This window comes from Carassius carassius, chromosome 36, assembly GCF_963082965.1.
Source record: "Carassius carassius chromosome 36, fCarCar2.1, whole genome shotgun sequence".
NCBI lineage: Eukaryota > Metazoa > Chordata > Actinopteri > Cypriniformes > Cyprinidae > Carassius > Carassius carassius.
The window spans coordinates 25,801,287-25,945,465 of record NC_081790.1 but is presented as its reverse complement, the minus strand read 5'-3'; the positions used below and the strand labels follow the sequence as shown (position 1 = coordinate 25,945,465).

Genomic DNA, 144,179 nt, shown 5'->3' with positions numbered 1-144,179 from the left:
TTCTAGCAGTTGCATGAATACACTGGAGATACATTAGTCAAACAGATGACAGGAGCAAATTTCTGATGATAAATAATGTTTGAAATCAAATTTTAAGATGTTTGTTAGCAAATCGAATGTAAAAACCCATTTTAAAACCATACAAATGACAAGTAACCCCTCTAACGACACATTGGTGAGTCTCATACAGTGGTTTAAAAAAACAGTCAAGTCAAATTTAAAATTTGTGTTATTAAAATTCATTGCATAAATATGATCAAACCAAATTACATCTTTTCTCGAAACTAATTTCTGAAGCAGTTTTATATTACCTGAACAAATTCTTTAAATGAACTTAAAATGAACTTAACAACTAGGTTTGATTTTTTTTTATATATTATCTAAAGCTATCATAAGTTTTAATATTCAAATTGAGCTGGAAAAATAATGTTAATATCTCTGATTGACATTTTTTAATGCCCTAAAATAGATAAATAGTTTTATAAATAAATAAAATTAACCCAACATCTGTTTTTCACTTCCTGAGGTTAAACAACTATATAGTGGTAATGGTTAAAGGAGACGTGTGTGGACACTGCAGTGCTGGACAAAAGGTCAAGAAGCCACTACATCAGTGGAGCCACTGTCCTGCAGAGTTCATCTCCAGTCCTAATTAAACACTCCTGAACCAGCTAATCAAGCTCTTGAGGATTACTAGAAACTTCCAGACAGGTGTTTTGGAGTTAAACTCTGCAGGACAGAGGTTTGACGCGCGCTACATGCATCATGGGGTTCTCTCTAAAAATGCATAGTGTATTTGTGCGCCCTCACCGCTTCATTGAAAATACTACACAAAATGAGTACTGTAAAACATCAGACCATATTTAAGATAGAAAATATATTTTTGTGCAAATTTATTTAAGGTACAAATTGATATACTGCTACAGACAATGTAAAAAGAAAAAAAAAATTAAAAGACAACAAAAATTAATTTGATCCTTCATAAATTAATTTTACTTGGGTTTTCTATATGCATTCTTAGCACATGTCAAGAGATTTTTCAAGAAATCATGCAGAAGGATTTCTTGGTCTTCATGAGCAGGTTTGCAGGTTTTCTGAAATAAAGTAAATGTTATGGTTATTCTACTCAAATAAGACAGTGGTATCATATAGAGAAAACATCAAGTTCCAGAGTTCAACTTACCACATGGTGCTGGTTATACATGTGTAAATTCCTCATTAGTTTCTTGTCAGTACGGAAATGTTCAAATTTGGCACCAGACCGTCCAGAAACCTCCTTTATCAGTTCTTGCTCAGCCTGGCAGAAAAACTCACTCTGCAAAGATATTGAAATCACATGTAAGACCAGGGGGCTTGAGTCAAAAGGTGCTTTACAAAAGCTGACAGAAATTTAAAATTCACAGCAGGAAAATATTTTGTGCTTCAGCTTTAAATGTTACCACATATGAGAGTAACGAAGTGAAGAACCCAATAAAGCACTTAAAAAACAATGAGACAATGAAAATCTGTGTGTATAATCTCACCTCACAGTTATCCATTTGCACTTCTCTCAGGTAGATTCCATTTTCCTAGAATAAAAGGTAAATTAAATATTGTAATCACATTCTACTTTGTATATTAAAGTATAGAGCGTTTTGGATTACTACAGTTACTATAGTTACTACACTTGTTTAACTTTACCTCGTCATCCTTTGAAAATCTTTTCACTTCTCTTTCCAGCTCATCAATAAGCTCTCCCAATAAGTCCTTATCGCTGTTTTCCAAAGGAACGCTGGAGACCATGACAGTGAAAGCGAGCAGTAGTATAGTCTTCATTTTATCTGTCTGCTTGGGTTTCTCAAGGCTTTGGTTGTCTGAATCCAGAGGGACCTGATTCCTCCACTGCAGAAAGCTGTGTATATATACTCTCAGAAAGACAAGACTTGGCAACCAAGCTTCCTTTTTGCAAGGTAAGCTAAGCTTCGTTCATTGGCTGGTAACGGTGCACTCACTAAATATCTTGATTGAAGATGAGGTTGATGATTTGTCATATTGTCCTGATTTCCTGGGACTGACACTGACAAACTGCCAAGAAAGATCATAATGATTTGGTATCAGACCTCCAGATGGGGTGCTAAAGGCTAAATCTTCACTATGTTTATTTGTTTTTGCAAATATGTTTAAATACTGCAAAATCAAACGATTAATACTGATAGCTTTTGCAGCAAATCTGCATGTGTTTGTACTTGCAGTAGCATCGATTCACTGGAGATGCATTAGTCATACAGATGACGGCAGCAAATGTTCATTGATTAAAAATGTTTGAGGATGTTGGTTTAAGATGTTGGTTGATTTACCTTAAATGTTAAAGCTAATTTTAGATGCATATGTGTGGCAAGCAATTCCCCTAATGACACATTGGTGAGTCATAAATTCACACTTAATGTACAGTATGTGTGGATTTCATTGCATAATGATCAAACTAAATAACATATTTAGATTACCTAAAATATATTTTTTTATTTTCCCCCCCTCATGTCCAAGCAGAATAACCACATATGTATTTAATCTCTTTAACTATGGACATGTTCCATGAATATCTGACACTAAGCATTAATTGAAAAAAGACTATATCTAAATAATTCCTTACATTATATGTATAATTTTATCATTCAAAACCTATTACAAAACAAAAAAAAATTATTTCTTTAAAATAAATGTAATTTGGGTTGATCTTTTGATATATTATGTGAAGATAATATTTGTAAAGTATCTAATTTAGGGTTGGGTTTAATTTTTATATAATGTGTTTGGTGCCAGGGCTGAGCAGATTTAAATATGGTTTGGATTTTTGTGAATATCATTTTACATTAATTAAAAATGGAATGTGATTAATATGTTTAATTATGATTAATTATTGTTTTAAATCGATCAGCAGCACTATTCCAAATACTTTTTGATGACAACATAACAGATCATGAAATAAAATAAATTAGAATCTGATCTTTTTTTATGTATTTATTTCTGAAAGAAGTCAACTAAGTGTACAAGAAGGCCAACATACACTTTTAGTAGGTAGATGCAGGGAGGCTGATAAGCCTTGTTTAAATCAAACTTAACAACCGTCCAAGAACTGAACTGATTCCGTCATCTCTGTAGACTAACAGTCTTTCTTCCCTCATCTGATCTGATGCATCAGTGCAGGTAGGAGTTCAGAGTGTTAATGTTACACTTTGTGATCTCTGAGCACTGGTCCTGGTTCTTCCTGATCCTGTAGAAATGCTCAACATAGTTGGATCATCCCAGGAGCTCAACAAAATCCTCATCCATGACCCAAAGGAAGAAGGTATAATGAGATCAACAACAGGCCTAAAATAGGACCTTGTAGCACATCACAGTTTAACGGAACAGAAAAAAATAATTTTCCCATCTCCACCGAAAATGATCTATCAAAAGGGTAAGATTTAAACCACTCTAGTGCACGGCCTTACCTAAACAATTATTTTTTCGTTCAACTAGGTTTACATGACAAGATAAAAAAGAAAGTTTTGAAATGGGGCGGTATCTATCAAGGCGATAAGGATCAAGGCTGGCTTTTTTTCGAAGAGGATTTACAACTGCATGCTTTAAAATTGATGGAACAGTGCCTTGGGATAAACTACTATTTAATATGATTACAATAAAAGGTTCAACCATCCTTAAAACCTCCAGCAGCAACTGAAGAGGTACAACATTAAGAGAACAGGCGGAGCTATCCAGCTGTAAATAGACTTAAGTTTCCTGTTTGAAGGCAGGCTGTATTTTCTTCTTCTTTTAAAAATACTTACTTTGTAAGTGCATGTGTCAAATACTCTATATTCTCTCTGTCTAGGCGCCACAGTTCAGGCAAAAGGTCTCAGCCAGAGCCAACCATATTATGAGAGAGACAAGAACCTGCAGACAACCATTCAGTAAACCAAAGATTATAAACATTTTATAGGAATTAATAAAAATAAGCAACTTTCATTTTGCAGTTACACACTCCGAATCTACTAACAGATTGATCTATCAACCAATAAAACCACAAGCAGGTGTGGTTTGACTGAAAGAAGTGTCAGCATCCTCTTCTTATCTCCAAAATCTAACGACAGCCTTGTCAACAGATAATGTGTGTGTATTGCATAGATTATGATTTTCATTAAATATGCATTCATTATTTTGTGCGCATTACATTTAATGGGAACCCAGGGGCGATTCTAAGAGTGACCTTAAAAAATAATGTTTCAATGGAGTGGTAAGAGCGCATTGCTTTGCATATGCATTGTTCTAGAGAAACCCATGATGCATGTAGTGGCTTTTTGACCTTTTGTCCAGCACTGCAACGTCCATGCATGTCCAAAGCAGTGTCTCCTTTGACCATTACAACTCTATAGTTATAGGTCTTTCTTTTCAGGCCAGCGGAGGTGTTCTCATCCACATCAGAGCGTATCTCCACATACTCAATGTCTGTGAGAGATCAGGAGACATGCAAACAATAATTTCATCATCATCATCAATCGGCTGCGAACAAGGTAGGTTGACAGTCGGTCACTAATTTTGTCCATTCTTTGCGATTACTGGCAGCTTCTCGTAGTTCGCTCACTGTTGCTGGTACGTCCTGATGAGTTCGCCAATATATTGGTGGTATAGCTTTCGCGCTCTGCCTCGACTTCTTTTGCCATGCCACTGTTGTGGCGCATACAAGACATACTTGTTGATCAAGTTGCTCTCATGTCTTCTTAGGCAGTGTCCTACAAATCTTAGCTGCCTCTGTTGTACTTGAAGAACGAGTTGGTTGCGGCCGACTATTTCATAAATCTCTTTATTGCTCTTCTTGTCCAGACGCTTTATGCCAAGCATGATTCTGTAGCAGTTGGTGGCAAAATTGTTGAGTTGGTCTCTGAGTTTGCTGCTAAGGATCCAGCTCTCGCAACCATAGAGCAGTATTGAGACACATGCAGATTCGAATATGTTGATCTTGAGTGTAATTGGAAGACTTCTTGACTGAAACATGTTCTTCATCTTCCAGAAGACCCCCGATTCTTGGCCTTTTCGTATTTTGATGTCGGATTCGCTAGAAGCGATGTGGGAACCAGGATATTTGAAGTTCTTGGTCCATTCGATGGTCTGTCCATCTAGCTCTATGTGCTGATGATTGTGTATTGCCATGTCCAGACCGGCATATTCTTGGTTACTCAGTGCTTCTGTTTTACCTATATTGACTTGAAGGCCTACTCTCCTGGCCCACTTTGCTGTTGTTCTGAGTTGTTCCTGTGCTCTGTCCAGGGTGTTTTCAAATAGGGCGATGTCATCAGCGAAATCCAGGTCAAATAGTGATACTTCTGGATTTCTGCTGGATTCTTTTAAGTGTGTTACGATTCCGCACAATAATGTGTTCTTTGCATGCTCTTTTTCGGCTCGAGTTAATACATAGTCTATGACGATTATGAATAGGAAGGGAGCTAGGGTATCGCCTTGTAGGACGCCTGTTGTAATGTCGAAGTGGTCTGATAGCTTCCCTTCAACTAGTACGTGACTCTTTGACTTGTTGTAGATTGTGCAGATCGCTCTTACTGTTTTGTCTGGGATTCCATAATGTCTTAGTATGTCGAACATGGTTGATCTCTTGATGGAATCGAATGCCTTCTTGAAATCCACAAAGGTGATATACTAATCGAGTTTCTTGTCTTGAAAGCCTTCGATTATTCTACGCAGGATGTGGACTTGTTCTGTACATCCTCTCCCTCTTCTAAAGCCAGCTTGATTGGCGCGTAGAATCTTGTCGATCGGGTCTCTTATTCGGTAAAGAAGCACCTTGTTGTATACTTTGGCGATGACCGACATCAAGCTGATCCCTCTGTAGTTGTTCATTAGGGTGAGGTCTCCTCTCTTTGGCAGTGGTACTATCAGGTTCGTGGTGAACTGTTCTGGTGCTTTTTCTTGACACTATACATCGTTGCAGATGTTGCAGAAGAGATCGGCAACATAGTCTCTTCCGTATATCAGTGCCTCTGGTGTGATTGCATAAATCGCAGCCAGGTGATTTGCCATTCTTCAGTTCTTCAATTGCGCACTTTTATCTCTATGACAGTGAATGGACTTGTGTTGATGTCAAGATCCTGGGCAGCTGGTTCGATTGGCAAATCGTCAGTGATTATGTTGTTGTTTAACAATGTTTTAAAGTATTGTTGCCACTCCTTTAGCAGTTCTTGTGATGATCTGATGTCTCTTCCGTCTGCTCTTTTCATCTTGTGTTTGTTTGTTGACTTAGCCTTACCGCTGATCTCTTTGACTATCTCCCAAGTTTTTCTTAGTTTATTTGCTTTTGCTGCTTCTTTAAGTCGCTTTAGTTTTTCCTCCAAGTAGTTGATACTGTCCTGCTCATATGAATCAAGCAGATCTTGACTGAGTTGTTTCATGTTCACACACGTTTCTCTTAGATTTATTCCGTGCTTTGAGAAGTTCGATCTTTTCGCTCGAAAGCCAGTTCTTTGGTGCTTTTTTCCTGACTAGGCCGACCATGCTCTTTGCAGCTTCTTCGATGGCTGTTACGAATCTATCATATTTTGGCTGCATATAATCATGGTCGTCTTCTCTCCTAAATGCGTTGTAATGATTTTGGATAGTGACGGTATATTGTTCTTGTAGCTCTTCGTTGTCTTTGAGCTTTCTCCAGTCGAACTTGAGGCGTTTGTTCTTGGTTTCTCTTGATGCTCTCAGGCTGATCTTGATCTCTGCGCTTACTATTCTGTGGTCTGACCCAAGACCGATTGAGTTGTACGCTCTCACGTTCTTGACCGAATTGAAACAATAATATATATTTATTTTAAAGAAACAATCATGGGATACATGAAGTCAAGCACCGATCATGGCAGACCTTGTCCTCTGTACATGCTCCGCCATAAATCTCTGATGATTTTATTAATCACCTCCATCTTCATGCTGTGAAACTTCATCATTGTTGTGTAAAAAAACAAATTTTTTTCCAATACATAAATCTTCAAAAACTGTAATCTTCAGCAAATCTCAAAATGGGATTTTTTAAAGCTATAATAACGCTAAAATGACTTAATTGACTTAAAATAATTAAGTAATTTAATCTGACTGATAAGAGTTTCTAGTTTTATAATTATTAATAAGAATCAAGGCTCGCATTTGCAAATATTTTGGTCGCAAATGCTCCCAAAATGTAATTTGGTAGCATTTGTGCACATGCATATAATTGATGTTGTGCGACCTGTTTTAATTTCTTCAAAAACATTCAGAGTATGTGCCTTCTGAGTGTTGATACAGTGACCTGTCTGCTGCTCTATGAATCGTTAGGCTACATAACCAATTAATTCAAGTTATTTGTATAGCGCTTTTTACAATACATTGCAAAGCAACTTTACAGAAAATTAAGTTTCTACAATATTTAGTAGTATCTTATAAGTGGCGACTGTCAGTTTATGTGCATATGATGCAATATATGTTAATGCATGGCTAAATAATGTTTATGCATGGTTAATGAAAAACTAAAAAATTTTAATCACTTGAATAAGGCCATAAAACACATACAGAACATTGGTTCATGGGACTTTTGAGAACTGGATCCTGTAGCCTAGAATCTAAATTATGGTCAAATCATCTTGTTTACTCACTCACAGAAAACAATATATATTGATTAACATTTTCTAAGACACGTTTTGTGTAGAAAGTTTCTATGCGAGAGGGCGTGAACTGTCATGCATTATATTGTGATTTACACCTGAGAAGACAAAGGCCCGCATAATGAGCTGCATAATGAGCCTTTCAGTCATCTGTGCCACTGAGAGGGAAGAGTTACAAGAAAGAATGTGAGGACAAAAAAAGTATATATTTTTATGTTTTTAGTTTATTTAGAATATATTTAATTATCTCACAAAATAATGTAACATTCACTTGCGATTGCAGTTAAACAGTTTATTAGGAACAATCAAAGCTGAATTTTTAGCATCATTACTTCCAGTATTGGGAAGGTTACTTTGGAAGTGTAATAGGTTACAGATTACAAGTTACCCTGTTTAAAATGTAATAGTAGTGTAACTTTTTCAATTACTTTATTAAAGTAATGTAACTAATTACTTTTGAGTACTTTTTGATTACTTTTCTAAATTTGTGAAAATGAAAGAATAATAAATAAAGGCATATACATCAACTTAAATACAGTTATCTAATAAGCATGTGACGTATTCTGTGTACTAAACTCCTGAAACATTGATGTTTTTTTTCAACTGCTGTCTCTGTATATGATGATAGTTTTCTCAAAATAAGCAAAATGCACATGAAGTGACACAGAGCAGTTCTAGAAATTATGTTTATGTGCTCGTGTACTCCTATATTGAGGCGGCTGAGGTTGAAAACACTGCGAGCTTCAGTAGGCCTATGTGTAGTAAATGAAACCATGTCTTTGCCATTAATTTACAGGAGGGGCGGACTGGCAAATTCAAACTCATACAAACAAATTCATGGACAACACTATTTTTTTGTATGGACCTGACATAAAAAAAAGGTTTAAATCTTTAATTTGGGGACATGCAAAATAATTAAAAGTTCTCTCCTGAACTGCACCTTCACTTCCAATTTTCTCTTCAGTTTCTTTATTTTGCCCTGTTATCCATCTCTCTCATGACTTTAATACTCAAGATTGAACAAAACTATACTTTACAATACAATACTCTACAATACAATATCTTTATAGAAAAATCCTAATACTGTACACGAGTCATGTTTTTCCCTTACAAAAATTAACCATGCTTTTATTAGCCTATATAAAAGTAAAATAACCTTGTTTTGTTTTTGTTTTTTTGCAAATGGATTTGTATTTAATTTAAATAAATACATTTGTAAAATAATTTTACATTTTTGGTTACCACATTTAAACAATAGTAACCATTTTCTCTGGATTCATAGTTAAATATTAAAATGTTAATTTTCGTAAGGGTTGTGTTGTTGTCTGTCGTAGCTCCCCCTAAACCAATAAAAAAAATCGGAAAGTTTTTTAAGATAAATTCCTACTGTAACATTACAACAGATAATAATGATGTCCTTTATATAGTATTTTGAGTGATGACTGATGAGCAACGTGCTGCTGCTTGATTAAAAAAATAAAAAAACAAAGACAAAAAAGCATCTTTACAGATGAAACTGACCTAAAACCCTGAACAGTAGTTCTGCTTCTCTGCTCCAGCTGTGCGCTTCCACACTCCACTCTATTCTCTCTCTCTCTCTCTCTCTCTCTCTCTCTCTCTCGCATTGATTACTCTGAGTCTGATCCAAACCGTTTGGCGGAGGCGCGGAGAGCGCGCGAGTCATGACTAACAATTCATGACTTATTAGAGATTTAATTATCAAATGGTGGATTCGCAAATGATCGCTTTAGTACATTCGGCAGGCAATTATACAATAACTTAACTTCCGGTAGACTTCCAAATAGAATTAATAACAACAGCCAAGTCCCTCTGTGGTAGATATTTTTTTGATAACAAAATATGTTTGCTGCATAAATCAGACAGACTTAATGAAAAAGCAAATTCATTCTTTGCCGGCAGGAGATGCTTTAAAGTGAGAGAAATAGAGGTTTCCCCAGTAACAGCTGTAAACAAAGCAGAGCTACGCTCACAAACGCTTCTTTATCAGGCATATAACATGCACTTCCTTCAGAAATACAGTGATATAAAAAAACCCGCGCCTCTTTTTGATATTTAAACATATAAATGTAATGAATTCTTCTTCTTATTATTATTAAATGTGCAGTACGTGCTCACGTTTATTCAACGAAGCCTTTCGGAAAATCGATCAGTTTTAAAATCGTGGCGAGCCTCCACAAATAAATAAATGTATGGGAAACACATCCCACAGCACAACCACCAGAGTCCAACTTCAGTGTACTCATCACCTTAATGTTAACTGCGTTTGTAGACCGCTAGCCAGACCGATGTACACAACACAGACCGGAAATTAACTTAGGGCCAGGTGCGTGCGCCCGATGAAACTGTCTATATTGCCTGTTTTTGCTTTATTTCACCAACAAAAACAATTCCAAACACAGTCACAGTGCTGTTTTACATCTCTGAGCAACATGAGGGCATTTGGCCCCGAAATTAATCATTTGTTAAATTATTCAGTTCAATCGCAATAACTCACTTATTAACAGTGACTTGCTGCCACCCTCTGTTGGTTTTAATTTCCATTTTAAGTATCAAATATTTCATATATCAGTGTTCAATGTTTTATGTTAACAATATTAAAATATTATTTTTGCATGCATGAGTAACTGCAGGTTAAATGCATTCATGTCCAGTGTTGGTCATCTTACTTGAAAAAAGTAATTAGTTACAGTTACAAATTACTTCTCCCAAAATGTAATTGAGTTAGTAACTCAGTTACCACATTGTAAAAGTAATTACTTACTCAGCAAAGTAACTGCGACATTATTTTTTATGCTCTATAACGCTATTACGTCCTATACAAGATGTTTATATTAACTGATTGAAGAATAAAAACACTATAAGTATTTTAGAAGATGTTGTTTTTATTTGAACTCAATAGATTGCAGCCTGCCATATGATATGCATAGAAATAAAAACATATAAAAAAAATAAATATTGAAAATAAAATTCAAGTATAAAATTAAGACAAACAAATTTAAACTTGCGTAAATGTCACAGTGTTTGGTCTGTGTTTCCCTGGGTGTCCACTAGTGGTCTCACTTCCCCATAGGCACTTCAACGCAGGCACTACATTTCCCACATAGCTTTGTCCCTTCACCACAGTTAATTGCACATCTGTTATTGCACTCAGCTGTCTCCACTTCCTTCGTTATCCTGTCTATAAATATCCGTCTTTCTCTTTCTGTTTTCATGGAGTCCTTATTTTCCATCACCTGGTTTTCTCGCGTTCCTCGTGTTTTCTAGTTTCTTGTTCTTGTTTGTTTTGTTTCTGGACTAATTTCTTGGTTATGACCTCTTGCCTGTTTGGATACTGTATTTTGGATTACCCATTAAACACACTGCTGCTGGATCTCTCGTTTCCTGTGATCAATCGTTACAGAAGGACTGCATCATGTCCAGATCCAGCGGTGTGGGACTTCATATCCGTTCCCCAGCCAGTATGGAGGAGCGGAGGGGGAGATTCCTAAAATTAACCACCCTCCGTCAAAAGGGGAATGAGGTGGGTGGTGTGGCACAAGAATTCTGGACCCTGGTGGTAGGATTGGGGTATAATGATGCGGCCTTGAAAGACTTTTTTAACGCCTGCCTAGACAACCCTGTGCCTGAGCGGGAGATGGAGGAGCTGGAGATCTTTGATTTTTGGGGGTTCATACTGTACCTGCAACATCGGTCTCAGTGGGATACCCCAGCCACACCTGTTTCTCCAGGTGGGATGGCCGACTCTAGACCGGTGTCTCCAGACAGGAGGACCGCCAGCCCAGCACCACTGCACAATATGGCCGCTAGCCCAGCACCACTGCACAATATGGCCACCAGTCCAGCGCCACAGCACAATATGGCCGCCAGTCCAACGCCACAGCACAAGGTGGTCGCCAGCCCAGCACCACTGCACAAGATGGCCGCCAGCCCAGCGCCACAGCACAAGGTGGTTGCCAGCCCAGCGGCACTGCACAAGATGGTCACCAGCCCTGAGCCATTGCACAAGATGGCAGCCGGTCCAGCGCCTTCGCGCAAGATGACAGCCACCGTTGACCCTCCAGAGTCGAGTCAGGTTCCCGGTGACCTTCCAGAGTCGAGTCAGCTTCCCGGTGACCCTCCAGAGTCGAGTCAGCTTCCCGGTGACCCTCCAGAGTCGAGTCAGATTCCCGGTGACCCTCCAGAGTGGAGTCAGGTTCCCGGTGACCCTCCAGAGTCGAGTCAGGTTCCGGTGACCCTCCAGAGTCGAGTCAGGTTCCCGGTGACCCTCCAGAGTCAGGTCAAGTCCCCGTTGACCCTCCAGAGTCAGGTCAAGTCACCATTAACACTCCAGAGCCAGGTCAAGTCACCATTAACACTCATGAGTTAAGCACTACCTCAGTTAGACCTCAGGAGTCAAGTCAAGTCACCGTTGATCTTCCTGGGCAAGGTCAAGTCCCCAGTGTTCTTCATGGGCAAGGTCAAGTCCCCAGGGTTCTTCGTGGGCAAAGTCAAGTCCCCAGTGTTCTTCATGGACAAAGGCAAGTCACCGTTGATCTTCATGGGCAAAGGCAAGTCACCAGTGTTCTTCATGAGCAAGGGCAAGTCATCGTTGATCTTCATGAGCAAAGGCAAGTCACCGTTGATCTTCATGAGCAAAGGCAAGTCACCATTGATCTTCATGAGCAAAGGCAAGTCACCATTGATCTTCATGAGCAAAGTCAAGGCACCATTGATCTTCATGAGCAAAGTCAAGTCACCAATGATCTTCATGAGCAAAGTCAAGTCACGGTTAATCTTCATGAGCAAAGTCAAGTCACCGTTGATCTTCATGAGCAGAGTCAAGTCACCGTTGATCTTCATGAGCAGAGTCAAGTCACCGTTGATCTTCCTTAATCGAGTCAAAACACCACGGATCTAGCAGTCTCTTCACCTCTCTGCTGAACTACCAGAGTCTCTCCACTTCTCTGCTGAACTACCACAGTCTCTCCACGTCTCAGCTGAACTACCAGAGTCTCTCCACGTCTCTGCTGAACTACCAGAGCCTCTCCACGTCTCTGCGGAACTACCAGAGCCTCTCCACATCTCTGCGGAAATACCAGAGCCTCTCCACGTCTCTGCGGAACTACCAGAGCCTCTCCACGTCTCTGCTGAACTACCAGAGCCTTTCCAAGTCTCTGCGGAACTACCAGAGCCTCTCCACATCTCTGCTGAACTACCAGAGCCTCTCCACGTTTCTGCGGAACTTCCAGAGCCTCTTCACATCTCAGCCAAACTCCCTGAGTGCTCGATTTATCCTGTCGTGGCCACGGAGGCCATCCAGGAACTCACCGCCTGCCCTGTCATGGCCATGGAGACCATCTACTTTCTCTTCAGGGCCACAGAGGCCACCCTTAACCTGTTCATGTTCTCTATTTCAGACTTACCTAACCAGACTTGCTCTCCTGTGCCCTCGATCCCACTGTGGTGGTCTTCGTCGCTGCCCTGGTGGGCTCCTGTCTCGACCGCACGGCTGTGGTGGTCTATTAGTGCTGTGGTGGTATATTAGGCCTAAAGTTACTGCACAATAAACAGAACTCTATCCAACTCTTATGGTATGTTCACAACCAGACGCAAATAGAGTGTCTGGCACGAGTGATTTCAATATTAAGTCAATGCAAAGACGCGAATAGACAACCTCCGAAAAACTACATTCTCGCATGAAATTAAAAACTGCATTTCATGACACGATAACAGTAATATTTAGAAAATTATCTGAATAAAAATGGTGGTTGAAAATGCTGCATGAACTCAACTGGCAGAAGCCCCCCCCATGATGCGAATTCGCGTCTGTTGTGAAGTTAATTTCACATGCGAATGAAGCGTATGAACTCAAAATGTTCAATCATCCAACTACTCGCGAATAGCGTGATTTTTTCGCATAAGTCGCGTCTGGTTTGAACACAGCATTAAATATTCAGTACAGTAACATGTTAGCATGTGTTGATGTGAGGTGGTTCATAAGATTTGAGTTGCTTGAGGCAGACGTAGATAAAGTCTTTTTACTGGGCATACCGTGCATGCAAACATTCTCGCCTTTAATTTCCGGTACTTCCAGTTCGAGAACGCCATTATCGCTGATGCTGTCTTGTGTTTAGTGGTTGTCAGAGCGAGACCGCGTGAGCAGGGCACCGCCCACCCAGCCAATCATCATCGGATTTGCAACGGTGTCAGGCAGCTGATGTGTAGCCACTAGCCAAAGCATGACACCTCGTTCTTTATTCAACCAAATTGTAGTAAAGCGACACTTTACATTCTCAGTAAAGATAACGGCGTTTCAACAGTGGGAAAAGTAATTAATTAGATTACTCCGTTACTGAATATTAAACTCTACTTAAATGCCGTTACTCCCAACACTGTTCATGTCCTACATTACACAGTGTGTAAATGCTTCTAAATGTCATTTCAGATACAGCATCCGTGTTTCCTCTGCATTTGCAAAGATAAATTTTGTTTATTGATACTTTCCTTTGCTTGATAATAGCCCAAATATCTTATTATAATTGACTGATTAAATATAAGAATTTGACTCATATGATAATGCACACTTTTAGAAAAAATGGCTTTACGTTAAAGATGACCATAAAAGGTAAAAATAATGTAAATTTCTAGTCCTCAAGATATCAGCACAGTAAAACTAAAAACTAAAATTATTGTTATCGATAAAATCCCAGAAACTATCGATATAGATTTTTAGCCAATATCACACATCCCTAGTTGCCTAAAATTTAACACCACATACACCATCCTAACCCTCGCCAAAGAAGAGCGTAACTTCAGGTTGTTTACAAAAGAAATCTGTCAGTGTTCTTTTAATTTTTTCCCTTCTTCGGCCCGTTCTTTTTCTAGCAGTAGTTAGTGGAAAGAAGTGACTGAGTGATTGACAGCTAATATTAACCAATCTGAAATCTGCATTAAATTTAAGAATGTAAGGATAAAATCTGTTAATATATGATTTGTAGTTGTGATGCTGCTAAATTTTTGCTGGTGCTTCTAACTTTTTTACGTTGGGATCATTAGTGCTACCATGTAAAAAAAAAATATTTTGATCCCTGAAAATTAATATTAATTAATACAAATTATTATTATTTAGACAAAATCGTATTTTGAAATAATTGAGATATTAGTCTAATGCATTTAGCATTATGAACTAAAAGATACATTTATAAAATTTATAAATCTTGATGTTGTGTACTTGTATAATAATATTTAATAACCGGGAAACTTGAGGCTTTCCTTCAAAGGTGAATTTTGGGTGTGTCTTAAACGGACTCCATTGTGTTATTATTTATTTGTAGAATATTTTAATGTCTTACACTGTCTTATGACAATGCGTAACTAACTATTTTACATTTTGTCGTAAGCCCTATTGGTGGCTAATTTTTCGTAGCTATGTTTTATGGTCTGCTTTTGCTACACTGTCCGTTAGACAAGCAGGTCAATAAATAAATAAATAAATACAAATAATGTATACAAACAGAATGAAAAACTAAATAAAATAAAAGAAATCTACAAAATGCTCTGAAGTACAAGAAGTGATAAAGAGAAACTCTTTTCAGTACAGTTGTAATCTTTATTGCACATGCAATCCTGAATCCCTTAAAATCATACTTTACTGGTGAGGAGTCGGGGAAACTGCATTAAAATACCCAGTGTCCAAGGACACTCATTTTTAACCAGAGAAGAGTAAGTTGAGGCTATGTGACACCAGAAAACTGTAATAGAATTGACCCTGTGGCTGATAGGCATCTGATCATTCTCACCCCTTTAAAATCGTGCAGGATTGTGGGACATATGCACACTTGGCTCTTGAATTGCCTTTGAATATTGCATGCATCAATGCAGTGTGGTTTATATCACTCTCACATCTTCTATGTATAATATAAATAATAAAATTACAACACTAAAGGAGTCAATAAAAAAATGTAGTAATATAAAATTAGTAATATAAAAGAGGAAAATATTGCCAAAAAATTGACCCTGTCCAAATACAAACACTTGCAGTCTTGGCCACTTGAGTGTGTGTGTACGTGATAGTGAGTGCACAAGACTGTCCCCGGTCTTAATAATGCAAAAAGCGCAGTGTCCTTAACACACACTAAACCTCTCCAATACCACTCCAGAGCCCTATACAATGCTCAGTGTATCCCATCATGCATCATGTTTTGGAATAAATCGTCAGACTTTTTGTCGAGATCTCACAAGAGGTCACGGAAAGCTTTCTAATGTACAGTATGTGAAATATTGATAATAATAATTTGATATTAAAAATCTCTGTAAACACTTAAGTGTGTCCCATAAGGCAGTGGCTCCCAGTCCTGGTCCTGTAGCCCCAACACTGCACATTTGAGGTGTCTCCCTATTCAAACTCATCAGCTCATCTGTGAAGACTCCAAGACCTCAAAAGTGTGTGTCCAATAAGAGAGAGACCAAACCTGTTAGTGCTGGGGGCTCTCCAGGACCAGGATTGGGAACCACAGTCATCAGGTCATGAGAAGTTCGACACACACTTGTGGTCATCATGCTCACTCGAACACTTGGCCAAAAACAGAAAATACGTCAAATAAGTAATCAAATGGTCATTTGGTCAATGGTCAAGTGCAAAGATGGCAAGTGTGGGTATTTAGACAGTGCAACAGTTTAAGAAACACAAATGCTGTACAAATGATAACAGCAGGAATGTTTGATAAAAGGGGTCAAACTATCACAGACTTACTGCTGTAAATGTCTGCCTCCGCAGCTTTCTGTCTTCTCCATTCCTGAAGGAATACCCCTCCACAAACACCACTGGGCAGACTGCTTCCTTTATGTGATTTCAGCTAAAAATAAAAATAAAAATAATAAAAAAGGGGAGAGAAAATAAAATATACAGAATGTTAATAATGATCTGTGAGCAAAATCTTTAAGATATAAACTGATATGAATGAACAGAGATGGAAAAATATTTTTGTATTAATATTTATTTATTTTTAATTTGTTTACATTTTTTGGATGTACATTAGTACATTAGGTACTAAAAGCATGGTACAGTACATATGATTACTGTGATATCTGTCATATAAAAGCACATAAAACACTTACATTACAGTGATACAGACATAGTTTGGTGATTATTGTACCATTAATATACCATAGTAAAACTACTATGTTACAGTTACAGTTACTGTGGTCAAAACATCTTAAATGTCCCGTTTACTGTGTCTTAACTTCAAATTTAATTTGTTACTATTGTAAGCATTGTGATTACCATGATTTTTCTACAAATACAACTTACATCTTTGAACCTGAAATTAATATAAAACGGATCGAAGGTATATTGCATGTCACATGACCGATAGAGTTTAATCACACTAGTTAGCAGCTGGTCAGCCTTGGATGACTGATATAATACAGCGATTAAACATACGACGCTAATCTGATTAATAAAGAAGACAGAATAGATTTTATAACAGGCGTTAAAAGAGCGTATTTACGACTACTCACCCAATCTGTGGAACTGATGGCAAGTATCGCGATGTGTGCTGAATGAGACTTCTTGAACGTGATTTCATAGCAATAAACATCTCATGCCCTCACGCCCAAATATTGATGCCAAAAGTTTCCCACTGAAAGCAATGAAGGTCATAGTGCGTCGATATTGTGACGCCAAGAGGCACATTTGGCGTCTTCATAGTGACGCTAGAGGCGCTTGACCATGCTTCAGTTTTTGACGCCTTGGGAGTGAGAATGGGTTGTTTGTTGGGTGATGTGATTTTTAGGAATGTGTTTTGTCATTTTTGGGGAAATTTTCTAAAGTAGGATTTTTTTTTATTGATTTAAGACAGTGGTGGGATTGGGGGAAAGCGGAAATTAAAGCATTATGTCAACAGTATGCTATCAATGTCTCTAGGGATATTATGCGCTCAATGAGAAAACTTGAATCCGAGATTATGGACTTGCAAAAGTTGGTTGAAGTTACTGGGAAATAAATGCTCTTTTTCTTGATGCTCTTAAATTCAAGAAGTCATTTCTTACAGACCTGGTAGGTATAAAGACACAAGGGGCTCTGGTTAGATCACATTATTAGATGCTCACACAAATGGATGCCCCATCAAATTTCTTTTTTTTTTTACCTAGAATGGAAAAATGGGTCGATCGATTCACTCTGTTCATACAGAGAATGGACAGGAAATGAAAGAGACTGCGAGTATCAGGAAAAGGTCTGTACAATTCTGTGCGGAGTAATATAGTAGTGAATATAAAGGGAATGAGGAATTATCTGCCAAGTTTTATGATTTATGGCTTGACAAAAATAAATAGTAAAACTTGAGAAGCCTCTCACAGAGCAGGAGCTTTTAAATGCTTTGAAAGATATGAAGACCAGGTATTGATGGCCTCTCCATTGAGTTTTATAAGGCTTTTTGGGGAGTGATGGGCAAAGACCTTTTGGATGTTTTAAATGAAAGTTTAGCTGTGGGTTCACTCCCTCTAAGTTGTAGAAGGGTAGTGGTCACCTTACTGCCAAAGAAAGGTGATTTGCAGGAATTTAAGAATTGGCAGCCTGTAAGTTTACTTTGTAAAGATGAAGCTTTTTTTCTAAGACCTTAGCTAAAAGATTAAAAGATGTGATGGGGCAAGTGGTTAATTCTGACCAGACCTATTGAATACCCGGAAGGTCGATTATGGATAACATTAGTCTTATCAGAGATATTTTGGACGTCTCTTGCTATCTTGATCTTGATAAAGGCTTTATTATATATATATGTGTGTGTATGTATGTATATAATAAAGCCTTTATCAAGATCAAGATAGCAAGAGACGTCCAAAATATCCCTTATTTTCAATGTTCAATGTTGACTTAAGCTATATAAATGAATATTCAGATGTTATGGTCTCCGTGGTCGCGCGTCCAAGCAGGAAAGCGGTAGAAAGTTAATCCATTCTCATTTTATTTTCCCCATGGCGATTATATGTTGGGCTGTTACACCCAACAATACAGCAATGGTTTACCATGGTTGAAATATATTTTTAATTAATCAAATTAAGACACACGGATGAGAGGGAGTACGTCTAAACACTGCGCAATAGTCCGAGTAGCAGTAAAGGAGGCCATCAACATGGCGGCCACGCAAATAATGACATCACGACGCCCAATGCCTAGAAATTACCGCGTCAAACATGACGTGCTAACATGGATGCAGCTGAAGCCGCTGGGTTTGTTTCAGGGAATTTTTTTTAATAAGCTTCCCAATGGAAACCATTTTGGAAACAGGAAACAGCCCCTGGTTTAATGCACCACCTGGCTTTAGAAACCCTAAAAGACTTACATTAAGTCATTATTTTATTTGGGTAGCACACATATTCTGAATGCCTTTGGCAGAATTAAAATGAGCCATTTTAATCTAGATTAATCTAGATTAATTCCAAGATTACAGTAAAATTAATCTAGATAAAAAAAATTAATATATGCCCACTTCTAATATATATACTATTATTGTTATTATTTTTATATATTATTTTAATTTATTTCAATTGACCAAGAAAAAGCCTTTGATCGAAAAGAGCATCAATGTCTTTGGAATACGGTTGATGCATTTGGCCTTTTTAGTGGAATGATTAAAGTATTGTGCAATGACATTGAGAGCGTACTGAAGATCAATGGTGGTTTGAGTGCCCCTTTTAAAATTGGGAGAGGTATAAGGCAGGGATGTGCTCTTTCTGGAATGTTGTATTCCTTGGCAATAGAACAAATGTTAAATAAGTTGCATTCTTGAATTCAAGGTTTTAAGTTAAGGAATCACAGTGTTAAACATCAAATATCTGCCTATGCAGTTGATGTCAAGATTTTAATCAATGGAAAAAAGATTGTTAATTTGGCATCAACTGTTGAATTTGGTGTATTTTTTGCTGCAAGAGTGAAACGGGAAAAGAGTGATGCACTGATAAAAGGTAAATGGAAGAATGGTTTACCAATTTTACCTGGTGTGTTGGAAAAAAAGGGGGGTCTTAAGTTTTGTGCATCTTGGAGATGAATCAGTGCAGCAAAAAAAATAATAAAATAAAATAAAACTGGGATGGGCTTATAGAATAAAAGGAGGGCAGACTAAATAAATGGAAATGGATTCACGCCCAGCTATCTTTTAGAGGGAAAGTACTAATACTGAACAACTTAGCCTCAAATATGTGGCAAAAGATCTCTTGTGTGGAACCTCCCGCAGGATTGTTATCACGTTTACTAACAATATTAGTGGAGAACTTCAGGGACAGGCTTCACTGGGTCCCCCAAAGTGTGTTTTTTTACCAGTGGAGGAGGAAGGACAAGGTTTGGTGTCTCTATCAAGCAGATAGGCAACATTCCGGTTACAGTTCATTCAGAAGTTTTTAACAGGCTCTGTGGATGTGATATGGAGAGAAGTTGTGAAAACATTCTTCACAGAGTGGATGGACCTTTGATACTGCTTTGTTCCTCACCGATACCAAAAAGCTACATTTAAGTGGGCTATCTTAATTCTACCATGGATTGTTTAAAGTGTGGGGATCTTTCATTATTAAAAGACCAGAAACTGCTACTTCTCTGTTCTGGTTGTCAGAGGAGCCTCTAGTTAAGGGGGCTCGTTTGTACATTAAGGATCAAGTATCAAATCTGTTTCAGAGATTGTGTGAGACTCAGACTGTAAAGCTTTGTCACATGATTACAGTGGTCGGATCTGAATTAAAGAACATTGTGGCTGTGGCTTCTTTATTGGGAGAAAAATCTATGAGACAATCCTCAACAATCATGGAGTTATGGAGAAATAAACTGACAGCAGAGGAATTGTCATTTCTTAAAAGTTTTGAGGAAGGAAATCTGCTTCCTGATATGAGAGATCCTTTTCCCGAGCACTGGATTACACCAGATTTAATGGAGATGTCTGGTATTTTGTTAAATTTGAATGGGCTCCAGGACTCATTATCAGAAGAATTAAGCAGAAAAATGATTTACAAATGTTTTTGTTAAAATATTGTAGTCCACACTGTGTTAGAAAAGTGATATGTCTAGAGAGAGATATTTGACATTGGAAATGAAGTTTTATACAAACCACCATTGATGAAAAAATCAGGCGATCTACAGTGGAGAATCCTGAAGGGGGCTGTTGCTGTTAATGCTTTTGTTTCAGTGATGAACTCTGATGTTAATGAAGGTTTTTTTTTTGTGGGTTAAGATAAATCATTTATCATTGTTTTCTCGAATGTAGTAGGCTCAAATCACTTTTTGTGTTATTAAGATTTAAATGGCAGTTGATTAACTTTATGGTTGGCCAGGCAAAAATGGCCATGTATATTTCAAGAAGAATTAGGATTAATAATATACATGGCCAAGATGGTGTACTGTTGTTTAAGGCATTTATTAGGTTTAGGATCTCTGTTGAGTTTAAATATTATAAAGAGATGTAGGATCCGGATACCTTTGTATTGCAGTGGTGTTTTAATTAGTTTTTTTTTGTTTTTTGTATGTGTTCGAGGGGGGGGGGGGGGTGTTATTGTTTAACTTTTTGTTGTGTTAATCAGCTGTGTGATAATGGTTAGATTTTTTTTGTTTGTTATTGATTTAATAAAAGTGTGGGTTAAAATCAAATCTATCTCTCTCTCATGCATTCAACATACATTCAATCTTCCCAAGTCTTATTGTCTTCTTTTGAAAGAAATGAAAATATATGAATTATGCAATCCATACAGTAGTTTTAGTCATCAATAAAAATATAAAAATGTACATATTACCAGGATCTGGAAAAAATATATAATTTAACAGGCCGAATGATGTCCGGACATTTCATTGACATGTTTTATGCAGACTTTCCATAGGCACAATTAAATTCAATTCACATTAATTGTCTGAAAACATTTTCTACATTATATTTAAAATCTTTTATATTCATATTTACATCATATTAATGATTTTTATACAGTATAATTCCCTAAGTAAACTTTGTACATTTTTTATATTTCCATAAAGATCATGTAGTATATTGATAATTTTAAAAAGCTGTATAATTATTTATTTTTTATTGTACACCTCCCATCACACAATACAATTCTTCTGCATGTGCTAACATTTTTAATAAATATTTGTTTATATGCAATCTGAAATTTCATACTAAATACATATGCATTGTCATATCAGTGTAATATCCATGCCAGTATACAAATTTGAGTTCTTATAAATCAGATAAACAAGCACGCACATAAACATTCCAGGCTAAAAGAGACGTATCCCATTTTAAAGAATATGACAACATGTTACTGAAGCAAATCATTCATTTTAAACAAGTATTCAACATTTAAGTATATTGAACTTATAAAACATATCGCAGTAACAAACATGTTACTATAGCAAAGTATATAATTTATCATACATTTTAATCATGTATTCAACACTCTGAATTATTTGAAGCTTAAACTATCAACCTGCATTGTGTAAAAGACCATTGACACCTCATGAAACATAGTGCTAAGGTCAGGATGTAACAGGGATTGAGTTTTTAATGTCGTGACAGAATTGGCATCGCTGGACATATGCGATTGCATCTGTGCCATAGTTTTTCATCTAAATCTAACTGCCATTAATACGGTGACACCCTGTCATGCCATCAGTGCCTGTTGCTCAGTTTTCACACTTGTTTCACCCCTGTGAGAAGCTCTGTGATTTTCTAATTCAGTTAAAACTATTTGCAATATCATTTGAGGTTCTCTGAAAATGTAAGCCATTTTTTAGTAAGCTCTATGTTTATTCATTAAGCTAAAATTGTAATACTTTATTTTAATTTCATTATAATGATTTGAATACAAAAATCTGTGTCTGAGAGAGAGAGAGAGAGAGAGAGAGAGAGAGAGAGAGAGAGAGAAAGTAACCATAAAACTCAGGGATCCTCTCTCAGTCTGTCTGCTCTTCTCCTCTCATTTCACTGAGGAGGAGAAACTCTCTATATATATCCATACCAACCCCTGAAAAAATTGTTTCATTAAACTCAAAGTTTCTTATTTTTATTAACTTATTTATTTTTATTTATCAAGCTAAATGTTTTTATATCTTTATTTTCAATTCAGTATACGTTATGTATTTTATTTAACCCATTTTTTTTTTATATATTTCTAAAAATCAGAAAAACAACAATTAGGAAGTGTGTGTGTGTGTGTGTGTGTGTGTGTGTGTGTGTGTGTGTGTGTGTGTGTAATTTTATGGCACTTTTTTCCTCTTTTGTATTACTCATTTATTGTCTCCTTTAGTGTTGTCATTTTATTTTAAACATCAAAAATGCATTGACAACATGGTCAATGTCCATAACATTAAACCAGTGACTGCACAGAAATACTGCTCTAGATCTTTACTTCATAAAAAACTATATTTAAGAATGAAATAAACATTTTTGTGATAAAATTTAAATAAATAAATATATTAGCAAAATTCCACCAGGTAAAAAAATTATATACTGCAACGGTCAATGTAAATTAAATACATTCAGAAATACAAAAATCAGCAATCAAAAACAATAAAAGAGCAATGTACACAAGTGCTTTAACAAGTCTCAGCTAGCTTAAACAGTACACATAGCAAGGGCTTTTAAATAATATAATAAATACAAAGAAAACCGATAGAATAGAAAAAGAACAGAGCAAGCTAGTGTTAGAGGTCTTTTTTAATTATTTATAATTGTATAATAAAGTAAAAGAAAATAGATAGAATACAAAAAGTTTAGAAAGCTAGTTATTTTATTTATTTATTTTTACTAGTACTACAGCCTACTAGTTACACACTTTCGTTAATCTTACCTCAGACTCCTTTGAGACATTTTTCATTACTTTGTTCAGCTCAAGCTCTCCTGGGAAACTCTTATCGCACCTTTTCTTAAGATTTTTTCCTCAGAGAAATAACAAGTGAAATAAACATTGTAATCATATTCTGCACATTAAAGTATGCAGTTTATGATTACTATAGTTACTATACTAGTTACTACACTTTAGTTAAATCTTACCTCTGTTTCCTTTGAGACATTTTTCATGGACATGTCAAGCTCATCAAGTTCTTTCGGTAAAGTGATATTGCATTTTACATATTCTGGTAAGATTCTTTTCTTTGGAAATATCAGGTAAAATCACGTAACAATACAATCACATCCTGCTCTGTTTATTAAAGTATAGACAGTTTTAGCTTACTAGTTTCTATACTAGTTACTACACTTTAGTTAAATCTGACCTTGGGCTCCTTCATGACATTTTTCAAGGTCATGTTCAGCTTATCATCAAGCTCTGCCCGTGAAGTCGTTTCGCTGAGTTTCGCAGGAATCCTGGGGGGCGAATACAGTGAAAGTGAGCATCGACTTCCTCTTTTTGTCTGTCTGCTTGTGTTTCCCAAGACTTTGGTTGATTGAAGGCCACCTGATTCCTCTACTGTTGAATGCTGTGTATATAAACTCTCAGAAATATATTGTTCTTCAGCCTCAAATGTTACCACATATGAGAGCAACAAAAGTGAACCAACCAAATAAAGCACTTAAAAGACATCCAAATATTAATATACTATCTTATTATTCTAATGAGTAAATAAAAATCATCTCGGCTTACAGTTAATCATTTGCAGTTCTATCAGGTAGATTCCATTTTTTTGAAAATTTAATATTGCAATCACATTCTACTTTGTATATTAAAGTATAGAGTATTTTGGATTAGTACAGTTATTACTAGTTACTACACTTTGTTTAACTTTACCTTGTAATCCTTTGAAGAACTTTTCACTTCTCTTTCCAGTTCATCAATAAGCTCTCCCAATAATTTCTTAACGCTGTGTTCTCAAGGAGAGTTTCTACAGACATGAACAAGTAAAATTTTATACTTTTTAAGACCTTTTTAATAGCACCTTATATGAAATTCAAGACCTAAACCTGTAATGGAAATACACATTATTACACACATATATGTAATATTTAATTTGTTTAACGTAAAAAGAAAACCAAATATCATCACTGTTATAAATTATATTTATGATATACATCAATTGAAGTGAACTTTTCATATCATAACACAATATTTCTTGCAAAACATCCCCACAAAAGTACAGCATCACTGTGATTTTTTGGTGGTGCAAACAATTTTTTTCTGAAGCAATATTTTCATCAGTGTTCTATCAGCTTTTACATACTTAAATCTGCATATTTGTATTGACCTTGTATTAATGTGAAATTAAAACCGCCAGTAGGTTAATAAGTGAGTCACTGCGATTGAACCAAATCAGGAAAGAAATGCTGTCTTGTTGCTCAGAGACACAAAACAGCGCTGTGCCTGTGTTTGGAATTATTTTGTTGTCAAAATAGTGCAGAAACGGGCAATATGTTGTCTAAAACTTAAGTCTCTTAATTAACTTCTAGTTTATTGACCTGTTGTAAAAAATATCTAAATCACATTTGTAATCATAGTAATTTTCGGAGAAAAAAACTGACTCTTCATGTGAAATTTATTAACTATATAAGTGCTATAGATACATACATTTCTGCCCACGTCTTGAATTTGTGATCATTCTGAATGTATTTTAATAGACTGAATCATGCAGTAAAAGAGCGTACTTTAAATGTGCATGCGCACTAGACTTCACGAAAATCATTCTCGCATTTTGATGTTTGCTGGTTATTATTTTTATTATTTTTTTGTCACTTATGTTTTAAGCAGTCTATTTGTTCAGTCTGGCTAGTAAAAAAAAAAAGACATTTTAAACTAGCTAAAAGGCTGATCAGCTGTACCTTGACCTATATTATTATTATTGAGAACATTACGAAGGTGGATAGACTTGTATTCTGTTACTGCGATTCTCTCTGATGATGCAATAACTACCGTGGTGGAAGAAAATAATCTTCGGTCTGCCCAATGATTGTAAAAGGTCATTAGGTCCATCAGACCAGGGCAGGTTCCAGGATTATTATTATTTTTTAGTGGGGGCTCAGTGAGCTCAATGAGGTTATAATACAGTACTGTGCAATAGTCTTAGGCCATTAGTATTTAAAAAATAAAACTATTTAACTCCATTAATTGTTATAATCCAGTGAGATTTCTGTTAGAACAACAGCCAGTGCTGCACACAGAGATCTGATCTCATCATCATCCAGTCTGTCTATGAGTACATGAAGAAACTTTAACAGACTCAATCCAGAAGAACTGTGAAAATGTCTCCAAGATGCTTGCTTCCTGCAAAGCTGCCAGAAAAACTACCTGCAAATGCACAAGTCAAAAGCTGATAAAAATAAAAAGAGTGCTCATACTAACTTGTTCAACCAAGTCTCTACATTTCTCACACACAACAACCTCCTTGACAGCAACCAGTCTGGCTTCAGAAGTGGACATTCAACTGAGACTGCCTTGCTCTCAGTTGTTGAAGCTCTAAGACTGGCAAGAGCAGAATCCAAATCTTCAGTACTTATCCTGCTTGATATGTCCGCTGCTTTTGACACGGTTAACCACCAGATCCTCCTATCAACCCTACTGGCAAAAGGCATCTCAGGGACCACACTTCAATGGTTTGAGTCTTACCTATCAGATAGGTCCTTTAAAGTATCTTGGAGAGGTGAGGTGTCCAAGTCACAACATCTAACTAATGGGGTGCCTCAGGGCTCAGTTCTTGGACCACTTCTCTTCTCTGTCTACATGGCATCATTAGGTTCTGTCATTCATAAACATGGCTTTTCATACCACTGCTATGCTGATGACACTCAACTCTACCTCTCATTCCATCCTGATGATACGACGGTAGCTATTCGCATCTCAGCTTGTCTAACAGACATTTCTTGCTTTCTTGCGGGGGTGGTGTTGGCGCAGTGGATAAGACACATGGCTTTGGTGTGAGAGACCCGGGTTCGAATCCACTGTGAGACACCAATGTGTCCCTGAGCAAGACACTTAACCCCTAGTTGCTCCAGAGGCGTGTGACCTCTGACATATATAGCAATTGTAAGTCGCTTTGGATAAAAGTGTCAGCTAAATGAATAAATGTAATGTAAATGTAAATGTAATGTAATAAATGGATGATGGACCATAACCTTCAACTCAACCTTGCCAAGACAGAACTGCTTGTGATTCCAGCAAACCCATCGATTTATCACAATTTCACATTCCAATTAGGCACATCAACCATAAAAAACAGCTAGAAGCCTTTGGGTCTTCCAGCCAGTTCTATCAAACCTTTACAATTAATCCAGAACGTGGCAGCAAGATTAATTTTTTATGAGCCAAAAAGAATACATGTCACACCTCTGTTTATCAATTTGCACTGGCTTCCAATAGCTGCTCGCATAAAATTCAAGGCATTGATGTTTGCCTACAAAACTACACTACCACTGGCTCTGCATCGATTTAACTAAATTTGTTACTTCAGACTTATGTGCCCTCTAGAAGCTTGCATTCTGCAAGTGAACGTTGCTTGATTGTGCCATCCCAAAGAAGCACAAAGTCACTTTTACGGACTTTTAAACTAAATGTTCCCTCCTGGTGGAATGACCTGGAATGAGTCCTTAGCTTTCTTCAAGAATCGGCTTAAAACTCATCTCTTCCATCTTTATTTGACCCTCTAACTTTAACACTCACTATTCTAATTCTATTCTTAAAAAAAAAATCTAACCTTTCTAATATTTTTGTATTCTATATTATTTTCATTTATTATGCAGTTATTATGTGTGTGTGTGTGTGTGTGTGTGTGTGTAAAAATCTCTAACACTAGCATGCTCTATTCTTTTTTTTATTCTGTCTGTTTTCTTTTTTATTTATTATATTATTTAAAAGCCCATGCTACGTGTACTGTGTTAATCTAACTGAGACTTGTTATAGCACTTATATATCTTTGTTCTTTTTGTTGTTTTTGATTGCTTCCACTGTCCTCATTTGTAAGTCGCTTTGGATAAAAGCGTCTGCTAAATGAATAAATGTAAATGTATATTTAAGTGTTGTTTTGATTTATTTAAGTAATTGATAAAATAAGAATATTTCTGGAATTATTTTTGAAAGCATCCTCACTTTCCAGCATGTTTTAAACAATAAAAAAATTATTGTATTTTAATTATTTTAAAAAAAAAACTTTTAACAGTACTGTAGCTTTGCAGGGAGGTTTCTTCAAGTATCTTGGAGACCACTGTTGCCACAGCTCCTCTGGATTTAATCCATCTCAGTTTCTTCACATTATTGGTGATGGACTGGATGAGATCAGAGATCCGATCTCTGTGTGGACCACTGGCTGCTGTCAGACTCCTTGAGCAAACAAAAATCTCATTGGATTATTACAGTTAATGGCAAAGGGAGTGTTTGGAAATGTAAACAGTTAAATGTAAAGTTTCCTACTGACACACTAGCAAAAGATTGAAATAACTGGCTTATAACCATTTTTTTTGTGTGTGAAAATACTAATATCCTAATACTTCTGCATGGTATATATATATGTACCATGAATATAAGAACCAGACAAATTAAAGAGTCGATCAAGACTGTGGTTGAAACACGAGCCGAGTTCCTCAGAAAGGCAACAGGAGGTTGTAATTCATTTCTAGTGCCACAAGTCAGAAACAAGTTAACCAACCAACCCACTCTTTCACCGAACAGCTTTCGACATTAACACCATTAGAACAATTATTGACTATTTCAATTCGGAGAAGAGATTGTCAAATTTGGTGCAAGTAATTGAGATGCAATGCTGGCCAGCAAACCCATGAAAGTAATAAACAAGATCCTTGGATTGACTTCCCCCCACCTAGCAGAACCAGACTGAAATTCCTAAGGGGGCCTTTTAACCTCTGGTCTCCAGAGAACATCCTTATGTCAAAGAATCGTACAGTCTTTTAATGAACTCAAACAGACTTATAAATGAATATCAGTCCATCGCTTCACTCCATATTCAATTATATGTAACCCACACTTTTGACTATTATGTTTATAATCACTTATTGTGTATGTATTTTAATAACTATGGGATAGCTTAAGGATTCATATTCATGCTTAGTATGTTTGTGCTTCAATCTGCTTGCTTGAAACAGTCCTGACAATCAGTTATTTGTCAAATGTATCATATTCTTGTTATAGGAATCATGTCCAAAATTATACCCTGCAAGAGCAGGAAAATTCGGATCATGTGCTTGATAAGATAACATATGATTTATGATACCCAGAGCAAAGACGATATCTGATTGGTCAAGACAACATTAGAGGTGTGGCCAACAGGCCAGTTTAAATACTCAGGACACCATAAAATTCTGCTTTTAGCTTTTAGCCATGCTTTTAGTAATCACTAGCATTCTTTGAGCGCGGTTCCAGCGTGCCTCGGCCTGCAGGCCTGCTGCTACTTAGCCACGATGAGAAGAAACACCACCTAGTCTCGTCAAACTGTACTTCTGTCCTTTTACTTTAGTTTCTTTTCTTTTCCGTTTGAGAGTTTCGTGTACTAAATTAAGTTTTGTAACGGCGTGTCTCCGAGTCTGACCTCGAGTGCCAGTTTAACTTCAACCAGCCCACACAACTCTGCATCGTCAGCCAACGCCCAACCACAGGCTTCCCAAAACGTCACTTCAGCGACTACTGAACTTCCAGCCAATCAGCGACATCGGGAAACCCCCTTTCAACACAACAAAGGGAACCCCTTTACACAGGCAATGTACCTCCAGACTGATCTATACTGGTGTATCTAATATAATTTTAACCTCAATGAGAAACTCAATGCGAGGGTTAATTACGTGATTGATGGTTGTTCATGTCTATGCAATTTCACGTACTGCTGTAAACTTGGGATTCCACATTTTCGTTCTCTTAAACTCATCCTTTCCTAACTTTCTATCTTCCTGCAACTTGTATGAATGTGTGAGTGTGTGTGCTTATGTGTTAGATTAGTTTATATGTCTTAGATTTATCTAATAAAGCCTTATTCGTATTGAAAAGAGAACTATCTTGTGTTTTGTGCTTACAAGTTAATGACTTAAACTGCCGATCTTGTTACCGTGCTAACTGTTTTCTGTTTTTACTTTTTTCACTATAGTTTTTTTTTTATGTTAAACGGCTCGTTAAGTGAATCGCAGGGCGTCTCTGTGATCAGCCGTGAAACAGTGATTCTGTTCAAATTCCCTTTCAAATCTTAAATGATTCCCTTTGAGCTAAATTGACATGTTTCCCTTACATTATTATGGTGGAGAATGCGGGCAGTTTAATCTAAATTATGAGCATAAACCAAGTTATTTAATATTTTCTTTTGTTGCAGATGAAAGCTGAGTCAAGATGTGTGTGTGTATGTGACCCGTGACAGCGCGCGCCCGCTTAAATGAATGAACGCCGAGGAGACTGCAACTCGAGTCCGTCTCTCCATTGTTAACAGCAGTAAGTGAACTTAAAAGTAAACATCTGAGATCGTACAATAAGGTAGAAATTGAGTGTGTTCCTCATTTTTGGAATGCTTTGTTTATAGCTGATTTGATTTCACTGCGTGTTCTAGTGCCTCTCAAAAGCTATACAATCTCAGTCACCATTCGCTGAACGGAGCTAAACTGAAACGTTAGTGATTCAAAAGGGATATAAATCGGTGAATAAAGAATAGTTTTGAGCGTGTTCTTCAATCTATTTATCAAAGCCTCAGTATTCATAGTTTGATTGCCAGTGCGTGTTCCACTGCCGAATCAAATTTTATATTTGACTCCCCTAAGTTAAACATTAGAGAATAATGTTTGCATGTTTGTATCCATTCACAAAGTGAATGCAATCTTTAATGATTGAACTTCGCACCAGAAACGAATGCATCAGATGCAGATATGATGAATCGAACTGAATTGTGAACTGCCTGATGTGGTATATACAGTACATACAACTTGAGGAGCTGGGAATTGATTTATGGACACAAACTTGAGGATATAATTACTGATTCCATAGCATTACATATTATATTGATTTATCTAGTATGAAAGGTTAAATTCAGGAATTCGAGGAAAACAATTTATTTAAATATAAAGACCGTGAAACTAAAATACAGCTGTGCATTTTTATTAAGGAATGTTTATGTTTTGCCTAATTGGTTTAGTATTAAGTGTCAGAGAAAACATTCTGCAACTCATAGTAAGAAATTATACATAGTCTTTATTAATTAGGCTGAGAATTATGTTATGGAAGTCAAGTGGAGTTCAGCTCACTTACTGTAACCTTGACAACTGGTGGCAATGCAAAATTGTTTGTCTGAGTTTATGTGTATGAATGTGTATATGTGGGTTATTGTATATAGGTGGGTTAATTTAGTTGTTTTTTGTAAGTTGTTTTGCTCCAATATAGAATCTAATAGTATGTAGCCAAAGAAATATGATCTCTAACATGTTACATAAACTACCAAAGAAAGGTCTTAAACTTGCCCATATTAATATATGCAGTCTTAGAAATAAAGTGAGTGATTTAACAGAAATATTACAAACAAATAATGTGCATGTATTGGCAGTATCTGAAACTCATGTAGACTCTACATTCGATGATGCAACTTTAATGAATCGATGGATATAGCATTTTTAGGAATGATAGGAATACATATGGAGGAGGAGTTGCTATCTATATTCAACATCATATACCTGTCCAAATGATGCCAGATTTAATGTATTCTGGTATTGAAATCATTTGGTTAAAAGTTAGTCTGAAACATTAAGCCATTACTCATAGAATGTTGTTATAGACCTCCTAATGCTAATAGTGAATATTTAGACAAAATATGTGATATGTTAGATCATGCTAATAGTATGAATCTGGAAACTTACTTAATGGGTGACTTCAACATAGATTGGAATTCTTCTGACTGTCCTAAGAATATCAAATTAATGAGCACAGCAACAGCATGTGGATTATCACAGGTAATTAAAAAAACCGACTAGAATATGTTTGAAAAAGGATGATACTCGATCTGTTTCCTGTATTGACCACAGGTTTATAAATAGACTACAAGTTTACTCAAATTGTGTATCAGTGCCAGTTGGTTTTAGCGACCACAATCTTATTGCAGTTGTAAGGAAAACAAAAGTTCCTAAATCAGGTCCAAAAGTAATAATGAAAAGGTCATATAGAAGATTCAATCATTTACAATATGAAGATGATGTTAGAAATACAAATTGGCCAGAGGTAATTCTACAAAAAGATCCAGAGAAGGCAATTCAGCTTTTTGATAAAACCTTAATGACTATTGTAGAAAACCATGCACCAATAAAAATGTTTACTGTTCGAAATGTCAACACTCCGTGGTTGGATCAAGAATTAAAATCTTATGAAAGAGAGAGATTTAGCTAAACAAGCAGCAATTATATCCAAATTAAAATCGGACTGGCAAGTATATTGTAAACTTAGAAATTTTGTAACTAAGGTAAATAGGAAGAAAAAGAAATTGTACTATACTAAGAAAATTGTAGAAATAAAACATGATAGTAAACAATTATGGAATACACTAAATAATATATTAAGAGGAAATAATAAATCTTTTTTAGAATATGAGGGTGAATTTTTTACGAAACCAAGTGATATAGCGAATCATCTTAATGATTATTTCATAAATAAAATAAACTTAAAAATACTACACAGCCATACAAGACAGATTTATCAAATATATTGATAAATAAAATGATGGAAGGTAAAACATGCAGCTTTAAATTTAAGAGTGTCAGTGGTTCTAAAGTGGAACTACTTATGATGAATTGTAAAAACAAACCACCTGGCGTTGACTTCCTTGAACTGAAGTTGCTGAAGCCAATAGTCTCAATCATTGCTTCTATTATTGCTCATATAATTAATTTGTGTTTTACTGAGAATATATGTCTACAAGCATGGAAAATATTTAAAGTTGTGCCAATACCGGAAAATAAGAAAATGCCTTTCTCTGGGCCAAACAGTACACCAATAAGTTTATTAATGGTAAAATAATGGAAAGAATTGTTTATGAACAGATTCAGTCTTATTTTATGAATAATGATTTAATCACAACATTTCAGCATGCATGTAGAGGAAAACACTCAACAGCCACTGCTTTGACTCAGATGGTTGATGACTGGTACAAGGATATGGAGGAGAGGAAAATAATAGGTGTTGTAATGCTTGATTTCACTGCAGCATTTGATATAATTGACCACGACTTACTGTAAAAAAAAAAAAAAGGAATATTATGGTTTTTCACGAACCGCATTATTATGGATGGAAAGTTATTTGTCAGACAGAAGACAATTAGTTTACTTTAATGGAAGCTTTTCAAAGGTAAGGGTCGTGGAACAGGGCGTGCCTCAGGGAAGTTGTTGGGGCCGCTCCTATACACAATCTTTACCAATGATCTTCCAACTGTTTTAGATAAAGCAAGCATTTCAATGTTTGCTGATGATTCCACTGTATATTTAGCAGGAACTGATATTGGTGATTTAAATGTAAAACTAGAAAGAGAACTACAGTTAGTGGTGAGCTGGATAAGGAATAACAAATTGATTCTCAATGTATCTAAAACTACCTGTTTTTTGGTTGGAACTCCTTTTTGTTTACTTGCCAAACCAAAGCCTGAACTTAGCTTAGAGCAAAATTCAGTTGAGCAAAAAGAAGAGGCTAAGTTATTGGGAGTGATGATTGATAGTAGATTGTGTTGGGACAAACATGTTCAGAAACTATTAACTAAAATGGGCAACACCTTGGCTGTTATTAAAAGATGTGCAAAATATTTTACAGCACAGATTGTTAAACAAGTACTTTATGCATTGTTTTTTTCACACCTTGATCACACTGCTTTTTTTCACACTGCTCTGTGGTTTGGTCCAATACTTCATCAACTAATATAAAAAAAACTACAAGTGTCAGGAGAAAGCAGGCTGGATTCAGATGCGGGTAAACTCAAGGCTTTATTCGAAACAGAGGAGAAGAGTCACGGTTCACAGGTTACACTCGCAGTGACAGGATGAGTAGCAGATGAGTCACGTTTCACAGGTTTCACTCGCAGTGACAGGATGAGTAGCAGATGAGTCACGTTTCACTCGCAGTGACAGGATGAGTAGCAGATGAGTCACGTTTCACAGAAGTACGTATAACCGCCGGACCGGAGGGATGAACAGCTGGAAGCTACTAGGAGCTCAAGGCTTGTAAGAACAAGGGCAGAGGAATCAACTAAACACACTGGAGCCTGAGGACAAGACACGACAAGGTGAGTTCAAAGAGCTGCTAGATGATCGGAGCTATTGGTATGAATAACAACAGTCTGACAATAGACAGAGAAACACAGGGAATAATAAAGGGGAAAAATTAGAAGGACATAGAGAACAGGTGGCGAGCAATTAAGGTTAACAACGGGGAAACAAGGGAGGTGGGGAAAACACAAACAGGCATACGCGGTGAGCTGTCAAACCATCCCAACACACACACACCCACACCAAAAAGACAGGTGATTAGCCCCGAGACCCGACAGTACCCCCCCTCCCAGGAGCGTCACCTGGCGCTCTAGGAAGGGGCCTACCTCGATGCCGTCGGAAGTCCTCAATCAACGAGCGGTCCAGAATGTCCCGGGACGGCGCCCAACACCTCTCCTCTGGACCATACCCCTCCCAGTCCACAAGATACTGAAACCCCCTGCCGCGGCGCCGCTCATCGAGTAATCTCTTAACCGTATAGGTAGGAGATCCATCCACAAGACGAGGGGGTGGGGCGACTGCAAGCAGGATTAAGGGGGGAAGAGAACACAGGCTTGACCCTGGAAACATGAAACACCGGGTGAACCCGACCAAGAGTAGGAGGGAGCTTGAGCCTGATCGCCACCGGACTAACCACCTTGGTGATGCGGAAAGGCCCAATTAATCTGGGTGCCAGCTTACGAGAAGGCGCCCGGAGAGGCAGATCCTTGGTAGAGAGCCAAACCCATTGACCACACACATAGGTAGGAGGAGAGGACCGGCGACGATCAGCTGCAGCCTTGGTTCTGTCAGAGGTTTGGACCAAAATCCTCTTGACTCTCTCCCAGGTGCGACGGCAGCGCTGGACGAAAGCCAGGGCGGATGGAACCGCTGCGTCGAGTTCCTGTGATGGGAACAGAGGTGGATTATAACCAACAGCACACTCAAAAGGGGACATACCTGACGCGGCCGCAGGAAGGGTGTTATGGGCGTATTCCGCCCAGGAGAGCTGCTGACACCAGGAACTCGGATTGTTGGATGCTAGACAGCGGAGCATTCTTCCTAGATCCTGGTTGGCCCACTCACACTGCCCATTGGTCTGAGGATGAAAACCAGATGACAGACTAGCAGAGGCCCCAATCTGTCTACAAAATTCCCTCCAGAACCGGGAGACGAACTGGGGACCCCTATCTGAAACAACATCCACCGGTAACCCGTGGAGACGGAAGACGTGATCCACCACCAGTTGGGCGGTCTCCCGGGCGGAGGGTAGCTTGGGCAGGGGAATAAAATGAACCGCTTTGGAAAAGCGATCCACCACCGTGAGAACTACAGTGTTTCCCTTCGAAGGAGGAAGCCCAGAGACGAAATCAAGGGCAATGTGTGACCAAGGACGGGAAGGGATAGGGAGAGGATGCAGTAGACCATCAGGAGGGCGATTGACAGGCTTACTTTGGGCACATGTGGGGCAGGCCAACACAAACTGTCTAACATCCGCGGCCATAGTAGGCCACCAAAAACGCTGTCGGATGGCAGACAACGTTCTCCGAATACCTGGATGGCAGACTAACCTGGATGAGTGACCCCACTCAAGGACCTCAGAGCGCAGCGCAGCCGGCACCGGCAACCTGCCCGCCGGACACTCTCCCGGCACCTGCACCCCTCGACCGGCCTCCTCAACTCGCTGCTCGATACCCCACGAAAGAGCCCCGACCACCACCCCCTCAGGAAGGATGGCCTCGGCCGCAAACTCCCCTACTGGAGCACCGAACAGGCGAGAAAGGGCAACAGGCTTGGTGTTCTTTGATCCCGGCCGGTACGAGAGGGTGAAGTTGAATCTGGCAAAGAAGAGCGCCCAGCGGGCCTGACGCGAGCTCAGCCTCTTGGCCGAACGGACGTATTCAAGGTTCTTGTGATCCGTCCAGACCAAGAAGGGCTGCGCTGACCCCTCCAACCAATGACGCCACTCACCCAAGGCCAATTGTACCGCCAGCAGCTCTCTGTTGCCGATGTCATAGTTACGTTCTGCAGGGCTGAGACGACGAGAGAAGAATGCACAAGGATGAACCTTCCCATCATGGAGGGAACGCTGAGATAGAACTGCGCCAACCCCAACGTCCGAAGCATCAACCTCGACAATGAACTGGGCCTCCGGATCTGGAACCATCAGAACAGGTGCAGAGACAAAACGGGACTTTAAAATGTCAAAGGCTACCTGCGCTTCCCGGTTCCACCTGAAGGACACCTTAGTGGAGGTTAAGGCTGTCAGCGGTGCAGCGATCTGACCAAAATTCCGGATCTAACGCCGGTAGAAGTTGGCAAAACCCAGGAAACGCTGCAGAGCCTTCCGGGAGTCAGGGACCGGCCACTGGGCAACAGCTTCAATCTTAGCGGGATCAGGCTTGATCCCCTCCGTAGAAATAATATGGCCAAGGAACGTAACAGACTCAGCATGGAATTCGCACTTCTCCGCCTTGACAAACAACTGGTTCTCTAGTAACCGCTGGAGAACCCGTCTGACATGCTGGGTGTGTAATTGGAGAGAAGAAGAAAAAATCAAAATATCATCCAAATACACAAAGACAAATTGATTAATCATGTCACCCAACACGCTGTTGACGAGTCCCTGGAAAACGGCTGGAGCATTGGTCAGACCAAACGGAAGAACCAAGTACTCGTAGTGTCCCGAAGGGGTGTTAAATGCCGTCTTCCACTCATCCCCCTCCCGAATGCGCACCAAGTGGTAGGCGTTGCGCAGGTCTAACTTGGTGAAGACCCGAGCTCCCTGTAATAATTCAAAAGCAGAAGACATTAAAGGTAGGGGGTACCTGTTCTTGATAGTAATGTCATTCAAACCTCTGTAATCAATACAAGGCCGCAGGGAGCCGTCCTTCTTCTGAACAAAGAAAAACCCTGCACCAGCGGGAGAGGAGGAATGGCGGATGAGCCCAGCCTGAAGTGACTCACGTATGTACTTGTCCATGGCCTCTCTCTCAGGACCTGAAAGGGAATATAAACGACCCTTAGGCGGAGAAGAGCCCGGGAGGAGATCAATGGCACAGTCGTAAGGGCGATGCGGAGGTAGCGAGGTGGCCCGGGCCCTACTGAGGACCGCCCGAAGATCATGGTACTCCGCCGGAACACCAGTCAGGTCAGAGGGATCCTCCTGAGGAACACAAGACACAGAGACAGGACAAAAAGCAGCACCCAAACATGACACGTGACAAGACTGACTCCAGGCTAAAACAGAATTACTAACCCAATCAATGTGGGGATTGTGCTTGTGCAACCATGGGTGTCCCAGAATTAAAGGAGCCTTAGGGGAATCAATAATAAACAGTTCAATCCGCTCATGATGACTGCCAGCAATATGGAGGTCTATCTTAGGAGTGACGTGGGTGATGGTGGTAAGGGGACGGCCAGCTAATGACCATGCTGAAACGGGACTAACTAAAGGAACAAGCGGGATTCTCCAACGTTGAGCAGAGGCAGCATCAAGGAAGTTCCCCTCAGCCCCTGAGTCCACAAGGGCGAGTCCAGTGTGTAAACGACTCTGGAAGGAGAGTTGGAACGGCAGCTGAGTGCGTGCTGCAGGAGAGCTTGAGCTGAGAACTGTGCCCACCAGGACTCTCCGCCTCACTGGTGGGCCCTGGCTTTTAACGGACACTGAAGGGCGAAGTGGCCTCCCTTGCCGCAGTATAGACACGCCCCCGACGACAGACGCTCCTGCTTCTGCCGTGGTGTAAGCCGTAGACGACCCAACTGCATGGGCTCCTCTTCCGAGGGCTGTCGGCCGGCTGAACTGGCAGAGGAGGACTCTAGTTGGCGCCACGGGGCGGGTGTTTGCCGTTGTTGGCGGCGCCGGCTAAGACGACCCTCAATGCGGAGCGCGAGACTAATGAGCCTATCCAATTCCCGCGGGAGCTCTATGGCCGCGATTTCATCCGAAATGGCGAAATCCAACCCCTCAAGAAAACGAGCGCGCAGCGCGCTCTCATTCCAGCCGCATGCCGCAGCTAAAGTCTGGAACTGGATAGCATAGTCAGTGACGGAGCTCCTCCCCTGAGACAGTCGTGATAACTGGGCCGCCGCCTCGTCACCCTGAGCAGAGCGATCAAACAATTTGGCCATCTCTAGACTGAAATCCGCGAAGGTGGCACAACAGGGAGCCCGCGATCTCCATACGGCGATTCCCCATTCGCGGGCACGGCCCGAGAGGAGTGTAAGGACATAAGCCACCTTGGTCTCTTCATTTGCGTAACGCCGGGGCTGCAGAGAAAACACCAGCGAGCATTGGGAGAGAAACGCTTGACAGGCGTTAGGATCGCCATCGTAGACCGGCGGATTGTTGGCATGGGGTTCGGACTCGTGTGACATACTGGTGTGAGGAACGGGCCCCCGGCTCGTTGTCTCTCGCTGAAGATCGTCCACCCGTGTGAGGAGTTCGGAGACTCGGGCACTGAGAACGTCCACATCCTGCGCGGTGGTGTTGAGCTGGGTGGCATGCTGCCCTAACAACACTCCCTGTTGAACGAGAGCCGAGCGAAGCGGATCAGATCCCGCTGAATCCATAATCTGGTCAGACTGTTCTGTCAGGAGAAAGCAGGCTGGATTCAGATGCGGGTAAACTCAAGGCTTTATTCGAAACAGAGGAGAAGAGTCACGGTTCACAGGTTACACTCGCAGTGACAGGATGAGTAGCAGATGAGTCACGTTTCACAGGTTTGACTCGCAGTGACAGGATGAGTAGCAGATGAGTCACGTTTCACTCGCAGTGACAGGATGAGTAGCAGATGAGTCACGTTTCACAGAAGTACGTATAACCGCCGGACCGGAGGGATGAACAGCTGGAAGCTACTAGGAGCTCAAGGCTTGTAAGAACAAGGGCAGAGGAATCAACTAAACACACTGGAGCCTGAGGACAAGACACGACAAGGTGAGTTCAAAGAGCTGCTAGATGATCGGAGCTATTGGTATGAATAAAAACAGTCTGACAATAGACAGAGAAACACAGGGAATAATAAAGGGGAAAAAATTAGAAGGACATAGAGAACAGGTGGCGAGCAATTAAGGTTAACAACGGGGAAACAAGGGAGGCGGGGAAAACACAAACAGGCAGACGCGGTGAGCTGTCAAACCATCCCAACACACACACACCCACACCAAAAAGACAGGTGATTAGCCCCGAGACCCGACAACAAGTTATCCAGAATAAAGCTGCACGTCTGGCTCTCTCATGTGGGTTTAGATCAAATGTTGGCAAAATGCATGAAAGCCTCTCATGGAGGTAGTTTTATTTTACCAATAGTAAAAACCAAATCAATTAAACGTTCAGTAAGGTATAGAGCAATGTGTGAATGAAACCCTCTCCCAAATACTATTAAACAACAAAACACTTTGTATGGTTTCAAAAAAATCACTTAAGAAATATTACCTTCAAAGAAACATAAATAGTTAATATTATTTAATTTAAGGATATACTGTTATAGGGTTCTTAGTTACATTATTTTTGATATCGATCTATTCGGAGCGGCACAATTTTTTGTTTTGTTTTATTGTTTAACTGTTATTTTGAGATCAATGGTATTAAATGTATAATATGTATTTTCAATGTATTGTAATGTCTTGTACGTATGGTGTGTCATAAATTGTATTGTCACATGGTAGATTATAGGACCCCAGAAAGAATAACTTTTAGCTTATCCTGAAGCTAATGGGGATCCAAATAAAACAAACAAAAACCAACAGCGAAGAAAACCTTTTGTGTTCGTGTCCAGAGAAACTGGCACGGAGATTCAGACTTGCTGAGATCGCTATCACTGTGTTCCCTTAACTACAGCACGAAGCTGCTAACGTTATTTGAATTAAGATAAATTGAACTCTACACAGAGTTGAACAGAGTTTAAGTGCCACATCGCAAAACCAACTAAAAGTGGTGTTGTTACTTGTACAGTGTTGAAATGAGCCGACATTTCATGTAACATGCTTTAACTGTACTTGTAATGCAACGGTTCTAGTGCTAGTACACTAAAGTTTGTTTTGGTTGCCACAGTTACCGTGATACGGAAGTCTTAACCTACTTCTGGAGCAACTTAGAACTGTGCACTTGCAACGCATCGACGCTAGTGTAAACAAACTCTACGGTGTTGCTAAGCTAACGAAACAGTTGTTGTATTTACATTGAAGTCTATGCTAAGGCCACTAGCCACAAAGGTTAGCCAGTAGCATTACCATCTAGTGGTTGAATAGTGTCTGTTTGGGCAATGCTGAAGTGATTTAACCCTTTAAACATCTCAACTAACACTTTATGGTGTTTTTCTCTCTCTTATTGCTCTCTTTTCTCACTATACCACTTATTTTCATTTTACTAGAAAGGGAAATACTGACTGACAATTATTAATTGTGTCAAATTCAAATTTAATTGAAACATTACATTTATTTTGTATCATTAAAAATTTCCCTCTCAGGTCATTTCATATGATCATTATTTCTAGTATTCTCTTTGGGGCCTAATTATTTTAGGAATGAATAAGCATTGAACTTTGAAAGTTTAAGTAAACTTATTCTACCTAATTTATTTATTACCCATCTGAATATATGCTATTCAGACCTGTACTTATTTGATTGCGTTTTACCCCTCTTTCTTCCTGTTTTGGTTATACACTTAACCACTATTGTTTTATTTATTGATTTCCTCTATTTAATATAATTTTTGCTTTGTTGCCCATTTATTACTTTTTAATTTTACTTTTTCTTACCATTTCTTTCCTCTGTGCTTGGGAACGACAAACCTGAGCCCTAAAATGAGACATTGTTATCCCTCACTACGAGTTCAAATAAATGAATCTTGTCAATGAAGATGAATCATCCATATGAATTTGATTGTAATCAACCTTTCCTTTTTTCTTCCTAACCTCCCTACATTTGGAAATGCAATCCAAGTTTTAGTATCTCATCCTACGTTGAGATCCATTTAATAGAGATACGCGTTGAACAATTGTCGCCTTTGCAGCCTGCCTAGTGAGCAGTCTAACTGTAAGGTTTACGATGTCAATCCTGTCAGACTAAGGAAAGAGATATCAGCATTATTATTGTATTCTTTTGTCCACAACAAGAGATTTAATAATATTGTTTACCTTTTTGATAACATTTAATTGGGAAAAATTAATTTTCCTCTTTTGGAAACAGACATTTGTTTTTCACCTTTTTCTCTCTTTTCCTCTTCCTCATTAGAGTGACAAAGTCTTCGCGTCTCTAGTCTACTTAGACACCCTGAGACCAACACAGTCATCACCACACTTCACTAGTGGTTCACAATCACTGATACAACACTTAGCTGTCCCACCACATATAGGCTTTTACTCCACACAGATCTGTGTCAATCTCTCTTCTCCCTAGCGTGCCAACATGCCGCAGACTGCAGACCCCATTGCCCATGGGGATGATGGGAGGCATGACAGACAGCCTCACTCCAAAGACATTTGAACTGTTATTATTTTTAATAATAATCCTAATCCTGAGAAGATTCCTGACACAAGATTCAAGCCAGAACAACAACCAACTAGTCAAGATCACTAGCTTCCTAAACTATGCCTTCATAACCCAGCTGAAACTGAGCGACAAGCACATCACCCACCTTCAAGAGGAGCTGACACGTGCTCAACGTCTCATAGACAAGCTGGAAGTGAAAGTTCAAGATCAACTCAAAGCACCCAGCGAGAGGGAGCAGGAAACAACGGAACAAGTTAAGTAGCTCCAAACAGCCCTGGCAGCAGCTCAGCTCGAACAGCAACTGCTGTCCAGAAAGACCTGGTAAACAGACTCCAGTATGCCGAACAGCTACTAGAGAAAGCCAAGCTAGACATCAGAAACAAGAATTCTGAAATTAGTGCTTTGGAAGAACACCTTGAAAGGTACAGAACTGAAATGGACAATCTGACCCAACAACTAGATGAGACCAACGATGAGCTCTACATGGTCAGAAAAGAACTCCAATATGCTTACAAGCAGAAACAAGAGCCAAGAAAAGAGAAACCTCTCTTAGCCTCGTCACTGCTGAGCAGAGCAGAGTCCCACGTCCATGAGCTGGCATATGACGAAGGGAGCGAAGGGCCACAACCCAAAACCTTACATGTAGGGCTGGGATAAACGATTATTTTTTAAACGATTAATCTAGCGATTATTTTTTCGATGCATCGATTAATCTAACGAATCTAACTACCGATTTGATTTCGATTATCTCCCCATTAATTGATTACTAACAATTTATACATGTTGATTTACATATCTGAATGAAAAAAACATCAATTCCTTAACATTGCAATATATGTTTATTGCTCTTAAAATAACAAAATAAAAGACTGACTTAGAATGCATTACTTTGCACTTGTATAGAGATAGCATTCAATAAAACCTTGAAAACACATAGCTTACTGAAACAAGATTACTGAACACATAGGGCCTAGCTTACTGAAAAAAGTTCTTCTTTCAGATGAAAATAACAACAACTTGATGTCTAGCATTCAATAAAACAGTTCACCCAAAATACTTGTTTAGAGCAATTGAAAGAATACAGTATGTAAATGTAAACTTGAAAGCTTTAAGCTAATACAGAGAGTGCTTTTACAAAAAAAAAAAAAAGAAATTAACAGTGGGAGCCAGCAGCCTGTCATGGAGAAAAAAAAATCTGAATGCTCCACGTGAAACTTTGGCGTTCCGCCCTTTTTCTATCGTGTCTAATGATTTTGGTTAATATATGCACAAGGGAGGGACAGAGCAAGAAGCGCTCACCGATCAAATAAGGCTTTGACAGCCGCCAAAAATAAAAGATCAATGCAGAAAAACCCCTGGATTGGTTATATAACGTTGGACAGAATGTTGATCCGGCCATCGCGTATATTCAGCGCACATAAGGTAAACGTTTTGCAAACGTTTTTTAGAGAAATAAAAACAGGTCGACGAATCGATGCGCATATTTTGCATACTCATGTAAGTAGGGCTGGGACAACGTGTCGATGTCATCGATGACGTCGACGCAAAAAAAACCGTCGACGTCATCGATGACATTGACACGTTGTCCCAGCCCTACTTACATGCCTTCGCCACACAACCCTTTCTTGCCAAAGAAAGAAAACCTCCCATCTAAGACCTTGGAGCTGCATACGGGATGACCATCAAAGACCTCAACAAGCTGTCTGAAAACATCAGCAGGTTCAACCCAAACTCCACAGAGGGCCACAACATCCAGGCTTACCTGCAAGATATTAAATTTCATCTGGAAATGAGACCTCATGTGACTGACAGACCGGTTATACCTCCTTAGAGCCACATCCAGTCCTGAGGTACGAAACTCTCTAGATTGACAGCCCAGTCAAACAAAGTCAAACTACCAGCACCTTCGTGAGGTCCTGATTAAAGAGTTTACAGACCCAGAGTCTGAACATGGATTTTTAACTGCCTTGGAAACCAAACAAGGTTGACAAGAGACTCCACAAGCTTACTACAACCAACTCCAACAAGCCTACTTTGGTGCACACAACCAACACGACCTTGAAGAGGATGTGAACTTCAAAAGCCTCTACCTCGAGAATCTGCACCCTGGAGTCAGCCACCATCTAGGCGTCATGGCCTGTCCGCGCTCCATGACCATTCAACAATTGCATGACCTAACACAGAAGGCCTAGAACAAGCAGAAGATGGCCTCAAAGAAAGGTAACAGAACCTCCTCACTCTTGAACTCTGTCAACAAAGACTCAAGCCTTGCACTGGACAACCAGAGTCTTCCATCAAGAGCACATAGAACGTGACACCCATGTCCACAACCGTTTTCAGCCCAACTGCTGGAAAAATCCATGGGACCAGCCACGCTTATCAAGAAACCAAAAGGATAAGAACATCTGGAAACCAAACCAGACATCCAAAGGTAATCACCTGACTCATCCAAGAGCAACTCGGGTGGGTAAGCAACAACAAAACCCACCTCCGCACCACTCAGACATGCACAGTGCTGAGTATGCACAAGAACATGACAGTTTAGCGTCAGAAGACATGGAACAAGTCATGAGACAACTGAAAGAGTTTCTTCAAGACCAGTTACATGCATATGACCACAAAGTTGAGTCATGCTCGCTGTGACCAGCGACAGAACGGAAGGCCGGTGATCACATGGAGCACCACATCAGAGATGACAAGCACCTGTTCAACAACCACCCGGAACGCACATGTCTTTCAAGGCCAACCGTTGATGAAAAATCTGAGGTACTAAAGAACATCACCTCAGTCACCCAATGCTCACTAACAAACTGTCAAATGAACTCCAACTCCATGAACCACATTCCCTGTCTGTGCAACAGCAACCACCAGAGCACAGAAAGTCAAAAAGTCTGCTACAGCCAGAAGGCATTACAAGAAGAATGCAACATAGGAGACAAAGTTTTGCAACCCAGCTTCACACAGCCATGCCAAACTGCCTCCGATTGTCTGCTAAAGAACTTCCTGCCTTGCTGGACTGACCCCCATTAGACCATGGACACGCCCTCATCAAAGCCAAGGATGCAGAGAGCCAGTCTTCTGGGACATACTAGAAAAGGGGGGAGACAACACAGACTTGGACAGATCTGACCACACATGCACTACACCATTAACACACAAAAAATTACCTACATCCAAAGGGAACCACATCTACTGATAACACATTCAACAAATGTATTCTTCTCACAGGTAGAATATACATCTTTTAGCGTAACAAAGTTACATATACCCACCATGAAGAAACGTGCAGCCATCCTCAAAATAGGTAGAACACCTGACACAAAGGTACATGACACACTAGCTGCACATGACATCCTAGCTCAATAGTAGTTGTAAGCCATGCTAGGAAAACCTACAGCAGCTTTGTTTAGTTTCGTTCTTCTTTTACCTTTCCTTCTCCTTCCCCTCTTTCCTGAGTAGGTGAAACACCTAGACACCCTGCAAGGGTCGAAGGTCTGATATTAGGATTGACTCGTAACACCTAATATCCGCCAGCCACTCTAAACTGAATGGAAGCCAGAGAGCTCCATGCATGATAGGTCAATTCATTTAATTGGAAATTATGTTACTAAAAAACTAATGGTAAACATTTAAATTAAGACAACCTAGAATAACCAAACAAAGTTAACCACAAATTTGATTGACTACTCAAAATAAAACAATGATCTCCAGAACGATCAAAACTATCCTCAATGTGCTAAACTACATTGACTAATTAAACTTAACCTCATGTCCCTAAATAACCTAATGCCTGCACCATGACAGTAACTGTCATGGAGGTGTTTTTCTTGTTGTTTGCTGTGTTTGTCTGCTTCTTCTGCCTTTGTTTCTCCGGCGATCGACGATGTCTTCAGCTAAACACCTCGCCGATCGAAAGGGGGAGATGTAGCGTATCTGACCCGAACCAGACAAATTAAAGAGTCGATCAGGACTGTGGTTGAAACACAAGCCGAATTCCTCAGAAAGGCAACAGGAGGTCATAATTTATTTCTAGTGCCACAAGTCAGAAACAAGTTAACCAACCAACCAACCAACCAACAGCTTTCGACATTAACACCATTAGAACAATTATTGACAATTTCAATTCGTAGAAGAGATTGTCAAATTTGGGTCAAGTAATTGAGATGCAACGCCAACCAGCACATGTAAACCCATGAAATTAATAAACAAGATCCTTGGATTGACTTCCCCCCACCTAGCAGAACCAGACTGAAATTCCTAAGGGGGCCTTTTAACCTGTTAACTGTCACCCCGTCCCGTATACGGGACGCCTACGTTGATTATACTATATTACAATCAAATCTAATCTAATCTTGACAAACTAGAGGGATGTAGGGAAGTCGTGGCCTAGTGGTTAGAGAGTTTGACGCCTAACCCTAGGGTTTTGGGTTTGAATCTCGGGCCGGCAATACCACGACTGAGGTGCCCTTGAGCAAGGTACTGAACCCCCAAGGTAACATAAATGGCTGCCCACTGCTCCGGGTGGGAAGTCGTGGCCTAATGGTTAGAGAGTTGGACTTGCAATTGAAGGGTTGTGAATTCGAGTCTAGGGCCGGCAGGAATTGTAGGTGGGGGGATTGCATGTACAGTTCTCTCTCCACCTTCAATACCACGACTTAGGTGCCCTGGAGTAAGGCACCGAACCCCCAAGTGCTCCCCAGGCGCCGCAGCATAAATGGCTGCCCACTGCTCCGGGTGTGTGTTCACTGCTGTGTGTGTGCACTTTGGATGGGTTAAAAGCAGAGCATGAATTCCGAGTATGGGTCACCATACTTGGCTGTATGTCACGTTTTCACTTTCATTTTCACTGTCCAAAGGGGTCGTTTTTTGTAGGCGAATTCTGTTAAATAAAATATCTCGCTTGGCATTGAACTTTGAGGTTTGGAATTGTACAGATATTATTTATACTCTAACAACAACATTACACACTAACTAAAGTTTAAAACATGGGATCACGAAGAACGGGACCTTTAACCTCTGGTCTCCACAGAACATCCTTATGTCAGAGAATGGTATAGAAACTGTCTTTTAATGAACTCAAAAAGACTAATAAATGAATATCAGTCCATCGCTTCACTCCATATTCATTTATATGTGTGACGATGTCATAAGTCATCTTTAGTCTTTGGGCTATGCCCTGTGTTTTTGTTTAGTTTATATTCATTTGGTTTATATTAATGATTTGAATGTTTGTTTTTGGATTTATTTTTCTGGTCTAAGGTGCACATTAGGTCAAGAAAGAGATGCCAAAAGGGTTATTTTTGTAGTTATTTATTCAAAGTTTCAGTTTTATTTCCTTACCTTTTTTCCTCTGGGCACATGACTGCAGCATGGTTTGGGGATGAGGGTTTAAGAGGAAGTGCGGCCTTCCTGTTTCCTATTTTATATCATCAAATGGAATTCTGTGTAATGTAGGTATAGTCTACTGTCTAGTTAGAGCAGGGGGGTCATCGTTTATGGTTTATTTTGAATGTGTGTATATGTAAATGTATTGTTCAGTTTTTGAATGTATTTTTGTAATGTTGATTTTATGTTGTTTTGAACTTTATCTTCAATTGAGTTTATGTGGCTGTTTATGTGTGTATATCATTTCCCTTTTTGTGGGTTTCCCTATAATTTGGGATGGTTTGACCCTTGAGTTTAAAAAGGGCATACTTGGCCTCTCAGGGTTTAGTGTTGGTTGGGGCCTCCATGATGAGGGTCAACTTTAATGTTTTCAGTGTCTGATGTGAGTCAATAAACTTTTTTTTGACTGCAAGCGTCTCCCCGCCTTTGTTCTGGTCATGTCCCCACAATATGGTGGCAGCGGTGGGATATTCCAGAAGAGGAGCATTACTGTGTCAAATCTTCAGGTGTGATGGCACCAAAGCGGGCATGTGGTGAGAAACCAGCCCAGATGGACCCTGGAGAAGATGGCGAAGAACTGCAAGGGGCTTTTGGAGAAGCTGTCGAGCTGATTTCCTATGAAAGTTCTTCTAAGGATATTGCAGAGTTGAAGGATATGTTCCAGAAGTTCCTGGTGAATCAAAAAGTGACACAGGATCGTCAAGAGCAAGAAAATGCATGGCAAGAGACAAGATGGAGGTCTTTGCAGCATCAGTTTCGACTCCTTCAGGAGGAAGTGGGTCAGCATACTGCACAGGAAAACTTGCCAGCAGGGGGAGGTGAAGATCATGGCACTTCTTGCAAAATTTCTGATGGAGAGCAACATCCAACTGCTGGGAGTCTGTGGAAGGAGCCAAAGATGCAGCAGCTCAGTGAAATGGATGACATTGAGCATTATCTTACTACTTTTGAGCGAATCGCTACAGTGTGTAAATGGCCTCCAGAAGTTTGGGCCATTCGCCTAGTTCCCCTGCTCACTGGCAAGGCCCGTGCCGCCTATGTAGCGATGGCTGTGGATGAAGTGACCGACTATGCGCAAGTGAGAGAGGCAATACTGAGGAAATATTCTATCAATGCTGAGACTTACCGGCAACGGTTTCGTACCATGGAAGTGTTGATGGAAGAGACTCCAAAAGAACTGTATGTTCGGTTGAAAGATTTGTTCTACAAGTGGGTGAAACCGGCAGGAAAGACCGTCTATGAGGTTGCAGAGACTATCATTTTGGAGCAGTTTTTGAGAATGCTGTGTCCTGAGCTGCAAACCTGGATTAAAGAGCATGATCCATCTTCTGCTGATGAAGCCGCCAGGCTGGCTGATGTCTTTGTGGCAGCTAGGCGGAGGACAGAGCCTTGGAGTTATGCTCAGTAGAAGACCGTAAGGGACAAGCCTTCCTCTCGCAAGATATCCTCACTGCTAGAAGGTGGTAAGAATATGGGTGAGAGACTTGTGAAACAAACAGAAACTTCAAGCGTAGCTACAGGGGAGACTATTAAGTGTTATAGTTGTGGCCAGATTGGCCATTAAAAAACCCATGTGTCCAATCCTGAATAAAAAGCTTACCAATGTCTGTTATGTTCCCCGGATGATGATACTTGAACTTACCAATTCTCCAATGCCCAGTGAGGTCACCATTCCTGTAAAACTTAATGGTAAAAAGGTTATAGCTTTAGTAGATACAGGATGCACCCAAACGCTAGTAGAAGCTGGTCTTGTATCTGAGTGTTCTATGGAAATTGATTGCCCTGTCATGGTAAAATGTATCCATGGTGAAGAACGTTCTTATCCAACCACTGAAGTGTATTTAGGGGTTAATGAGCAATCTTATCTTATGAAAGTGGGGTTGGCTCCAAAACTGCCATATCCTGTGATTATCGGTCATGACTGTCCTGAGTTAATGGCTTTATTGTATCCAGGCAGTACTTGCAATGTGGTGTTAACCCGGGCAAAAGTTAGACAGGGTCATGAGGTGAATGAGGGAAACCCTTTGAAATGCCTTCCATTTTATGATTGTGAGATTCTAACGCACCCAGTGAAGCCTGCAAAATCTAAAGGAGAGAAGAAGCTAGACAAGTTTCAGGGAACAGTGGTAGAAGTCGCAGATGGGCAAGGTTTAGAAAAATTCAATTGTGAGTGGCAGATCCCTACTGATATGTCAGAACTGCAGAAAACCGATTCCGAAATAGGTCCTATCTATGTTAGAATGATTGAAAATGCAGAGCAAGGCAAATATGTTGTTTTTAAGGGTTTCTTTTTTTTGGCTTGGATAATGGTATTTTGTATCGTAAGACCCAAAATGCCCTACAAATGGTTCTCCCTTTGAATGTACGTAATATGGTCATGAAATTGGGGCATTCTATTCCCTGGGCTGGTCATTTGGGTCGCCGTAAAATGTACCATTGAATTAGTAAACACTTTTTCTGGCCAGGAATGACTGAAGATATAGCCGAATTCTGTAAGAGGTGTCCAGAATGCCAGAGCACTGCCCCTCGGGGTCCCCCAAAAGCGCCTTTGATGCCTTTGCCAATAATTGAGGTGCCTTTCCAATGATTGGGCATGGACATTGTCGGCCCTGTGGAGAAAAGCAAAGCAGGTAACAAATATATGTTGGTCATTTGTGACTATGCAAGCCGATATCCTGAGGTTTTTCCTTTGAAAAACATTAAGGCAAAAACTGTAGCTTTTTGTTTGGTGCAGTTATTTTCTAGGGTGGGGTTACCCCAGGAGATATTAACTGATCGAGGAACAAATTTTACCTCAAAATTACTGAGGCAGGTTTATCAACTGCTGAGGATAAGAGGTTTGAAGACCACCCCATACCATCCAGAAACTGATGGTCTTATCGAAAGATTTAATCAAACCCTTGTTCAAATGCTCCGTAAGTTTTTTTGTGATACAGGGTCTGATTGGGACCAGTGGTTACCTTACATACTGTTTGCATATAGAGAAGTTCCTCAGGCCTCTACAGGTTTTTCTCCTTTTCAGTTGATATATGGGCATGAGGTGAGGGGTCCCTTGTCTTTGTTGAAGGAATCCTGGGAGCAAAGTTCACAGACTGTGAGTACAGTCAATGTTATTGACTATGTTGTGCAAATGAGGGAGAAATTGGAGAAGATGACTGCGGCAGAACACTTACACTAATCACAGAGAAGGCAGAAATGCTGGTATGATAGAAAGACAAAGCCGCGCTCCTTTGAAATAGGGCAGCAGGTTTTAGTCATGCTTCCAACGGAGGAGAACAAATTGCTAGGTAAATGGCCATTCCATTCAAGGTCACAAAGAAGTTAGGTCCTACCACTTACCAAATTGCTACTCCTGGTGAGTCACGTTCTCATAGAACATTGCATATTAATCTCTTGAAGGAATGGTTTCCACCGAAGGAGTCTGCAAGTGTGAATTTGATTCGGTTGGTAGATGATGAGGAGGAGATAGAGGAACAGTTTTTATCTGTTAGTCAGGATTCCCCCTCGCTTAATCTTGACCACTTATAATCTTGCCTTGCGAGAGTTTGGGGGAGGGGGAAGATGTGACGATGTCAAAAGTCATCTTTAGTCTTTGGGCTATGCCCTGTGTTTTTGTTTGGTTTATATTCATTTGGTTTATATTATTGATATGAATGTTTGTTTTTGGCTTTATTTTTCTGGTCTAAGGTGCTCATTAGGTCAAGAAAGAGATGTCAAAAGGGTTATTTTTGTAGTTATTTATTCAAAGTTTCAGTTTTATTTCCTTAGCTTTTTTCCTCTGGGCACATGACTGCACCATTGTTTGGGGATGAGGGTTTAAGAGGAAGTGCGGCTTTCCTGTTTCCTATTTTATACCATCAAATGGAATTCTGGGTAATGTAAGTATAGTCTACTGTCTAGTCAGAGCAGGGGGGGTCATCGTTTATGGTTTATTTTGAATGTGTGTATATGTAAATGTATTGTTCAGTTTTTTTATGTATTTTTGTAATGCTGATTTTATGTTGTTTTGAACTTTATCTTCAATTGAGTTTATGTGGCTGTTTATATGTGTATATGATTTCCCTTTTTGTGGGTTTCCCTATAATTTGGGATGGTTTGACCCTTGAGTTTAAAAAGGGCATACTTGGCCTCTCAGGGTTTAGTGTTGGTTGGGGCCTCCATGATGAGGGTCGACTTTAATGTCTCCAGTGTCTGATGTGAGTCAACTTTTTTTTGACTGTAAGCAAGCGTCTCCCCGCCTTTGTTCTGGTCATGTCCCCACAATATATAACCCACACATTTGACTATTATGTTTATAATCTCTTATTGTGTATGTATTTTAATAACTATGGGATAGCTTAATGATTCATATTCATGCTTAGTATGTTTGTGCTTCAATCTGCTTGCTTGAAACAGTCCTGACAATCGGTTATTTGTCAAATGTATCATATTCTTGTTATAGTAATCATGTCCAAAATTATACCCTGCAAGAGCAGGAAAATTCGGACCACGTGCTTGATAAGATAACATATGATTTATGATATCCTGAGCAAAGACCACATTTGAGGTGTGGCCAACAGGCCAGTTTTAATACTCAGGACCCCATAAAATTCTGCTTTTAGCTTTTAGCTCGTAGCTTTGCTTCCTAGCTTTTGCATTTAGCCATGCTTTTAGTCATCACTAGCGTTCTTTGAGCACGGTTCCAGCGTGCTTCGGCCTGCACACCTGCTGCTACTTAGCCACAATGAGAAGAAACGCCACCTAGTCTCGTCAAACTGTACTCCTGTCCTTTTACTTTAGTTTCTTTTCTTTTCCGTTTGAGAGTTTCATGTTCTGAGTTAAGTTTTGTAACGCCGTGTCTCCGAGTCTGACCTCGAGTGCCCGTTTAACTTCAACCAGCCCACACAACTCTGCATCGTCAGCCAACGCCCAACCACAGGCTTCCCAAGACGTCACTTCAGCGACTTCGGAACTTCCAGCCAATCAGCGACATCGGGAAACCCCCTTTCAACCACAACAAAGGGAACCCCTTTACACAGGCAATGTAGCTCCAGACTGATCTATACTGGTGTATCTAATATAATTTTAACCTCATTGAGGAACTCAATGCGATGGTTAATTAAATGATTGATGGTTGTTCATGTCTATGCAATTTCACGTCTTGCTGTAAGCTTGGGATTCCACATTTTCGTTCTCTTAAACTCATCTTTTTCCTAACTTTCTATCTTCCTGCAACTTGTATGAATGTGTGAGTGCGTGTGCTTATGTGTTAGATCAGTTTATATGTCTTAGATTTATCTAATAAAGCCTTATTCATATTGAAAAGAGAAGTATCTTGTGTTTTATGCTTACAAGTTAATGTCTTAAACTGCCGATCTTGTTACTGTGCTAATTAATAGTGTTTTCACTATAGTTTGGATATTAATATCCAGTGCAGATTTGATGTTAAACGCCTCGTTCAGTGACTCGCAGGGCGTCTCAGTGATCAGCCGAGAAACAGGGATTCTGTTCAAATTCCCTTTCAAATCTTTAATGATTCCCTTTGAGCTAAATTGATCTGTTTCCCTTATATATATATATATATATATATATTAGGGGTGTAACGGTACGCAAAAATCACGGTTCGGTACGTACCTCGGATTTAACGTCACGGTTCGGTTCATTTTCGGTACAGTAAGGGAAAGAAATGCAAACATTAAACTGCAGGTTGTTTATTACTTTTTTTAACAATTTGTTTACACTTTTATATACTTTTTAATAAAGTATATATAAAATAAAAAAGAATAAGAAATAAAATACTGCTGCAAAGTTCTCCACTAAATAAAATACTCTCAGTCTCAAACCAATATCATATAATAAAATATAATGAAAAATATAAATAACTATGATTATAGTGCAGCATTACCAATCCCAGCTTGTAGGCCTGCTCATATTTAAAAAAAAAAAAATATATATATATATATATATATATATATATTATATATAGGGCGGGATTTGCGCTGAACGCGGAGACTTCTGCCACTTAATATGTTCGTTTGGAAACACGGAAATGTACCTATGTTCCGCAAAACAAAATATTGCATTCGGTCATTCGGTACACACGTGCACCGTACCGAAAGTCCTGTACCGAAACAGTCCGGTACAAATACACGTACAGTTACACCCCTAATATATGGTCATTAGAAAAGGGGCTCACGCCTGTTTCACACCAATGTTTAAGTTTTTTTCAAGTTTGTAGGTGTCCAGGTACAGAAACCAAATAATTAAATGTAAAATAGCACTGGAGAGTCTTCAATGTAAAAATGAAATATACAATCAAACCTACATTTATTCAGACACCTTCAACATTTCTCACATTATTACAGTTTTGCTATATATATCAAAAATTATATCTGGTGTCTGAATAATTTTTGGTTTGACTGTTAAAACTACAAAGTAATTCAGTCAAGAGCAGTGAGTGGTTTTCATTTTCATTTTCTTGGATTAACATTACAGCAGCCAGTAGCTAAATTAGGCGCGGTCACTTTAAGAGACGATGAACGCATCCAATATAATACACATCCCATTTTTTTCCCTCAACTGTTGACTTTCACTTAAGAAATAACTGACAGTTTTTTCGAGAATAATTTCCAAAGTGGATATTTTGACATATTTTGTATGTATTTGTCAGCACAAGAGCAAAAATAAGCAAATTCGATGTTCAAGTGTTTTGAGACACCTTTCTCTGCGTGAGCCCTGAACACCAGAACACTGCGGTGCTGAATTGGGCTCTTTCACATCTTTTTGTTTGTTCAAACTGAGATTTGTATTTGTTTGTTCAGGTGCAGGAGGGACTTGGAGGAGAACTTCGCAGAAGAGAGCTCGGTTCATTGTCGCTGTCCGTGATACGCGGCTCTCTCTCTCTCGTGCGCACCGAACACAGCGCGCGAGTAACCAGCTACTCTGTTCAGCTTTTCCGCGTCTTGTGTTTGGATGCTTTAATGTTTAAATCGACAAGCGGTAAGGCGTAAAAACATGTGAAAAAGATAAGCTTTCGTGACGATGCGCAGAAGTGGCCCGTCAACTGTCCTGAGCATCTTTTTAGGCTGGCCTCAGCTAGTAGGTTATAAAATATCAAGGTGAAAGTCATCACAGCTTGCTTAGTGTAGACCCAGCTCCCAACCCCTATATGTGTGTGTGTGTGTGTGTGTGTATATATATATATATATATATACACACACACACACATATATACACACACACACACACACACACACACACACATATATATATATATATATATATATATATATATATATATATATATATATAAATAAATAAAGGTGCATTTTAATAAATTAGAATGTTGAGGGGAAAAAATAGCTGCCCACTGCTCCGGGTGTGTGTTCACTTCTCACTGCTGTGTGTGTGCACTTGAATGGGTTAAATGCAGAACACCAATTCAGAGTATGGGTTACCATACTTGGCAAATGTCACAACTTTCACTTCCTCTTTAAAAGTTCATTTATTTCAGTAATTCTACTCAAATTGTGAAACTCATAAATTAAATAAATAAAATGCACACAGACTGAAGTAGTTTAAGTCTTTGGTTCTTTTAATTGTCAATATTTTGGCTCACATTTAACAAAAACCAACCAATTAACTATTTCAACAAATTAGAATACTTCATAAGACCAATAAAAGAAAATTAACAAAAAAAAGGAAAAAAAAGAAAACATTTTTAATGAATTGTTGGCCTTCTGGAAAGTATGTTCATTTACTGTACATATACTCAATACTTGGTAGGGGCTCCTTTTGCTTTAATTACTGCCTCAATTTGGCATCGAAGTTTATGGCACTGGCAGTGGCCTTCAGCTCATGTGTATTTTTTGGTCCCTCATTTCTCATTTTCCTCTTGACAATACTGGTCTGGTGAGTTCTCTGGCCAGTCAAGCACACCAACATCATGGTCATTTAACCAACTTTTGGTGTTTTTGGCAATGTGGGCAGGTTCCAAATCCTGGTTTAAAAAAAAAAAAAATAAGCAAGCTGGTCAGAAGGAGGAATCATGAAGTGCTCCGAAATGTATTGGTAAATGGATGCAATGACTTTGGTTTTCACAATGGACCAACACCAGTGGATGGCATTCCACCCCAAATCATCACAGACTGTAAAAAACTTAACACTGGATTTCAAGTAACTTGGCCTATGAGCTTCTCCTCTCAAAAATTCTTGAATCGATTGTGTTTTACAATTCTCATAAGGCTGTGGTTCTCTCGGTTGGTTGTGCATCTTTTTCTTCCACACTTTTTCCTTCCACTCAACTTTCTGTTATGCTTGGATACAACACTCCGTGAACAGCCAGCTTCTTTGGCAATGAATGTTGTGGCTTACCCTCCTTGTAAAGGGTGTCAATGATTATCTTCCAGACAACTGTCAGATCAGCAGTCTTCCCCATGATTTTGTAGCCTAGTGAACCAAACTGAGAGACAATTTTGAAGGCTCACAAAACCTTTGCAGGTGTTTTGAGTTGATTAGCTGATTGGCATGCCACCCTATTATAATTTGTTGAGATTAATTCAATTAATTAATAATTCAGCTTTGATCACAGGAATAAATTACACTTTAAAATGCATTCAAATAGAAAACAGTTATTTATAAATTGTAAAAATATTTAAACTTTTTTTGAACTGTTTTTGCTTTATTGTAGATCAAATAAATGCAGGCTTGGTGAGCAGAATAGTCTTGTTTAAAAAAAAACATTGTACATCATGTTCATAAACTTTTGACTGGTAGTGTATATATATTTAATACACCATTTTTTATATTAAAATTATGAAAAAGCAGGTGACACTTAAGAGGTTAAATCAGAACTGATGTCATTGAAACTTCAAATGTACAATAGACCTACAGTACAATAGACTTTCTATTCACAAACCAACCTCATGTTGTTTTAGAGCTGTGAATGATTGCAATATGTGGGATCTATTGTTATTATGACTCTATAGGGCAGGGGTGTCAAACTTAGTTTCTGAAGGGCCACAGTTGATTAGCGGGATCAAGTGTGTAGGAGCTGGTTGGATCAAAACTGCAGCACAGTGGCCCTGCAGGAAATGTGTTGTGCACTTGCGCTGTAGGGAATGCTTAAAATTATTGTTGACCTTTTTAATATGTACTGGATTAGAAGTTTTCTAAGTGAAACCTGCTTATATATACAGGTCCTTCTCAAAAAATTAGCATATTGTGATAAAGTTCATTATTTTCCATAATGTAATGATAAAAATTAAACTTTCATATATTCTATGAAAATTAAAATTTCATGGGGTGGTGTTGGCGCAGTGGGTAAGACACATGCCTTTGGCGTGAGAGACCTGGGTTCGAATCCACTGTGTGACACCAATGTGTCGCTGAGCAAGACACTTAACCCCTAGTTGCTCCAGAGGCGTGCGACCTCTGACATATATAGCAATTGTAAGTCGCTTTGGATAAAAGCGTCAGATAAATGTAAATGTAAATATATTTTAGATTCATTGCACACCAACTGAAATATTTGAGGTCTTTTATTGTTTTAATACTGATGATTTTGGCATACAGCTCATGAAAACCCAAAATTCCTCTAAAAAAATTAGCATATTTCATCCGACCAATAAAAGAAAAGTGTTTTTAATACAAAAAAAGTCAACCTTCAAATAATTATGTTCAGTTATGCACTCAATACTTGGTCGGGAGTCCTTTTGCAGAAATGACTGCTTCAATGCGGCGTGGCATGGAGGCAATCAGCCTGTGGCACTGCTGAGGTGTTATGGAGGCCCAGGATGCTTCAATAGCTGCCTTAAGCTCATCCAGAGTGTTGGGTCTTGCGTCTCTCAACTTTCTCTTTACAATATCCCACAGATTCTCTATGGGGTTCAGGTCAGGAGAGTTGGCAGGCCAATTGAGCACAGTAATACCATGGTCAGGAAACCATTTACCAGTGGTTTTGGCACTGTGAGCAGGTGCCAGGTCATGCTGAAAAACAAAATCTTCATCTCCATAAAGCTTTTCAGCAGATGGAAGGATGAAGTGCTCCAAAATCTTCTGATAACTAGCTGCATTGACCCTGCCCTTGATAAAACACAGTGGACCAACACCAGCAGCTGACATGGCACCCCAGACCATCACTGACTGTGGGTACTTGACACTGGACTTCAGGCATTTTGGCATTTCCTTCTCCCCAGTCTTCCTCCAGACTCTGGCACTGTGATTTCCGAATGACATGCAAAATTTGCTTTCATCCGAAAAAAGTACTTTGGACCACTGAGCAACAGTCCAGTGCTGCTTCTCTGTAGCCCAAGTGGCTTGACCTGGGGAATGCGGCACCTGTAGCCCATTTCCTGCACATGCCTGTGAACGGTGGCTCTGGATGTTTCTACTCCAGACTCAGTCCACTGCTTCCGCTGGTCCCCCAAGGTCTGGAATCGGTCCTTCTCCACAATCTTCCTCAGGGTCCGGTCACCTCTTCTCGTTGTGCAGCGTTTTTTGCCACACTTTTTCCTTCCCACAGACTTCCCACTGAGGTGTCTTGATACAGCACTCTGGGAACAGCCTATTCGTTCAGAAATTTCTTTCTGTGTCTTACCCTCTTGCTTGAGGGTGTCAATGATGGCCTTCTGGACAGCAGTCAGGTCGGCAGTCTTACCCATGATTGCGGTTTTGAGTAATGAACCAGGCTGGGAGTTTTTAAAAGCCTCAGGAATCTTTTGAAGGTGTTTAGAGTTAATTAGTTGATTCAGATGATTAGGTTAATAGCTCGTTTAGAGAACCTTTTTGAGATAGGAATTTTGGGTTTTCATGAGCTGTATGCCAAAATCATCAGTATTAAAACAATAAAAGACCTGAAATATTTCAGTTGGTGTGCAATGAATCTAAAATATATGAAATTTTAATTTTTATCATTACATTATGGAAAATAATGAACTTTATCACAATATGCAAATTTTTTGAGAAGGACCTGTAGTGTAAAGTGTTAAAGCATTAGTTCACCCAAAAATGAATGAAAATTATGTCATTAATAACTCACCCTCAGTAAGACCTCCATTTAAGGAGTTTAAGATATTTTAGATTTAGTCCGAGAGCTCTCAGTCCCTCCATTGAAACTGTGTGTATGGTGTACATCATTGTCTTCTCTTCCGTGTGTTGTGAGAGAGAGAGTTCAAAACAAAGCAGTTTGTCATATCCGGTTCGTGAACGAATCATTCGATGTAACCGGATCTTTTTAAACCAGTTCACCAAATCGAACTGAATCGTTTTAAACGGTTCATGTATCCAATCCACAAATGACGTAAGCTGGTAACTTTGGTAATGGGTAACTGTGGCTGACACTCCCTCTGAGTTCAAACAAACCAATATCCCTGACTAATTCATGTACTCAAACAGACACTGACTGAACTGCTGTGAAAAGAGAACTGAAGATGAACACCGAGCCGAGCCAGATAATGACTCGTTCACGAGTCAAGCACCGGTTGCATCGGTTTTCGTATCACCAGTAGTTCTTTCGGACAGTTTGATTCAATAAACCGGTTGAAGAAAACGGCTCACCGGTTCTTTTGCGCTTGACATAATGGCGTCATTGGCGATAATTGCCCTTCATTCAAGCCTTTGGTTTACCTGTGCTCATAACATTAGCACAGAATCAGTTCAGAATCAGTCACCAAAAGAATCAGTTCGGTTCAGACGCTCTTGTGTGTCCGTCTGTTTCATGCTGAATCACACATGCGCAGTATCATCAGTTCATCGGTTCTCGAATCGGACACGTCTGACAGAAACGGTTCTTGACTCGTGAACGAGTCATTATCTGGCTCGGCTCGGTGTTCATCTTCAGTTCTCTCTTCACAGCAGTTCAGTCAGTGTTCAATCGATTTTTCGATTAATCATTTTTTAAAATCTGGTCGATTCAAAATCGATTCTCAAAGGCCATGAATTGATTTTTTTTTCTCCATATTTATTTCAGCAGACATTGAACGTAAGGTTATCGTTAATCTAATTACAAATCTACTCCACTAGATGTCACCCTCTTATGTGCCTTGTGCGATGTTATGTAGGCTACCAAAGAAATATAAGCTATAGCCTAATGCAGGGTGCGATTTGTGAAAAAAACAGAGGGGGGGATGTTTTGAAACATTTTATTTCATAAAAATAAATCATGAGACCATGATTGAACTAGATGACGTCATGCGCTAAATATTTATGACATAAGTGCGTCATATTGTATTGCCTCCCTATGCTCACATACTGCAATTTAATTTATCCATTTAATTTAATTCTCAATAAAACTGTTTTTATTACTATATTTTAATCTTTCTGTTGTCAGACAACGGAATGAATATTATAATGACTGAAACACGGTCCATTAAGACTACATAACCAGCTCTCAAACATTAATCTGCACTAATGAAATCAAAAACACATACGATAAAATCAGCGGTTGTGCTGTGACTGATGTCGGCTATACTTGCTTGTAAAATATAGTTAGAAGCAACAGAATATCTTTTTTTTTTTACTGAAAGTACTGCTCCTCTCTGTGCTCGCTGAACACAGCAGATACAGAGAGAGAGGCTCGCGCTGGAAAGAGAGACCCCGCGCTCGTGCGGCAGCACCAGAGAGTCTCAGAGACTAAATAATGATTGTCCAAAAAGTCGCTACATTTGTCGCTAGTCGCTTTTTTGGAAAAAAGTCGCTAAATCTAGCGACAAAGTTGCCAAGTTGGCAACTCCACTGCCCAGTAGACCGGCTTCAACCGTCTCGCAAGTGTTGACAGGCTATTACTTGTGAGGTGTAACCAATCAGATTAGTGTGGTGGGCGGGACTTTGAGCAAGTCTGCAGAGTAGTGAATACAGAGAGGCTGCGCGTTGGTTGGTTTGTATTTCTGACAGATTGGTTTATATTGGTGACGTAATGTGTAAATTATATGCGTGCGGCCCGCGAGACTTGTACTTGGACCATAATGTGGCCTGGTGGAAAAAAAGGTTGAGAACCACTGGCTTAAAGGGTATCAGGTGCTTTGTCGATGTTGATGCCACCTTCACATAAAAAGTCAGAGGTATGGAAGCATTTTAGATTTCGTAAGCAAGACGACGACGATAGTGTTGTGGACAAGAACAAAGCATTTTTCATCTTGCATCAAACTTGTATTTATTTAACATAATTGTATGCATTTGAAAATTAGAGATGGGTTCTGTTCTAATGTACCTAAAATAAAAGAGTTTAATATACAGGTTTGTGGCTCTTAATTTCTTTTTATTAATTACCCAATTGTAAACTTATGTTCACTGTTCTTTTTTATACATATAGTTTTTGTATTAAATCTATATTCATTGACTTGAATTGAGAATCGAGTATAGAAAATCGAATCGAGAATTGAAATCGAAAATCGAATCGAGAATCTAAATCGAATCTATTTGAGAGCTTGTGAATCAAATTGGAATCGATGGAACATCTGAATCGATACCCAGCCCTACTGTTTGAGTAAATGAATTACTCCGGGATATTGGTTTGTTTGAACTCAGAGGGAGTGTTAGCCACATTAACAAAGTTAACAGCTTAAGTCATTTGTGGATTAATGCGTATTGGAGACGCGAAACATTTAAAACGATTCAGTACGATTTGGTGAACTGGTTCAAAAAGATCCGGTTACATCGAATGAATCGTTCGCGTACCGGATATGAAAAACTGCTTTGTTTTGAACTCTCTCACAACAGACACGGAAGAGCAGACATTGCGACTTTGCTGAATAAGTAGTTTTTCCTATTTTTGGACCAAAATGTATTTTCGATGCTTCAAAATATTCTAACTGACCCTCTGATGTCACATGGACTACTTTGATGATGTTTTTCTTACCTTTCTGGACATGGACAGTATACCGTACACACAGTTTCAATGGATGGACTGAGAGCTCTCGGACTAAATCTAAAATATCTTAAACTTTGTTCCAAAGATAAATGGAGGTCTTACTGGTTTGGAATGACATGAGGTTGAGTTATTAATGACATAAATTCCATTTTTGGGTGAACCAGCCCTTAGCAAATTAAAAGGGGAGTCAATGCAGTGTCACTTGTCATCTTTCTTAGCTATTTTATTACAGCCTTCTTTGATGGACAAAGTAGATAAATGTATGAAACTCTGAATGTACGCATACAGTGTGAGGCCCACATTGATATATTGCTGCATACATGACTGCACAGAAGTATGTACTGAAAATAAATAAACTGCAACACAATACATGCCATTTGCTGTACAGTAAAGACACAAAAGCATGCAAGTATTTCATGCAAGAATCAGAGAAAGCCCACAAATTTAATCTAAATCTCTAAAATTATCTTAAATTTTAACTGTATAACCATTTTTGTAGTAAATCCATAGAAACCACAAACTGATGATGCCCTTGCCGATAGAAGCAACAGTAACTATTATAATAGCATTGTTATTCCTTCAACAGTTCACCTTGCATGCACTGCACGGCCTCAGATAATATTGCACGGTATTCAGATAATATTCCAAGGTTTTTACAACAAAACCTAGAGAACTAGAGAAGTGCATCTCTATGGATTATGATTATAATGAAAATGTTTTTGTTCAGTCTTATTTTGTTAATTAGTAATTTAAATCTGTATATATATATATCTCATCATTTCTGTGAGGCATGTATTCACTGAGTTTCGGTTCATTTTTGTGGAGTGCTCCTGTTCAAGACGAGACAGCAGAAAGTGCATCATGTTTGCTTTCTTTATTTTATAAAATCGCAATGTTTTGTTGATATTGTGAGTATACACAAATAAAAGTAGACCCCTTACAGTTCAAAATGATGTATTACTCTTACCTTTATGAGCAAAAATGACAGCATATCCTCTGTAAAAATACAAATAATTGCGCTGGCGCCTTCATGTTCTGCAAAGCATGCTTTAGCTAGTACTTTGATCACAAACTATCAGATACAGCGCACATTTATTTAGGTTTAACATGTGTGTGTTATATTATGTTTGTCTGTTCACATTATGTTTACACGTAAAAGGAGTTTTTTTATCATTGATTTTATGTTTCCTTATCTTCATCTCAACATAAGGAAGATTTGGAACCCATTTAAAACACTGAACTTCTCAGATCATAGCTTAGGACTTAGTTCACCCAAAAATGAAAATTCTGTCATTTAATGTTGTTCCAAATTTATATGAGTTTCTTTCATGTGTGAAGCTTGAAAGACAGTATTTTTAAGAATGTATGAAAATAAATATGGGCACCAGCACATGTTTGGTTACTAACATTCTTTAAAATATCAAATTTTGTACTCATCAGAAGAAAGAGGCTCATACATGTTCGAAACAATGTGAGGGTGAGTAAATGATGGCAGAATTTTCATTTTTGGGTGAACTATAATTTTAAGATAGGATGTTTATGTAGTTTGGTCCCTGTGAAGCATCTTGGTGGCATGCTTGCTGTAGCTATAAATTAAGTTTAAAAAAAAAACAAAAAAACAAGGTCAAGTTGTTTATCAAAAACAGATATTTATTACTTGAGGTGAGGTGAATGGTGTAACAGCTAGAATGCCTACTGTGCAAAAAGGGGATATCTTATCTTGATAAAAGTATTTTTTTCATAAAACTGCAATCTAGATATTTTTTTTTGGAATACACATGAAAAGGAAGAAAATCTAAAAAAAATAATAAAATAAAATATAAATAAATTGGAGGATCTTACATGGTGGTAGTGGTAGAATACTTCTGCTATCAGGAAAGCCAAATCAAGTTCTTATACCTGAACGGAAAGTCTTAAATACTTACTTAAATACATACTCTTAAATAAATAAATAGTATTTAAACACTTTTAAATACTCTTAAATACATTTTTCATTGTCATATTTAAATTATTAAAATTAATCCCATATTTAAATATTTAAGTCTTTAAATTTATTTAAATGGACATAGTCCGTACGTTTGTCTGGGTGCATAATAAGTGCACAATATGTAAATGTAAGACCAAAGAAAATCTCACGGTGATTTCCAAAGAGACATATTTATTGCAATGGTCTGTCTTAAACCTGTATTGATTGCTTACCTCCACTGTAACTGATTTCCCCACATAAATGTTAAAGCTTTGATGCTAACTTAAGCTGGATCACTGTTAAAACTATAATGTCCACTAATACATTTTTCGTCCGAAAGAGAAAAAAACAGACCAAAATGCTGGCTGAAAATAGGCTACATAATAATAACAACAATATAAATGGCGCACATGTGTCACTCTCCTCATTAATGCGCGGTTTGCTGCTCCGCTCAGTATTCTGCTCTATGAATGTGCTTGTGTACCACTCATGCTCACCAGGAAAAAAACAACATATATCTGATTATGTAACATAGAAGTGAACATATTTCATATTAATAACATTATATTTAAAAGTTTTAATATTTAACATTAAGGTTACACTTTTCAATAAGGTTCCATTAGTTAATGTAAGTTAATGTATTAACTAACATAAAAGAACAATGAACAATACATTACAGTATTCTTAATGTTAATAAATGTAGAATAGAATAGAGTAGTAGAATACAGTTGTTCACTGTTAGTTCATGATAATTCAGAGTGCATTAACTGTTAACAAGCACAACTGTTGATGTAGATTTTAAAAATGCATTAGTAATTGTTGAAATTAACATTTACCAAGATTAATAAATGCTGAAGAACTATTGTTCATTCTTAAGACCCTTTCACACTGCACGTCGGAACTGGCAAATTGCCGGGTCACCTCCAAACACGTCCCGGGATCCCGGGTTAGGGACCTATTAACATTGCCGGGTTCAGTCCCGGAACGAGCACTGTGTTAACAAAAGCCAGATCTAATGTCGTGTCGTAGTGATGACGCACGTTATTGCACAACTCTTTTACTAGGTGTTTTGAAGGAAGATCAACGTTTGCGATGAAAAAATGTGTGCAAACTGTAATGAAGCAGAGATCAGTTAGTTTCTCACTTTCCGCACTGATGCTGAGATCGTTCACCAGTTTCAGACTCTTTAAGAACCAGCGGACACCCTGGAGTCTTATCACATATTGCAACTTAAGATTTTCTTTTCTTAGAATTAACAGTAAAATTAATATTGCAACCATATTCCACATATTTGGACAGTTTAGGCTTACAATAGTACTACACCCTACTATTTTAGTTTATCTTTCCTCGGTCTGTTTAGCTCATCAATTTCTCCCGGTACAGTCTTACTGTTTATTGCACCTTTTGGTAAGATCTCCCACCACTATAAATAACAGGTAAAATATATATATTGCAATCATATTCTGCACAACAAAATAGGCAGTTTAGGCTTAGTTACTATACCAGTTACTATACATTAGTTAATCTTACCTCTGTCTCCTTTGGGACATTTTTCTTTGCTTTGTCCAGCTCATCAAGCTCTCCCGGTGAAGTCTTATCACATCTGTCAGTGAGACTTTTTCCCCCTAGAAATTAGAGGTAAATATATATATATATATTGCATTCATATTCTTTAAAGTAGGCAGTTTAGGCTTACTATAGTTACTATACTAGTTACTACACTTTAGTTAAATATTACTTCGGTCTCCTTTGATACCCTTTTTTTCAGAACCGATCCAATCCGATACCAGCGTTGTTTATTTTTAAAACAATTCTCTGTGTTGACCTGATCGTCACTCTTTTGTGTGTTAAACACAATCTACTACATATATACAACTTAATTTGAAGGAAAAATAACAAATGAAAACATATAATCATCTATGACAAAAATACTATCATAAACTATATTAGTTACTATATAACTACAATTCAGCAGCAAAAGATATTCTAGATTCTAGAAAAAAAATCATGAGTGCACAATAGACATTCCTTTTTAAATGTATAGCACAGTATTAAATACAGCAACATATAGATAGGACAGAACAAGAAAGAAAATTAATAATCTTTGATTACGCAGAAAAGTATTATAATACTAAAGGCACAAATTTAGAGCGTCACAGAGTGCTCATAATGATGAGCTTGAAACAACACTGAGTCACAGTGCGGAGCCCTCCGAGTCCACATAGAACAGTTAGTACAACACACATGCTGCTCTGCTCATGTTCAACTTCAGCTCTCTCTTTGCAGCAATTCAGTCAGTGTACTGTTTGAGTAAATTAATTACTCCGGGATATTGGTTTATTTCATAGAGAGTGTCAGCCAGGTTAAAAAAGTGAATAACTTAAGTTATTTGTGTATTAATGCTTACTGGAGATGCGAACTGATTCAAATGATTCAGTTCGATTTGGTGAACTGGTTCAACCGGTTCACTAAGAAGAACCGATTAAATCGAACGATTCATTCGCGAACCGGACATCACTAGTACGAAGAGATAGAGATATTGATACGTAGTGTATTAAATGTGTGCATTAGGTTATTGGGCCTTTTATTTTAACAGTTTTAAACCTCATTTACTGTGTGCTCTTGAAGAGAGTTTCATGGTTTTGACTGTAGTAACCGAACGCAATACGCAGTTTGACTGATGAATGGAGGATGACAGACAGCCGCAGTGGAATTAAGAGTTTAGGTGAACTTGAATCTGTACCTCACATTGAACTATGGAACAGCTTCAGAACACTTGAAATATAGTGCAAAAAAACTTTTGGTGCTTTATAATGTTTTTATGCCTTTCACCGGGCTCAACAATAACACAATAGTATACGCAAAATATCAGATTTGGATCAGTCTTGTCTGACCAATACCAAGGCCGCAGAAAATGCCAGTACCGATCCTGAGTATTGGATCGATTCATCCCTAGTAAAATTATATTGCAATCATTTTAAGCATATTAAAGTGGACGATTTAGAATAACTACTACAGCCTAGGGGAGAGCAGGGGCGAAAGTACCATTTTTCAGAAAAACATCATTTTAAAAGATCATGTTGTAGACAGAGATATATTTCTGCTGTGGCCAGTAACTCAGAAGTGTGGTCTATCAATACCAGGTGGTATTTTGTAGAAATGCAGAAAGACTTCAGTATAATTTCACTTTGAACATAAGTTGCACATTGTTACTTTCGACCCCACAACGAAAGTAACACAACAATATAAGCTAGATTTTTTTCTGTTACTCTTATTTTTCTTAAGTATACCTGATTGTGACCTTGTTAATATGTAACTGCAAACATATTTTGTCCTTTATCTTTGCAAAAAAAAAATTAAATTACATCTTCATATTTTCATTTTAAATTTAAGTCTCATCAGATGTCTCAAAACCTGACTGTATTTTTTTATTGTCAATTTCAATGTATTTTTATATTAAAAAAATCAAACAGAATGTACAATATACAAATGTAATAACATTAGCATAATAAAAAAAAAACTCTAAACATAATGTAACAGTAGGCCTATTTATGTTTCCATCCAGTTGTTTTTATGCATAAATTGAAAATGTGCATTAAAACATCTGGAAACACTGCAAATTCATAGGTGGAGGTGTAAAGGCTAAGATATGGCTAAAACCTAAATATAAATGTGACGTAGCAGCTGCCCAGAGAGTGATGTTCCTCTATGTCCAGAAACGCCCTCTCAAAAACATCTGGAAATAACCAGACCTGTCTGTCTTTCTGACCCTCACTCAGATATATTCTTTTGGTATAATATGACATAAACATTTGTAAGAAATGATGCAAGATGCAGAAAGTCACAATATAGCATGCACTGGAACAAAATAAATACTTTTTGTCACTGTAGCGGGACAAAAGTAACAATTGTGACTTTCGTCCCAACAGAACTCCTGACATTTAAACTCAATTTAATTTTATACAAAAAAAATCTGAAAATGCAAACTTTAGGATGTGTTAAAGCACTAAATAACCTGTAGATTGATCATTACTGTGACACATGAAACAAGAAAAACAACACGACTAATTTAAAAAAATTACCGCTTCAATAATTTACTTTTTGTACTCGAAAACAGTTTTACGGACCTAACTTTGGGAAACGATGAGGAAATCACGTGATATTTCTCAGCTCCGTCAAGGATTGCATGCTGAATATGCTGTCATAGCTGGGAATGCAAATGCAGAAAGAGGTTCGGAGAAAATCGCTTTGTTACTTTCGTCCCACGTTACTTTCGACCCCGCTCTCCCCTACTAGTTACACACTATAGTTAATTTTACCTCTGTCTTCTTTGGGACATTTTTCATTGCTTTGTTTAGCTCATCAATCTCTCCCGGTACAGTCTTACTGTTTATTGCACCTTTTGGTAAGATCCCCACCCCACTAGAAATAACAGGTAAAATATACTGTATATTGCAATCATAATCTGCACAATAAAGTAGGCACTTTAGGCAAACTATAGTTACTATACTAGTTACAACACTTTAGTTAAATCTGACCTCGCAGGAACCTTGGGGGCGAATACAGTGAAAGTGAGCATCGACTTCATCTTTTTGTCTGTCTGCCTGGGTTTCTCAAGATTTTGGTTGTCTAAATCCAGAGGGACCTGATTCCTCTACTGCTGAATGCAGTGTATATATACTCTCAGAAAGGAAATAGACTTGGCTACCAAGCCTCCTTTTTACATCATTTGCAACAGTGCATCTCACTGAATATCTTAATTAAATGATTGACACATTTTGAAATCATATTGCCCTGATTTCCTGGAAATGACACTAACAAACGGATCATAAAAAAAGATCATAATGATTTTAGGTAACATGCCTCTAGATGGGGTGTTGAAGGCTTCATCTTCACTATGTTTGCTTGTCCAAATAAGTATCATTATTTATAAATCAAATGATCAATACCGATAGCCCATCTGCATGGGTTTTACTAGCAGTTGCGGGAATAAACTGGAGATACATTAGTTAAACAGATGACGGCAGTGAATGTCCATTGATAAATAACTTTTGAAATCTAATTTTAAGATGTTACTTGGCAACAGAAATGACTATTTTAAAACCATACATTTGACAAGGAACCCCTCTAATGACACATTGATGAGACTCATACAGTGGCTTGAAAAAAAACTTATCACTCAAGTCACATTTAAAATGCATGTATAAAATTGGAACACAAAACAAGTTGCAGGTATATATGTAGCAATAGCCAAGAAAAGAAAAAGAAACAAGTATGGGTCAAAATTATCAATGTTTCTTTTATGCCATGAAACATGGATATTAAGTAAAGTTAAGAAAAAATGTTCCATGAAGATATTTTGTAAATTTCCTACTGTAAATATATCAAAACTTAATTTTTGATTAGTAATATGCATTGAACTGCACTAGACTATTTTCGCAATATTTTTTTTTGCACCCTCAGATTCCAGATATTGTCATATCCTAACAAACCATACAGTACATCAATGGAAAGCTTGTTTATTTAGCTTTCATACTATGTATAAATCACAATTTATGACTGGTTTTGTTGTCCATGGTCACAAATTTGATCAAACCAAATGACACCTTTTCTAAAAATTTATTTCTATGGCGTTTTTATATTACCTAAACTAATGTTTAAAAATAACTTTAAAATAAATACAACTAGGTTAGATCTTTTGATAAATTATCTAAAGCCATCATATGCTTTTAATATTCAAATTAAGCTGGAAAAATTGTGTTAATATCTGTGATTAACATTTGCAGATTGATGCATTAAAATAAATAACAAAATTAACCCAACATCTGATTTTCACTTCCTGAGGTTAAAAAACTATAAAGCGATAATGGTTAAAGGAGACGTGTGTGGACACTGCAGTGCTGGACAAAAGGTCAAGAAGCCACTACATCAGTGGAGCCACTGTCCTGCAGAGTTCATCTCCAGTCCTAATTAAACACTCCTGAACCAGCTAATCAAGCTCTTGAGGATTACTAGAAACTTCCAGACAGGTGTTTTGGAGTTAAACTCTGCAGGACAGAGGTTTGACGTGCGCTACATGCATCATGGGGTTCTCTCTAAAAATGCATAGTGTATTTGTGCGCCCTCACCGCTTCATTGAAAATACTACACAAAATGAGTACTGTAAAACATCAGACCATATTTAAGATCGAAAAATTATATTTATGCAAATTTATTTCAGGTACAAAATTACATACTGCTACAGACAATGTAAAAAAAACTCTCAAAAAGACAAATATATAATAATTTTGATCCTCCATAAATTAATTTAACTTGGCTTGGCTATATTCTTTCTGAACACATGTCAAGAGATTCTTCAAGAATTCACCCAGAAGGATTTCTTGGTCTTCATGAGCAGGTTTGCAGGTTTTCTGAAATAAAGTAAATGTTATGGTTATTCTACTCAAATACGACAGTGGTATCATATAGAGAAACATCAAGTTCCAGAGTTCAACTTACCACATGGTGCTGGTTATACATGTGTAAATTCCTCATTAGTTTCTTGTCAGTACGGAAATGTTCAAATTTGGCACCAGACCGTCCAGAAACCTCCTTTAACAGTTCTTGCTCAGCCTGGCAGAAAAACACACTCTGCAAAGATATTGAAATCACATGTAAGACCTAGGCTTGAATCCTCTGAATTTGATTGTTAGCATTATATATATATATATATATATATATATATATATATATATATATATATATATATATATATATATATATATATATAAAAACTGACAGAAATGTAAAATTCACAGCAGGAAAAATATTTTGTTCTTCAGCCTCAAATGTTACCACATATGAGAGTAATGAAAGTGAACAAAACCAATAAAGCACGTAAAAGACACTCAAATATGAATATCCTATTTTATTATTCTATTGGGTCCATAAAAAATTGTGTATCATCTCACCTTACAGTTTTTCATTTGCAGTTCTGTCAGGTAGAGTTCAGTCTAGAAAAAACAGGTAAATTAAATATTGCAATTACATTCTACTTTGTATATTAAAGTATAGAGCATTTTGGGTTTGTTTAACTTTACCTCATTATGCTTTTTCACTTCTATGTCCAGCTCATCAATAAGCTCTCCCAATAATTTCTTATCGCTGTTTTCCAAAGGAACGCTGGAGACCAAGACAGTGAAAGCGAGCAGTAGTATAGTCTTCATTTTGTCCGTCTGCTTGGGTTTCTCAAGGCTTTGGTTGTCTGAATCCAGAGGGACCTGATTCCTCCACTGCAGAAAGCTGTGTATATATACTCTCAGAAAGACAAGACTTGGCAACCAAGCTTCCTTTTTGCAAGGTAAGCTAAGCTTCGTTCATTGGCTGGTAACGGTGCACTCACTAAATATCTTGATTGAAGATGAGGTTGATGATTTGTCATATTGTCCTGATTTCCTGGAACTGACACTGACAAACTGCCAAGAAAGATCATAATGATTTGGTATCAGACCTCCAGATGGGGTGCTAAAGGCTAAATCTTCACTGTTTGCTTGCTTTTGCAAATAAGTTTCAATACTGCAAAATCAAATGATCAATACTGATAGCTTTTGTAGCAAATCTGCATGTGTTTGTACTTGCAGTAGCATCGATTCACTGGAGATGCTTTAGTCATACAGATGACGGAAGCAAATGTTCATTCATTAAAATGTTTAACAATGTTTGAATATATGCTGCTTTAAGATGTTGGTTGACTGAACTTAAAGCTAATTTTAGAAGCATATGTGTGGCAAGCAATCCCCCTAATGACACATTGGTGAGTCATAAATTCACCTAAATGATTGCTTGGATTTTATTGCTTAGTGATCAAACTAAATAACATTTTCAGTTTATTTTAGTACCTAAACTATTTATTTATTTTGTATTTAAATTTATTTGAGTCCTAGCAGAATAACGACAGATGTATTTCATCTCTTTAACTATGGACATGTTACATGGAAATCTGACACTAGACATTAATTTAAAAAAAGACAATATTTAAATAATTCCTCACATTATATGTATAATTTTATCATTCAAAACCTACTGCAAAACACTAGATTATTTCTTTAAAATAAATGCATTGCATTAAATAATAATAATATTAATGAAATTAACAAAGCATCATTTTTTTGCACATCCTAAGGTAGATATGCATTTCCCCCAAATTATGTAATTATTTTATATTATATAATGTGTTTGGTGCCAGGGCTGAGCAGATTTAAATATGGTTATGTATTTTTGTGGATATTGTTTTACATTAATAAAAAAATGGAATGTGATTAATTTGTTTAATTATTATGAATAATTGTTTTTAATGAATCAGCAGCACAAATAGTCCAAATACTACGTAAAATAACGGTTCATGAAATGAAAGAAATCAGAATCAGAATTGTTTCTTAATTTTTATTTTTGAAAGAAGTCAACTAAGTGTACAAGAAGGCCAACATACACTTTTAGAAGGTAGATGCAGGGAGGCTGATAAGCCTTGTTTAAATCAAACTTAACAACCGTCCAAGAACTGAACTGATTCCGTCATCTCTGTAGACTAACAGTCTTTCTTCCCTCATCTGATCTGATGCATCAGTGCAGGTAGGAGTTCAGAGTGTTAATGTTACACTTTGTGATCTCTGAGCACTGGTCCTGGTTCTTCCTGATCCTGTAGAAATGCTCAACATAGTTGGATCGTCCCAGGAGCTCCACAAAATCCTCGTCGTGGGTGATAACAAGGAGCTGGAAGTTTCGTTGGCGAGAACGACTCTTAATTATCCTGCAAAGAAACCAAAAGTAATAAAAGATGATGTTTTGCGATGTTCCTCCAGGCAAGGCAAGTTTATTTCTAAAGCATATTTAAAACAGCAAGTGCTGACCAAATTGCTGTACAGTTAAAGCATAACTTCAAAAAACAGATACAGACAGCATAAAATGTTCAAAGAATGAAACAAAGTAAAAAAAATATATATATATAAACGTCAATTTTATAGGAGTCAGCCTACTCCTGATATTGGAAGAATCTAACCACCAGAGACAGTAACATATTGGATCACTGTTACACCACAATAAAGGATGCATATCACTCTGTTCCACGAGCAGCTTTGGGCTGTCTGATCACTGTCTGCTTGATCTTATACTGACCTACAAGCAGAAACTTAAATCTGCTAAACCTGTAGCAAAGACTGTGAAGAAATAGACCAGTGAAACATAGCAGGATTTAAAAGCTTGTTTTGACCTCACTGATTGGAGTGTTTTTGAAGCTGCTACCACGAACTCAAAGAGGCTGTGGACATCATATATCAGTTTTTTTGTGAGGATATATGTATTCCTACCAGGACTTATTTAACATTCAACAATGATAAGCCATGACTGCTAAACTCAGACATCTTTGTCAGGCCAAAGAGGATGCTTACAGAAATGGGGACAGAGTCTTGTACAATCAGGCCAGGAACACACTGAACAAAGAGATTAGAGCGGCTAAAAAGACCTACGCTAAAAAGTTGGAAGACCAGTTTACTTCCAACGACTCAACTTCAGTGTGGAGAGGACTGAGAGCCATCACTAGCTACAAGACACCATCCCCCTGCACTGAGGCTAATCAACGACTTGCTAACGACCTGAATGAGTTGTATTTTAGATTTGAAACTCCCAACACCCACTCTGACCATCTCTCTACACAATCGTTAATAACCCCCGCACTTCAAATCTGTTAAGATGATGTGCGCCAGGTCTTCAGGAAGAACAAAAAGAAAAGCACCTGGGCCAGATGGCATTACACCAGCCTGTCTGAAAACCTGTGTTGACCAGCTGGCCCCCATCTTTTCACAGATCTTCACCAGATCTCTGGAGTTGTGTGAAGTGCCTTCATGCTTTAAATGCTCCACCATCTTCCCCGTTCCAAAGAAACCCAAGATAACAGGACTTAACGACTACAGACCTGTGGCTCTTACGTCTATCATCATGAAGTCGTTTGAAAAACTGGTTCGGGCTTATGTGAAGGAAATCACTGAACCCTTAATGGACCTTCTGCAGTTTGTTTACCGAGCAAACAGGTCTGTGGATGAAGCAATCAATATGGGGTTGCACTTCATCCTGCAACATCTGGACAAAACAGGGACTTATGTGAGGATCCTGTTTGTGGACTTTAGTTCGGCTTTCAACACCATCATCCCAACAGCCCTGACCCAAACTGACCCAGCTTTCTGTTCCTAGCTCTATCTGTAAGTGGATCACCAGCTTTCTGACAGACCGGCAAGTTAGTGAGACTGGGGAAATTCATGTCAAACAGCTGCACCACCAACACTGGTGCCCCTCAGGGATGTGTTCTCTCCCCACTGCTCTTCTCACTGTACACCAATGACTGCACCTCTAAAGACCCTTCTGTCAAGCTCCTGAAGTTTGCAGACAACACTACAGTCACTGGCCTCATCCAGGACGGTGACAAGTCTGCTTACAGACAAGAGGTTGAGCAGCTGGCTGTCTGGTGCAGTCTTAACAACCTGGGGCTGAACACTCTCAAAAGAGTGGAGATGATCGTGGACTTCAGGAGAAACTCCCCTGCACTCCCCCCACTGACCATTATGGCACCATTTTAGTAATATTCAGGTTCCTGGGAACCACCATCTCTCAGGACCTGAAGTGGGAGAATCACATTGACTCCATTGTGAAAAAGGCCCAATAAAGGTTGTACTTCCTTAGCCAGCTGAGAAAATTTAACCTGCCACAGGAGCTGCTGAAAAAGTTCTACTCAGCCGTCATTGAGTCTGTACTGTGCACTTCAATTACTGTCTGGTTTGGTTCAGCTACAAAATCAGACATCAGAAGACTACAGAGAACAGTTCGGACTGCTGAAAGGATTATTGGTACTCCCCTGCCCACCCTTCAAGAACTGTATACATCCAGAGTGAGGAAAAGGGCTCAGAAAATCACTCTGGATCCCTAACATCCAAGTTACCCCATCTTTGAACTTTTGCCATCTGGCCGGCACTTCAAATACCAGGACAGTCAGGCACAAGTACAGTTTCTTTCCCCAGGCAATCTACCTCAGGAACAGTTAAATGTTACCCACTTATGCAGTACAAATGTGCAATATCCTTACATTTATCTGTTACCCCTCTATCCTAGTACATCCCTGCACCTTACCCCTCCCACTATTCCATTATCATTTATAGCACAATTGTTTATACACTTATTTATTAGCAAAGGTTTTTTTTTGTCTGCGTTGTTGTCTCTTTATATACTGGAAGCTTTTGTCACTAAAACAAATTCCTTGTATGCGCAAGCATACTTGGCAATAAAGCTCTTTCTGATTCTGCTAAATCGCTCCACAATCTAGGGTCAGCAATCGAAAAAAGCACAATCTCCTTTTAATTTAAAATGAGATCGAGGCACAGAGAGCATCATACTATTGGAACACTAACGCTCTAGAGCAATTTCTAGGTAAAAGGAGATCTGTAAGATATTCAGGAGCTTGACCATGTAATCCTTTATAAACAAACAGTAACACCTTTAATTTGATGCAAAATTCAACTGGCAGCCTGTGTAATGAAGCAAGAATCAGTGAAATATGGTCACTCTTTCTCGTTCCAGTAAGAAACCTGGAAGTGGCATTCTGAACCAGTTGCAGACAAGATAAAGAAGATTTAGACACACCAAGGTACGAGTTATAGTTATCGAGCCTAGCAGTGACAAAAGCATGAATCACAGTCTCCAAGTCCTTTGTCGTTAAAAAGGTTTTCAACTTCGTTATGGATATAAGATGATAAAAACAGTTTTTTTACAACTGTGCTGATTTGCTTATCGAACTTTAGTTTGTCATCAAAAATCACTCCAAAGTTTTTTACATGTGCATTAAAATAAGCAGATAGAACCGTAAGGCACACCACAGTTTAACGGAACAGAGGAGGAAGAAAATGTTCCAATCTCCACCAATAATGATCTGTCAGAGAGGTAAGATTTAAACCACTCTGCAGAGCCTTGAATACCTACACAATTTTTTTATCTTTCAAGTAGGATTGCAGGATCAATAGTGTCAAATAGTGTCTGTCTTTTATAAAATTATTTGACCTGCCCCAACCCGCCCGAAAATAAAGTAAAATTTCTTTACTTGCCCCAACCTTACCTGCGGATCATGAGACGACCCGCGCATCGGGACATCATGCAAGTTATGTTGCTTCATAAGCCTACGTATTGTAACCTTATCAAAGAACCTAATGAAATATAAAAATAGACATTCCAAATATTAATATAGGCTATAGGAAATTGCACGCAACATATGGATTTTTTTATTTTTTATTTAATGACCTGCCCACAAATAAAGCGACAATTTCTTTACCCACCCCAACCTGACCCGCACATCACTAGTATCAAATGCTGCACTTAGGTCTAAAAGGACTAGAGCGGTAGACTGTCCAAAACCTGCTGCTACTAAAAGGTCATTCAACACCTTTAACAAGGCTGACTCCGTACTATGATGCCTCCTAAAACCCGACTGATACTTGTTTGACAAATTATTAGTATTGAGATAAGCAGTCAGTTGAAGTAAGACCACATTCTACAAGACTTCAGATAAAAAAGAAAGTTTCGAAATGGGGCGGTATCTATCAAGGCTATAAGGATGAGGGCTGGCTTTTTTCCGAAGAGGATTTACAACTGCATGTTTTAAAATTGATCGAACAGTGCCTTGGGATAAACTACTATTTAATATGATTACAATAAAAGCTTCAACCATCCTTAAAACCTCCAGCAGCAACCGAAGAGGTACAACATTAAGAGAACAGGAGGAGCTATCCAGCTGTAAATAGACTAAGTTTCGTGTTTAAAGGCTGCCTGTATTTTCTTCTTCTTTTCTTTTCTTTTTTTATAAAAACTTACTCCACCAGTGCGTGTGCCAAAGACTCTATATTCTCTCTGTCCAGGTTGGTGGTGGGCTCATCCAGCGCCAGAATCCCACAGTTCAGGCAAAAGGTCTCAGCCAGAGCCAACCGTATTATGAGAGAGGCAAGAACCTGCAGACAAACACATAGTAAACCAAAGATTATAAACATTTTATTGGAATTAAAAAATAGACAACTTTGCTTTAATTTGCAGTTACACACTCTGATCTACTAACAGTTTGATCAACCAATAAAACCACGAGCCAGGTATGGTTTGACTGAAAGAAGTGTTAGCATCCTCTTCTTATCTACAAAATCTAACGACAGCTTTGTGAACAGATAATGTGCGTGTACTGCATAGATAATATTTTCATTAAATATGCATTAATTATTTTATGTACATTACATTTATTGGCAACCCAGGGGCGATTATTAGTTTTTTTTTTTTTGCATTGTTCTAGAGAAACCCATGATGCATGTAGCGGCTTTTTGACCTTTTGTCCAGCACTGCAACGTCCACGCATGTCCAAAGCAGTGTCTCCTTTGACCATTACAACTCTATAGTTATAGGTCCTTCTTTTCAGGCCAGCGGAGGTGTTCTCATCCACATCAGAGCGTATCTCCACATACTCAATGTCTGTGAGAGATCAGGAGACATGCAAACAACAATATATTTGTGTTTAAAGAAAGAATCATGGGATACATGAAGTTAAGCATCAATCATGGCAGACCTTGTCCTCTGTACGTGCTCCGCCATAAATCTCTGATGATTTTATTAATCTCCTCCATCTTCATGCTGTGAAACTTCATTATTGTTCTGTAATAAAAATAAATATATGAATAGATAAATAAAAAACCTTTGCCACTATCTAAAACGCCAAGTAAAACAAGCTGTAGAAACACTAAAATGCCTAAATTCACTTCGACCCTCTGGAGTCGATCCCCACGTATACCCGTTTTGAGACATCTTCTCCTGATAACCCCGAAAAGAACTTAAATTACACTTTCAGTTTTGATCGTAGAGATAAGAGCAATACATCAATTGAAAGGGTTTACTTTTATTTGTATACACACATAATAAAAAACATTGTGCATTTATAAAATAAAGATAACAAACAAGGTGCGCTGTCTGCAGCCTTTGTCTGCGCTGATCTTCATTTACAAACACGTCATTAAAATGAACTGTAACTCAGTGAATACTCAACGAAGAGACATGAGAGAGATATCTATAGAAAGCTTGACATGTTAAACACAATAATGTTAATAATGTAATTTATCATTTAGTTTATTTGAGATAACAAAAACAATATACACTTTGGAAATGCTAGTTATGTGATGTTAATTTATATATTTCAACATTACACAATACCAGTTTGCTAAAGTACTAATATTGTTCGATTTTTTTTCTATTTAAAATAACTGCTTTCCATTTGAATATATTTTACAATTTAATTTATTCCTGTGATCAAACATTTTCAGCATCATTACTCCAGTCTTATTCCAAGTGTAACAATATACACTATACCATTCAAAAGCTTGGAGTCAGTATACAGTATATAGAAATTTAAACTTTAATCTAGCACACACGTGATGATAAATAAAAACGATAAATACGATAAATGTTACAAACAATGCTGTTCCTTTCAATTTATATATAAAAAAAACCCTGAAAAAATATTTTCAGCTCTTTTCAACATTAATAATAATAATAACAATAAATGTTGTATTTTTTAGAATGAGAAAATTAGAAGGATTTCTGAAGGATCGTGTGACTGGAGTAGTGTTGTCACGGTACCAAAATTTCAGTATTCGGTACCGATACCAGTGAAAATCCACGGTTCTCGATATCAATTTCGGTACCAAAGCAAAACACAAAAATATGCTAATTAAAAAAAAAATATTTTTTAACACTAAAAATAAAACCAATGCCATTCTTTATACTTATTTACAATTGTGTTTAAAGTTTTTCTACAAGTTATATAATTATGAAAAACAGTAAACAAGTTTCACCCAAATTTAATTTGTCTTTTAATTTATGAAATTTAAACACCATTTTATTTCTGGTAAATAAAGGGGATTTTCTATTAAAATTAAAACAAGGAAGAAATATTGTGATTTATTTCTTTAAAAAATAAAGTTTTATAAATTTTTTCAACAGTAGTAGCAGTATCACATACATTTTACTAAATAATAGTAATATTTCTAGCACAATGCCTTTATGTAAAAATTAACTTTTAGGCCTAATGAATGCATATTTGTCATTTTACCTGAACTTAAAACTGGTGGTGATGCTTAAGATATTTTTGGTCATTGATGGTTTCTGTAAAAAAAAATAGTAATTGATCATATTAATTATTATTAAAAGATAATACTACTACTAATTCTACTATCATACTAATGTATATACAATGCACTATGAATTGATGAGCTGCTGGGTTCATGAATATTAATCACGTTGTCTGCGTTCGGTCAAACTGATTTGCTGAAATCAAAACAGGGACGGTACTAAATCAGCACCAGCCAATGAAATTGCCATTTTAGCTCCGGCCACTACCGGAGAAAGCGGTATGTCTTCTGCTTGTTCAAAAATGAATATGAATAATTCTAAATGAACTCCATTACAGGAAAAGACAAAGAATAGTTTACATATATCACGTGTCGATGTGTGGTAAGACTCTCGCTCTCTCTCTCTTTGCATGTGTGAGAAACAGCGCTATCAGTAAAGCGACGGTGAGTCGTGCGCCTTCACAAAGAGTTTACAGAGCATCAAATACATCCATTGAGATGAACTGAAAAGTTCAGATCGCTTGACGGAGAGAGAACTCTGAAGCTCAGATGCTGAAATTAATGCAAGCGTCATGCTCTTCGGTCTATGTAGTAAACAAACCCGCACGTCTCTGCCATTCATTAATTCACACAGAGACGCGCAGAACACGGATTCATATTTCAAGCAACATTTGCGGCTTAACATTTACAGATACTGGTCCATATGGAGATTTGATTTGATTTATTTATGCTAACTTTGACAAATTCCATGACTGTCCATATTAAAATGTAAGTTTCATTTTAATGACTGGATTTTGAGATTCCGTCCTCGTTTTATGCTTCGCGGAAATCATAGCGCTGAACCGGGTTTGAACGGGACCTCGGTACTACCGGTAGCTACTTAAAGAAACCTGGTACAGTCACATTTAAATTTTTTTAGTACCGACTTGGTACCGAAGTACCGGGTCTTTTGACAACACTAGACTGGAGTAATGATGACAAAAATTCAGCTTTGAAAGACAGCTTTGATTATTCCTAATAAACTGTTTAACTGCACTTGCAAGTTAATCTCAAATTATTTTGTAGAATAATTAAATATATTCTAAATAAACTAGAAAAATCAAAATACATACACATTTATTTTGTCCTCACATTCTTTCTTGTAACTCTTCCCTCTCAGTCACACACCTGACTGAAAGGCTCATTATGCAGCTCATTATGCGGGCGTTTGTCTTCTCAGGTGTAAATCACAATGATATTCATGATAGCTGACGTCTACTATATGACCTTTAAAAAAAAAAAAAAAGTTTCTTAGAAAATTTAAATCAATCAATTGTTTTCTGTGAGTGAGTAAACAAGATGATTTTTTACATCATTTTGAAGCAAAAATTCTAGGCAACAAGCTCCAGGTTTGACAGTCTTGTGAACAAATGTTCTGTATGTGTTTTATGACCTTATTTCAGTGACTTTAAAATTTTACTAACCAAGAATAAACGCCCCCAAAAACTCCTTAGACCTCAGAGGGTTAAAATAATTCAGTCATTTAATCTGACTGATTAGAGTTTCTAGTATTTTATAATAATTAATAAGAATCAAGGCTCAAAATTGTGACTATTTTGGTAGCATATGCTCCCAAAATATAAACTGTGCGACCCCAAAATTTGTTTGGGAGCATTTGTGCAAGTGAACGTTTCGTAATTGTTGTTTTACGCCGTGTGGTTTTACATTACAGAGTACTGCATCCAAACAAAACACATCTACAGAGAGTGCACGCATACATGACGTGCATAGATTCAGTCTATTAAAATGTATCACAAAATTCAATACATTGGGCCTTTATATAATTTCAAATAGTGTTTCCTCCAAAAATCAACATGATTACAAATGTGATACTGATTTTATACAACGGTTCAATAAACAAGAAGTTAATAAAAGGAGACTTTCATTTATTATATATAAATATACTATATTGCCTGTTTTTGCTCTATTTTGCCAACAAAAACAACTCCAAACACAGTCACAGCGCTGTTTTGGATCTCTGATCAACATGAGGGTGTTTCGTTCCTGAATGAATCATTCGTTAAATGATTCAGTTTAATCGCAATGACTCCCTTATTAACAGTGACTTGCTGCCACCCTCTGGCGGTTTTAATTTCACATTTTAAATATCAAATATTTCAAATATCAGTATTAAACATTTTATGTTTACAATAGTAAAATATTATTTATGCATATATAACTGTAGGTTAAATGCATTAATGTCCTACATTACACTGTGTAAATGCATCTAAATGCCATTTCAGATACAGCTTCCGTGTTTCCTCTGCATTTGCAAAGATGAATTTTGTTGATTGATACTTTAATTTGCTTGATAACAGCCCAAATATCTTATTATAATTGACTGATTAAATGTAAGAATTTGACTCATATGATAATGCACACTTTTAGAAAAAATGGCTTTAAGGTGAAGATGATGATAATAAAAGGTAAAAAATAAATGTAAACTTATTGGAAAAAAAAAAAATTCTGTCACTTCTGTGAACGGACCACCACACAGAATATGAAGAATATAAAAAATGTTAAGAGTCAGCTGTCCACTGTAGTCCTCAAGATATCAGCACAGTAAAACTCAAATTATTGTTATCGATAAAATCCCAGAAACTATCGAGATGTATTTTTTTTTTTTGTCAATATCACACATCCCTAGCTGCCAGCCGTTTCGTGCTAAGATTTAACACCGCATACACCATCCTAACCCTCACCAAAGAAGAGCTTAACTTCAGATTGTTTACAAAAGAAATCTATCAGTGTTCTATCAATTTTTTCCTTCTTCAGCCCTTTCTTTTTCTAGCAGTAGCTAGCGGATAACAGTGACTGAGTGATTGACAGCTAATATTAACCAATCTAAAATCTGCATTAAATTTAAGAATGTAAGGATAAAATCTTAATATATGATTTGTAGTTGTGATGCTCCTAAATTTTTGTTTGCGCTTCTAACTTTTTGACATTGGGAGCACCAGTGTTGCCAAGTAAAAATGTACATTTTGAGCCCTGAGAATTAATATTAATACAAATTATTATTATTTAGACAAAATCGTTATGAAATTTGGAAATAATTTAGATTTAGTCTAATGCATTTAGCATTATGAACTAAAAGATACATTTATTAATCTTGATGTTCTGTTCATGTATACTAATATTTATATATATAATAATAATAATAATAATATATATAATTTCAGTAATACATACAAAGCAATACAACAAAACGCAAAGCTGAACATATGAACCACTCGTGTGTAGCAAACGTTAGCAAAAAAAAAAAAACCTTCCTGTTCACCTACTGCTATTATTCCATATATATGTAGTTTATCCTATACATATATGATTTCAGAATAATACAATGGCATTTATTAGAACTATCTATTAGAGTACTAAATCTGAAAAACTTGTAAAATGCTATTTCGACCATAAGACTTTTTTTTTTTTTTTTTTACTATTTATTAGAACTGATATTAGATGAAATCTTGCATCTTAGCATCGTGTGTCTTATCAGATTGCCACACTTCCTCTACTCCTCTGCACAAACATCAATGATAGTATCATGGTGAGAAGAACAGGTCAACCAGTTTAATGTCAGATGCAGTACTATATCAGAAGAAAACTGCTTTACCATGCTGCACTCAATCCCAAGCCTAGAAAGCAATTCTTTGGACAGCTGTCCGTGTTAAGTGTCTGTTTGAAGCACACAGCTGTAGAGAATTTGATAAGTGACGTCATCCTGATTCTCAGACTTGGCAAATGTGCAATCAATCTTTGAAGCACCTATATCTGGCAAGCAGTTATGAACTGACCTGTTTTGAATACTTTATATTTAACATGTTTGTTTATGCCCAATATTAGTGTTAAACTGTTAGACTTTAAATCTACTATTGATTTTCACTGTTGACTGATTTTGCAGAACATTTATACTGATAACTTTATATATATATATATATATATATATATATATATATATATATATATATATATATATATATAAATAAATAACACTAATGCCAGGGTCAGTGTCACAAGAGAGTCTGTGAGGACCAAAACCAACCATACTAGCTTGCCCAGACTAATAAGTGCTAATGTGCAGTGTAGTCCTGCTGTGTAGTTCTTCTCTTGGCTTATGCTTCACAATATTGATGATGCTCAAGAGAGACGTGTGGTGTGTAATTCTATGTACATGTTTGGGCCTTTTGTGTAATAAATGAATAAGGCAAACTAAATCTGTCAATTGTAAAAGATCATCAAGTGTCTAAAAGTACTTTTTTTTACAATACAATGAATTTATCTTCCTTGGTTGTGCTCATAAAAGCCACATTAAATGTAGTGTATGGTTAACCAAATTTACCAAATTATTTTATGCAATATTAACTGTAATTTCCCAAATACGAATCTGAAAACAAAACTGATTTTCATCCAATGATTGGCCACATCCAAGGGTTTGCTAGAAGCCATGTGACAAACCCTGAAACCTTGTAAGAATACATTGTGGTTTTTAAGAGTGTTGCACAATTTGGCATATTTTTGGTGCATACTGCCCAAAACAGTAATCGATCACACTTATCTTTACTATAATGACAACTGTATTATTGAGCAAAGAAAAATAATTTACACCATTAAAACATAAGAAATTGAAGATTTCTTGAAAAAAGTAACGATAACGCCTCTGCACTTTTGATGACGCCAGTGATTTAGAAACCCACAAACCTGCTGATGTAACTTCTGTGAACGCACAGTAGGATACTGATCTAAACCAATGATTATGCCTTAGGACTTTATTTATTCAGAAGCCAGGATGTTCATGTGGTATAATGCGACTTCCAAGTCTTTTGTACATCATTGCGTAGCTTGTCAGAGAACTACGGCTCTGTGTAGTAAGTGAAAGCCATTTGAAAGCAGGTGATGGGTATGTACTGCTAATCATGTAACCCTAACATATATTATATATAAACTAGTCCTTGATAATTGTTGATCCTCTATCAACCAAAAAGCACCCATCTCACACCCCTTTTGGTTTCACTCCACTGGTTGCCTTTAGTCACCATCAATTTCAAGGCTTCAAGTGTACTAGTGTACTACAGTCAGTGAGTGAGTGGTACCTGAAGGTTCCATGATAAAAAAAAAAAAGAGGTAAAAATCCACATCCCAGTATCTTAAATCTCCATGTTCCTCTGAGACTTTTAAGAAACAGCTGAGCTGAAGACAGACTTCTTCAATCAGCATTTAAACTACCAATCAAAGGCATTTTCTACAAATAAAAACATGCTACCTTCTTTAATTTACTTTACTGCATCTTTAGTGGTCTAGCTTACAATAGGATTACTATTTCACAGGGCTCGCAAAATTTCTAGCATAAACTACCAAAATGCATAAAATATAAGGCCATAAAAAGTCTTAATTAGCTTAAATGGAATAAGAAAATTCTTAATTATAATTTCAAGAGGTCTTAATTTGGGGACAGACATACAATAAATGTGAAATGTTTTAATGTGTTGATTAAACTTCATGTGTTGAGCACTGCACCTCTAAAATTAAAAACACAGTGAGGGTGTTTTTATATTAATGTATCTATGAAGGGAACTCACTACCTTGAGAAAAGTTTCAACAATATTTTAATTTCGTCTTGCCTGCAATGCCTGAAGAGAGGAAACCGCTATATTTTTGACATTCCAAATGCGCCACCAGCTGGAAGAAAATGGATTTGCATTTTCAATAAGTCTACTGGTTTTTTCCAGATCAAGGTGAAAATCGACCCAGATTTATACACCGCAAACATGCAGTTGTAAATGTAAACTGATGGGTTGACAAGAAGATTGACTGACGTTTTGACTCCTATTTAATTTTCTGTGTAAAAAATTATTAGTATTATATTTTTTTTTATTCAGGCTAGTTAAATTCATTTCGGGTTACCAAGTTCTGAAAAGTGTCTGCATCAAGGGCTAACAGGGATTAGGGTTGGGTATCGATTGGGTTTTTTACAATACCGGTGCCAAATCGATACTTTTAAAATGGTACCGTGCCTAAATGGTGCCTGATCCGATAAAAAAACCATGGATAACATTAAAGAACATTAAAAATATTTAAAATAAATAAACATAGCATTGAAATGCTCCTCGAATGCTCTCATTCCCCGAGTTCTGCTTCCCTTACTCTAAAGTTAATACAAAACAATATTAAATACAAAACCACACATAATATATCTACTGTATCTCTGAATTGTGATTTGACTGAGTGCTGTGTGTCACTGTCTTCAATCAGTTATGTGAATGACTGGTATGCCACATGCACTGTAATATGTTTTATATTAAATATTAAAATTTAAAATGAAAACACCAACACGATCGTTTTATAAAGTATGCGTTCATATGTGTTAAGGGCTAGATTTTCGCTAGAGGACACAGCGTTGGTGTGATGAGCGTAGGGTTGCCACCTTAAGTGAATTGATAACTTTCCCATTCAGCCCTACATCTGGAGAGTCTTGTGTTCAAAGGGCAGATGTGAGCTCTAGATGCTTTACACTGCACAGGTTTGTTTACCGCATGCTGCGCTCGCATGAAAGGGATTTAACAGACTCCGTCGCTATGGAAATAAAGATGTCAAAATCAGGCACAAATGAGCTTCTCTAATACTTCTGATGAAACTGATTTCATTATAACTGCTATAAGTATTGTAAACAGTGCAGAATACTTTTTGTTTATTAAAATATGTGTTGGTCTTTGTAAAATACACGACAAATCGAATCGAGCGTGCTGAAAGACAGTGAGGAAATGAAGTATGACGCTGTTTTCATATGGAATTAGGTGACTGACTCTGAGAGGATCACGGATTTTTGTACAGTTTGTGGAGCTAATCACTATAGTCTCGCTAAAAATGGCCTAGCGACGCCCCCTGCTTCTAACATCCATTTTGGAGAACCAGGACAAATATGTCAGTCGATCGCTCAGGCATTAAGCGGCACCGAAATCTGCGTTCTGATTCGGTTCGGTGCATACTGGTTTCATAGGTACCATATTGGCACCCGGTTTCGGTACCCAACCCTACCAGGGATTGTGAATTTTTGTGAGCCCTGATTTCAGTGCTGTGAGTATTGTTCACGCATGTATGAAAAATCATCGTTTCTATCAGTTTACTCTGTTTGTATAAAAGAAAGTTAAACAAATTTTCAGTCGTTTCTAAATAATAAATGAATAAAAAATATAAAAACAAATTAATAAAAAATTATATACTTTATAAAATATTGTTTTGGACCTAAATTTGTATTTATTGCAAAAAAAAAAAAAGAATTCTTACACTGTCAACAACTATAGATGGCAAAAAGTGTGTTGCAATGGTTACAACAGTTGCTATGGGTAAGCATTTTATCCTGTTTTTGGGGAGTCCCTTTGATGAAGCCCACCAGTAAGTGATGATTCAACTGCATCATTAGGGCTAAAAGTCTGAGTCAGAAGTTCCTTTTAGTTTAGATTGTTGCAGATTACTGCAGCTTACTGTCTGCTGAACCACATCAAAACCAAACCTACACACTCTGACAAACCGCTACCTGAAACTACCCTTCAGAAAACCCCTGATAACAAAACCTACTTACTGGTCTAGGGCTTTATAGTAGATGTCCAGGTCCTTATTGGCCAACTCTGTTGTTCTCATCACAATCATTTGGTCTCTGTAGAGATCATCGGCCCGGCAATATTGATCCTCACTGAGCTCTTTACGAAAACGGAGGATCTCGTCTTCATAGCCTTTCTGTCGACCGAGTGCCACACTGCGGTTCTTTTTTAGGTCCTCCAACTTTCGTTCCACTTCTCGCCGCTCACTTGACAGCAGAAGATAGACTTTTTAAGATGCACATTCATTTGATGTCCCCTCACACACTTAGTAAAGATCTATGCAAAATAGTTTACAGTAAAGTAATTAGTTAGTGAGATGGATTAAACTAGTTTTATGGTAACTATAGAGCGTACATGGCACTTTAAGTCTTCTGAGCTTCAGAAAGTGTCAAACAGTGTCAGGACTCCCTAAATGGTATTTGTTAGCTATAACATGTGATCTCATACTTGCGCAGCTGCAGAACTTGCATGATGCCCATCTCCTTAACCAATTCTTCACGTTTCCTGGACACCTCTTTCAGCTCCTCCACACGCTTTCGTAAGGTCAAGTTGTCCTGTAGCCAGCGCTCTTGAACCTGTTAAAAAGCAATCACAACCACATATAAGTAAATATATTGCAATAAAATATGCATTCAGACAAGTGTTCAGAGATGATTAATCAGTTGATACTGTGCATCATTTCAAATTGAAAGCCAACAACTGCATTCAAATAGTTAAGTCAGAAGATTTTACAGATGTTAAAAATGTTCAATATGCTCACTTGATTGCGTTTACACTTGGCATTAACATGTGACCTGCATCCGTATGTTGTCCACACTTTGAAAAGACAAGTGATCAGCTCTCAGTGTAATGTAAATGCAATCCAGCCACCAGGCCATGGAGCACTAGTGAGACTCGTACACTTATTTTGATTTGTAAAATGTAAACACAGCCGATGTGTGACCGAGAAATAAATGCAGAATATTAAATGTTTCTTAATCGAACATTAAAGTCTGTGGGAACCAGAAGTTGCTGGTGACTTTATTTTAGTGTAGTGACATATTTCCAGCTGAAGCAGAATATTAAATAGAGGGCTTGGTTTTATTTTTGCACTTCTCCTCGTCTTTCACTCATAGTAACCAAATGGTCAGAGGGGTGTGTTTTAAGGATATTCTGCCCAAGCAGTCAAACTGACGTCATCAGAGAGGGAATGCTATTCCAGAGCGGAAGTAAATGTTCAGATTGCTGGCAGCCATATCACCCTGAGCCCAAGACCAGTTTCCCACTGAAGCTAAGCAGGGCTGAGCTTGGTCAGTATCTGGATGGGAGACCTCCTGAGAAAACTAGGTTGCTGCTGGAAGAGGTGCTAGTGAGGCCAGCAGGGGGTGCTCACCCTGTGGTCTGTGTGGGGCCTAGCGCCCCAGTGTAGTGATGGGGACACTATACTGTCAACAAGCACCCTCCTTCGGATGAGACGTTAAACCGAGGTCCTGACTCTCTGTGGTCAGTAAAAATCCCAGGATGTCTTTCGAAAAGAGTAGAGGTGTTACCTCGGCATCCTGGCTAAATTCGCCCATTGGCCTCTGACCATCATGGCCTCCTAACAATCCCCATATCTGCTGATTGGCTTCATCACTCTGTCTCCTCTCCACCAGTAAGCTGGTGTGTGGTGGGCGTTCTTGCGCACTATGGCTGCCGTCGCATCATCCAGGTGGATGCTGCACACTGGTGGTGGATGAGGAGATACCCCCTCACAATGTAAAGCGCTTTGAGTGCCTAGAAAAGCGCTATATAAATGTAATGAATTATTATTATTATTATTATAGATTATGATTAAATATTACAAATATTACTAGACAAAATTATTATTATTATTATTATTTTGCATGGATTAATTTTTCACATCAAGACTAGCAATCTGAGCTAGTAAAGTGAATAAAGTAAATTTTGATTTAATGCGGACTTTAAACATTTCTGTTTTAACATTTTCTAAACTTTTATGTTCAGGTTTAAATGCAAGATTTATACTTTTGGACATTGTACGTCATCAGCCACCTAACTTCATAGGTGTGAATATTACTATTAATGTATGTCACAGACATACTCTCGGAATGCTGTTAGCTGCAATGGTATTAGTTTTTGGTTATTTTTTTTAGCACTTTTGATGTGTACATGAGCACAGTATGAAAAGTATATACACCAAAACATAGGTCTTAGCAACAACAAAAGCAAAAACGCAGCAAGCTTTGCTTGGCACCTTCTGAGTGTCAATATCTTGTCGAATGTTGCCAATGTCTTTATTGATCTTCTCTCGCTGTTTTTCAGCCTCGTGTAGTTGTTTGTCCACCTCTTGTAGCTCAGTTTCTTTTTGCTAAAGAAATAAAAAAGTAAACAAGAAAATAAATGGAAAAATAAACTGCATACAGGAAACAAGAGCTAAGCATGTAATTTTGTTGTACCTCTTTGTAGCTGTCCTTGCCCTCTTCTATGTACTTGGTAATCTCTCTCTCAAGGAGGGTCAGGTTTTTAACTTTTTCCTTGATTCCATTTATCTAAAAGAAAGAATAAAGCTTTAGTTAACTCTCATGATCAGCAATGACTTCATCTTGCATTATTAAAATAAATATCAACAAACTCTGATGTAGTACATTATGGTAAATAACTTCACAGTAATAAGAAAATATAAGTTGGATGAAACAAATTAACCAGCACCTTTTCCTGTCCTTCCCCCTGTTTCTGTCTCCTGCGCTCAGCAAGGTCCTGTTTCTCCAGCTGGAGCTTCTCCAGAGTGGCAGCTAGAGGAGACACCTGCTCCATCGCATCCTAACAAACAAACAGACAAAACATGATGAACACTACACTACCATTCAAAAGTCTAGCTTCTGTGTTTCAAATAATTATATATATATATATATATATATATTATTAATATGTTATTAAATATTTTATATAAATATTTTAATTTGTTATTCCTGTGATGGAAAAACCAAAATGTTCAGCATCATTACTCCAGTCTAATATGCTAATCTTAAAAAAACATTTCTTATTATCAGTTTTGAAAAAAAAGCCGTTTTCAACTTTTTGTTTTATAGATTTTTTTTTTAACAATGTAAAATTCAGTTCCTTTTTAAGAAATGGAATGCATTGTTGCTGAATATAGTATTCATTTCCAAAAACTTTTAAATGGTAGTGTACAGTATATGACAATTTTCACTTACTTTTGTGAAGTTAAGTTTTACTTTGTACAAAATTGCAGTGTTTAGTTTTAGGGCATTTGTATGAGTAGACAGTGATTCTACGTCAGTACCTTATATATACCCCTGCGGGGGGGTAACGATGTGACTTGTGTCTTAACAGTAAAAAGACAGAGTTGTTGCTTATGTGAAAAGCATGTTTGTGCATGATTCTTGTCATGTTAAAGTAATTAACTGTATGAATGGGGCATGTGCCTCAAAAGACATCTGAGCGCCAACACTCCTCAGAATTCTTTACAAAGGAAGCCTAAGGAAGCAGTACATACTGCTGATTATGGCAAGCTATGCATCACCTTGCCTTTAATACTCAGGGACCAAGGTAACCAATGCAATCGGTCACTCAATGCTGCATCTGTAGCTGACACTGTGGGAACAGTATACTGCAATGCAAAACAGACTTCTCAGACTGACAAACATGAAAGAATGACTACCCGCTCGTAATGGTCAGACCTGGAGGGTGTTCATGTCAGCTACTGATGCAGTGTTTAGTGAACCAATGAAATTAATCTTTTCTCTTTAGGAATAAGAAGGCACGTTAAAGCAGAGTGGGCGCTCCTCACTCGAATGTCTCTGTGGAGTGTCTGGACCTCAGTGGAGTACTCCACACACTGCTCCTCCAACTGTTGACGTTTCTGCATATTGCTGGAGATCTGGAGCTTTTCTCCACGAATCTCATTTACGCTGCTCCTCAAGGCCTGGATCTGCTCCTGCTGGTCCTGGATCAGTTTCCTCTTCAGTTCGATCTTACTGCAGGCTACACAAAAGAAGCAAATAATCAAACATCTACTGAACACACGGTTTTAATAATTGTTATAACTGATTTTACATTAAATACTTTAGGAAGTTGACAAGTCCTGTGGTGTGACAAGAATACATGCAGTTTTTAGACTTGAATTGAGGGCCCATCATTTTCTAATTGATCATGATATTCACTGCAAATAACTAATAAAACAAATAAATAGTGAAAGCAAAGTTGATCAATTTTTTTAAAAGCTGCCATTTACAGTACCTTAGCTGTACACTTTATGTAATATAATAATATAAACAGTATTTAAACAGCAAATAACAATATAGCAAATGTTTAAAACAATGTACATGACTGTTGAAATATTTGGGGTCAATAATTTCATTTCACAGAAATTAATATTTTTGTTCAGCTACATGCACATGTGGGATTACAAATTTATAAAAAAGTTAAATCTAGGGTCTGATGTAATAGTACATTTTGAGGTTAAGATGACATTTTGAGATGATCAAGTCAAGCAACCTAGGTTTACTGATGGAATTAGCACGTATAATGATCTTTTGTCTTTGTACTCTTTCTTGCCATTTGACATTTTAAGACTGATTGAATTAGTACCTATGCATTTGAATGACACTGTTATGCTAATTTCTTTCAAAAAAATGCGCTCTCGCTGAGCATAAAAGATTTAAAAACGTACAGATCCTTTTGAACGGTAGTATATATTCACTTGAGATTCACATAAGTTTTTATTCTACATCGGTGCTGAACGTACTGGTGTCCAGGCGGTGTTGGGTCTCTTGTTTCTCCTGGCTGACCTGCTGCATGGTGCGGCTGAGGTCAACTCCCTGCAGCCTGGCTGTATGTTGAGCGATCTTCCTTTCTACGTCCTTCAGGTCAAGCTACAGAAAATAGGAAACATTTGGATTATGCACAGGTGAATAAAAATACTGCTTGTTAAGTCGTGGCATATTTAATACTGTTTCCAGATGCAAGTCTCTATAAATTTGCACTACAGTGTATATACATTAGAGTGTTCCTGTAGCTCAATTGGTAGAGCACTGCGTTATCAAGCACAAGGTTGGGGGTTCGATTCCCTGGGAACACATGTTAGGTAAAAATTAATAGCCTGAATGCACTGTAAGTCGCTTTGGATAAAAGCGTCTGCTAAATGGATAAATTTTAAATTTAAATTTAATTTAATATTAAGAATCACAACATTGAATAATTTTGAGTGTTCTAGTTGATAAATTAGACTTTGAAGTATATGCTGTGTTTTACTGATGTGCTGTATTTAACTGGATTGAATTTTCTGTGTTTGGACTAAATGGGAATGAGCTCAGACCTGATAGCGATCCATGAGTGATATGTCCTGCAGACAGGCCTTGGCTGTGTCTTCCTCAGACATCAGTGTGCACAGCAGTGTCTCTTGCTCCTCAGTGTCTCCTTTCAGCTTTTCAATGTCTCGATTCACACGCTGGAGTTTATTTCTGAGCTCTGGCAGCTCTTTCTCCTGGAGCTCTGCTATGGACTGCCTGCCAGTACAGGAGATGATCATGTTAGACAGTGATGCATCAGTATCTTAAGCTGTATTAATATGATTATGGTAGGTGGATGGATGGATAAAGGGTAAACAGATAGACGGATAGATGTAGGATGGATGGAAAAATGTATGAAGAGGTAATAAGGTGAATGGATGTAGGGGTAAAAATTCAATGGATAGATGAGTGGATGCATAAACAAAGGGGTAAATTGGTGAATGGATAGACAGGTGGACAGATGAATGGATAAATGTTTGGATGAAGTGGTAAATAGATGAATGGATGATGGAAGAGTAAATCGGTGGTTAGATGGACATAGGATGACTGGACGAGTGGAAGGATTGATGAGAAGTAAATAAGTTAACGATTGGATGGATGAAGGGAGTAAATTGGTGAATGGATGGATATATGAATAGATGGATGAATAGATTAAGTAAACAGGTGGACAGATGGATGGATAGGTGAAGGTGTAACTAGAATGGCAGATGGATGGTTGAAACAGTTAATATATGGCAAATCGGAGTATGAAGTATGGATGGATGAAGTGATGAACAGGATGGATAAATATGTGAAGTAAAAGATGGATGCTGGATGGATGAAAGGGTAAAAATAGGTGGATGGAGAGATGGCTGGTTAAAGACGTTAATAGGTGAACAGACGAATGGATGGACAAAAGTTAGAATGGATGAAATGATAAAAAGGTGTAGTAAAGGATAGATGATGGATGAATGAAAAGGTAAAAAGGTGGATGAACAGATGGCTGGATGAAGGGCTTAATAGGTGGATGGATGCATGGATGAAACGATAAATAGGTGAAGGATGGAAGGATATATAGGTAACGTAAAAGATGGATGAATGAAAGACAGATAAATATACAGATAAAAGAACAGACAGATAAAAAACAAAAACAAATTATTATTGCCTGATGGGCTTCAGTTCCATCATTTCATCACGCCTGCGCTCCTTCCTCTTCAGGTCATGCTCAGTGTTCTTTAGTTTGTCTGGAACGAGTCGCAGCTTGGACTGCATGTCATTAATGACGTCCTGGAGCTCTGCCTCTGATGGGAACACACGCTGACACACGGGACAGCAGGGCTCGCCCTCCTCTGTCAGCTGACTGATGAACTGACTGTACACGGCTGTAGCACCCGCCAGCATAGCTGCTCAGAAAACAATCCAGGACAGAGTAGAGAAAAAGACACTGAGAATCACATTATATTCCCGTAACACTATGGGAAACTGTAAACTGGAGGTGTTCTGAATGAGCACAAACAGGGTAATGAAACTGGTACAAACTACTTAACTTTAAATGTGTAACATTAGAGTAGCAAGCATGCTACTTCATATCTACAACTATTGCTGTACTTGACAAAAAAAACAGCTATATGCTGTCTGGTAATGATTAGTAATTTACCATAAACCAGGCCCACACGGAATCTTCATATGCAAAATCCACAAACTTAAACAGAATTCAAAGACCATCTTCCATGAAATGCGTCCCATGGTCCTTGTGGGTTTGTGTATCACTTGGTACGAAACTTATATTAATTGTGCGCCATTTTGACGATTTTCCTCCAAAATTAGCACAGAAAATGTGCATGTATATTTGCGTGGCTCAAAAATGTTTGGTAAGAGCTGAACACATTTTTGTACCTCTCTGTTTGGAGCACTTCTCCAACTCATCCTCCAGTTTGTTCAAGTCCGACTCAAAGTCCTGACTGCCGCACACATTAAAAAGTCTCTCTTCAAAGCTGGCCAGCTGCTCTTCCTTACGTTTGACTTCAGCAGTAAAATGAGACTTCTTCTGTTCTCCAGATGCAAGCTCCTTACTATGAAACAAAAATGTATATGTGTTGTCTAGAAAAGCTAATTTACATTTAATTTTTCATACTTTTCAAGCCTAAAACACAATGCATTACAATAACAGAGCATCATGTTTTAATCCTAAAATAATCACCACTGTTGAAGTTACTGTACACTGGAGAAAAATCAAATATATTTGTTTTACTTTGGAAATAAAGCTTTTGGAAAACTGGACATTCTATGACATTATTTAACATGCATTTCACACACACACACACACACACACACACACACACATGCACGCACGCACACTACTACAAGTGCAACTCTTTAATATGAATTTTTAGTGATGTTTGTCTAGACAGCCTTATTCTACCTGTCTGTGTAAGCTAACTGTCACCATTTGAATACAACATTGTGTGTTCCACTGCCCTGAAAGTGACTTATTCCTCATGAACCTGGAATCGAAACTACGTATATGTCTTGAGGAGATATTACTTAAGTATGTGGGTGGTTATTCAAATGTCAGCATTTTCTGTTGTATCAAGGTCAGTGTATGTGCATGTGTCACTTATCACGTAGACGTTTAGATTCTCTGTTACCACTAAACATATTCCAACCTCACACTAAAAATAACTATTTATGGCATTCTCTAGCTCATTTGAAAAAAGAACTACTAATATACAAATGTTTGTAGCAAAAAAAATCATTAAGAAGTGTGACAGACTTCATTTTGTTGAGCCGGTCTCTGGTGAAGTTGATCTCTTTGGATTTGGAGTAGATCCAGTCTTCTAGCTCTTTCTTGCTTGGGAAGTGTCCCATCAGAGACACCAACTCTTCATTATGCCTCGACTTGATCTTCCTCACTTGCTCTTCTTTTTCCATCTGGAATCCAAAGCAGAGATAAACTATTTCCATCTTGCATAAGCACTGATAATGCACTGCTATATATATATAAGCATTTGCCTAGCATTTTTCAATAAATGTTTCAAATAGTGGCATGCAAGACTCATGTCACAGTTTGTTCTGACTGAATTTTGAAATATTTTAAAGAAATCAATTGAATTATAACTCATATCAAAATAAACAATATGATGCCTCAAGCAAATCATAAAAAACAGGGGTGGCCAACGTCGGTGCCAGAGTGCCACGTCCCTGCAGAGTTTCTCGCCAACCCTAATCTTAGACACCTGAACAAGCTAATAAAGCCCTAAGTGTTACTAGAAAGTGATAGGCAAGTAAGTTTTTATCAAGGTTGGAGCATAACTCTGCAGGACTGTGGCTCTCCAGGACCAATGTTGGCCACCACTGATATAAAGACATGCACTGACATCTAGGTGTTACGGTTATATACTGCAAGCAATGTGCAGATGTACTAATACCAGGGTTCGTACTCATTTTTACCAATAAATGTCCATGATTTTTAAGACAATATTCAGGACCCAATGTCCCATTTTTTTTTTGTACAATATGAATAAAAAATTGTTTAAATTTATCATAGCATGCTAATTAAAACTAAATGACTATTAATGCTATTTGTTTGCTTTATGTTTATTTTAATAATAAGTATAAGCTACAACTTGAGAGAGTGAAAGAGAGAAGGTACAGCTAAATCACTTTTCCAGGTTTTTCATGATTGTATGAACCCTGAAATACACATCTATTACTGTTCATGATTTTGTAGTGTGTACAATCTTCCCAGATGTCCTTCACCCCGGAGCGGTCGTGCTTCACGCCAGGGTTAATGACACCACGCTGTGGCAGACAAACACTGAAGAGGGACTTCAGGAGCCTAATCGAGACGGTGCACAGCACAAATGACCACGGCAACAATCATCATGTCAGGACCGCTTCCCACGTATCGACGAGGACACAAAAGGTTCAGTAGACTTTTTAAGCATACTGTACATTATTTTTTTAAGCATACTGTACATTATTGTTTCTCCTCTATGCCCCGCCTCCTGAAACGCATCGACATTTAGGCTAATCTGACTGAAAAGCGAGGTTTTCTCTGATTGGGCAGCTATCCAGTGTATTGTGAATACGAATACCTCAAGCATGTGATGGAAATGTTATGCCCCTTAACATAATGTGATAAGCAATGAGACATAAACATAAAACCCATTATAAACGTGATTTCAATAGTCGTGTCCTCTTTTGGAAGGCCAAACAAAGTAGTATCGCTTTCTCAATGAGTGAGCGGCATAGAGAGAGCGGAGTCCGGCTCAAGTGAGCAAAGGGTGGGAAGGGCTTGAGTACAGCACGGCCTGCAGATTCTACGAAGGAGTATCCGTTGAGCTTGCGGCAAAATCTCATCGTGATTAAACCCGAAAAATGTAAAATAAATGAACAAAAAAAATTTTTTTCTTAGGTTTAGGCTCATAAACATTAGCTCACTCAGACCCAAAGCTGTTATTGTATTGTAAATTGTAAAAAAGTTATTGTAAATTAAATTAAATTATCAAAGATAATATCAAAGATAATTTTGACTCTGCTTGACTGAAACCTGGCTAAAACCAGGTTTATAAAACGAATGATTATATTGTTCTAAATGAGTCTACTCCACCAAGCTACTGTTGTAAGCATGAGCCCCGTCAAACTGGTCGTGGTGGAGGTGTTGCAACAATATTTAGTGATATTCTTAATGTTACCCAGAAAACAGGATACAGGTTTAAATCCTTTGAAATACTTCTTCTTAATGTGACACTGTCAGACATGTAAAAAAAAAAATCTATTGTATCTCTTGATCTGGCTACTGAGTATAGACCATCAGGGCCATTATACAGAATTTCTAAAAGAATTTGCAGATTTCCTCTCAGACCTGTTGGTTACTGTCAGTGGTGTATAAAGTACCTGAAAGTCATACTCAAGTAAAAGTACAGGGACCCACTTTATATTAAGTGGCCTTAACTACTATGTACTTACATTGTACTTATATTTAAAAAAAAAAAAACTACATGTAATTACATCTGTATTTAATTTCTGTAATGACATTTATAATTACACTGTTGACCCATACTTTACACCTTAACCCACCCTTAAACTTACCCATACCCCCAACCCTCTCCCTAACCTTACCCCTATCCCACCTCAATAGCAGCAAAAGTGTTTTACAATACAATATGAACACAATAAGTACATTGTACTTATTTTTTTTTGTAAGTACATAGTAGTTAAGGCCACCTAATATAAAGTGGGACCAAGTACAGATATCTTACCTATCTGTGTTTGTATCTGTAACAGTCACACAATTTTTGTATCTGCATTCGGATACACCATTGTACAGTTACTTGATAAAACTGTTATGCTTTCTATGCTGTTATCGTTACTTTCATAGTTATCACTGAACAAGTAGGTCGTGTTTAACTAAAATAATTATTAATTTGTAAAATAATATTTATCATGCAAGCAGAGATGTCATGACATATATTTAGTGATCATTTGAACACGACTGAATCCATTCAATGCACACATTTTCATTACGCAGAACTCTTTAAGCGAGTCTTAATGTTTAGTGGACTTCGCTAAATAAATGTGCGTGTGCCGTACAAACCAGCAAAAGATAAAGATGCAAACATGTAGGACAAGTAGAAAATATATCCGTATCTATCTAAGCTGATTATTAGCCTACTCTTGAGAGAGAACTGGTTTGCTTTTTAAGAGACTGAGATGCGCAACGCGGCTATTTGATTGGTGACTACGCTGTGCTTATTCCATTCATTCATATCACACCATAGCCTAAGTTTTAAATCATTGCATTTAAATATATATAAATAATAGAACATTTATGATCAGGGCTTGACATTAACACCCGCCAATGAGTTGAATGATTGTAGTGTTTTTAAAAGGCAACTAAACTAAGCCATTGACACTATGACACTACAACTGTCATGAGTATTACATGCACACACTGTTGTTGCCTTGTGCGCTAGTGACAGAAACGAAGAGACAGCTATCCATTTCTTGTGAACCCAAACCTCTACATTGTGAGTAAATCACAAGCATATGCGACTAAATCTTCATTCTGGCGACTAAATGATGTCTAATATTAGCCAATGGCTAATAATTTCTCAGATTTTAATTGCCAGTGTGTGAGTTGGAAGCTAAGTATAAGATTAGCACAGATATATTTTCACTTGCAAACACTCTGACTCAGTCTGAGGGCTTCAGAGTTTCACTCTCCGTCAAGCGATCTGTGACACCGCGTATGTGTCACTTTCTCTCACACATACGCAGAGAGAGAGAGAGACAGAGAGAGAGAGAGAGAGAAAATTTACTACATTTAGACAATATTCTACGTGCTACATTTAAACAATATTCTTTGTTGTATTTTCCTGTCAAAATAACAGTGTTCCTATGAAAGTCTTCAGCTTTTAAGAACAGTTGGGTTTTCCGGTAGTTGGTGGAGTTAACGCGCAAACGGCAACCTCATTGGCTGGCGCTCACCTATTAAAGTCCCTGTTTTGATTTCAGCAAACCAGTTCAAGCAAACGCACAAAACCTGATTAATATTCATGAATCCAGCAGCTCATTGATCCTTAGTAATCCTTAGTGTGTTTTATAGTTCTTATTATTAGAAGTCGTATCATTATTATCCTATCAGTATTTTTTTTTTCAGAAACATTGAATGACAGAAAAAACAACCACTTCTCAAGTTAAAATGTTCAGTTAAAATGGCTAATATGCATTTGAACACGGTTATCACATTTACTTCTAATTACTTAAATTATATTAAATAATAATTGATTGTTATAAAGCTTGACTGACTGATGTTAAAAGTGTACTTAAAAAAAAAAAAAACCTGTAATTTTACAGATATTATATTATATATATATATATATATATATATATATATATATATATATATATATATATATATATATATATATATTTATATATTTTAGTGGTGGGCATAGATTAATTTTTTTAATCTAGATTAATCTCACTGTGATCTTGAAATTAATCTAGATTAATCTAGATTAAAATGGCTCATTCGAACTCTGCCGAAGGCATTCAGAATATGTGTTACCCAAATAAAATTGACAAACAGTAAGTCTTTGAGAAGGGGTTTATCAAGCTAGGTGAAAATAATAATAACAGACCCAGAGCACCCCCTCCACTTCCACTTCACTCTCTTGCCCTCCGGGCGAAGATACAGGACCCTAACATGGAGAAGGGCTCGTTTCAAAAAGAGCTTTGTACCATCTGCAATTTAAATCCTTAATAGGCTACAAAGTTGATCTTTCTTTAATCTATCTATCTATCTATCTATCTATCTATGTGGTGCATTAGAAAAGGGGCTCCTCTCCTGTTTCCAAAATGCATCACAAAGTGCTTGAAAAAGCTGTAAACTAATTCCACATTGCACAAGGTGCAAACAAACTTACGCCCATTTCACACATACTCCGTCTGCAGTGCGTATGCGTTGCATATTTTTTTACGCACCCATGTTAACGGATTAAGTAATTCAGTCAAGGGCAGTGAGTGATTTTTATTTTCATTTTCTTGGATTAACATTACAGCAGCCAGTAGCTAAATTAGGCGCGGTCACATTAAGAGCTGATGTACGCATCCAATATAATACACATTCCATTTTTTTCCTCAACTGTTTACTTTCACTTAAGAAATAATTGACAGTTTTATCGAGCATAATTTCCAAGGTGGATATTTTGACATATTTTGTATGTATTTGTCGGCACAAGAGCAAAAATAAGCAAATTCGATGTTCAAGTGTTTTGGGAAGCCTTTCTCTGCGTGAGCCCTGAACACCAGAACACCGCGGTGCTGAATTGGGCTCTTTCACATCTTTTTGTTTGTTCAAACTGCGATTTATATTTGTTCGTTCAGGTGCAGGAGGGACTTCGAGGAGAACTTCGCAGAAGAGAGCTTGGTTCAGTGTCCGTGATACGCGGCTCTCGATCTCTCTCTTCGACCCTTCTTTTAGGCTGGCCTCAGCCAGTCGGTTATATAAAATATCAAGGTGAAAGTCATCATAGCTTGCTTAGTGTAGACCCAGCTCCCAACCCAACTTTGAGAATAGATAAACGGCGATATTTATCGCCCGATAAGAGTCTCATGTTAACGCCGATAACGGCCCACCACTAATATATATATATATATATATATATGTATACACATATACATATATATATATATATATATATATACACGTATACATATACATACATACGTATACATATACATACATATACATACATATATATATATACATACATATACATATATATACATACATATACATATATATATATATATATATACATACATATACATATATATATATATATATATATATAAATACAGTACAGACTAAAAGTTTGGACACCTTCTCATTCAAAGAGTTTTCTTTATTTTCATGACTATGAAAATTGTAGATTCACACTGAAGGCATCAAAACTATGAATTAACACATGTGGGATTATATATGGAATTATATACATAACAAAAAAGTGTCAATGAAAATATGTCATATTCTAGGTTCTTCAAAGTAGCCACCTTTTGCTTTGATTACTGCTTTGCACACTCTTGGCATTCTCTTGATGAGCTTCAAGAGGTAGTCACCTGAAATGGTCTTCCAACAGTCTTGAAGGAGTTCCCCGAGAGATGCTTAGCACTTGTTGGCCCTTTTGCCTTCTGTCTGTGGTCCAGCTCACCCCTAAACCATCTCAATTGGGTTCAGGTCCGGTGACTGTGGAGGCCAGGTCATCTGGCGCAGCACCCCATCACTCTCCTTCTTGGTCAAATAGCCCTTGACTCTACAATTTTCATAGTAATGAAAATAAAGAAAACTCTTTGAATGAGAAGGTGTGTCCAAACTTTTGGTCTGTACTGTGTATATATATATATATATATATATATATATATATATATATATATATATATATAATCAGTCAGTCTGACGAGTAAACTAAAATATTTACTAGCCAATGGCGATTCAGTTGAGGGTTGCAACCTAACCAGTAGTCATTATTAGGGTCTGAGCACAAAAATGACACAAACTGAAATGTGTTCTTTATGATGAGAGGAACATTCCCCACAAATTTGAATGAAGATAAAAGCAATTTGTCCGAACCATGGCATGCATTTTTCGTGAGGTTTTGAGACTGACCTACTTTCCATTGCAACTTGTAACAAAGAATTTCCCAGTGTGGTTCAATAAAGTAATTCTGAGTCTGATTCCGATTAAACAGACAATGTTTCTAATGCTAAAGGTTTTTTTTTTCCGTTTAGATTTTTTATCTTTTTTATTAATCTTCTTCATCCATGCACCACTTTTATTAAGCAAAAAGAAGCTACTTTTTATGTCTTTATCTTAATACATGGTTTTATTTAAAAAAGGCACTTTATATACAACCTTATCAGAGCTAATGATAATGACCTGTATTGTTATTCATTTATGTAGTCTTGAATTGGGTGTGTACAGTGGTTTTACATTTAAAAGGGTTGTAAATCTAGTTCAAGTAAATTTAGCACGCCATAGTCAACTTTTATCAGGTAATTTCACAACAATAAAAATGTGGCTACCGTATTTTGCGGACTATAAGTCGCACTTTTTTCATAGTTTGGCTGGTCCTGCGACTTATAGTCAGGTGCGACTTATTTATCAAAATTAATTTGACATGAACCAAGAGAAATGAACCAATAGAAAACACCCTCTCGTCCACTCGCGGCTGGAGACGGTAATGTTTTCTCTTGGTTCTAAATAAATGCGACTTATAGTCCAGTGTGACTTATATATGTTTTTTTCCTCATCATGACGTATTTTTGGACTGATGCGACTAATACTCATGTGCGACTTATAGTCCGAAAAATACGGTAGTTAAAATGCTGTGTGGCTAGTAACTTTGGAAAACCACTAGCCACATTGGCTAGTGAGCAAAAAAGGGTTAATGTCAAGCCCTGTTTATGATGTATTATTATAAGTGAAATTACTCGTGCAAAGCTCTGATTTCTGAGAGATGCACAGAGAGGCAACAGCAATGCGGTGTTTGATTTGCGCTCTTTTCACTCATAAAGTTTACATTCATTCACTTTACACTCGTGACTTTTAGGTCTGTGTATAATATTGTGCTGATCCCCTGACTCAACTGTTATTTAGCAAACACCAGACTGTGCCAGCTTCAGTATTCAGGCAGAATTATTCCTTGTCTGTTATTCATTATTGAAGCCATTATCGGTGCCATTCCGAATAAGGTATTCGGCTTCAGGCACAACCCTAATTATTACATATTTTAATTTTACATAGGTCATAGAAAGTAACAGCTCCATGCAATATTGTAATCCTAAAATTCATGTCGTACTTGCGAACTCTTTGTATACATTATGGTTAATGCATGCTCGAGTAGTCGATTGTTTACGACAGCGCCGACTAGTTGTTCAAGTAGTCGATCACTCGACTAGTCTATCCAAGCCCATGTACAGCATGACAAAAATTTCACTGCATTTATGTGCGTATGCCCAGTAGAGCCAAACGTATCCCTTCTGTGTTCCTGTATCTCAAGTGGTAGAGCTTTGCTTTAGCAAGCACAAGGTTGAGGGTTGGTATCCCAGGGAACACATGTTAGGAGAAAATTGTTATCTTGAATGCAATGTAAGTCACTTTGGATAAAAGCGTCTGCTAAATGCATAAATTTAATTTTAATTTAATTTCTAGCCTTAACCGCGCGCATTTGTCATATCACAAGCTTAGCGTGTGTATGCGCTGGGCCAAGGCATCAGTCATTTTAATTTTTGACCATAGACATGATGTCAGCAAACAGCAGCATTATAATGTAAATAAAATGTAAATAAAGTACATAAAAATAATTCGACCCTTCAGCAACAAACTCTGTCCTAGAGGGCCAGTGTCCTTTAGAGTTTAGCTCCAAGTAGGGCTGTGTATTGCCAATATTCAGGCGATACGATACGTATCATGATACAGGGGTTGCAATATGATATATTGCGATACACTTCGATACTGTAAGCAAGGCGATATATTGGGATATTTCTTATTTTAGGAATAGCATATATTTTAAGGAAAGTTATCATTAAGAACACACCACCATATGCAAACCTTAGCAATAAATAAATACAAATTGTTTAACCGGAACAGTGGAATCTGCATTTGTAATAATCAGTCCCAGTAACATTCAATGTAATTAAACCACTTTTTGTGGTTCAATTAGATAAAACAGTTGGAAAATATGGATTCAATTATGTATATAAAAACAATAAATGCATAATCAGAAAAACTATGCCTTGTGCATTATACTGAATAATATTCTGTATATTTTACAGTTGGTTTGATACCTTTAGATCAAATGGTGTTGACGTTTTAATGGATTTATATTATTGCATACATTAAAAGTTGTACAATTATTCTAAAACACATAAAACGGTCATTCAAAAAACAGAACTTTTTTGCAAATAACAGGGATGTTTTTCTGAACATTTTAGTATTGGTTTATATTATAATGTCACATAGTTAAATTGTTTAATTAATTTAAATGGTTAATTGTTTATTTTTTTCCCCCTAGACATTAAGCCTTGTGCAACAAAGTGCTTAGATTTATGACTAAGTTAGTTTGGGCTCAAAACATAACAGCCACAAAGAGTTTAATTGGCACCAAAAAAAAAAAAAAAAAAAAAAAAAAAAACGAATGTCTAATGAATGTCAAACTAACTTTACCGCCATCCAAAACCTTGACGCGAGCACCGCACCAACTGCATAATGCACCCCTAAAATGAGAGAAAATGGATCCTCGGTTATGCCGATTGCATACCATAACCCGCCCTTTCCACTATCTCCAACAAACAACAAGCGACAGACCGGAAGTCATTCATTTCCAATGGAAAGTAGTGCGGGAGCTGCATGGAGTTCTGATCATATGCGTATGCAGAAATTTTGTATACGATTTGAGCTTCGGATGCGTTCAAATATTTGAACTTCTGTGCGTAGACCATATGCGACCTCCCGACCGGATGTGATGTATTCTAATCAAAACTTTATGTGCGAGGTCAAAATTTCCTATATGTTGTTCACTTTAACATTATTCTTTAAAAACTATTTCTGTGAAATGGTGCTTTAGAATAATTATATTATGATGGGGGGGGGGGGGGTCATTTGATTTGTGAGGATGCATTCATACATTAATTATATTCATTAAATCTATTCATTTTACCATGGTGAATATGCCGAGGTAATGGTCGCTGCACAACCAGTTCTGCGTGACTGCACCTAGAGGGAGAAATGCGACAATCTTGTCCGAATGTCATGTGCAGTGTAAAGGCGGCTGTAGACTGATAGACCCAGCAACCCGTGTGACCCGCCTCTTCACACGGGTTGCGGCAAGCGGCCGAACTGAGGTAGCGACAGCTCAATAGTCACGCAGTGGACGTTACCACAAAAGCCTAAATGACAGCACACTTCAGCTTTGTACACCGAAACATGAACTGGGACAAATGTTTCACCCTCCATTACTAGCAGTGAACTACAACACTAACATTCTTGGTGTGCTCTTATACTAGTATTTCCTGTCACTCAGGATTTGTACAGAGATGAAGACTGCAATCTAGCAGTCGGGAAATAAACTCTAAATGAAACAACTGCCATGAATCTTGTATGATTTTTAAAAAATTTTTATATCGATATTCTGTTTTTGAGAATCTATACAGTATCGCCACACAAACTCACGTGCATCAATATTTTATTCAGGGTTTCTATAGGGTTTAATCAGTCAAATTTAAGACTTTTTAAGACCTTTTTATGACTATTAGGATTTGAATTTATGACCTACACGAATTACGATAAATAACTTCAGTCATTAAAATTCCTTTCAAAAGTCTTTTTTTATTATTGACTTTCATTGAAAGTAACAAGTTTTATTATTTAAAGAGTTATTCTATTATTTCTTAAGATTAAGAAACTGAAGCCTTCGCCTTCTTTTTCTTGAGTATCAAGAACACAGGAACACTTAACAATTGTAACATTGTAAAGTAACATTGTAAATTAACAATTATTTTATGGCATTACTTTCCAAAATAATAAGTATTCAACACCCACAGGCAGGGCCGTAGCTGGGGTCAGCGGGGCCCCGCTGAAGGTTGTACCAGTGGGCCCTGTTTGAAATTGTTTAATTTGTATGCTCGTTCATATTTATTTATTTTTGCTATTTACACAACGTTTAAGTTTTTTTTCAAGTTTGTAGGTGTCCAGGTACAGAAACCGAATAATTAAATGTAAAATAGCACTGGATAGTCTTCAATGTAAAAATTAAATATACAATCAAACCAAAATTTATTCAGACACCTTGAACATTTTTCACATTATTACAGTTTATTTGCTATTGCTTCTAAAATGGTTATAAAATATGACAATAATTTAGAGTTAAACTGTGTCAGAACAAATTTGTCTTGATAATGTCATAACTTTGATAGAAATGTATGTAATGGATTACAATTAGGGCTGTGCAAAAAATCGAATGCGATTTTCATGCACATCTCATCAGTAAAGATGCTCCTGTAATTAGAAGTATATCTCCAGCACGTGCGTTCAGATCAGGGTTGCCAGGTTTTCACAACAAATCCTGCCCAGTTGCTTCTCAAAACTAGTCCAAAACTAGTCCAATCGCGCTTCCAGGAGGTTCCCCGATAAAAATTGCTTCCCGGGGTTACAATATAAGTTTTTTAGCAGGGTTCCCTTGGTAAAATTCGCATTTTAGGTGCTAAATATCACGTTATTTGTATTGGGGTCGCTTCGACCAGCGAACATGAAAAACAACCACAGACTTGGCAACACTGGTTGGCATTTACTACACCGAGCCGTAATTCACTGACAATCTACACAAAATCGATGTTAAAATCGTAGACGATTCTTTGTCGATTTTGAAAATGATTTTGTGTTAGTTGTCGGTAGACTACGGCTCTGTGTAGTAACTGCCGCACCACCTGAACCAGTGTTGCCAAGTCTGCGATTGTTTTTCATGTCCGCGGTTTGAAGCAACCCCAATACAAATAACGTGATATTTAGCCCCTAAAATGCGAATTTTACCAAGGCAACCCTTCCAAAAAATGTATATTTTAACCCCGGGAAGCAATTTTTATCGGGGAACCTCCTGGAAACGTGATTGGACTAGTTTTGGACTAGTTTTAAGAAGCAACTAGGCAGGATTTGTTGTGAAAACCTGGCAACCCTGATCTGAACGCACGTGCTAGCGAAATACTTCTAATCACAGGTAGGGCTGCACGATGTGTCGTTTAAGCATCGATATCGCGATGTACGAATCCACGATAGTCACATCGCAGGATATGCGATGTAGGCTGTCGTAGTTGATCCGTTATTCATTAACTGTACGGGCCAGCTACTCCCCTGCCCTTGACGAATGTGATTCGCGGATTAATTGCACAGCTTAACCATCAGAGTGAAAGTCTATAATTGACAGGACTGAAAACCACATGCAAGTTTAACAGGGCAGAGAGAGAGGGAGCGCGAGAGAGACAGAGAGAGAGAGAGAGCGCGCGAGAGAGACAGAGAGAGAGAGAGAGAGCGCGCGAGAGAGACAGAGAGAGAGCACGCGTGAGAGACAGGGAGAGAGAGCACGCACGTGAGAGACAGAGAGAGAGAGCGCGCGCGAGAGAGACAGAGAGAGAGAGCGCGCGCGAGAGAGACAGACAGAGTACATTAGAAGTACCATCAATGTTTATAGAAATGTATATGGATTTATTTTGCATGTCATTTTTTTTTCTTATGAATATATATGTATTTTTGTTTTGTTTGTTTCTATTCTGCTATGTACAATGCTTTGGCAATATGTACCTTTGTATGTCATGCCAATAAAGCAATATGAATTGAATTGAGAGAGAGAGAGAGAGACCGAGCCGTTTTCAAACAACACAAGCGCTGTCTTGCTCTCTCTCCCTCGCACATATCAATTGACACGATGGTGTCGATGTTTAAATCATTTAAAATGAGAATGTAAGTGTGATCTCCCCAGTTTTGTTTGTAAGAAAAAATATCGCAATATATATCGCAGAAAAATAAAATATCGCAAATATCGTCATTTTTTCCTAATATCGTGCAGCCCTAATCACAGGAGCATCTTTACTGATGAGATGCGCATGAAAATCGCATTCGATTTTTTGCACAGCCCTAATTACAATCAACCAAAACTACAGACAACTGTTATTATGACAACATTTACACAACTATCAATACTTTGCTGACCAATTACCAAGCAATGCTTCATTTTGTTCAGACTGTTGTGTGAAAAGGTTGCATTAGCTATTCAGAAAAAAAAAACACATAAGCAATGAATGGTGCTTTATAAGGTGCTGAATTTTTGTTCCCAATTTTATATATAGATAGATAAAACATATATATATATATATATATTTCACTAGTAGTTCACTGTATGAAGAATCTTTGGGTATAATATGTCACAATTTGCTAATACTCACTTACATAAATGTATTATTGTCCTGTACCTACTAGTAAAATATGTATATCAAAAATTATATCTGGAGTCTGGATAATTTTTGGTTTGACTGGGCATAAATTCTTGTTAAAACTACAAAGTAACGCAGTCAAGAGCAGCGAGTTATTTTTCTCTCATTTTCTTGGATTAACATTACAGCAGCAAGTAGCTAAATTAGGCGCGGTCACTTTAAGAGACGATGAACGCATCTTTTTCCTCAACTGTTTACTTTCACTTAAGAAATAACTGACAAATAACTGAAAAAAAAAAAGATTTTTTAGAGCATTTTAGAGCAACTTTCCAAGGCGGGTATTTTGACATTTTGTATGTAGTTGTCGGCACAAGAGCAAAAAGAAGCAAATTCGGTGTACAAGCGTTTTGAGAAGATTTCTCTGCATGAGCCCTGAACACCGTGGTACTGAATTGGGCTCTTTCACATCCTTTTGTTTGTTCGAAAATGCGATTAGTATTTGTTCGTTCATGTGCAGGACGGACTGTCCGTGATACGCAGCTCTCTCTCCGCACCGAACACAGCGCGCAAGTAACCAGCTACTCAGTTCAGCTTTTCCGCGTTCAGCTACTAAACGCACCATCTTCGAGCCATAGATCGTTAAAGGTACATTTTCCCATTGTGATAGCCAGGATGATTTCAATTAAGCTAAGCAGTGACTCAATGTGATACAGTATGTTCGGAGTTCGTGTGAGTTTCTGTGAAAGTCCTTCTGACAAGTCTGTATGCTGCCGCATGGACCTTGTAGTTCTGGAACGCTGTGATACCAGTGTGATACCACCAAGATTCCTCGTACAGAACTACAACAGGGAAAACAAATGAATGCCATTGCGAGAGTATTTTAATGGAACAAATTAATGGACTAGCATATCAATTTAAAACGTGGCTAAATGTTTTTTATGACCTTGTATGGAAAATCCGGACGTTTTTATGACTTATGTGAAAACTAGCACAGGTATATAAATAAATAAAAGAGATTTACTCATGTTTATGATCTCTGCTGAATAAAGTGCTTCCTTTTTTTTTTTCTGAGGAAATCCAAATCTCAAATCCTCAACTAGGGCTGGGCGATAAATCGAATATTAGCGATAATATCGGAATAATTTCGACGACGATGTACAATTTGAATATATCAGGAATATCGAATATTTCAAATTCAAGCATACTTTCCCAAAAGAACGCGCCGAATGTCCAAAAAAGGAACCTGTAACTGCTGACTGCTCTACGCCCCTCTACTACGATAGCTTTAATGATAGCGGTTGCCAGATAAAAAGAGTTTAAATCTCCGAATCAGAGCTCCACTGTTACAAGGATACATTTTCTGCCTGGTGTTTGCTTATTTTAAGCAATCTGGCAACCATGCGCACGTGCTCACTCCTCATTGCGGAAGAGCCGCCGACGATAATCTGAAAACACTAACAAGCTGGAATTGAGCAATCTAATGAAAGCGTCGTTCAGCCGGTCTGTGTTCTGTCGTGAGATCTCAAATGTATTGTTTGCATTTGTGATCGCAAAATAAATGCACTTACTCAAACGCTGATGTTTGAATAGAGAAACATAGGCTATGGCCATTTGGAATTACTATTGGGGAATTTCACTGATATGTTTACCAGTTTCCATAATATAGACAGAGAATGCAAAAGTCTTTGGTATTTAGTTAAATATATATATTTATATATAAGAAATAGCTATGTGCTTCAGCAACTAGCTCCCCATCTAAGAGGGTTTTTAGTGTCAGTAGGAACATAGTTTCATGCCACAGAGCTTTTCTTAAAACCGCAGACAGTTGACAGACTTGAGTTCTAAGCTTAACAACTTGTTAAAAAAAATAAAATAAAATACTTATCCCAGTTGCATAGTTTAAATTGTCAATTGCATGCACTAAAAAGTTGACAGAATGCACTTTCTGTAACTGTTACTTAATTTGCACTGCTTCAGTTACATATAGGCCTACATGTATTCATTTAATAAAAAGCAGTAAGTGATCTCTTGGTCTAGATTTTTTAACTGCTTAAATTAGCTGTTTAATCTAAATAGTTTTTTTTTTTTTTTAATGGGCAAAAGAAAATTATGTTTTATTTTGTATTATTTAAATGCAAATGCAAACATATCGAGATATATATCGAATATCGTAAAAATGTTGACAATATCGAGATATCATTTTTTTTTATATATCGCCCAGCCCTATCCTCAACCACATCACATCTTTTTGGGGTGAATTATGTCTTATTCCTCTCATCGCGAAGCAAACAGTAAAATAAAAGAAAAAACTTGAAGAACAGTCTCGCCGCTTTGTTTTCTGTTGTAAGCGTGTAGCCGCACGCTTCAGTGAAACATTATAATCTGAATAGGGCGTTCAGTGCGGGGGGCGTGGTCGCATTAACGGATAATGAAGGGAAAAAACGTGTTGTTTTCATATGGATTACTTTATCACAGAGTACTTGTTTTCGGCAGCAACATTACTTTAAAAAGTAGACATTTCAGGCTTTCTATAGATATATCTCTCATGTCTTTTCGTTGAGTATTCACGGAGTTACAGTTAATTTTAATGACGCATTTCTAAAAGCGTTTTGTTGTTATTATGTATGTATACAAAAAAGGTCAACCCTTTACAGATTCGATTGATGTATTGCTCTTATCTGTACGATCAAAACTGAAAGTGTAATTTAAGTTCCTTTCGGGGTTATCAGGTGAAAATGCCTCATAACGCGTATATGCGTTAATCGACTCCAGAGGGTTAAAATTACAAATGAATTGCTTCTTGCGTTAGACCAAGGCTGCATCTCATTGTTAATTTTACTTGATCTTAGTGCTGCATTCGACACTATAGACCATAACATACTCATACTGTAGATTGATTAGAAAACTACACAGGTATTCAAGGGCAGGCTCTAAGATGGTTTAGATCCGACCTGTTACATCGCTACCACTTTGTTTATTTTAATGGGGTCATCTCATTTATCACCAGTAAAATATGGAGTGCCACAAGGATCTGTCCTAGGTCCTCTTCTATTATCAATATACATGCTGCCCCTTGGTTATATTATTAGAAAGTACGGGATTAGTTTCTACTGTTATGCTGATGATACTCAACTATTTATCTCTCAATGAGACCAGATGAAATTTCTAAATTATCTAAGCTAACAAAGAGTGTTAAAAATGTAAAAGATAGGATGACCAATATTAAAATCGGATAAGACAGGGATATTACTTATTGGACCAAAAAACTGTACACAGAATCTCGTAGATTACAGTTTGCTACTAGACAGATGTACTGTTACTTCCCCTACAGTCAAAAATATGGGTGTTATATTAGACAGCAACTTGTCCTTTGAAAATCATATTTGCCATGTTACAAAAACAGCATTTTTCCATCTTAGAAACACTGCTAAGCTACGAAACACATTACCTGTTTGTGATGCAGAAAAGCTAGTTCATGCATTCATGACATCTAGACTGGGCTACTGTAATGCACTTCTAGGTGGTTGTCCTAAATCTTTAATAAACGGCAGCCATATCACCCTGCAGCCCAAGACCAGTTGCCCACTGAAGCTAAGCAGGGTTGAGCCTGGTCAGTAGAGCTGCAACTAACGATTATTTTTTCTGTCGACTACTCTAACGATTATTTTTATTACAATAAATAATTAATCTAATGTTCTTGTTTTGATTAGCTAATGAATCCCTTGGAAGTACAACTTCTAATATAATATTTCAACCTTTATTCATTTTCAACCAATGTGGTTGAAGTTTTTACAGTATACAAAAATAAAGAAAATTATTTTACTATGGTAAATATGAGTTTACGATAGCGCTTATACAACCCGAATTCCGGAAAAGTTGGGACGTTTTTTAAAATTTAATAAAATGAAAACTAAAGGAATTTCAAATCACATGAGCCAATATTTTATTCACAATAGAACATAGATAACGTAGCAAATGTTTAAACTGAGAAATTTTACACTTTTATCCACTTAATTAGCTCATTTAAAATTTAATGCCTGCTACAGGTCTCAAAAAAGTTGGCACGGGGGCAACAAATGGCTAAAAAAGCAAGCAGTTTTGAAAAGATTCAGCTGGGAGAACATCTAGTGATTAATTAAGTTAATTGATATCAGGTCTGTAACATGATTAGCTATAAAAGCTTTGTCTTAGAGAAGCAGAGTCTCTCAGAAGTAAAGATGGGCAGAGGCTCTCCAATCTGTGAAAGACTGCGTAAAAAAATTGTGGAAAACTTTAAAAACAATGTTCCTCAACGTCAAATTGCAAAGGCTTTGCAAATCTCATCATCTACAGTGCATAACATCATCAAAAGATTCAGAGAAACTGGAGAAATCTCTGTGCGTAAGGGACAAGGCCGGAGACCTTTATTGGATGCCCGTGGTCTTCGGGCTCTCAGACGACACTGCATCACTCATCGGCATGATTGTGTCAATGACATTACTAAATGGGCCCAGGAATACTTTCAGAAACCACTGTCGGTAAACACAATCCGCCGTGCCATCAGCAGATGCCAACTAAAGCTCTATCATGCAAAAAGGAAGCCATATGTGAACATGGTCCAGAAGCGCCGTCGTGTCCTGTGGGCCAAGGCTCATTTAAAATGGACTATTTCAAAGTGGAATAGTGTTTTATGGTCAGACGAGTCCAAATTTGACATTCTTGTTGGAAATCATGGACGCCGTGTCCTCCGGGATAAAAAAGAGGAGGGAGACCTTCCAGCATGTTATCAGCGTTCAGTTCAAAAGCCAGCATCTCTGATGGTATGGGGGTGCATAAGTGCATACGGTATGGGCAGCTTGCATGTTTTGGAAGGCTCTGTGAATGCTGAAAGGTATATAAAGGTTTTAGAGCAACATATGCTTCCCTCCAAACAACGTCTATTTCAGGGAAGGCCTTGTTTATTTCAGCAGGACAATGCAAAACCACATACTGCAGCTATAACAACAGCATGGCTTCGTCGTAGAAGAGTCCGGGTGCTAACCTGGCCTGCCTGCAGTCCAGATCTTTCACCTATAGAGAACATTTGGCGCATCATTAAACGAAAAATACGTCAAAGACGACCACGAACTCTTCAGCAGCTGGAAATCTATATAAGGCAAGAATGGGACCAAATTCCAACAGCAAAACTCCAGCAACTCATAGCCTCAATGCCCAGATGTCTTCAAACTGTTTTGAAAAGAAAAGAAGATGCTACACCATGGTTAACATGCCCCGTCCCAACTATTTTGAGACCTGTAGCAGAAATCAAAATTGAAATGAGCTCATTTTGTGCATAAAATTGTAAACTTTCTCAGTTTAAACATTTGCTATGTTATCTATGTTCTATTGTGAATAAAATATTGGCTCATGTGATTTGAAAGTCTTTTAGTTTTCATTTTATTAAAATTTAAAAAACGTCCCAACTTTTCCGGAATTCGGGTTGTAATTAAACCACAGTAGCCACAAATTTACAGTTGTCTGGGACGTCATGAAATGTTCTTTAGCATCACAGACCATAAAATGTAGTCAGGGTTCTGCTATGGTTTAGCATGGTTTCCAGAGATCTGGAGCTGATTCGGGGTAGCTCGGTGGTTTGTGACGGTTGTCTTGCGGCACGCTGTCTTTTAAGGGGCCGTTCACATATCATGTCTTTTGCACGCTCAAGTTCGTTATTTCCAATGTAGGCGTGCGGTATGCGTGCTCATAATGGAAACGACGCGGTTGTGAAAACAGGCACGGTCGCACCACATCGAGTTAAAAACATCTCAACTTTTCAGAATGCCGCAAGCGCACCGCAGGTCATGTGACAAGAACTAACCAATCAGCTTCATCTTTTCCCATAACAACGTTGAAAGCTCAGATAAGATGAAGGAACTGCTGATCATAGCTGTATATGGATTGCCATTTTGAAATAAAATTTAGTAGCAGAGCTACTGCAAGCGATTTTTAGTGCTGCAAATCCATTTATCCTTTGCTGAAATTTCCGCGTCTTCAGGGAGAGAGCACGCCATGGTTGCTTAGCAACGGCAGACATCCCAGGGGCGCAACTGCCTGAGCGCTTTGGAAAGAAGGAGAAAGCGGCGCGACTCGCGTTTTCCACGCGTTTTTAGGCGTGATATGTGAACGCCCCTAACGCGTGTTAGAAACCCGCGCCAACAAAGACTTTATTTTTTATTTTATCCTTTACAAGAATATCAAAATCATGCAATGAGCAAGTCTGCGTTTATTAGACACTTTTAGAATCGCCGAATCTGCTGCGGTCGTTCAATCACATCTGCAGCAGATACCTGAACCAGGAAGTTGGTCACCAGATCACACGGTAACCAGTTAAACTGTAACACCGGAGAGCGCCAGGATGTTCTCCTCTGAGGTGCTCGTGCATCGCAGTTGTGCTGCCGTGGTATACCATATCGTTTTTTCAAAGGGAACAAATGGCCATTTTATTTGGCCTCTGTATGAAGTATTCCCATACTTTTGATAACAGTGGTCTCTGCTTTTGTGATAGAATGCAACTTTCTCCATTCCCAGTATGCCATTACGCGAGATGTAAACAGTGTGACGCGTCGACGCATTTTACGCACGTCGAGGTATTTTTGTAGTCGACGTAATCGATGACGTCGACGTGTCGTTGCAGCACTACTGGTTAGTACCTGGATGGGAGACTCCTGGGAAAAATAGGTTGCTGCTGGAAGAGGTGCTAGTGAGGTCAGCAGGGGGTGCTCACCCTGTGGTCTGTGTGGGTCCTAGCGCCCCAGTGTAGTGATGGGGACACTATACTGTCAACAAGCACCGTCCTTCGGATAAGACATTAAACCTGAGGTCCTGACTCTCTGTGGTCATTAAAAATCCCAGGATGTCTTTCGAAAAGAGTAGAGGTGTGACCAAATTTGCCCATTGGCCTCTGACCTTCATAGCTTCCTAAAAATTCCCTTAATCTGCCGATTGGCTTTATCACTCGGTATCCTCTTCAAACAATAACCTAGTGTGTGGTGGGCGTTCTGGCGCAATACGGCTGCCGTCGCATCATCCAGGTGGATACTGCACCCTGGTGGTGGATGAGGAGATACACCTTGACAATGTAAAGCGCTTTGAGTACTTAGAAAAGCACTACATAAATGTAAGGAATTATTATTATTATTATTATCATTTTACCCTAATTCTACAGTTTCTGTACTGGCTACAAAACATTATTACTCACCTATAAGGCCCTTAATGGTAACTAGTCTTGTACCATGCTACAATCCATCACTCTCCCTAAAGCCTGTGTTATACTTTCCACAAGAGCAATCAGGACACGCATACGGGACATATTGTCACCATACAGTCACCACTGATAAGCTACTACTAAATATTGTAGAAACTTAATTTTCTGTAAAACTGCTTTGCAACAATTTCTATTGTAAAAAGCTATACAAATAAGCTTGAATTGAATTGATACAGTGGCTCAGTAGCACACAACACAAAAAAGAATAATCAATGGCGCTCACTTTCTTGGCCACTACAGAGAATGTGTTATATCTAAGGACTTTATATAAACGAAATCCAAAGTTTGATATAACGAAATCTAAATTTGGAACATATTACTGTAACAATTTCCTGCAAAAAAAAAAAACCTTAGCCAAGTCATTTATAAAGCTATGTGAATTTAAAGTGTTATTCATAAAGCCTGGTGCAGTAAAACCGGTTTAAAAAGAGTAATATTGTTAGACATTTAACTCAAGTACATAGCCCAAATTTGAACTTAAAAGCATCATTCATGTGGTCGCGAGAAACAACTATGAAATTAATTCAACCACAATAATGTGCAAGTTCAAGTGAAAGAGTCCATAAAAACACTGGTATGGTATTGTTACGGTATTGTATATATTAGTGTTGTTAAAAGACCTGGTACTTCAGTACCAAGTCGGTACTAAAAATTTAAAATGTTACGCTACCAGGTTTTTTTTTTAAGTACCAGTGGTACAGAGTACCCAGTCAACCCGGTTCTTTATGCGCTACCTGAAAGGTGCAAAATTTTATTAAAATTTTTTTAAAATTTTAAAGACAGACAGCCAGATCAAATGAAAGAGTTCAAGCAGGTAAGTTTCATTGGGTTTTCCATACATTTATTTATTTGTGGCGGCCCAACACAATATCAAAACTCACCAGCACAAATAGATTTTCCAAAAGGATTTGACTTCGTTGAATAAACATGATTACTGCACCTGTCACAGTCGAAACCCGGTGCGGGTGTTTTTATATCACTGTATTTTTTGAAGGAAACCGTCTGTCGTCAGAAAATTATGGATGTCATTTTTTTAAATCTTTTATTTTTTTTTATTTAATCTTGCCTGTAATACCTGAACAGCGTTTGTGATCGATTGCAGGATCAGCGCTTAATTGATTACAGCCATTACTGGGGAACCGTCTCTCTTTCGTGCTCTACAAGCGTCTCCTGCTATCAGAGAATGAAATTGCATATATATGATGCCACAAATAGTGTGCAAGGCTGTGTTCTGTTATTAATATTATTCAACATTTTAATTTGAATGTCGGATTGAAATGAACGCTGTTATTGGAGCAGTGATCGTAAACATAAACATGGCTAACGCTCATATAATGAGCATTAGAATGAAGTTTCTTTATTAACTATTTAATGTTCCTATAACATTTATTAGGGTAAACAACAGGACGACATGAGAATATTTACTATTTTTACATACCAGAGTCTTTTAAATGAATTGTGAACCTAAAATATGATTGTTAGAGAATGTGCAAATGGTTAACATTGTTTGTCATATCAGTCAGAAAAGCAGTTCTGGCCTTTTTTTTTTTTTTTACTTGCTTAGTTGTTATTCTTGGCTTTAAAATTCAAAAACCCTTTAAAATTAAATATGTACAGTTTGGATTAAATTAAAGTGTTTTTGTGTTGTGCTTTGGTACCAAGACCTGAGAATTTTCACTGGTATTGGTACCATATCTTAGCGATATGCTGTTTATACTACGTGAAAATAGATATTTACATTACATTTACATAGTCTATTTACATTAGTTATAAATAAGCTTGTCTCTGTTGTGTTGTGCCAATTTCATTGTGTTACGCCAATTTCATTGTGTTGTGCACTATTATTAGCTATATCCTGGATGATTTCTGTTAAGGTTTTGCTGTTCAGATGTGTTATTGCCAAAGACATTTATTTTATGTTTGTTATATTTGTTTTTGGCATTTAAGTGGGGACTGGCCACTACTGGACAAAAGAGTGATGGTATGTGAGCTCACCTTGGTCTTCTTGAGCATGTCCATTTGTGTGCGTGTCGCGGTGTGTGTGTTGAGTAATTCCATCTCCTGGTCTAGCTTGCGCTGGGCCTGGTCCAGTTCAGTTTTCTCCTTTTGTAGTTCAACTACCTCTGCCTTTAGACTGTCCACCGTACAGGCCTGTACGGCATTATCAAGCTCACGCTCCTATGAACACACACATTTTAAGAGATGTATCTAAAAGCAACACAGGTGCCACTGATGTTAGTTCTGTTAGTTTCAAATTTAGCCAGTTTAGTTAAGGAATCAGTTGAGCCAAACAAGAACATAATTACAAAGACATCTGCTTGCTCAAAGGAAGTCATGTGTGGTGTAGTGCAGTAGCGCAGGCCTAACCGCTTTCTGAAGTTCAGTTTCTAGCTCCTGTAGTCTGCTTGAGGAGCCCTCCAGTCTTTGGAGGTCAGACTTGATGTTTTTCAGTTCCTGTTGTTTCTTGGCCTGTATGTCTCTCTTCAGCTCAATGGTTCTCTCTAGACCTGTCTTTTTATCTCTGAGATCATCGATGCTTTGCTGCTTCTGTGCCTCTTTCTCTTGCATATCACGCTGAAAACAAATTAAGAAATTATCACTAAACAATGGTAACGTTACAATAATAATATTGAACTTATAAATATGGAGTCAAAACAATGCAGTATATATATATATATACACAAAAAAATAAAGTTTTGCAAACGATAATAAAAAAATGCAAAACATAAATGAAACCACGTGAAAGCAATGATTTTGCAATTTTTCTGCCCATCTCACTTTGTGGCTCTATTTTGACGTGAGGGTGGGGTCAAGGGACGGGGGCATGTACAACATGCCTCCCTGGAAGTGACGTCATCAGCCCGAGAGGCAGCTCACTGATCCAGGTACTGTCATGATGAGCAGAGGCTTGCGAGTGGATCATTTCTTTTTATTCAATAGCATTAAAACATGCATGTTTTCGTTTTATAAACAAATGTATATGTGTATTAGCAGTGTTTGCTCAAGTTAAAGAAGTTGTTACCATGAACATCTGCTCTTTGTTTCTCTTGATGTGTACACTTTTATAAGCATTAAAATGTGTATTGTTTCATTTGGTTAACTGCATGTGTATTAACAGTGTTAGTTTAAAATCTCTTAACTTGTGGGAGGACGCCAGCACACAGAACGTTCTTTGGTTTTAGTAGTTCAGAGATACTGCTAGTCATAATGTAAAATAATGCAATTCACTTCATAAACTATAACTTACATCATTAAAGAGGTCTACGACTCAAGTTTCATATCGATCTCGACTTTGTTTTTCTTTTATTCCTGGCATAAATTAATAAATGACTGTCATTGTAAGATTAAAAAAAATGAAGCTCAAGTCTTTTTGTTTTAGTTTTGTCGTGGCCACGAGTTTAATGCATAAACAAACCTGCGTGACCAGAGCAACCTGAGATTATAAGAGACTGATAAAATATTTTTATCCATCCCACAGTCCATTGATTGTGTCTTTTATGTAATATATGTGCATATAAGGCTATTATTATTGTTATCATTGCATATAATATATCCAAGTGGATGCTGCACACTGCTGGTGGTTGAGGAGAGACCCCCAACATGACTGTACAGCACTTTGGATGTACAACAATACACAATAAAGAGCTATATAAATGCACCATTCATTTATTCATTCATTTCATTCATTCATTCATATAGGCTAACCTTATATAATGATTGATAATATTACATTAAATAGGGCTATATTTTTATATTTATTGTTATGCTTATGTCCCCTTTTAATTTGTGTATTGCTTATCTAATTAACTGTGATAAATGAGTGTTTTAGTGGATAAATTCATCCACTAAAGTGCACTTCCAGTAAAAAAAAAAAAAATTATTGGCATGTCGGCCTTTTACAGTATAGGCTAGGGCTGCACGATATTGGGAAAAAAATGACATTGCGATATTTTATTTTTCTGCGATTAATATTGCGATATGAAATCTAATTTTTTCTTACAAACAAAAATGGGGTGAGCACACTTACATTCTCATTTTAAATGATTTAAACATCGACACCATCGTGTCAATTGATTAATATGCGCGAGGGAGAAAGAGCAAGACAGTGCTTGTGTTGTTTGAAGACGGTGAGCGTGCGGTGCGCTCTCTCTCTCTCTCTCGCGCGCGCGCTCTCTCTCTCTCTCTCTCTCTCTCTCTCTCTGCCCTGTTAAACTGACAGGACTTAAAAACACATGCAAAATATAAACGTTCACTCTATGATGGTTAAGCTGTGCAATTAATCCGCGAATCACATTCGTCAAGGGCCAGGGAGCAGCTGGCCCGTACAGTTAATTAATAACGCATCAACTACGACAGCCTACATCGCACATCTTGCGATGTGCTATCGTGGATTCGTACATCGCGATATCGATGCTTAAACGACACAATCGTGCAGCCCTAGTATAGGCTATTATTTACAAAACTCTTCAGGGCTGCATTTCCCAAAAGCATTTCCTCAATACTTTAATTTTAATTTGCAAAACTTTATTTTCTTTTGCAAAACGTAATTTTTTTTTGCGTATATACACGGAAATATATTATTTTGACTCCATATATAACTGACATTTTTTTTTAAGTTGTGTGCCTATTTTATTTCATTATTTTTTATTTTGACTTTCTGTTAAGCACTAAATTAATCAACACGATGATGTATAATATAGAGTAATTATCATGTGTTACTCAAACCATACCATAGTTTGGTTAAGGGCCTCTGAGTCCTGGTCCAGTCTCTCTTTGACTTGTCTGTGGAAGCTCTGGAGCTGTCGCTCATTAAGAGGGGTCCGGTCATAACCCTCCAACTCCAGGAAAGATGCTAAACTCTTGACCTGGGTGTCCCTCTTTTTAATGTTTTGTGTGTATCTATCGGCCTCCAACTGCAGACGTCCTTCAAACAAACCAAAAATTATGATGAACAGCTCTTAAAATGAATAAACATCATAATGTGCTGCTAATAGGTAATAAGAGAAAAATTACGTGGCCACATTCCAGTGCTTGTGTGTTTAATGTGGTTAAATTGTTTTTTTTCTTTTGCCATCAAATCAAAGATGCAACGTACAGATATGCATTGGTTGCAACCCTAGTGTACTCCTATATGCACCTCCCAAAAAAACCTTCCTCTAACTTACATTTATGCAATTTAGCAGATGCTTTTATCCAAAGCGACTTACAGTGCATTCAGGCTATATATTTCTTTTTTTTTATACAACTTTGACTTGTAATACTTATATAGCAATCATGGTTTTGCCAGGCTGTAATATATACTAAAAGAACATCACTTGTCTTCTAGTGATTTTTTTTTTAAATATTAGAATCAACTAAACAATTTGAGGATATTAGAGAACAGATACATACATCGATCACTGATACATAAAGGGAAATCTGACTACCTTGCTCAACTAGCATGTCAGATTTGATGCGGTTCATCCTCTGGCACTCTCGGCCTGCACGTTCAAGATCACGCTGGCACTCCACAAGTCTCCGTTCCTTCTCCTTCACAGTCCTCTGGTGATTCTGATACATGTCCTGCAGCTGATCGTCTGTGCCCTGGAATACCTAAAACCGCACAACACAGAGTCAGGGTTCCTCAATGAATGAACAAATGGTGTGGCACAAGGCTTTGTCTTAGGCCTCTTGTTTTTTTGGTTATACATGCTCCTTTTAGGTGATATTTTTAGTAAACATGGTATTAGTATTCATTGTATTGCAGACAACAAACAATTTATCCAGACCATAAGTTATAAATAATAGTTTAATGTGACATGACGTGTGTCCAAGTATGGTGTCCCATTCTCGGAATCACTATTCATTAAGCTCACCGTTCCCTCCCGTTTATAATTGCTGCAGTTTATAGTTGTCATTTTCCTTATATAAGTATTTTTCTAGATGTTATCCATGCTTTATTTTTCAATGACATGCAAGAAAACAACCAAATAAAGGATTTCAAAGGGGGAAAAAAAGGTATTCACTTTCTTCCTGCCACACGAGGCTGTCCTACTTCCAGGAAGCGTGGTATATATATATATATATATATATATATATATATATATATTTATTATATATATATATATATATATATATATATATATATTTATTATATATATATATATATATATATATATATATATATATATATATATATATATATATATATATATATATATTAGCGGTGGGCATAGATTTATTTTTTAAATCTAGATTAATCTAGATTAATTCCAAGATTACCGTGAGATTAGTCTAGATTAAAAAAAATAATCTAAGATTAAAATGGCTCATTTGAATTCTGCGGAAGGCATTCAGAATATGTCTGCTACCCAAATAAAATAATGACTAAAAGTAACGTTAAGTCTTTGAGAACGGGTTAGACCAGGGGCTCATCTCCTGTTTCCAAAATGCATCACAAACTGCTTGAGAAAGCTGTAAACTAATTCCACATTGCACAAGGTGCAAACAACCTTACGCCTGTTTCACACATAATCCGTCTGCAGTGCGTATGTGTTGCATTTTTTTTTTACGCACCCATGTTAACGGATTCCAGCATTCACGCGGTTGTGGTCCGTCAGTGTGTTCCAGGAGCGGTGCGTCAGTGCAGTGATCGTTTACGTACTGAGTAGCGGACTGCAAACGCGTCCTGTGTGAAAGAACAATGAGTATGAGTCCGTGCTGCTTCAGCACCACATACGTAACGCATACGTACTGCAGACGGATTATGTGTGAAACAGGCATGTGTCTTGGCGAGGTTTCCATTGGGAAGCTTCTTAAACAACAAAAAAAAAATTCCCTGAAGCACACCCGCCGGCATCTTAGCTGCATCCATGTTAGCAGTAGACATACACACAGGTTTAAAGACTCATTCTCGCCCCCTTCAGATTCGGCTAGGTATACATCCACGCTAAAATATCAGGGTGAAAGTCATCATAGTTCGCGTAGTATAGACCAAGCTCCCAACCCAACTTTGAGAATAGATTAACGGCAATATTATTTTAACGCCCAATAAGAGTCTCACGATAACGGCCCACCACTAATATGTATATATATCTACATAATACATGAAAGTCTCTCGAATCAACCATACAAAAATTTTCCAGGAGATCTATAGTTTTTGTATAATTCTATAGATTATTTATATAGATAGATAGATAAGATAGATAAGATAGATAAGATAGATAGATAAGATAGATAAGATAGATAGATAATTTTGTATACTAAAAATCAAAAAACTGGACTTTTGAATTTTGTATACTGGACTATCAAAAGTCCAAGCCACAACAATTTTTGACTTATAAGTACAGACTATGGGGAAATGGGTTATACTGTTAACAGGTTAATAAATCAAGGTTATTGGTCTTGTTTAATGCTTTTTGCTTTCATAATATCCCACCTTAAACATAACTTTACAGTGCTTTCCACACATACAGGTAGTGTTGGGCGATATGGTCATTTTTCAAATCGTCTTATCGTCAGTCCGTGAGATCGACGATACACAATATTATCGAGCATGGGTGGAGCAAGAGAGAGACTCTTTGTTCTTGTCATAGCATAACTATTTGGTGTTTTAAACCGCGCAGGTGCGCGAGAGAGAGCCTATGGAGTCAATAATAATAAAAAAAAAAATTACTTTCAAACATACTGACTGATTTAACTAACGTTAAATATAAAAATACTGTATTTAAAACAGCTAGTTCATACATAGTCGGACGTAACTGTCATATCGCACGTCCGCATCTGGGCAGGGAAGTTATCAGTCTAAATGTTCTGCAAAATCAGTCAACGGTGAAAATCAATAGCAGATTCCATTTAAAGTCCAACAGTTAAACACTAATATTGGGCAAAAAACGAACATTTAAATATAAAGTATTTAAAATAGGTAAGTTGATATATTTGTAGTAAAGTTGAATTGAACTGATGCATCAGTCATACAGCGCTCCGGACCGCGCGCCTCATGACGAGTCTAACGCACCGCAACAGAAACAAGAATGAGATGCATTCTACACATAACTGTGGCATTAAACTCAGTGAGGGCTCGTTTAAAATAGTGCACATATATAGGCCGTTCAGATTACTTGTTAAAGTGCAATGAGATGCCTTACATCTGCAGACGATGTACGTCTGTTTGTGGATGGAGACTTTGTAACGGCCAAAACTATGTATTTTGCATGCATCACATTATAGTGCGGTGTGCATGAAAATAATAACAAGGCGGCAGATTGAACTTATCCATAGTGGTTCTCACGTAGTCCTTCTACGTCATCACCACATAGTGTGTTTTATAAGTTAAGTGATCAGTCTTTAAGAAAAGGACTATGTGAGAACCATGCACTATGGATGATAAATTCGCTCTGCCACCTTGTTAATTATTTTGTCTTTACTTTATTTGTGTCACCAAGAAAGAGTTAATCTCTCATGTATGAGAAGAGCGCGTTGCCGTATACCAGCCATTAAATGTGTGGGACACCAACTCGTCGTTTTCTATCTCTTTCATTTCATGGATTTAACGAATTATCCGAGTCAAAGCAGACAGTTTCAGTGACTACAGGCTCTAATCCTCCTGCGTGTGAGAGGTGTGTGTGTGAAATGCGGGCAGTGAAATTAAGTGAAATAGCTGGGCAGTTTAAAAGCCGAATTATAATAAGCAGCCTAATAAAAATAATAGTTATTATTATTATAATCTAAAACATTAATAGGAAAATTAAAATGTTTGATTATCGACAGAGAATTCTGCTTATGCCGATATCTCTGACGATCGTCGATACACGATACTATCGTCTACCGGCACAACCCTACATACAGGTGCATCTAAATAAATTAGAATGTCGTGGAAAAGTTCATTTAGCTCAGTAATTCAACTCAAATTGTGAAATTCATGTATCAAATAAAATTAATACACACAGACTGAAGTAGTTTAAGTCTTTGGTTCTTTTAATTGTGGTCATTTTGGCTCTCCTTTAACAAAAACCCACCAATTCACTCAACAAATTAGAATATGGTGACATGCCAATCAGCTAATCAGCTCAAAACACCTGCAAAGGTTTCCTGAGCCTTCAAAATGGTCTCTGTTTGGTTCTCCGAGCTACACAATCATGGGGAAGACTGCTGATCTGACAGTTGTCCAAAAGACAATCATTGACAGGGTGGTCCACAAGGAGGGTAAGCCACAAACATTCATTGCCAAAGAAGCTGGCTGTTCACAGTAGGGCTGTGTATCACCAGCAAAGTCATGATACGATATGTATCACTGTACAGATGCCACGATACGATACATACAGCAGCGCTGTCTTCCACCCTCAATAACCATGGCTGAAGTGCCCTTGAGGAAGGCACTGAACCCCCAGTTGCTCCACGGGTGCTGGATATATAGCTGCCCACTGCTCCGGGTGTGTGTTCACTTCTCACTGCTGTGTGTGTGCACTTGGATGGGTTAAATGCAGAGCACCAATTCAGAGTATGGGTCACCATACTTGGCAAATGACCTTCACTTTCACTTTATTTGTGATGGGATGGTTACGCACTTTTGTCTTTCCTCCCTCAGAACAAACCTCATAAGTAGAGGGAGAGACAATTCTTTGGGGGGCGCCAGGGGAACATGGGCCATTTTCCCGAGAACACTGGACTTTGAACTACCCACATGAACACTTTGCACATTTAAATTCCATTTAAAAGCTGCGGCTGCGAACAATTGTTTCGGTTTCACAATGGTGTAGCAGGCCAGAAATTTGAACTGCTTGGGTAATAGGGATGAGCTGCAGGCTTTCTGGGGAGACAGACCTCGAATGCTTCTCCCTCTTTTTTATGCAGGTCGCATTGCTGACGCATAGTTGTTACCGTCTTGCCGAACATGGCATTTGGATCGATAGGGGCATCCAAAAACTCCACTTTTTCTTTGTCAAAGAGGCCTGACAAACCCAGACATAGCGATCTCTCTCTCACAACCGCTAAGCCCATACTCCGGCAACAACTTTGAACTGCTCTGCGGGACGTGTGCAGGTTTAAATCTGCAATGACGCATATCTCCTACCAGAGCGATGGGTTGGGAGAACCGAAGTCCAGCTAAGACCCAATCTCCTCTAATAACTCCGCTTGATAGGCTGTGAGGAGGGAAGTCGCGTTCAAAGCATGTACGGCCAGTACAGAAAATTTATAAATCTTTTGAAAAACAGAGGCGGCGAAGCGCTCTATTTTCCCTGTCAACGAGGCCCCAGTTGAAGAGAGCGCTGCCATACAGCTCGGATGCAAATGATTCACCACAGATGATCCTACATGGGGAGGATTTGCCATCCCCAATTCTCCATTCCCTGGACATCTAGCCTTGAGAAGTCCTTAACAGGTACTCAGTGGGAAAAAGGCTTATCCCAAAACCTCTTCATTTCAGCCACACAAGCCGCGATGGCTGGAATAAACTGCTTCGCTGGAGGAAGACGGCTTTTTTGAGGTGGCCATGAAGCCTGCACTCAACTAGTACAGAAAACCTTAATTTGATAGGGAATCTTTCCACAGCTCTACTGCCCTACTTCTGTGTCTGCTTTTCCCATGCGGGGTGGAAATTTCCAGTCTTCAAGTGACAGCAGCAGTTTACAAACCTCACACAAAAGGATGAATGGAAAACTAAAGAGCTGACGCATGGGATTAATTGCTGCAGTTTATTTATTTTTTTCTCCCTTTTATGACATTATGTCTTGTAAGGGGCAAAATATTTATCCAGGCCCCTTTATCCAGTTTGGAAGCATTTTATTCCAATTGATCAAGGACCCTAATTCTTTTTATGAGTAGTAGCTTATGATTCCATTATAATGTTCAAATTCAGACAAGTAATAAGTTTCACATTATTACATGAAATCACCTATAACAGTCAGCCATTGAATACTATGGCCCTAGAATTTTTTTTTTTCTTTCAGGTATGCCTTTTTATTATATGGATGTAATATTTTCTTAATCTATTTATTTTTATTTATTAATTTTCATTTAAGGAACACACCTCTAAGAATGAAAATAACTGCATGTTCAATAATATATAAATAAATAATCATGTGTGTAGCCTACACATGATAGTTATTTAAATGAGCATATATTTTGAAAATAATATCATTAATTTCATGAATATCAAGGACTTTTCTCAGAGATAATACCAATACCTTGTTGGGGCAACTTAATGGCTGCACTTTGTTCTACACTGTTCCACCATTTTAAGGCAAATGGATTTGTTGCGTTTTCATATTCACGTGATTATAAGCTAGAAGCAGCCTTTTTAGGTTTGCATCGAGTGTTCTTCAACTTTTATGCACAATAAATTAAAGAATAAAGATTGATCTGTTGAAAGCAGTTATTTTAAGCTAGTACCAAATGCTCTCCTACTATTAAAATTTGACATTGAAGGGCTGATTACAAAATAATTTGCCCACCGGCAACTATAGTTGCCGCACATTCAAACATGATTTTCATGAAGAATAAAAGAAAGAAAAAAACAACAACCTGAGGATATGCAAATGCAAAACATGTTCACATAGGACACTATTAACATGATTATATGCATGAAACCATTTAGAAAAATTTGGGCACAAATGGGTTAACCCATGCATTCACAGAGTGCATACACACAGCAGTGAGTGGTGGGGCACCCGGCAAGCAATTGGGTGTTTGGTGCCTTGCTCAAGGGCACCTCACCTCAACCGTGGGAACTGAAGGTAGAAGAGAGCGCTGTACATTCACTAGGGCTGTGTATCACCAGCAAAGTCACGATATGATACATATCACGATTGAGATGCCACGATACGATATTTATCACGATACATGACTGTTTCAGTAGAATTTAGTGAAACAGCTGTTTATGAAACACTGCATACTTTAGAGCCAGTGCTAACTATAAGCAGTTGACCTCTGCAATATCAAGGGCCTCCATAACTGTACCACAGTACAATACAGGTAATGGTATATGTTTAATGTTTACATTGGGCACTCCCCACCAGGTACAACATTCTGATTGTTTGCATTTTGTTTTTAAGCCCATTAATAATAATTTACTCATTCTAATAAATTTATATTGTAATATACTCATATTAATATATAAAAAAATGTAATTGCACAAATTAATGCACTCTCTACTTTTTACAAATAAAAGTAAAAAAAAAAGAGTTCTAATCTAAACTTATGCGCTGTCTTCTGTATCTTGCGCACACACGCTCAATCACTCACACAGATCACACTTTGCGTGCAATCAGACATTCAGGAACAAACTTTTTAGCACTGCTCCACATATTTTTGTAAACTATAAATAGCTTAATTGCTGAAGAGCTTCAATATCTTTCTCAACAAGGAGCTGGTAACATCATTGTTTCTAAATGAATTAAAGCCACAGCTTCACTGTTAATAGAGTAATGTGACAAAACTGAGGTAATTTGTATGTGCACAGCCTCTCCTCTCTCTCTCTCTCTCTCTCTCTCTCTCTCTCTCTCTCTCTCTCTCTCGTGTAAATAACATTTGATGAATTACAATGTTCTGAGAATAGAATATTGAAGTGGAGATCGCTTAACTGCAAGCTAACAGGTGTTTTCAGAAAGCAAGCGTGTTTATAATGAAAAGAGAGTGTGTGCACAGGGTTGCCAGGTTGACAAAGATAAGTAACACGCTGAACAGATATTTCCGTATTGCGCAATGTTTTGTGGATAACGTCTCTTTATATAAGGCAACCCCGGTTGTGTTCCTTTGCGGTGAGATTAAACCTTGTTGTAGCCTACATATTAATCTCTATTCATTATTTTTAGAAACTTTGCACTTTTCTACTCAATTTTAAAAAGGTGTTCTTGTATTCAAATTAAGCATGTCCACTGGGCCAGCTGTATCGATATTCGTATCATCAAATCTCTGTGACGATACATTGTCGTTTTTATATTATGAACACAGCACTAACATTCACTCTCCCCATCTACAGTCGTGGCCAAAAGTTTTGAGAATTACATAAATATTGGAAATTGGAAAAGTTGCTGTTTAAGTTTTTATAATAGCAATTTGCATATACTCCAGAATGTTATGAAGAGTGATCAGATGAATTGCATAGTCCTTCTTTGCCATGAAAATTAAACTTAATCCCAAAATAAACCTTTCCACTGCATTTCATTGCTGTCATTAAAGGACCTGCTGAGATCATTTCAGTAATCGTCTTGTTAACTCAGGTGAGAATGTTGACGAGCACAAGGCTGGAGATCATTATGTCAGGCTGATTGGGTTAGAATGGCAGACTTGACATGTTAAAAGGAGGGTGATGCTTGAAATCATTGTTCTTCCATTGTTAACCATGGTGACCTGCAAAGAAACGCGTGCAGCCATCATTGCGTTGCATAAAAATGGCTTCACAGGCAAGGATATTGTGGCTACTAAGATTGCACCTAAATCAACAATTTATAGGATCATCAGGAACTTCAAGGAAAGAGGTTCAATTCTTTAAAGAAGGCTTCAGGGCGGCCAAGAAAGTCTAGCAAGCGCCAGGATCGTCTCCTAAAGAGGATTCAGCTGCGGGATCGGAGTGCCACCAGTGCAGAGCTTGCTCAGGAATGGCAGCAGGCAGGTGTGAGCGCATCTGCACGCACAGTGAGGCCAAGACTTTTGGAAGATGGCCTGGTGTCAAGAAGGGCAGCAAAGAAGCCACTTCTCTCCAAAAAAACATCAGGGACAGATTGATCTTCTGCAGAAAGTATAGTGAATGGACTGCTGAGGACTGGGGCAAAGTCATATTCTCCGATGAAGCCCCTTTCCGATTGTTTGGGGAATCTGGAAAAAGGCTTGTCCGGAGAAGAAAAGGTGAGCGCTACCATCAGTCCTGTGGCATGCCAACAGTAAAGCATCCTGACACCATTCATGTGTGGGGTTGCTTCACATCCAAGGGAGTGGGCTCACTCACAATTCTGCCCAAAAACACAGCCATGAATAAAGAATGGTACCAAAACACCTTCCAGCAGCAACTTCTTCCAACAACAGTTTGGTGAAGAACAATGCATTTTCCAGCACGATGGAGCACCGTGCCATAAGGCAAAAGTGATAACCAAGTTGCTCGGGGACCAGAATGTTGAAATTTTGGGTCCATGGCCTGGAAACTCCCCAGATCTTAATCCCATTGAGAACTTGTGGTCAATCCTCAAGAGGCGGGTGGACAAACAAAAACCCACTAATTCTGACAAACTCCAAGAAGTGATTATGAAAGAATGGGCTGCTATCAGTCAGGATTTGGCCCAGAAGTTGATTGAGAGCATGCCCAGTCGAATTGCAGAGGTCCAGAAAAAGAAGGGCCAACACTGCAAATACTGACTCTTTGCATACATGTCATGTAATTGTCGATAAAAGCCTTTGAAACGTATGAAGTGCTTGTAATTATATTTCAGCACATCACAGAAACAACTGAAACAAAGATCTAAAAGCAGTTTAGCAGCAAACTTTTTGAAAACTAATATTTATGTTATTCTCAAAACTTTTGGCCACGACTGTACAATTCCTACTGGTACTTAGACTTGAACCTGCGACAAGTCTGACTCTCTAACCTGTAGGCCATGACTGCCAATAGATATTGTTAATATTAACTAATAGTAAATAAGTATCTCTGTTTTAATATAATTTAAATATACAGAATAAATCTTTGAGGAGAGAAAGAGACTGAACTTGAAAAGAAAGATGAGCTTGCAAAAGCAAACCCCTTGTTTCCCCAGAAAATGAAAAAAAGTCATAAGTATACCAAAAACATCCATTACTGAACATCCTGTGCATGTTTTCTGTGCACAATACTTCCTGTGCTTTCAGATGATCATTATCTAGAATTTATGACTAATTCTGATAGTAGTGACACTTTCATAACCAATGAAAAGTTTTTTTTTTGTTTGTTTGTTTGTTTTTTACTTTGGTTACCTGTTCCATCTTTTCTTCTAGTTCCCGGTTATCATCCTCCATCTGTTTCTTCCTGCTATCCAAAGCTTTGATGTCATTATCCAACTTCATCACTTTGCTGAGACTACTGTCTATGTCATACATTCGATTCTGAAAATATGAGGAAAGTGTGTTTTGGTTAAAATGGAATTGTGGTATATGCTGTTACTGGTACCCTAATCTGCATTACAATCACCTACATTAAATACGATTTAAAAAATTCATTTTCCAAAACAATGAACTGCCACAGACCTAAAAAAATACAATTAAATCCCATGGCATTTAATCTTTTGAGTCAGCATAAAAGTTGGTGTCACAGATTCTTTGTGTCTCACCTCCAGTGGGTCTATCTGACTCTCGATGCGTTGGACACTTTCTTTAGAGGAAGCCATCTGAGTCTCTTTAGTGGACAGCAGCTCTCGAATCTCTTGGGCTTTATCTTTGTTCTGTTTCAGGTACTTGAGCTCCGTCTGGCAGGTTTTGACAATGCCGCTCTGTTTCAACCTCAGTGTCCGCAGGGTCTCCAATACCTTAATGTACCTTCAAGCAAAGATTTTTGGTTATTTTCAGGCATTTATCTGTGATGCTACCTTAATATGTGTAAAAGACAACATATGAAAAGTCAATGGTACAGAAAAGTAACTGAATAACTACAAATTTAGTTTATTGGGGTTTTAACAAATAATTAGTTTCAGTTAGCCTGCTCAACAATTTGTTTGTATTGATAATTCAAAAGACATAATAAGTGGGTTTCACAAATGAATCAAAGAATGAAAGTCCACTGTTTCAGTTGTAACTAAGCAAAGATTTTAAAAGGAAAATTACTATCTCTCCAATAACACATTAATAAACACTCATTTAGCGCCACATCCTGGTGTAAAAGCAATTACAAAACATACTGTTTATTGCACAGAGATATTAAAGAAAGAACACATACAGTAAATTTCCAACAAAAACATTGTTGATAAGACAAAATAACAAAGCAGAGAACGTAAGCAGTCTGAGATAATGTAAAATGAAAAACTAAAATATGATGCAACTTGTAGACTCTGGACCACAAAGTCATAAGGAATAAAAAATTTACAGATTATTATTATTATTATTTATTTTATTTTTTTTCTGGGATATTAAGATCATGCTCCATGAAGATATTTGGTATATTTTCTGACATAAATACACCAAAACAAAATTTTTGAATAGTAATAGACATTGCTTCATTTGGACAACTTTAAAGGTGATTTTCTCAATATAACATTTTTTTTGCACCCTCAGGGTCCAGATTTTCAAATATTTGTATCTCAGACAAATATCCTAACAGACCATTCATCAATGGATAGCTTATTTATTCAGCTTTCAGATGGTGATTAAATCTCAATTTAATAAAGTTTGTCCATTATGACTTATGATATGTTTTGTGGTTCAGGGTCACATATGACTGAGCGACAGAAGCCTCAGGGAGAAACCTGTTGTCCAGATCAACATACCTTGTGGCTGAGAAAATGTCATCAAACTTCTGCTTGAGGGCTTTTCCTTCACTCAGAGGCCAGTTGGACTCCTCTTGGTGGCAGAAGATGACATGGTTGATAACAGCCTTGGAGACGCCCAGTGCTGAGATCATCTCACGGTCCATTTCAGCACACTTGGAGCTCAGGCCCACTTTCTCTCCATGCCTGACAACAAGAGAGATCAAGACATATTAATGCCAAACAAGCACAAGTGGCCCTTAAGACAGGGACCATGATGTACAAATTCCAAAGCCCAAGTGGGAGTTAAAAGTTGTAGTAAAAAAATATATAAAAAGGAAAAAAATAATAAATCTTAATTTTTTTATATTCCAAATAATGCTGTTTTTTTTCTCTTTGAATCCATTAAAAATCATGAAAAAAAAAAAAAAAAAGTAGGCCTATCATGGTTTCCACTAAAATATTAATCAGCGCAACGTTTTCATCATTAAAAAAATAACAAATGTTTATTGTGAAGCAAACAACACTGACAACACTCTAGTGTGACGTTATCTCTTTATTCCCGGGACATCTGTGCCATCGGAGAGGGTGTTTTCTGCCTCGGGCTGTCCACAGGCTAAGCTCCAGACTAACCACATCATGGCATGTTACATTTCAAATAAAAATTGAAAAAATTAATTTTTGCGTCCAAAAAAATTATCGATCTCATTTTTTTTTATTGTGCGATTTTTTTCTAGTAATAAAAACCATTTCGTTCAGTAAAAGAACAGACACTACAAATCAAAACTAAATGCAGCTGCTCAATGCAGCGTGCCGAACGACAGTCGCATCACAAATCAGATTTAATTTATCCAGTGAACAGTGTGAGGAGAGCTGACTGACAAGAAGAGTGAGGTGAGAGAGACAAGACGATGGCGGATGATTTAGTTTAGAAACAAAATGCGTGTCTGGCAGTATTTTGAATTTTTTATTTTTGCTGTTTATCTAAGGTGATTTTGGAAGGTTTTTTTTTTTTTTACATTCCTTTCTTATTTAATAGGTTCCACATTGTTTGCTGGTTTTTACTTTATTTAAACTTGTTTCTTTCTTTATTTTATTTTACATCAAGGTGTATGCTTTCTTACTCGTTTGGCTAATAAACGTTCTACTTTTCTTATTTATTTGGTTATATATTATACAAGTATTCTTAGCCTATTTCCATTTTTGTATAATTTATGCAAGTTATTTCTTATTTTATATTAGGCATAGCCTGCCCTACAGAATGGCATAATTTTATTAATTTTGTTAATAAAAGTTATACGTTTTATAAATAGGCTTAAGTGAGTTTGACATTGTATTTTGTTGTTGCATTCAAGCAATTGACGCCGAACTGCCACAAATTCAAAAGTGAAAGAAAAATGCGCACGGTGCTTTTAAGCTATTTAAAAGCGAAGGAAAAGAGGGAAAATTCAAATTAACAATTGCTTTACTACGAATTGCCGCTATTAGAAAGTGAATTCAAAATGCGCAAACTGCTTTTACAAGCTCTTTATAAGCGAAGAAAAGCAAGGAAAATAGGAAACACCCCGCCCACATTGTGAAACCACTATTAGTGGTGTTGTCACACATCGATTAACCGCCACAATGCTACTGCAAATTCAGCTTTTCAATCAAAGTATTTCCAATCAAATAAACAAAGCCTCATGAACATAAGAGACCATTAAAAAAAATAAGAAAAAATAAGAAAAAAATTTGACACCAAACTTTTAAACAGTAGAGCATGGCACATGTAAAACCTACTTGAATCTTGTAATGACTCCCTCAAGGGTTTTGAACTCCGTTTTCTTGCCCTTCTGTGTGCTCTGCATAGACCTCTGGACAGCCACAGGATCACCATTCACGTCTCTAAACTGGAGTCTGATCTGTGCCCGTACATCCGTCTCATGGGCATCCTACAACAGACCAACATTAGCATTAACACACATAGTTATTGGTAGTGTTTGTCAGAGACAGTTTATAAGAGACATGCCACTTCCTCAATTCTCAATACAACTATATAAGGAAAACCCGTAACGGCAAAGATGGCGGTTGTGTGCACATGTCCCGCCCCTCCCGCTGGAAAGCCAATCATCTGCTTTTAACAGTCAAGCCGGGAAACATTTAAGCCTATCGTCTGGTTTATCTGACGTATGCACACAGTTGAGGAACCCTTGCGCATGCGTAGTAAAGGTATAACCAGTGAGGGAAAAGGCGTTTTAAACCTTATTTTGGGGCAAAGTCATCAACATTTTTCAGCGATTTTTATCATATTTCACTGCTGTTTCTATACATGCTGTTTTTATGTCCCGGTGACCAGTGAAAGTGCAGTTCTGACTCTCTGCCTATTCATTTAGATAGGAGCTGGTCTTGTTATTCTGAAATAGCTGCCCGGAGGCGTTGCCAAGATGGCGGCCGAGTGGCACGACTTGCCTGAAAGGACTTTGTGTTTGTTCACACAAAGAACAATAACAAAGTTATACAGCCAATCAGAACCCTTCCTGCTTTCAAGAGTTCTAGCATTTAAAGTGACTGTTTAAAATAAACAGATCTATATTGTGCATTGGTGTAGATGCTCATAGTTATCATTCTTGGTGGGAAAGGGCCGTAAGACATGCAGATTGGCAGTTTTTTTTACTTCCATTTCTCCTGTCAAAGACCTACTTTGGGATCATGGACGAATGTACTTCCTTTACTTCCTGGTGGAAAGTCTCCTGAAGTGATGTACTTGAGGCATTCAATGATGGTCTGCAAGTCATAAAAATATATAGTTCATTATTATTTATGTAAAATTATTATTATATGTAGTTATTGGTAGGAAAACCTTAAATATAAATGTTATTTTAAAATGTGTTTAATAAAATATTTAGTCATCATAAGGTTTCATGCTGGCTATGTGAAACTTAAGCATAATATATCCATTTTATTGACAATATACAAACCGTTTTTCCAGCTCCGTTAGGTCCCACAAGGACCGTCAGAGGGCTGAAGAAGGTGATCACTTGTTTGTCTTTATCCTCAACTCCAAAACTCCTTACTCCCAGGATACTCATCTTTTCGATCTTAGACATTTTGGACCAGTTCTTCGACTTGTAGCCTTGAAATCATATCAAATTAAATGCTGTAAAAATCAGTGCACATAATTAAAACTATACATTTTTAAATATCAGCTACTAGAAATTTATATTGTCGAATATAACCATGTGAAGTTCCAAAAAATACAAATAATACAAATTACTTGGACCAGTGGCATATGTAGTTTCATAATACGTTCAAATAAAGACGATGCAGTCGTTCTAGAATGCAGCTGGGCTAGAAAATATTCAGTTCAATTCAAGTTAATTTGTATAACATTAGCGCTTTTTGCGATGCAAATCGGTGCAAAGCAACTTTACAGAAAATTAAGTTTCTACAATATTTAGTTGTAGCTTATAGGTATCAAAAAATGCAAAAACATTAACAGGGCAATAAAATGGCAATGCATTTTATAAAATTAACTCACACGAGAAGTTCACTCTCTTGGGTTTGTTTTGACTCCACGCACGCGTGTGTTTCCCGCGTCGGCGCAGTGACGTGTTTCCGCATTCAACTCACCGTCAGATGAAACACCAATAAACTACAAATCCCAAAATGCAGTGATCATTTTCATTTAATAACGAACACTTGAAATACCAATAAATATATTTATAATTACATAATATTGCAAAATAATGATATTCACTTATTTCCCCCGAAGCTCCAGCAACGACCACACAACTGGAATTTAATTTTAATTTAATATACAAATTGTAGTATTACTCTTATTATTGCCCACATTAAAACAGGATTTGACGAAGTAGCAGCTGTTTTGAACATAGCCAATATAAGCTCAGTATTTGTGAACTGTGATTGCTTTCAGAACGAATATGGTGAATTATTAGCAGCTCACGTTTAGCTTAAAAAACACATCAAATGCTCGTGTCATGAGATGAAACTCTCCCGAGGGAACCGCCTTGTCAGTTCAATATATTAAACATTAATGCTACCAAAGTTTGGTTTGTAAATATGGCACTGAAAAACATGACGCATGTGTGAAAAGGTTATTTAAAAGTCTCCAGGTGCAAAGCTCCTCACACAATCGCTCAGATCTGCACAACCTTCCTTCTCATGCTGTTTCTTATCTGTAAGTAGTCCAAACCAGAAACTAAATTGTTTTACCTTATTCCTGACAATGTTGAGCAGGAGAAAAGTTTGACGCAGGTTTTTGTTATATGTGGTCTGTGGAGTAATGTTTGATATCAGGTGATTTCTCAAAACGACAAAATATATTTTTATGTCAAATATATCTTTTCAAAATCACATATTCTGTTGTTTATATTAACATCAGCATAATTTGTCGGGCAAATTTTCCTATTTAAAATGTATTGTCGTTGTTATACCACACCTATCCACTTGGTGCTGCTGTTTAATAAATGTAAGGACCAACTAGGTACTTAGATTTTATATAAAACAGAGATGATCAAGTCCCACTTATCGTTTAAAAGAAGAGACACTAAAGCCTTTGAACTATTTTTAAATGAAATTAAAAAAAAAAAAAATTTTAATGTATTTTTTTCTTCCTGATTTTCATCATATTTATAATTTGACAGTAATATTGACAATTAAAATGTGCTGTTTTTTCTTTCTAGCATTGCAGCACATGGGTAAGGGGGATGACGCTATACGTGAGGCACTTTATCATCTTCAAGACCTCATGGATTATGCACATCTCTTCACATTTGTAAGCACAATGCTTTATAAACATTCCTTATTTCTACATTTACAATAATCATTATTTTCTGTATCTTTTAAAGAATATAAACGAGATATACGTACCGAATGTGCATATTGAAAGCTTGGAGGTGAGTTTTGGGGAAAATATGAGATCTGTGTGTTTGAGATGACACATAGCTGAGCAAGACTTGGCCTGTTTTCTTCAGATGTGCCGCTGTAAAGAGTTCATTGCTCAAGAGCTTCTGAAGACATTAGTTTCAGCAGAAATCACTGATCAAGACGCTGCTGCAGAACCACGCACAGCACTTAGACTGTTACAGCACAATATCAGATTTCTCCTTCAGGATTCGGTAAGTGATTTCTCTCATATGTGTTTTGGAAGCTGGCCCAATTTATACTCAGGTATGTGAATTTTTATGGATTTTTTTTTTCTTTGCAAGATTGGAGAACACTGTCTAAAAGACAAAGTCATGGTTCACAAGTTTAATTTGAGGATTAATCAAGAGTTGATGTTCATTCGTCGATGTTTCACATTTTTCCAGGATTGGATGTCCAAATGCATAACCAGCAGTGACTTTTGATTTTTGTTGAATTCACTTTGACTTCTGTCGAATTTCTTACATTAACTGTTTAAGTATCTAATAATTTTATAAATGGCCTAAAAGGACAAGATCGAATATTGATAAAAGCTTTGTTTCTCAATATTGCAATAAATAATAATGAGTGACCATGACTTGGAAAGCTTTCTTTTTGTTGTGCTTTCAATGCACTGTATTTGTTTCGATAACTTACTGTTAGTATAGTTTGCAGTAGAGGGCCGTGTCAAGCTTCTATGGGCTGCCACTTCATTTTAACACACTGTGGGAGAACAGATAGTTATGAATGAAATGCAGTTGAGCATGATTGGATTATGAAGTAGTTAAGTGATTATATCTTAAGAGCAGCACAAATTAACATTTGTTATTTTCTGCTTCCTGTCCTGTTTCCTATCCGTTTTTTTTTAACACAGTTTATATAGGTTTCTTAAAGTAAAGTCACCTTTATTTATATAGTGCTTTTAACAAAGTATCAGTATCAAATAGGAAACAAGTGTGTCAATAATGCAAAAGGACAATAGTAAACTCTCAATTTTCAGTTAAAGGCAGTTCATCATTGAATTCAGTGATGTCATCGTCCAGCTCAGTTCAGTTTAATTAGTATCTGTGCAATCAAGACGCATATCACTGGAAATTAAGTGTCCCAAATTAAGCAAGCCTGAGGTTCCCGTGGTCTTGTCCTGATTGCTGTTTAGGCGACGAGGTCTTCACTGGGGCTCATCTAGTAGTCCTGGTCTCCGCTGACACGTCTCTATGTGGAGCACTGGCTGCTGTCAGACTCCTTGTGCAAACAAAAATCTCACTGGATTGTTACAATTAATGGGAAAATAAATGTTTGGAAATATATACTGATATTTTCTATTGACACACTACAGCAAAAGAAAGAACTAACTGACATAAAACAATTTTTAGCTTGTGAAAATGCTAATGTTCTAATAATTTTGGCACCCACTGTGCATTGAAAGGGGAAAAAAAAGTTGCAGATAGATGCAGAGGAAATACATTGTGAAAACTGAAAACACGGTCACAGTTCCATTCAACATTCATCAGTGTGTCAGCATGGTTTCTCATAAGTATAATATTTGGTAATCATTAAAAACAACAGGGAGCTACTGCATATGGTACAAGTATATGCGATGTACAAAATTTATAAAGGCGTAAAGTACATGTAGCCCGGCAACCCACACGCATATAGTTCCTTCTCAGGATCCTGAAACAAAAGTGCAGTCATGTGAAGTGTGGTTCGTGGGCAGGAAGTTATTTTGAGGTGGGTTGGGAAGCAAATCAGCTGAATCTGTGGGGAATAGGATGGTTTCTAGCAGACACTACACAGCTCTGTTACACAAAAGAGAGACAGCGAGAGAGGAGGCAGCTCTAGCACCGATTTAACAAGCTTCAGCTAAGACAGATGTTATCTTTCCCTGCTCTGACTCTACATGTGGAGACATTGGCTGTGTCTGAAATCAAAAAAAAAAGAGAGAGTAAAGAAGGCATCCGGGCATGCGATTAAAAATCCAGTTGATTTTTAGTCATCTTAGTCATCTTCGAGTAAGTTTTTATATCTACTGAAAAGCAAGCATTACAGTTATTAGTATGAATAAAACGTATTACATTTGTGCTCACCACAAACTTTTTAAAACAAAAATACAGCAAAAAAGTAATATTATGAAATATTCAGTTTTCTGTTTTCTATTTTAATATTTAATGCAGTTTATTCCTCTGAATCAAAGCTGAATTTTCAGCATTATTACTCCCATTTTCAGTGTCACATGATCCTTCAGAATATACTAATCTTGTGGTCAAAAACGTAAAACAGTATCAATATTTGTCAATATTTAAAACAGATACCTGTATGCTGCCTAATAATATTTTTTCATTTTTTTTTCATGATAAATTTTGATGTTTTCGAAATGGAATTATTTTGTAACATTATAAATGCCTTTTTATGCATACTGTTGCTGTCACTTGATTAATGTGTTCTTGCAGAATATAAGTATTATTCTTACAGGCCCCAAACTTTTGAATAATAGTGTACATTCATATATAAAAAATGCATGTAACACATTGAGCCATGATGTTCATGGAGGTGGAGAGAGTCTGGCATTTTTTTTCCGCTCTATACAATAAAATCGCTAAATAGGCTAAAGTTTTTTTTTCCTCTGTGATCTCATTTACAACCTTAATTATTTTATAATTATTTTATAATAATTATCTCTAAAAATCAATAATTCAGCCCCTATATTTTATTGCAAGTAAGTTATGTTCAGAATGGTATACAGTCATGAAGTTTTATGCCATATGTACAGTATGTGCCTATATTGTGCACAGTGTATGAATAATGCATGCCCAGTGCAGTATCAGATGGATCCAACAGGGAGTCCACATGTCCATATGGATGAATTGGGGGATATAATAATAGTAAATCTAATGTCCGTAGTCTCACCTTAAAAGACAATAAAGTTTTGAAAGAGGCATCACAACATTTAGTTGAAATCCTGCCTTAGTTAAAGAACAGTCAATGAACCAGTCATCTCTTGTACCATTATTTGTATGATTTGAGCCAAAGAAGCACAGTTTATACAATTTATTCTTTATTCTTTTTAGTCTTTCCTCTTTCAGGCTGTACTTCCCAGGCTGGAAATAGTTGCCTGGGGGTGTTATGAATATGGCCACCGAGCAGACTGGCTTGCCCTAAAGGGGCTTTGACAGTACAGTAGTATTCCATTCCAGTCGTCCGTTTTGCATAGAGCAGAATATCTTGTTCATGTCTCACATCAGTGGCCAGGAACGTTCTGCATGAGGTGTTACATACTAGCTAGGGATCAAAGACCAGAACCTTGGTGAGTTCAGGAGATGAGAGGAGATGTCAGTGACCTGGATTAAATTTCTGCCAGCACTGCAGGTCCACCTGAATAATTATAATTTCCATCAACCGTGTGTTACAGTCAAGCTCAGAACTGCACAAAAAAAACAAGGCCGATCACAAAAAAAATACTTTGCAAAAATATATTTTAATATAAACCTCAAGGCGAAGACATAACCAGGCAGATAGAATAAACATTCAAATGCCGATGATCAGACCCATGACCACAAAATGAAGAAAAATAGCTCTGGATAGGATCTGGGGGTGTTGAAGTTCCAAACCAAGGACACCTGCTACCTGTGCCCTTTCCTGCAAGAGCAAGAACAAAACGACAGATAGTAACGACTTGCTAGTTAGCAAACAGACATTTAAATATCTGCAGACAGGTTTTCCCAATCATAAACCGACATCCTCAGATGACAAGCAAAAAGAAAACCAAAACTAAATAAAAACATGGCAAGACCGTGACACCTCCCCTAATAAAAAAAGGAGGACCTTACCTAAGGTCCTCATTCATTAACCCATTTCAGGTCAGACTACAACATTAAACACTTAACAGTACTTAAGCCTTGTCCAAATACCCACACTTGCGGTCATTGCACTTGATCACTTGACTACTTATATGATGTTTTTCCTGTATGTGGCCCAAGTGTTCAAGTGAGCATGAAGACCACAAGTGTGTGTACAACTTTTTATTACCTGATGGGACACACTTGATGTACAAATGATGTACAAAATAAATATAGGCTACTCACCTTTGCACCAATAAAATGTGTAACACTTTGTTTTACTACCAAATTATATGTACTGTTAATATCTAATTCATTTGTAATATTGAACTTACATGGGAAAGTTTTCTGTGAATTCTCACGATCTTGGCAAAAAGTCTTGCGATTTATTTCCACGACACGATGCATGTTAAGATACACTAAGCCTTGAAAACTGCTCTGGAGTGGTATTTGAGATAGTGTGGATTTAGTGTGTGTTAAGGGCACTGCGCATTGGCATTTTTAAGATCTGGAAAGTCTTGCACACAAATACTTCTGTCGCGCGCACTTGCTCTCAAGTGGCCAAATCCGCAAGTGTGGGTATTTTGACAAGGCAATAACTCAACTCCCCAGCACCCACTTAGTACTTGGCCAAATCACCTCCCCCATCTCATTCTTAAGGCTGATTTATACTTCTGCGTCGAACCTATGCCGTAGCCTACACATAGTCTCACATCCTAAACCGTAGCCTGATGTGCACCTCTTCAAAAATCTAGCACGTCAATTCTATGCGGACGGCAGGTGCTGTGATTGGTCTGCTAGAATCCCTCCCTCCGTATATACTTGAGTTTTTTGTGTGATTTTGTGCACTTTAATGTATTTTAATGTTACACCTTCTTATATAACATAAAGCAGAGAAGTGTCTTATTTATTATACTAGATTGCATTATACAACAGTAGTTGTCCACGACAAACAATGTTGATCTGCCGTGGTACAAGTCCTTGTGGAGAATGCCATCTTCTCCTGTTCCGTTGTTGTTTCCTTTTGTAGTTTTAAATAATGATTTCATGTTTTTATATTTATTTGCAGCAGTCACTGATATAATGCTTCTCTTCTCTGAGCTTTTGTCATGGTACTGCAGGTTATACCAGAAACATGCCCGTGGACACTGCAAACTAGCGATTTGCTTGTGTACTGCACGTAGATGCGGACAACGACGCAGAAGTATAAATGAAAACTGAAGCAGAAGTATAAATCAGGCTTTAGTATCTCCCTCTCCAGCAATTCTTGGTGCCCAAGAAAAGCAATATTTAAGGTGAAAGAAACACAGAATGAAAAAAGACATAAAATTATCAATCTCCACAAAGAGTATAGGACAGGGTGTCAGCCAGAATATTATCCACGCCCTGTATATGGCAAATATCTAAAGAGTTGGGCTGTAGAAAGAGACCATCTAACCAGACGTTAATTTGGGCTCTGCAGAGAATTTAAGAAGGTCAATGGATTATGATCAGAAAATTCTACAATAGGAGCAGTACCACTTGTCAAATAAACATCAAAATGTTGTAATGCTCAAATCAAGGCCAATGTCTTTCTCTCAATTGTTGAATAATGTACTTGATGAGAATTGAATTTATGAGAAAAGTAACCATCTTAATCAGCACCAACTTGGCTAGTGTCCACCTGGATCTGAAAAGGTGACCTAAAGCATGTTGCAGCTAGGACTGGTGCTGTGTTATGCAACATCTTGACATTTGCGAAGGCCTGTTGACAAGATAATGACCACTCCAATTTTACTTTTGTTTTCAACAAATCAGTTAAAGGAGCCACTACAGATGAAACATTTTGACAAAAGCTCCTATAATATCCAACAATTCCTAAGAAACACATTAACTCCTGCTAAGTACTTGGTGGAGGGAAATTATCAATAGCCAGAATCTTAGCCCTCACAAGACACGCACATAGTTTACCATTGCTCTGGCGAACTCACACTTTGCCAAGTAAATGGTAAATCAAGCCTCAGCAAGGCCTTCAAATAGGGCTCAGATGTGGCAGAGATGTTGTTTCCAGGTCGGACCATAAACCACAACATCATCCAAGTATATGACGCAACCCTCTAAAACCAGATGTTACCTGGTTCATTAGGCACTGAATGGTAGCAGGTGCGTTTCTAAGGTCAAAACCCATCATGGAGTAAGAATATAGGCCAAATGAAGTGATGAATGCTAAAATTTCTTGAGCATGATGAATAAGTAGTACCTGCCAGCAATCCTTCAATAGATCTAATTTACTGATGTAGGTGGCAGAACCAATTTGTTCTATACAATCCTCTGTGCATGGTAAAGGGAAGGAATCAGGTTCCATGATATTGCTTAATTTACGATAATTTGTACAAAAACAGTATGTATCAACTGGTTTACCAACCAGTGAACAAGGTGATGCCCAGCTGGAAGAAGTTGGCTTGCATTTTGCAGTATTATGCTCTAACATTAATTACTACATTCATTTAGTAATCAATTTCAGATTGTATAGAACACTGCTTATCCAGTGAAACATGATAGAAGCGCCTATGTATAGGCTTGGATTCTGCAACATCAATGTCATGCTCTATTAGATGAGTCTGGGTAGGAGCAACTAAAAATAAAACAGAAAACTCAAAAATTAAGGACACCAGCTCAGCTCTTTGTTGATCAGGTAAATGTTTCACCAAGCTCTCCAAATTAGTCTCAGAATTTTTTTAATTGTCTGAAAAAGACAATCGTCGGGTGTCGCAACATCTTCTGGCAAAACTGTCACTAGGGAAGAAACAGCAGCCACTACAGCAGCAGCTGGGAGTCATCTCAGCCACAACTGAACACAAAACTGATGGTCTCAGTCTTGTCAAAACAGCACTAGGGGTGCATGATTAATCCAATGCGATTGTCATGCACATTTTGTTAGTAAAGCTGGTTCTGTAATCAGCAGTAAATCATCATCACCTGCTTTCAGATGGATCAGCATTTACTACAAAACCCATAGTTCACTGACAAGTTATGCACAAAAATAAAATCGCAGACAATTTTATTGCACGATTATGAAATTGAAGAAATCGTTCGTGATAATGACAGCAGTTTGCGTAGCATCTCAGTGAACTATGGCTTTGTGTAGGAAATGTATATCACATTTAATAGCATGCTTTTACACCAAATTCACTTCATAACGTCAGTTGAGTGTTTAAAATAAATCCTTCTGTGAGATGAAGTGACTTCTTACACAGAATAAGGCATGCAACATATTTGTAGTATTTGAAGTGGTGATAACGGCACTGCATTATAAATATACTTTATTTTAATATAAAATAATAATAATAATAATCATAACTCAGATAAGCCATATATTGTCATAGTCGTGTGTTTATTAGTCACGCTGAATCAATGAAAGCAGTTAAATCTGTTTATTCAGCTGCAGCGATGGGCATTTCCTGGGTTTCTTCTTCAGTGCATATTTGGATTTTCAGCGCAAGAGCACACTCTGGCCTTCGGATGGATATTTATTTCTGATCACAGAACTGTGCTTCAAAGTATGCCTGCAACAGAGATTTTAAGTTTTGGTGAAAGTGTTCCAAAACTCTGTGCATGGTAGGCAGTAGATCGATTATGGCTTACCCCAAGTTGTTTTAACACCTATTGAAACATACCAGAGGTAAAGTTTGTTCATGGGTCACTTTGATTGACTTGGGAATACCAAAAATGGATATGAATTAAATCAAGGCCTTCACTATGGAATGGGTCATGATGGAATGGAGAGGATAAGCAGCTGGATATCTTGTACTTTGGCACAATACAGTAAGAAGATAATTGTTAACTGACTTTGATGGTTGTTACGGACCAAAACAATCAATTATCAAGTGCTGGAATGGTGATTCCACCACTGGAATAGGATACAAAGGAATTGGTTTAAGAGGCTGGTTGGGTTTACTCGTTAATTGACATGTTGGCTAAGTTTTAATGTACTGTGTCTTATCCTTTTTTCATACGAGGCCAATAAAAGTAATGCATCAACTGACTGTACACTTAATTTACCCCTAAAATTACCAGCTACATCTACTTGTGCTGTTTTCAAGACTGCATTCCTCAGAGACCTAGGGATAACAATCTGAAAAGAAGGCTGGCCAGATAACCACTTTCTAACCAGTAAACCATCTTCAACAAAATAGCCTCTTCTATAGCTACTTCTCCCATCTTATTTAAAGGCAAAACAGAAGTAAACATTTCTTTCAAAGTGTCATCCTACTGTTGAGCTTTAACCACCTCCACACTTGAAATGAAACAAGAAAGTACAGAGGAGCCAGTTACAGTCACCTTTAACAAATTCTCAGGCTTAGGCTCCAAATCCTGCAAACCATCAGAACAGCTCTTGCTCATAGTACGAGTACAAGACACAGACACATCAGGAAATTGTGTGACATCAGTTTGATCCTCCAAAGAGGGAAAAGCGGTTACAATTGGAGGCGGTGGGATGTCTCTCCACACACGACCACCAGCCAAGTTGTTACCTAAAATCACAGAAATTCCCTCAACAGGCAATGATGTTCGCACACCTACGACCACCGTACCACTAACCAATTCTTACTGAAGGACTGTTGTGTGTAGTGGAACAGACAAACTTTGCAGTCCAATTCCCATTATCAGCACCTCCTTACCAGTACCTGAGTCAGCAGAAAAGGGTAAAGTAGACAAAATAAATGTCTCCATTGCTCCTGTATCGATTGAAATTTTGACAGAAACTTTATCTCTGCCCCCTACAAGACACACAGAACCATCTGTAATGAATGGAGCATTCATCTGATTTTCATTACACAAAACTGCTTTTTCTTGTCCCAACATGCACTCACCATCATTAACAGGAAGGTGGGAAATCTCAGACGCTACTGAAGACACCAATAGAGCAGATTTTAGTACAGGCTTGAGACAACTTAATTTTGCTTTAAGAGTAGAACAGTTTTTTTTTTTCCAAATGACCTCTTTTAAGACAGTAAAGCACTCTGATCATCTCTGTCAACGGAGGATTTTCTCACAGGCTTACCACCACCAAATGAAAAGAAGTCTACATTCTCTGAAGAATTCTGTCACGGTTTGTAAACCGTGGCCTCGGGCTTTGTGGGTGGAGTTTGTGTGTGTCTCACGTCAACACTGATTGTTTCATGGGGGCGTCTCCGTTAATCGTTCATCTTCACGCTACTTCATGCTACTCATTACCCGATCCCTACTTATTGCCCTGTCTTTCGTCTTGTGTTTGTCAGAGCGTTGTATGCAGTCCCTGTGTTTAATCCTGGTCTCTTGTTCCTGTTCTCTGTGTTCTTCTCGTTGTTGGATCGTCTTTTGTCTTCGGAACCCCATCCATTCCTCACCTTCCACGGATATCACCCTTCACCTCCACGGCTTGCTCATCTCAGTTCCTGTGTTTCGCTCTCCTTCTGCCTCTCCTCACCACCACTTCCTGGATCACCATCGGACATTGTCACTCCCCGGATCGCTATCAGACTTCGCAGCACCTACCTATACTCCTGTCTTCGTGTTACTTGTTTGTTTGACTGCTCATTACATTATCATTTAACCTGCACTTGCTTCCTCCCCTTCTTCCGCCGTTACAGAACGCTCTGACCCAACATGGAAGCAGCAAGTTCCACATCACTCTCGGATTTCATTCACCACCGCATCACCCGCATGGATCAGCAGCAGGAGAGCATT

At 37.8% G+C, this 144,179-nt stretch overlaps 2 protein-coding genes and 1 long non-coding RNA gene across 3 annotated transcripts; all 3 read right to left on the bottom strand.

Annotated features, from left to right (window-relative positions):
* Positions 1-3,846: 3,846 nt before the first annotated feature.
* On the bottom strand, positions 3,847-6,960 carry LOC132116836 (DNA repair protein RAD50-like). Its single transcript, XM_059525701.1, has 3 exons — positions 6,875-6,960; positions 4,322-4,464; positions 3,847-3,912 (listed from the first exon to the last, which is right to left on the bottom strand). Exons 1-3 carry the CDS (start codon positions 6,954-6,956, stop codon positions 3,847-3,849), a joined length of 291 nt encoding a protein of 96 aa, XP_059381684.1. The 5' UTR covers positions 6,957-6,960.
* A 61,843-nt stretch (positions 6,961-68,803) lies between these two features.
* On the bottom strand, positions 68,804-69,477 carry LOC132116799 (uncharacterized). The gene is made up of 3 exons (XR_009425699.1): positions 69,438-69,477; positions 68,986-69,117; positions 68,804-68,897 (listed from the first exon to the last, which is right to left on the bottom strand). It is a non-coding gene; the product is annotated as an uncharacterized LOC132116799 (long non-coding RNA).
* Positions 69,478-70,894: 1,417 nt separating this feature from the next.
* Positions 70,895-132,836, bottom strand: LOC132117488 (DNA repair protein RAD50-like). The gene is made up of 25 exons (XM_059526805.1): positions 132,693-132,836; positions 132,415-132,498; positions 131,515-131,666; positions 129,757-129,942; positions 128,608-128,812; positions 128,255-128,383; positions 118,762-118,927; positions 118,066-118,259; positions 115,703-115,909; positions 115,331-115,513; positions 93,338-93,495; positions 92,461-92,636; positions 91,730-91,967; positions 90,612-90,801; positions 90,042-90,168; positions 89,085-89,278; positions 87,983-88,093; positions 87,730-87,822; positions 87,528-87,641; positions 85,739-85,866; positions 85,273-85,497; positions 76,103-76,188; positions 75,866-76,008; positions 75,370-75,503; positions 70,895-71,272 (listed from the first exon to the last, which is right to left on the bottom strand). The coding sequence occupies exons 1-25, from the start codon at positions 132,819-132,821 to the stop codon at positions 71,086-71,088; spliced, it is 3,939 nt and encodes a 1,312-aa protein (XP_059382788.1). The 5' UTR covers positions 132,822-132,836; the 3' UTR covers positions 70,895-71,085.
* Positions 132,837-144,179: the final 11,343 nt, after the last annotated feature.

Bases quoted from the DNA above. Each gene is read 5' to 3' on its own strand.
- LOC132116836 (XM_059525701.1), bottom strand. From the start codon at position 6,956: ATGATGAAGTTTCACAGCATGAAGATGGAGGTGATTAATAAAATCATC. The intron at 4,465-6,874 runs GTCTGCCATGAT...GATCTCTCACAG, and splicing joins GAGCATGTACAGAGGACAAG to ACATTGAGTATGTGGAGATA. The intron at 3,913-4,321 runs GTCAAAAAGCCA...GGTTGTCTGCAG, and splicing joins GTTGCAGTGCTGGACAAAAG to GTTCTTGTCTCTCTCATAAT.
- LOC132117488 (XM_059526805.1), bottom strand. From the start codon at position 132,821: ATGTCTAAGATCGAAAAGATGAGTATCCTGGGAGTAAGGAGTTTTGGA. The intron at 118,928-128,254 runs GTAACCAAAGTA...GTGCGGTTTTAG, and splicing joins TAGAAGAAAAGATGGAACAG to GTATTCCAGGGCACAGACGA. The intron at 85,867-87,527 runs GTGCCAAGCAAA...GCTTTTTAACAG, and splicing joins AAGATATTGACACTCAGAAG to GTTCAAGAGCGCTGGCTACA.